Below are 134,330 nucleotides of genomic sequence, written 5' to 3'. Positions count from 1 at the left end.
AGAAGGACACTTAAGATACCAAAGGGCAAAAGGTACTTTATGTAAAGCGTAAAGTAACCCATTTAAAATAATTTCCTGCAAATAAAAACCACAATGAGACACCATGCCACACCAGTCACAATGGCTACTATGAAAAAGTCAGAAAATAACAGATGCTGGCGAGGTTACGGAGAAAAAGAAACACATACACTGTTGGTAGGAGTGTAAATTAGTTCAACCACTGGGGAAAGCAGCGTGGAGACTGCTCAAAGAGCTAAAAACAGAACTATCATTCAACCCAGCAATCTCATTACTGGGTATATACCCAAAGGACTATAAATCATTCTACATCTAAATCTAATATAAACCACGTGGATGTGTATTGCAGCACTATTCACAATAGCAAAAATATGGAATCAACCTAAATGTCCATCAATGATAGACTTTTAAAGAAAATACAGTACATATACACGATGGAATACTATGCAGCCATAAAAAATGAGATCATATCCTTTTCAGGAACATGGATGGAGCCAGAGGCCATTATCCTTAGCAAACTAATACAGGAACAGAAAATCAAATACTGCATATTCTCACTTATAAGTGGGAACTAAATGATGAGAACACATGGACACATAGAGGGGAACAACACACACTAGGGCCTATGAGAGGGTGAAGGGTGGGGAGGAGGGAGAGGATCAGGAAAAATAACTAACGGATACTAGGCTTAATGCCTGGGGTGATGAAATAATCTGGAAAACAAACCCCTATGTCATGGGTTTATCTACATAATAAACCTGCATATGTATACCTGAACTTAAAGTAAAAGTTTAAAATAATTTTTATAAGAAAAATGCCTTCAGGTAGAATTAGTTAAAAATTTTTATTATTTTTTTTTTTTTGAGATGGAGTTCCGCTCTTGTTGTCCAGGCTGGAGTGCAATGGTGTGATCTCAGCTCACCACAACCTCCACCTCCTGGGTTCAAGTGATTCTCCTGCCTCAGCCTCCTGAGTAACTGGGATTACAGGCATGCACCACCATGCCCAGCTAATTTTGTATTTTTAGTACAGACGGGGTTTCTCCATGTTGGCCAGGCTGGTCTTGAACTCTTAACCTCAGGTGATCCACCCGCCTTGGCCTCCCAAAGTGCTGGGATTACAGGCATGGGCCACCGTGCCCGGCCAGTTAAATTGTTTTAATAACGTCTTCCTCATTACTCCTGTGTTTTCTTCATGATCATCCTAGCTTCCTCTCCTTCACCAGTGACACTGCTTCACAGTCAGAGATTCAACCCTCTTCCAACATACTGCTTTCTGCTATTGATACTCAATGCTCAGGTTCAACTCTGCCCTGGTCTTCATTAACTGGGTGTAACACATGACACTCATGAGTGGACAGAAATGGATTCTATCCCTTGGGTCTGTGTCTCATCTTTAAAGCCAAGTTAGAAAATATGTACACCTACTGTGTACCCACAAATATTAACAATAAAATAAATAATAATAATAATAAAGCTAAGTTAGAGAAGCTGGGAGGCATGTTACCCTTCCAGGATCCCTGGTGCTGTTAGTGCTCAGATCTGTTTGTAGCCTATACAAGCTATGTGAAATTGAAGGATACTGGTTTCAGGTGAGAAATATGCAAAATGTCAGAATTGCATACTAGCAATTAGCACTACTAGCCTTTATTTCTAACAGAGAGAGCCGAGTTTCTCCCAGCTAGAGGTCTTAAAGTATAATGTAGGCTGGACGCAGTGGCTCACGCCTGTAATCCCAGCACATTGGGAGGCTGAGGCAGGTGGATCACGAGGTCAGGAGATCGAGACAATCCTGGCCAACATGGTGAAACCTCGTCTCTACTAAAAATGCAAAAATTAGCAAGGTGTGTTGGCGTGCGCCTGTAGTCCCAGCTACTCGGGAGGCTGCGGCAGGAGAATCACTTGAATCTGGGAGGCAGAGGTTGCAGTGAGCCGAGAATGCGCCACTGCACTCCAGCCTGGGCAACAGAGCTAGACTCTGTCTCAAAAAAAAAAAAAAAAAAGTATAATGTAGTAACATTGCTGTCTGATATAAATGCCTTTAATCTCAGAAGTAGACATGAAATAACACTCCTTAGGGTTCCACTAACATCGGCCCGTGAAACCCAGTTCTGAGGACAGGCACGGTGGTTCATGCCTGTAATCCCAGTACTTTGGGAGGCCAAGGCGGGCAGATCAACTGAGGTTAAGAGTTTGAGACCGGCCTGGCCAACATGGTGAAACCCCGTTGCTACTAAAAATACAAAAATTAGCCAGGTGTGGTGGCAGGCAATTGTAATCCCAGCTACTCAGGAGGCTGAGGCAGGAGAATCACTTGAACCCGGGAGGCGGAGGTTGCAGTGAGCTGAGATCACAGCACTGTACCCCAGCCTGGGCAACACAGCCAGACTCCATCTCAGAAAAACATAAAAATAAAAATAAAAATAAGAAACCTGATTGGCCACACTTGCCTTACAAGAAGCTCCTACAGCTTGAGACTATTACAGAACCTGAACTGAGTCTGAAGAGAAGAACTTCCTTTTGCTGCCACAGCAAAGAATAATCACCACAAATAAACCTTACTTATGTCCAGAGAGTCTAGGTGCTTTGATACCAAAATATTAGGCACAGGAGAAACAAGGAAATAAATGAACACATCATCCCAGTCAATAGTTAACCAAGGACTGTCAAAATATCCCTGTTAAGAAATGTACGGCCTGTGTGGTTCCTGTTCTGGGAATTATTTACTAACTGCAACAATTGTGTCATGATCAATCTTGCAGCAGTCCTGGTTGTAAATGGTAATTTATAACACAAGGAAGTGAGTGGTTAAAGAGCTGGCAGGCCAAGGGTGTGTGGATCATCTCAGGACGATCAGGAGCAGGCTCTGGAACCCAAAGTCAGCACCATACTGTACTCATAATCCTGTATTAGATTCTTATTGTTGCTGCAACAGATTACCACAAATTTTGTTATTTAAGACAAATTTATCATCTCACAGTTCTGGAGGTCAGAGTCTCACTGGGCTAAAATCAAGGTGTTGAAGGAGCTGTGTTCCTTCTAGAGGTGGCACCAGTAAACCAAGTTCTTTCCCTACTTTGTATGGGTCACAAGGAAGGAACATGCAATTGGACAAAAGCAATTGGGTTGTATTCACTGGCCAGGGAATGGAGAAAGGGAGCTTTTGCTCTAAAGACGCCTTCTCCTTAAGCAATGGGAAGCGGGGGAATTTTCAAGAGTTAGACATGGGGCGGGGAGGTATGTAAGCAGGCCGAGGGTGGAGTTCCAAACACGCAGGCGCAGTCCCCAGACATACTTCTTCATACCCCGCATGTACACAAAATGGCAGCAATTTTCTTTTAAGGGAGAGGAATCTAGTATTATAATGATATGTTAATGATCTAAAAGTAACTAGGGGTTGCCGGTTCTGGTTTGCACCAGTCTCATGCAGGTCTTATCTTCCTCTGGTATTTGGCAAGGGATCATGAAGCTCCTGCAGCATCCTGGGCAATCTGGAGCTCTTTAAGCAGTGGCACCTATAGATAAAAAGGCTAAGGGGAAGCAACGGTTTAAGAAAATAAGGAGCCTTCCCAGCTATTTCCGTAGGGCTGCCCTAGTAACAGAGCTTGTAAAGAAGAATCCATTTCCTTGCCTTTTCCAGCTTCTGGAGGCTGCCCACGTTGCATGGCTCATGGCCCCTATACACCTACAAAGCCAGCAATTGCATCATTCTGACTTCTGCCTCTAACATCACATTTGCTTTTCTGACTCTAACGCTCTTGCCTTCCTCTGCCACTAACAAGGACCTCTGTGATGATGTTGAGCCCACCCAGACGATCCAAGCTAACCTTCCTCTCTTAAAGTCAGCTCATTAGCCACCTTAATTCCATGTGCATCTTTAATTCTTCCTGGCCATATAACCCATGTAACATGTTCACAAGTTCCAGGGATTAGGGCATGGGCATTTGGCGGTGTGTAGGCAGTGCCATTATTCTGCCTCCTACTCCTTCACACAGCATACAAGGCTCTCCACCAAGTAGATGCCAACTGTCTTTCCAGCCTCATCTTCCACCATATGCCATGTATTGGATATATATTGCTGCATAACAAGTGACTCTAAAACTTAGGGGCCTAAGACAACATTTATTATCCCACAGTTTCTGTGGGTCAAGAATCCAGGGAGGATTTACATGGGTCCTCTGGCTTAGAAGGGTCTCTCCCAGGGCTGCAATCAAGATGTCAGCTGAGGCTGCCTTCATCTCAAAGCTCACTGGGGAAGGGTTCTTTCCTCCCTGGATATTGGCTGGAGGCTACTCTCAGGGGCCATATGTGGGCTTCTCCATAAGGCAGCTCACGCTTGGCAGCTGCCTTCAGGAGAGCAAGAAGGGCAAGAGAGAGAAGGCAAGCAAGAGGGAAATCGGTCTTTTGCAACCACGTCCCATCACCTTTGCTGCATTATGTTCATTATAATAGAATGTGGCCCCAGGCCAGCCCACACTCTAGGGAAGAGGACTACACAAGGCATGAATACTGGGAGGTGAAAACACAGGGCCATGTTAGAAGTTGTCCAGCACACCCCAATACATACCCTGTGCTCTCATCTCACAAAACTCACCCATGTTTCCCAAGGGGGAAAAATGCTTTATTACCCATGTCTTACATTTGCTCATTAATTCACTCATTCAAAAAGTATTTTATTTCTACTGTGAGCTAGGTAGTGTTGTAAGGGCTAAGGATAGAGCAGTGAGCCAAGGAGACAAAGCCCCTCCCTCGTGGAGCAGACATTCTAGTAGGGAGATAAACAAATGATAAACAACCACACACTTAGTGCGACAGAGGGCGATGAGTTATAGCAGGCGAGGGGCATGAGGGGTGTCAGTGGAGGTGAGGATATAGGATCTTATGTAGGGCGGCCTGGGAAGGCGTCTCTAAAAGCTTACCTCTGAGCAGAGACATGAAGGATGTGAGGAAGCCACCATGAGGCTATTTAAAAGAAGAGGGTCCTGGGCTCAGGGGACATCATGTGCAAAGGTAGCTGATATGTCCAAGGGGCACAAGAAGTTCTGTGTGATGGGAGCAGTGTGAGCAAAGGGGAAAACGCCTGGAGCTGAGGTCAGAAAGGAAACCAGGAGCCAGATCTTCTAAGGCCTTGTAGGTCATGAAAAGGGCTTTGACTTTTATGCTAAGATGGGCGCCACTGGAGAATTTCCCCTTCAAATGAGCTACTTTACAGGCAGGAAAAAAAAAAAAAAAGCTCCTTTCTTTATAATTTCAAGATACCATTTTCAGTTCTCCCTTAAAAAGAAGTATAATTTGCATTATAATATAGCTACACATCTGAAATACGTATACTTAATGGATCTCACATTTTCTAATTACTTACTTTAAAAGATAATATCTGAAAGCTTTGGGTGTTTAAGATGGCTTTTATCTCCAGATAAGGAAAGAGAAATCAAACGAAACCATTTCTGGGAAACCAAGGTCCATTTCTTGCCTAAAGTCAAACAACTTCAAAGAGTCTAGGCTAGAATCCAGGTCCAGGTAGACATCATTAATTTCATAAAGCCAGATGTCACCTGGCAGATCCCTGCCTGAGAGCCTAAAAGGGCATGCTGTAAAGCAGATGCCTAGGATCATAAAATGAGCTGATGCCTATGAATGGCCTAAATCCCAGTGAAGTAGTTACTAAAAAGCAGCCTGGTAACTGATTGGATACAGGAAGGGCTAGAAGAAGTCTTGTTGATACTAGCACATTATCCAAACTTCCTGATGTCTGACCCAGGCCTTTGGTAAAGGACATTTTCTCAACATTGCCTTCACTGCATACCCAGCCCCAGGTTTCTCATATGACTGTGTAACCTAGAAGTCACCTTCAGACACCTTGGAGGGTCTATAGTCGGCAAACTTAGATAAGCAAATGAAAATTTACTTACTTGTATCAGAAAAGGAGAGGTCAGCACAGGGGCAGTTAGGAGAGGCTGGGTTGGGGACAGATTATTCAACAAAGGGAAGCACATATAAGAGAAGGTAAAGAAATATTCCACTTGCAAATCGCGGTACCTGTGGATGAGAGACGTAGACAGGAGAGTGAAATGGCCTGGTTTGCTCTCTACCTCCTGAGCCTTCTCTGGGCTACGGCTGGGACTAGTACCCAGACCCGGAGTTCATGCTGTGAGTATGATGTTTTTCCAAGGAGGTCAGGGAAGCAGTTGCCCTGGGGAAGGGGCTGTGACCTCTGACACTGAGCTCTGCTGATGAGAAAGTGGTTGAAAATAGCAATCACTATAGGAATTCCAAAACGGGTAAGTCTGAGTGTGACTGTGTGCTGTTCATCTTTCCTGACTTAATAGCGTAAGTTCTTTGAGAGGCAAGTCTATACGTTTTTTATTAAGAGAGATGGGGCCAGGTGCAGTGGTTCACACCTGTAATCCCAACACTTTGGGAGACTGAGGCAGGAGGATTGCTTGAGCCCAAGAGTTCAAGACCAGCCTGGGCAACATGGTGAGACTCCATCTCTACAAAAAAAAAAAAAAAAAAATAGATAAAAATAAAAAATTAGCTGGGCGCAGTGGCATGCACCTGTGGTCCCAGCTACTCAGAAAGCTGAAGTAGGAGAATTGCTTGAGCCCAGGAGGTCGAGGCTGCAGTGAGCTATGATCACACCACTGCACTCCAGCCTAGATGACACAGCAGCACCCCGTCTCAAAAAATCAATAAATAAAAATAATAGAGATGAGAGTACTACTGCAGGAATAATGGTTGATGGTACAAAGACAGACACTTAGTGGCTATTGTGACCAGACACCACTACATAGTAGTGAGAGATTTTGGTACTCACTGAAGATAAATTATATCCCAAATCTTTAATATTCTTCATGAAAGAGTGAGAGAAAAAATGAATGCAAGGAAATCAGTGATTTCCAGGAAAGTGATAGAAACTACGAGAAATGTCATGAGCCATATTGCTTGAAGTTACTAAATTTAAAAATCATTTTCTTAAGGATATGGATTATTTGAGAAGATGTAGAAACTAATTATCCTCAAAAGTAAAATCTCAGCATTTTCTCCATTTCTCTTTAGTCATTTACGATACTAATGCTAACCAAGTGTTCTCCTAAAAGGCATCAAAGACGGCCAGGCGAGGTGGCTCACGCCTGTAATCCCAGCACTTTGGGAGGCCAAGAAGGGTGGATTACCTGAGGTCAGAAATTCGAGACTGCCCTGGCCAACATGGTGAAACCCCATCTCTACTAAAAATACAAAAATTAGCCAGGCGTGGTGGTGCGTGCTTGTAATCCCAGCTACTCAGGAAGCTGAGGCAGGAGAATCACTTGAACCTGGGAGGCGGAGGTTGCAGTGAGCCGAGATTGTGCCATTGCACTCTAGCCTGGGCAACAAGAGTGACACTATCTCAAAAACAAAACAAAACAAAAAACAAACAAACAAACAAAAAAATCAAAGACACAGGGATAATGTTTTTGAGAAGGAATGAGGGTCAGAAGGTAAGTAAATGGCTTTCCTCTTGTCAGCCGTTCCCTCAGCACAGGAGCCCTTGGTCAATGGAATACAAGTACTCATGGAGAACTCGGTGACTTCATCAGCCTACCCAAACCCCAGCATCCTGATTGCCATGAATCTGGCTGGAGCCTACAACTTGAAGGCCCAAAAGCTCCTGACTTACCAGCTCATGTCCAGCGACACCGACGGTGAGACATCTGAGCCGCTGGCACTCTCCCTGAATCTCACACATCTCACACCACCTCCAGATCCCAACTCAGTGTCCTTCCCACCCCAATGCTGCCTCTGACTGTAAATAAACTACCCAAACACCTTTCCCTACATACCTGGAAGGTACCTGGAAAGAAACACGTGTGAAGTCAGAGCATTCATGGAGGAGGTCAGTAAAGCAGGGAGAGCTCTGGACTAGACGTCGGAAGAGCAGCCTTCTGGTTCTGGCTCTGCCACGTCATAACTCTGGGATCTGAGACCAGTCACTGGATACTGCTCAGCCTCACCTTGCAGATGATTCTAATAACAATAACCCTACTACTACTAATAGCAATGATAATAATGATAAAATCTCTGTTCTGCCTATCTCCCAGGAGCTGCCTGCAGGCTCAAGTTAGATAAAGTTTAAATTATTTTGTAACTGTAAATTTCTGTATATAAATCTACGAGTATTTTGCTGCTTTTCTAATCATATACCAGGGATTCTCAAATATCAAATACTAGAGTCATCAAGTTACACAGAGGCCACTATATTAAATATTCCCTTACGTATTCTTCCACATTTTTTTCTTTGGAAAGACAGATCAAAGAACTGCTCATATTATTAAAAAGTCAAAATGCTCTAGATAAAAAGCAGAGAACTCATCACTGGCTCCTGGAGAGCTGTCCCCTGAGGATGTCTCTGTCTAACTGTTGTGTTCTCTTCTCTGCAGATCTAACCATTGGGCAGCTTGGCCTCGTCATCATGGCGCTCACCTCCTCCTGCCGAGACGCTGGGGATAAAGTATCCCGTCTACAAAGACAAATGGAGAACTGGGCACCTTCCAGTAAGACCTGACTGGAAGGGAGAAAAGAGTCAGGCACATGGTTTTTCCTAAGAATTTTAAACCCAGAAAGGAAAAGGGTGGGGGTGGAGAGAAAGGAAAGTTAGGGAAGAGACACAATGTATCCTTCACTCTGGTCCTTCTGGTAATCACACAACGGAAAGATTCATTTCCAATCCAAAATGAACTAGAAAAGGTCATGATCCCAAAGACACAAGCTTGTCCAGCCATCGCCTGTCTGAAGACACAGTCATCCCTTTTATTCTTTGCAGATGCCTGATGACATGCTTTTGAAAAACACTGAAATTGCTCTTTGCCTATGCTGTGTCTCTCTTTGGGGGCAGGTTTTCTAGCAATTTCCTTTTCAAAGGCTTGGCTTTTCCTTCTTTGCAAATGTCCTCATCGTGGTGAATGTGAGTCTGATGAAGGTTCTCTGTCCCCTTCCGAGGCCCCAACACTGAAGCATCAGCGTTCTATGGGCCCAGTCTAGCGATCTTGGCACTGTGCCAGAAGAACTCTGAGGCGACCTTGCCAATAGCCGTCCGCTTTGCCAAGACCCTGCTGGCCAACTCCTCTCCCTTCAATGTAGGTGAGTAGGTCACCACTACCCCGAGCTGGGAACATCAGAGGCATCATGCACTGAATGGTGGAGCTGGCAGGGAAGTGGGAAAGGAGAGCATTCCATGGAGGAGGAGCTAAGGACGTGAACGTGCCTGTGGATGGGAGATACTTATCAGATATTTGTTAGGCAGGTGAATTGAGGAGTACATGAAGGAAGGAAGGGGAGGGAGCATTATGTAGAAACGAAGACAATTGATAATATTTGGTATGTCTGGCAGCTACAGAATCTCCGCTGGGAACAATAGTCATGTCATTCAAGTCAGAAGTTCTTCCCAAATTAAATATTAATGTCTTGCTTCAGTTCTCCTCTGCATCCTCTCTTTAATCACTACTGATGCTCCCACACTCCATTCTTTTCGATGCTTCTCCTCATTACGTCCAAATATCCTCTCTCCATTAAACAGCTACTCTCGGAACCCTAACTCATGATGTTTCCCTTCATGGAAACTCAGGGACCACCTTGCGTCTTTGTTCTGCAAGCATATGGCTGCTTGTGAATGGAAGCTTTTCCCTCTCCAACATCATGTCCTCCTTCTGTCCCCTTCTATGGATAATGATCCTTCTCTGTGGGGGCCACTGTCACAGCCCGCATTCATGGTCACCTTTTCTCCTCTGCCAACTCTCTAAGCAATAGTATTATCTCAGGTTTTCACTCCCTTATGCATGCTCCGTCAGCAACCTCTCTTGTTTCAGTTTCTGTCAGACAAACAGGTGAACCACTGCTCTAGGATCCTCCCTGGCGGTTAAGAACAGACTGGTCCCCCTTTCACATCTGGGACCTCACACATTTCTGGGGCATCTCTGCCTCCAGAAATTTGGACTTATTTGCTTCTGGTTGTCAGTAACACTAGCACCCTTAATGAAGTTATGCAACTTTCAAATGGATATTTGGCCCTGCTGCTTACTCAATTTTTCTGAGCCTCCATTTTTTGTCTCTTAAATGGAGATGATTACAGGTACTATTTTATAGGTTGTTCTGAGGAGCAAATAAAATCATGGAGCCAGAATATAATAAGCACACAATAAATGTCAGCTGTTCATATTGCTGTGATGGTGACTATGGTGATCCTATCCCCTCTGTCATTCACAGACACAGGAGCAATGGCAACCTTGGCTCTGACCTGTATGTACAACAAGATCCCTGTAGGTTCAGAGGAAGGTTACAGATCCCTGTTTGGTCAGGTACTAAAGGATATTGTGGAGAAAATCAGCATGAAGATCAAAGATAATGGCATCATAGGAGACATCTACAGTACTGGCCTCGCCATGCAGGTAAACACATGCTGGATGCTCTTGGTTGGGTTCCTGCCAATAAGCCTGGATTGCAGAACCAAGAGGCCAGGCTTCTACCAACATCTCTGTGAAAGTCCAGCTAGTATGACCTGAGATATATTCTTTGTGGTGCCTGGGCCTCAGTTTCTCTACTGGTAAAATGCAGGTAAGTGTTAATTCCTCCCTACCTCCTACGTAAAGTGTGAAAACAAATCTATATGAACTCGTTTCTCTTCCTTGGGAAAAAAAATGAAACAAATAAATCAAGAAATATATTAATTCATTATTAATAATGATCAGTTAATTTGTAATAGTTACAGACTATTACAATTTTGATGTATAAATAATAAGAATATTAAAGCAGGCCCTGTAAAAATATACAATTTTCTGATGCAATCTTACCAGCCAAGTGTTCTTTTTCAGTGTTTTACCTTGATCTAAAAATAGCAAGTTTATACTCAAAATGATTAAGGAAAATAACCTAAAGTTGACCCAGCCTCACAAAAACCCATAGTAAATGGTAAAGCAGATCTATCTGTCAGCCAAGTCCATACTCAATTCTATGCTTTAATAGCATGCATTCTCAAGCCTGGATTCTGTAAGATGTGCTTGGTATTCATAGTTCCAAATCCAACAACCTACCCTACTCTAGTTGATTAGGGCAGCTGCCTCCATAGAAGACAGATGCACCAATGGTAGTGGACAGAAATAACCAACTAGAATCAAAAAATAGCAGCCATCTCTGGCTGAATCCTCTAATCCCAACTGAGAAGTTTGAGCTCCAATGTCTCAAAATGTCCTATGGGGATTAATAGGACCAGGGACTCTTCAACTCAGAAAACCCAGGAAGGGGAGAATCATGGAATGATGATGCCAGCCCTAAACCTAACATAGTTGCGAACTATTAGAAAGAAATTGTCTCCTGGGGAAAACAGTAGAGACTAGTATTGAGATTTCATACATTAAACATTAGAAAAGAATATAAACAGCCTAAGAATTAGTTCATGTTAAACATAAGAGCAAAAAAAATAATTTCCACTTCAATGGACCAAGTATAGAAGTGACTAATAAAAATAAAGTTCACTTCTATGTCACAGTCAGGGAGACTTTGTCATAGAACAAAACCCTGTTTTTTTCATGGCTGAATTTTAAAAGAGCATTCCCAGTGCTCTGGTCTAGAAGCTTTTTGGAAAGAAAAAGGCAATCTGGAAGAGATACAAAAGATGGCTTGGGGATTTTTTTTTTTATGTGTGACTCTCTAAAAATAACCTTGCTTCAATTTAGCACCGGACAGAAAAGTGTTTACTTTTGCTAACTTGGTTTGTGAATTCTGTTTGGATTTTATCACCTGCCAATTACACTCTGATAAGCTGTACCTGGGAATTAAAGCTTTTCCTATCAAAAGGCAGGACCCTGTCTAGATCCAAGTACCACAGGCCATGTGGATTTCTTGTCAGAATACATAATCTCTCCCTACCCTTTTTACTGCCTCTATCTGGAACTTACTTAGGCATCCTGAAATCTGGAATCAATAGGTGTCTAATATATAATATTTTCCTAATCTAAAATATTCTGATATAGAAAATCAAAGGGCTCTGGAACTATCACAGTTTAGGTTTGACTCCCAGACCTGCCACCATCTCAGACAAATATTGAATTTCCCCAAATTTTATTTTCCCCATAATAATAAGGTTGCAATTAGGTGAAATAAAGTGTGGTATGCAAAAAAATGCATGCATAATGTCATGCTTAACAATTGTTCAAGATCTGTCTCAGCAGAGCAGTGATGCTAGTAAACTTCCTTTTCAGTCTTTGTTCACCTTCTTCCAAGAAGTCAGTACACTTCCAGTGGCCCAGGCCACGCTCATCCCTACCCAAAGACGCTCATGAGGCATTTCCTCTGTTCCAGAACTTCTCATCTTTCTTCCATGAATATCCTATTACTTTCAAGCTTCCTCTGATAGGCGCTTATTTTGAAAATGGATCTGATAGGCCAGGCGTGATGGTTCACACCTGTAATCCCAGCACTTCGGGAGGCCGAGGCGGGCAGATCACTTGGGGTCAGGAGTTCAAGACCAGCCTGGCCAATATGGTGAAACCCCATCTCTACTAAAAATACAAAAATTAGCCAGATGTGGTGGCAGGCACCTATAATCCCAGCTGCTCAGGAGGCTGAGGCAGGAGAATCACTTGAACCCGGGAGACGGAGGTTGCAGTGAGCCGAGATTGCACCAGTGCATTCCAGCCTGGGCGTCACAGCAAGACTCCATCTCAAAAAAAAAAAAAAAAAAAAGAAAAGAAAAAGAAAGAAAAGAAAAGAGAACTGATAAACTTCTTGATGGACAGTTATTAATGACGTCTAACCACTTAATGTGTTATCCTCTCACATCATTGGTGATGTGTAATCCCAATGAATATATCTTGCTTAGTGAAATTTCGGAGGTGCATATGACAAGTGGACCAGATATTGTTGCTGAGGAGCACCCACCTGATGCCCTTAAACCAACTGCCTTGTAAAGTGGCCTCTGTCCAGGGCCATGCTTCATAGATGCTGAGGTTCAGTGATGGTCGTCTGTGTCACAACTGCCCAGTTGTGCATACTGACCCTAGCTGAGACAGCCACTTCTGACTCCTCTCTCTCTCTTCTCCCATTTCCTATTCCAATCTTCAGGTGAACCAGTCATTAACAATCTCAGCCTATTAACATGCTGTGGTGGCCATAATCAGCACTGTAAAGGAAGGGAGGTGATAATGACAGCTTCCACATCACACATCACATATCACGAAATGCTTTTATACATTAGCCCCTTGGAACCGCAAATGACTCCCCCAACAATAGCAGAAGTTATTATTTCTATTTTATTCATGCGAGAGATAATGCAGCAAAATAGGTGAATGGCTGAATGGCTTGGTGTATTACTCAAGACTCATTTTGCAAGTAGCAGAAACCCAAATCCTTTTAGCTCAAGAAAAAAAAAATGAGGATTTACTGTTCACATACACTGGGAAGTCTAGGGCTGAATTAGGTGGTTTCAGGAATAACCAGAATAAAGGGCTCAAATCATGATATCAGGAGCCATTCTTTTTTCATTGTCCAGCCCTGATTTTCCTCATTCTTTCCTGCTGCAGGGCTTCTTCAGAGTGGCTGAGCAAGATGGTCACTAGCAGCTTACTGTTTACTTGCGTGGTCCCAGTTGAATAACCTTAGCAGGGAAAAAAAAAATCTTTCGGTCTCCCAATGTCATTGTATGTTAGGGAATGACTCTGATTAGTACATGTGTCCACCAATGACTGTCATCAAGGGGATGGTGACCACCATCAGCCCAGCCCAGGTCATGAGTCCATCCTGGGCCAGGGTTATGGAGGCTCTGAGAGTCCTGACGCAAGCATAAAGTGAGGGAAAAGTCCACCAAAGGGGGCGCATGACAACATAAAACAAGGGGTCTACTCCGTTTATGTGGCTAGATTATCCTAGGCTAAAGCTCCCTCTGGAGCCCAGCTCTCACCCTCACTCTACATTCAAGAGCCGTTCTTAAATATGACTGCCTAATAGTGTTCCCTGGATCTGATCATTGCACAGTTCTGTGTCTACTGTCTGACAGACACTGTGCTAAGTGGTGGGGACATAGCATTGAAGACAAATGTGTTCCAAACCTTACATAGCATTGGCTTTGCATTCTGGGTGACTACGTGATCACAATGATTAGTGATCAAGTTTATCTCTTAAGACATGTAAGAGCCAACTCTCAGCTATGCCTAATTTCTCTTCCTCTCTCTCTTTCTGTCTTTGTGTCCCAGGCTCTCTCTGTAACACCTGAGCCACCTAAAAAGGAATGGAACTGCAAGACGACTATGGATATGATACTGGATGAGATTAAGCAGGGGAAATTCCACAACCCCATGTCCATTGCTCAAATCCTCCCTTCCCTGAAAGGCAAGACATACCTAGATGTGCCCCAGGTCACTTGTAGCCCTGGTAAGACATCCACCTCTCCTTATGTCATAAAGCAGCAACTTATGCCAGAAATGACATGTGGATCAATGTTAAGTGGTATATAGGCTTGTAATGTCCATTATTCCCATGTGGGCAGAGCACATCTGACTCCCAGTCCTTAAGAGTGTGTGCTAGCACACAGACATACCTTCCTGCACTCAGAACTCAGCCCCATATCTACTTCATTCAGCATATATTTATGCAGCTCCTACTATGTGCAAAGCATTTTGTGGGATACTAGAGGTAGGAGAAGCTCCACGGTCCCAACTATCAACTAACATATATAGCTTCATTTATTCATTTGACAAATGTACCATCAAACACTATGCATATCTTATCATATCTGCCTTTCGCAAAGTCAGAAGACAGATGTGTAAACAAAAACTACAATATTTGGGACAATCGAGTAAGTATTAAATAGAAGTTAAAGCCACACACAGTGCAAATGCAAAAAAGAAAAATAGTGACCAGTTGTTGATTTTGTTTGGGAGGCTTCGGAGAAGAACAGAATTCATATTTAAGTCGAGCTTTAAAGATCTAAATATGAAAGCTCAATGCATGCAACATAACAATCAGATGGAGTGGAAACCTAGCATATCACTTTTTAATTAAAAATATATTTTATCCAATTATGCTATAATTGAAAGACATTTAAAATTCAAACATTACAGAAATATGCGTTTAGAAAGTGGAAGTCTTGCATAAAAACTTATCACTCCAGAGATTACTAGTGTTTGGTATGGATTCCTCAAACTCTTTTTTTTTTTTTTAATAAAATGCTAACATAAAGCATCATTCCTCTTGCATTGCATGAACTTCCTAAGACAAGAAGCGATTAATAAGTTTCTTGTGTATCTCAATGCAGAATGTGGAGACCAAAATCAAGCAAACTGATCCCAGTCCTACCAAACACTACCACATTCACTCAACCCCTTAGGCTGCTTCCCAGTGATGTCCCAACCTTAACAAGGTGGCTATGGAGTTTTTGCTGGAATTCTATGCTAGTTGTCCAAGTACTTTGTTAAATGGTATGAAACTCACTACTTTCTTGAAATGTCTTCTGGGGTGAGTTGCCAATAACAGAGATTTTGCACCTATGATACAAACCCCACAATCTTTGACAAATGTGGCCTCTTTGCCCTTCACAGATCATGAGGTACAACCAACTCTACCCAGCAACCCTGGCCCTGGCCCCACCTCCGCATCTAACATCACTGTCATATACACCATAAATAACCAGCTGAGGGGGGTTGAGCTGCTCTTCAACGAGACCATCGATGTTAGTGTGAAAAATGGGTCAGTGTTACTTGTTGTCCTAGAAGAAGCACAGCGCAAAAATCCTATGTTCAAGTGAGTATTACAAATGTCATTCATCATTCTCTCCAGGCCTGATTTGAATTCCCATTTTTAATCCATCCTGTTTTCTTAATTTTTTTCCTTTTGATAACAGATTTTTATTTAATAGCCAATTGAGCAGCTTACAATCTAATAAATAGGTAAGGCTCTCAGGAAAACTTAAATTATACAAGTCAATGTATGATGAAGTTTTAAAAACAAAAATTCAGAGGAGATTCGAAAGTCCATCGCAGAGTAGAATAGGCAAAAGAGACTTTGTAGCTTTGAACCACAAAGAATAGGTACTATTTAGGAAGATGTGGGAAGAGGTAAGTCCAGAAAAAGAAATGGCCAGAACAGGCCGGGCATGGTGGCTCACGCCTGTAATCCCAGCACTTTGGGAGGCCAAGGCATGTGGATCACTTTAGGTCAGGAGTTCAAGACCAGCCTGACCAACATGGTGAAACCCCGTCTCTACTAAAAACACAAAATTAGCCGGGTGTGGTGGCACATGCCTGTAATCCCAGCTATTCAGGAGGCTGAGGCAGGAGAATCGCTTGAACCCGGGAGACGGAGGTTGAGGTGAGCCGAGATCATGCCATTGCACTCCAGCCTGGGCAACAAGAGTGAAACTCTGTCTCAAAAAAAAAGGAAAAGAAAAGAAAAGAAATGACCAGAACAAAGCATTTGCGATAAGACTGAGCAACGAATTTGGGGCCAATGAATAGGCCAGGTGGACACACCAGGTTGGCTGACAGTGTAAAAGTCTTGAAATACCAGGTTCAGGAGACTAGACTGCATTTTGCAATCTTTGAGTAAGAAAATCCACTTTGTAAAATGTTGCTTAGGTCATGAAAATAGGAGACAAGGCTAAAACGTAGGACATGACTCCAGTAATGGAGCTGTGAAGTGACGATGACTTCTTCTGGGATACACAGACCCACACCAAGGCTCTGTGAGTGATGGGACATAGAGGTCAAGAGAAAGAAGCTTCAAAACTATTGATTAAAGGGTCAAGAAGAATATCTTTCAAAGAAAGAGATTAAATTCCTTAGATATGTTTAATGGTGGGCATTTGAAATAGGAATCTTAGAAGGCTTTTGGAGGTATAGTCCAGGCACAGTGGCTCACACCTGTAATTACAGCACTTTGGGAGGCTGAGGCGGGTGGATCACTTGAGGTTAGGAGTTCGAGACCAGCCTGGCCAACATGGTGAAACCCCGTGCCTACTAAAAATACAAAAATTAGCCAGGCATGGTGGTGCATGCCTGTGGTCCCAGCTACCCGGGAGGCTGAGATGGGAAAATTGCTTGAGCCTGGGAGGTGGAGGTTGCAGTGAGCCGAGATCATGCCACTGCACCTCCAGCCTGGGAGACAGAGTGAGACTCTGTCTCAAAAAAAAAAAAAAAAAAAAAAAAAAGGAAGGAAGGAAGGAATTGAGAGAGAAAGAAGAAAAGAAAGAGAAAGAAAGAAAGAAAGAAAGAAAGAAAGAAGAAAGAAAGAAAGAAAGAAAGAAAGAAAGAAAGAAAGAAAGAAGGAAAGAAAGAAAAAAGAGAAAGAAAGAAAAAGAAAGGCAGGCTTTTGGAAGCATAGAGGAAGTACTAGGAAAAGAGGTCATGACAGGCAAAGAAAAAATTGGACAGTCATCTCTTAGAGGTGATGACCTAAGTCAAGAATCCATGCAGTAAGTAGCAGATACATGCACCCAATAAAACCATAAGACATATTTAGTTATTCTCATTTTACAGATAGGACCCTTAGGCCCCAAGAAGTTAATAATATTCCTAAGATCACATAACACGTAACTAATAGAGTTGAGAGCAGAACCCAGGTTGGACTGAATCTGATGCTCATGTTCTTTCCATGCCCCTCTCAGGGTAGGGGGAAATACAGGAATAAATCACAGAGGAGAAATTTAACTTTTAGGGAATGTTTATAGTTTGCAAAAAGAGGAAGCAGTAAAGAAACATGGAGAAGTCTAAGCTATAGGAGGAGAGGAGGAAAAATGCCAAGTCATGGAAAGGAAAAAAGCATTTTTCTTTTTCAAAGAAAAAATGATCCAAATTCTTCAGAAAGATATCAAGAGGGAATACTGACAAAGGCTAAGGAATTGACAACTGAGTGATGCCACGTGGGGGTCTATTCCACCCGGTTCTGTTGAGCACATTGTGTCTGCTGCTTACTGCACAACTCCATAACTTCCTTAACTTCCATAGACAGCTCAGGATAAAAATTGCACTTCAAAACTGTTTAATTTCTTTTTTTTTTTGAGACAGAGTTTTGCTCTTGTCACCCAGGCTGGAGTGCAATGGCGCGATCTCGGCTCACTGCAACCCCCACCTCCCGGGTTCAAGTGATTCTCCTGCCTCAGCCTCCTGAGTAGCTGGGATTATAGGCACCCGCCACCATGCCCTGCTAATTTTTGTATTTTCAGTAGAGATGGGGTTTCAGCATGTTGGCCAGGCTGGTCTCGAACTCCTGACCTCAGGTGATCCACCCACCTCAGCATCTCAAAGTGCTGGGATTACTGGCATGAGCCACTGCGTCTGGCCCAAAAATATTTAATTTTAAAACCCTCTGAATATACCGTACTTTGCTTCTCTGAAGTTAGCTTTAATTTTACCTAATTTTTCTTTTTCTGATTATAAACGTAATAAATACATATAGCAGAAATTTTGAAGGAAAAAGCATAAATAAGAAAAATCATCTACAGTCCACACACCATATCACAACTATTAATTTTTTTATAACTTTTGTAGGTTTTTTCTATGCATATTACAAATAGGTGTGATCAGTCATATATATGGGACAGACAGATATTTCATGTAAAATTTGTATCTCATATTTTCACTTAATATTATTGCATAAGTAGTTTCCTGTGTTACTGAAAATTACTGACAAATATTTTCACGGCTTCCAAATATTTAATCTTGGATATTCATTCCATCACTCATATAATTATTTACCCATTTGGGGGAATTTACATTTTTTTAATTTGATTATTAATAGGTGTTTTCAAAATCCATTCATTTTCATTTCATTTCATTCTAAGTGAAGTAATTTCATATTCATTAATCATTTGCACGTTTGCTTTTTAAAAAATTTATTTATTTATTTATTTTGAGATCAGGTTATGAGACTGGCTAATTTTTGTATTTTTGTTAGAGATGGGGTTTCACCATATTGCCAAGGCTGGTCTCGAACTCCTGGGCTCAAGCAATCTGCCCTCTTCAGCCTCCCAAAGTGCTGGGATTACAGGCATGAGCCACTGCACCTGGCCCATTTTCTCTTTTTTTTTTTTTTTTAACAACTTTTATTTTAAGTTTGGGGTACATTTGCAGGTTTGTTACATAGGTAAACTGTGTCATGGGGTTTGTTGTACAGATTATTTCATCACCCAGGTATTAATTCTACTACCCATTAGTTATTTCTCCTGATCCTGTCCCTCCTCCCAACCTGTACCCTCTGATAGGCCCCCGTGTGTGTTGTTCCCCTCTGTATATTCATGTGTTCTCATCATTTTGCTCCCACTTATAAGTAAGAACATGCAGTATTTGGTTTTCTGTTCCTGTGTTAGTTTGCTAAGGATAATGGCCTCCATCCATGTCCATTGCAGCACAATTCACAATAGCAAAGACATGGAATCAACCTAAATGCCCATCAATAGTAAACTGGTTAAAGCACTTTCTCATTTGATTTTATCTGATCATTTTATCAGATAAAATCATGCTCAAAAGAGAATATCATTTAAAATGTCTGAAGCATTTATCTGAAGCATTTAAAGTGTCTCTATCCTGGCGGGTGGATTGCTTGAGTCCAGGATTTCGAGGCTGCCATGAGCTAGGATCTCACCACTAGCCTGGGTAACAAAGTGACACTTTGTCTCTAAAAAATTAATTAACTAATTAATTAATTGACTGTCTCTATCCCTTCATCTTACCCCTTATTCCCTGACCTAAAGTGAGATGTTAATCATATATAAACTTTTTTTTTAGATTTGAAACCACAATGACATCTTGGGGCCTTCTCGTCTCTTCTATCAACAATATCGCTGAAAATGTTAATCACAAGACATACTGGCAGTTCCTTAGTGGCGTAACACCTTTGAATGAAGGTGAGGGAAGAAAAGGCATAGGCGTTATCTTCCATAGTCTGAAGGCTACATTCCTTAATTATTTTTTCATTTAATTTATTCATTCATTCACTTAATAATTATGAGATCATATGTGTATAAACAATAATTCTATAGACAGTGATTGCTTATATATGTATATACATATGTATTTTGTATATATATATATAACCATTACATAGAGAAAGATTAATTCTGTAGGCAGCGATAATACTTTTCACAGAGAAGGAAAGTAAGTCTTAGAGACATTAAAGGGTCGTGTACAAGGCATGCATCTAGAAGGTAAAAGTGGATAATCAAACCCAGGTTTCCAAACTCTAGGACAAATGTGCTTTGTACAAAAGTTTCACTCAAAATTCATGCTTCACCTTCATTTTTAAAAAAATCTCCAAAGAGAGGAATGCCTGCATATGGATGTTGGTGCATGTTTCCCCTGAAAAAGTTAGGAGAAAGTGGGAAGAATAAAACTCAGACTTCAGCAAAACCTTAACATTTGTTAAAGCTTTGGCACACATATTAAAATATTCCCCAATTTAAAGAGCATTGCTGTATGGTTTTAGTCTAAGCATGATGTTACCTAATTAACCTGATGTTAACTGTCACCATTCAGAGACATGTAAAGCCAAATAAAGTCACACTAGAGCCAAGGCCACTTGGCTTGGTAAAGATGCTTCATTATCCAATATTACAGTGGAGGAGATGTTTTTCTTAGAGTCTATCATGTATTTAGCAAAATCTTGCCAGTCAGAATTTGTGGATTTGTAGCAAAGCATATAATAAAGATCTTGGAGTCACAGAGGACTTGCTTAGAAGCTCTTTCTCTTATTTAATAGCTGCATTACATTAGTAGTAAATCTGTGAGCCAGTTTCCACAGCTTTAAAATGGAAATTGCATTAATCATTTATTGGGTTATTGTAAGGACTGGAAATAATATACTTAGAATGATTAATACAATGTTTTTTGCATGGCATGTATTCAAAAATACTAATCATCATTATTATTAGTTTTCCCATCGCCTTCATCCCAACAAACGTCTCTATTAAAATATCCTATATACCCCATAAATGTACACACCTACTATGTATCCAGAAAAATTAAAAATTTTTTAAATACCCAGAATTTTTTTTAAAAAAGAAAGTAATTCACTTTGGGAGGCCAAGGCAGGCAGATCAGGAGGTCAGAAGATCGAGACCATCCTGGCTAACATGGTGAAACCCCGTCTCTACTAAAAATACAAAAAAATTAGCCGGGCGTGGTGGTGGGTGCCTGTAGTCCCAGCTACTCGGGAGGCTGAGGCAGGAGAATAGCGTGAACCCAGAAGGTGGAGCTTGCAGTGAGCCAAGATTGCGCCACTGCACACTCCAGCCTGGGTGACAGAGCCAGACTCCATCTCAAAAAAAAAAAAAAAGAAAAAGAAAGTAATTGCCCCAGGAACTTAAATCAGGCATATTCTCATGTCTACCAATTACTTTTCTTCCCTGGGAGAAAGAATGGTAAAGGCCTTTGAGAAACAAAAATATTTGGGCCTGAAACTGTCATTCCTTCTGTTGCCCAGCTACCTGAAAGGTAACAGATATTGCCATCATCTATCTTTCCTGTTCTGAAAGACAAAAATTCTCCACCCACTGCTCTTTCTTAAGTCTTACAAAATCTTCAAAAAGGAACAGGAGGTTCTCCCTTCAATGCCCTAATTTTGGCCTAAATAAGCCATTTTAACAATAACCACCATTTATTGCACAATTATTCTGTGTCAGGTACTGTACTAGGTACCCAGCGGTCATTATTCCTAATTCTGAAAATAACTCTTCAGAGTAAATATTATTAACAAAATCTTGTATGTGAGGAAAAAGAGACTCGCACATCTTAAAGAGTGTACCCAAAGACTTACTCCATGAAGTGGTGACCAGAGACTGGAAACAAGAACTCCCTAAATCTCAGTTTCATGTTCTCTTCATCATCAAACTGTCTGTTTCTCTCTAGGATGATTTTACTCCTTTAAAAAATTTTAGTGGGTTCAGTGCATTTAGCTCACTGCATCCCTTGGGGAATAGAGGTGGTTACATGCACCACAGTCACCTCATGTTATTCTCTGCTTATTTCCAGGGGTTGCTGACTATATACCCTTCAACCACGAGCACATCACAGCCAATTTCACACAGTACTAAGGAAGAGGTGGGTTCAGCTTCTATCAAACATCTCCAAAGGATGGGTGAAATTTTTTCCACTTCATTTTAAATCTATGCAAAAAAGTGAATGCCTGTGATGCTACCATATTCCTGGTAATAACATGGAAAACCACTATGGAAAATAAAAATACAAAGTTCACTGGAGTCTCAACATCTATGACTCATGAAAATAAAATTTTCAGCTTCTCAACACAATGACTGCCAATCATCATTTAAACCTAAGGTGAAGGGAAAAGGGAGAGTAGCTGATATTTTTGGATATCATTCTGATTTCTTGATTAATTAAATAGAACACTCCCTATTTCTACAAATGATATATTTTTTAAATTTCATATTTTCTTATCATACCAAGTACTCCTTTTCAAATTGCCTAATGTAAATATGCCCACGTATATACATACATGTATACATGAAATGGCCAAACATTTCAACATATAAAACTCCCAGATGGTTCAAAACTTGGTAATTGATGTTATGTCTTAACTCTCTCCTTCCATTTCCATTTTTTTGTTAAATTCATATTTAAAATATATATTTAGATCATTTACATATGTAGTAAGTTAACTTATATTCAATATATTATACAGAATTTAATATATCATATATTTTACATGATTATATATAACTTAATATTTGTTATGTGATTATATATAATTCAACATATTATATATTTTATATGATAAATAGATATAGATCTTTGAAAAAAATTAAGCTTTCAAAGATAAACATAATTCTAATCTCTACTGGTAGGAGTGAACACTGGTACAAACTATCTAGAGAATAATACAAAAATTTGTATCAAAAGACCTAAAATGACCGGGTGTGGTGGCTCATGCCTGTAATCCCAGAAGTTTGGGAGGCCAAGGAAGGTGGATCACCTGAGGTCAGGAGTTCGAGACCACCTGACCAACATGGTGAAACCCTTCTCTACTAAAAATACAAATATTAGCCTGGTGTGGTGGCACGTGCCTATAATTCCAGTTACTTGGGAGGCTGAGGGAGGAGAACCACTTAAACCCAGGAGTCAGAGGTTACTATGAGCCGAGATCACACCATTGCACTCCAGCCTGGGCAACAAGAACAAAACTCCATCTCAAAAAAAAAAAAAAAAAAAAAGCAGGCCTAAAATATACACACCTTTGGCCAAAAAAAAATCCCAATTCTGAAATTTATATATATATATATATACATACATGAGGACACATAAATATACAAGAATCAAAAGGTCAGCTGTAACTACTATAGACAAGAGCTTAGGTGTACAGCCACAAAACACTTCCTAAAACTGAACCCCAGAATCAGATAGACTGAACTGCCCAGGCACAAGCCTCCCATCTGGGCATCTTAGAGCAAGTACCTGCTCTCTGGTAACAGTCTGGCTCCTAGGAGAAGGAGGTGTGGGCCACACAGGCCCAGGTCCTCATTTCAAACTTATCTAGTAGGTAACTCTCTCTATCCCAGAAAAAGGCCAAGACTGTCACTATAATAGAAGGAAATCTCAGGGGTGGTGAGTAAAGTGCTCTCACATAACAAAATGTTTACAATATGAGAAAAAATAGAACAATCTAGATGTCCAACAATAAGACAATGGACAAACTGGTGCATCCATATGATGGGATACTTAAAAGTTACTAAAAGTCATGTTGAAGATAAATTCTTACCGACATGAAAAGACGTTCATGATGAACATGAACGAAGTGAGTGAATGAAGTGAATGAAGGCAACTCCAAGTGAATGAAGGCAAGTACACGACGATATTATAATATTGTCATGCTGGAGTGTTTCAGTGGTGATCTCTGTGTGCAGAATTATTGGAGATTGGGTTTTTTTATTTGCGTCTCTGTTTTCTAAGTTTTAGCTATTCAACACATAATAATTGAGCAACTGGAAAATGGAAAAAACATTATTTTATACAAAGATTATTTTTGCTTGTTTAACAATAAATTGGGCAACCAAAGAGATTTCTGTGTGTTTGTGTGTGTGTGTGTGTGTGTGTGTGTGTGTGTGTGTGTATGGGAGAGTTCTGTCCCCAACCTTTGCTCTAATAATAGAAACTGAGGAAACAAGCCTAGGGAGGAAACAAAGAAAACAAAAAGAGGGAAATCACAGATTTGTTTCATATAATGAAAACCTTGTTTTAGCTACCTATCTAGGACTTAATTGTGTGTGTGTTCATCTATATTGGCAGAGCTAGAGACAAGGAAACAGCTTCAAAAGTTGTAATTCTGGCCGGGCGCGGTGGCTCACGCTTATAATCCCAGCACTTTGGGAGGCCGAGGCAGGCGGATCACGAGGTCAGGAGATCGAGACCACGGTGAAACCCCGTCTCTACTAAAAAAAATACAAAAAATTAGCCGGGCGTGGTGGCAGGCGCCTGTAGTCCCAGCTACTCGGAGAGGCTGAGGCAGGAGAATGGCGTGAACCCGGGAGGCGGAGCTTGCAGTGAGCCGAGATTGTGCCACTGCACTCCAGCCTGGGCGACAGAGCGAGACTCCGTCTCAGAAAAAAAAAAAAAAAAAAAAAAAAAAAAAGAAAGTTGTAATTCTGTTTTGAAGAAGTGCTTTATTTATTTATTTATTTATTTATTTATTTATTTTTGAGATAGAGTCTTGCTCTGTTGCCCAGGCTGGAGTACAATGGCACGATCTCGGCTCACTGCAACCTCTGCCTCCCGGGTTCAAGCAATTCTGCCTCAGCCTCCCAAGTAGATGGGATTACAGGTGCCAATCACCACACCAGGCTAATTTTTCTATTTTTAGTAGAGGTGGGGTTTCACCATGTCAGCCAGGCTGGTCTCGAACTCCTGACCTCAGGTGATGCACCTGCCCACCTCAACCTCCCAAAGTGCTAAGACATATATATCATACGTATGATATATAAGCATATATATCATATATATGAGTGCACATATATATAAATACCCATTTTCCAAGGCTTATTTCCATTTTTTAATATGCTTCGAATACATTTTCCAGTTCGTTTCCATTTGTCATTATCTCAGAGATTAAGGATTTCTGCTCTTGCCTTGTTCATTTGGGGACGACTACACAATTTAAGGATTTTTTTCCAGGCATTGCTTCTCTTGTTTCTCTTGCCCATAATTCCCATGGTATAGTCATTTAGCACCAGTAAATTATCTAAGAATAAACAGTTCAGTTTGGCGACTTATTAATATACAGTACCTGATTTCTTTTAAAAAGGTGGTAACAATGAAACAGAATACCCCTGAAACAAAGCCACAGCCTACAACCAACTGATCTTTGACAAAGTCAACAAAATAAACAATGGGGAAGGATATCCTACTCAATCAATATCGCTGCCATATGCAGAAGAATAAAATGGGATCCCTACCTCTCACCATATACAAAAATTAACTCAAAATGGATTAAAGACTTAAATGTAAGACTTCAAACTATAAGAATCCTAGAAGAAACCCTAGGAAATACCCTTCTAGACATTGGCCTAGGCAAAGAATTTATGACTAAGCCCTCAAAAGCAAATGCGACAAAAACAAAAATTGACAATTGAGACCTAATCAAACTAAAACTCTTCTGTTCAGCAAAATAAATTACCAGCTGGGAGCAGTGGCTCATGCCTGTAATCCCAGCACTTAGGGAGGGTGAGGTGGGCAGATCACTTGAGGTCAGGAGTTCAAGATCAGCCTGGCCAACATGGTGAAATGCCATACCTACTAAAAATACAAAAATTACCCAGGCATGGTGGTGGGCACCTATAATCCCAGCTACTTAGGAGGCTGAGGCAGGAGAATCACTTGAACCCGGGAGGCAGAGGTTGCAGTGAGTCGAGATCACGCCACTGCACTCCAGCCTGTGCAATAAAAGGAGACTCTGTCTCAAAAAAAAAAAATAATAACTAAAAATAAAAATAAAAACAACCAAGGAAAAAAAAAGAAGTTACCAACAGAGTAAACAGACAACCTACAGCATGGGAGAAAATATTTGCAAACTCTGAATCCAGCAAAGAACTAATATCCAGAATCTATAAGGATCTTAAACAAATAAACAAGAAAAAAAAATCCCATTAAAAAGTAGGCAAAGGACATGAACAGAGACTTCTCAAAAGAAAACACACAAGCAGCCAACGAACATATGAAAAAATGTTCTACATCATTAGTCATCAGAGAGATGCAAATCAAAATCACAATGAGAGGCCATATCACGCAAGTCAGAATGGATATTATTAAATGATCAATAAATAACAGATGTTGGCAAGATTGAGGAGAAAAGGAAACACTTATACACTCTTGGTGGAAATGCAAATTAGTTCAGCTCCTATGAAAAGCAGTTTGAGAATTTCTCAAAGAACTAAAAATAGAATTACCATTCAACCCAGAAATCTCATTACTGTATATATACCCAAAGGAAAACAAATGGTCTGCCAAAAAGACACCTGCACTTGTATGTTCATCACAACACTATTCACAATAGCAAAGACAGGGAATCAACCCAGGTGCCCATGATGGTGGATCGGATAAAGAAAATATGTTACATATAGGTCATGGAATACTACATAGCCATAAAAAAAAAATGAAATCATGTCCTTTGTAGCAGCATGGATGCAGCTGGAGGCTGCAATCCTAAATGAATTAACGCAGAAACAGAAAACCAAATACTGAATGTTCTCACTTATAAGTGGGAGCTAAGGCTGAGGGGAGTGGCTCACACCTGTAATCCCAGCACGCTGGGATGCCAAGGTGGGGGTACCGCTTGAGCCCAGGAGTTCATAGACCAGCTGGGGCAACATAATGAAATACTGTTTCTATGAGAAATTTAAACATTAGCCGAGCATAGTAGCACATGTCTATAATGACAGCTACTTGGGAGGGTAAGGTGGGGGGATCACTTGGGCCAGAGAGGTTGAGGCTGCAGTGAGCAATGATCACACCACTGCACTCCAGTCTGGGTGACAGAGCAAGACCCCATCTCAAAAAACAGAAAAAATAAAATAAGTGGAAGCCAAACATTGGGTACACATGGACACAGAGATGGAAACAATAAACACTGGAGATGAGACGGGAGACAAGGAGTGGGGCAAGCGTTGAAAAACTACTTATCAGGTACTATGTTCACTACTTGAGTGACAGACTCATTAGAAGCCCAAACCACAGCATCACACAATATACCTATATAACAAATCTGCACGTGTACCCCCTGAATCTAAAATTTTTTTTTTAAAAAAAAGGATGGATGCGGCTGGGTGCGGTGGCTCACGCCTGTAATCCCAGCCCTTTGGGAGGCCGAGGCGGGCGGATCACGAGGTCAGGAGATCCAGACCATCCTGGCTAACATGGTGAAACCCCGTCTCTACTAAAAATACAAAAAATTAGCCGGGCGTGGTGGCGGGCATTTGTAATCCCAGCTATTTGGGAGGCTGAGGCAGGAGAATGGTGTGAACCCAGGAGGCAGAGCTTGAAGTGAGCCGAGATCGCGCCACTGCACTCCAGCCTGGGCGACAGAGAGACTCTGTCTCAAAAAAAAAAAAAAAAAAAAAAGGATGGATGCTCATAGATTTGGAAGATGAAGCAAATACATTTATTAAACACTGTAGTATTTCCTTTCACTTGGAAATTTAATGTTTACTACAATTTTTATGAGGGGAGCTTTATGGAAAGATGCATTTCTTATTTATTATGCACTCAGTTTTATGTTGGGTAGTAGTAAACTCTCATAGGAATTAATGAGAAGAAATTTGTAATATAACTGTTTTTCTTCATATTATTTCATATGATTATAATTAAAGGGAGTTGTTACACTTTAATTCATTCTTCTCTATTACACTCAGTACATTAGGATAGAGAGCTTATTATAAGCAGTACACATAATACATATCTCAGAGAATACAATTTATATTTTGAAGTTAGAATGCAAATTCTAACTTCAAAAAATAAATTAAATTTTAAAAATAGAAAGACACAAAATTACTGAACATACCAAACAAAATCAGTACTGAATATGCATAGAAAAGTACCCACCAGGAAGAAACCTAACATTACCTCTGGGGTTCTTCTGGTCGTTATTTTACTGCCTCTACTCACATTTTTCTCATAGTCTCGCAAGCGAGGATCATTTTTGCTTAACAATATATCTTCACCACCTAGCACAGCACCTGGCATAAATATTTATATTGAATTAATTAATTATTTTAGTTCAGAAAAGATTAAGTTACTATTGGAAAACATAGTCTACAGATACAGTGTGAGAAGAAATCTGATCTCGGAATCAAAAGATTTTGAGTTGTCACTCCTGTATTTGCTTGTAAACAAGCTGAGTGACCCGGACAAGTCTCTAATTAACTCAAAGATCAGTTCCTTTATCTGTACAATCAGAGATTTGGCATAGAATCATCTCTAAAAATTCTCTTTATTTTTGGAAAAGTCTTAAGAATTGTATTCTCTGAGATATGTACACTGCTTATAATAAGCTCTCTATCCTAATGTATTGGGTGTAATAGAGAAGAATGAATTAAAGTGTAATAATTCCCTCTAATTATAATCATTTATGTGTGCTCATTATTGCATAACACAAATGCCCAAGCATGCATTTGGTTGAGGTTTCAGTGTCTATAATAAGCACTGTGTGACCTCTACTGGACATACACGGTAAAGTCTCGTATGAGCCCAGGAGTTCGTAGACCAGCTGGGGAGACATAACGAAACACCATCTCTATGAAAAATTTAAACATTAGCCGGGCCTAGTAGCACAGATCTACAGTGACAGCTACTTGGGAGGGTAAAGTGGGGAAGGGTCGATTGAGCATAACTATTTTGTGAAGATGCAGCAAAGAAAGAAGGGAAGATTGCTAGCAAATACTTCCCCTCCATTTAGGGATTGTATACAATTGCACTTGTCTTTAATTAGATGTGTAAATAACCTATAACAAGTATGTGGTTGAAGTACACTGTTGAGGAACTAGAACTAAATATCTGACACCTCCAGTCACCTCAAACTGAGATCCTACAATTCTTTGAAATAGCAAAAGCCTCAACTTGGTCAGAAGTGCAAATGGTTCTCAGATTAAAACGAAAAAAAAAAAAAAAAAAGAGAGGAATGAGAATTCTAGCCAAGGAAATGAAAATAGAGAGTGTGGAACTTAACAAGACAGTTCTAAATTTTATCTTGAAGAACAAACATGTTAAACATAGCCAGTATGCTTTTTTTGCAGAGTGCAAAAACAAAGAACTTGACTGAACAGATATAAAAATGTGTAATAAAGTGACAATGACTAAAACAAGGTATCACCAGTCTCAGAGCATGGGAATGGAAGAAAATGTCAAAAGGAACTCCCAAAAGCTGTGAGAATTTAGTACATTATAAAGTCACATATTAAGGCCAGGCCCGGTGGCTCACGCCTGTAATCCTAGCACTTTGGGAGGTTGAGGCAGGTGAACTATTTGAGGTCAGAAGTTCAAGACCAGCCTGGCCAATATGGTGAAACCCCGTCTCTACTAAAACTACAAAAATTAGTCAGGCATGGTGGCATGCGCCTATAATCCCAACCACTTTGGAGGCTGAGGCAGGAGAATTGCTTGAACCTAGGAGGCGGAGGCTGCATGCAGTGAGCAGAGATCACGCCACTGCACTCCAGCCTAGGCCAAAGAGCAAGATTCTGTCTCAAAAAAATAAAAAATAAAAATAAATAGGCCGGGCACGGTGGCTCACACCAGTAATCTCAGCACTTTGGTTGGCTGAGGCGGGCAGATCACGAGGTCAGCAGATTGAGACCATCCTGGCTAACACAGTGAAACCCCGTCTCTACTAAAAATACAAAAAATTAGCCGGGCGTGGTGGCGGGCACCTGTAGTCCCAGCTACTCAAGAGGCTGAGGCAGGAGAATGGCATGAACCCGGGAGGCAGAGCTTGCAGTGAGCCGAGATCGCGCCACTGCACTCCAGCCTGGGCGACAGAGTGAGACTCTGTCTCAAAACATAAATAAATAAATAAATAAATAAATAAATAAATAAATAAAGTCACATATTAAATGAGAATTTTCAACTTTGAGAAAGAATTATGTTATATCCCTATCTCTGGCCTTTATAAGCAGTATTAATATATTTTCAACTTTGAGAAAGAATTATGTTATATCCCTATCTCTGGCCTTTATAAGCAGTATTAATATATTTTGACTTATCAAAGTAAGTCAAATATTAATATTATTATTATTAATATATTTGACTTATTCTTTTTCTTTCTTTCTTTTTTTTTTTTCTGAGACAGGGTCTTACTATGTTGCCCAAGCTGGAGTGCAGTGGCACAATCACAGCTCACTGCAGCCTCAGCCTCCTGGGCTCAAGCAATCCTCTTGCCTCAGCCTCTCAAGCAACAGGGAGTACAGGCATGAGCCTCCAAGTCTGACCAATACTTTATTTTTGTAGAGATGGGCTCTTGCTGTTTTGCCCAAGCTAGTCTTGGACTCCTGGGCTCAGGCAACACTCTCATCTCAGCCTCCCAAAGTGTTGGGATTACAGGCATGAGACACTGCACCTGGCTGAAAGCCGAAATTCTTAAGATTATTACTGACAGATTTTTACTGCATAAAAATTATAAATGGTCCTACTTCAAAAACAATCAAGATATATTGAAAACTGAAAAAAATAAAAATACACAACCAGCCGGGCACAGTGGCTCATGCCTGTAATCCCAGCACTTTGGGAGGCCGAGGCCAGCAGATCACCTGAGGTCAGGGGTTCAAGACCAGCATGGCCTATATGGTGAAGACTGATCTCTACTAAAAATACAAAAATTGGCTGGGCCTGGTGGTGAGAACCTGTAATCCCAGCTACGCAGGACACTAAGACAGAAGAATCACCTGAACCTGGGAGACAGAGTTTGCAGTGAGCTGAGATCACCCCACTGCACTCCAGCCTGGATGACAAGAGTGAAACTCTATCTCAAAATAAATAAATAAAAATAAAACATATACAACCTAATAGGAGGCAATATACTTAATATATAAGCAATTTTGAATTGATAAGAAAAAAAGCAAAAGAATTAAAAAATGCACTAAGTATACAAGCAAATCACACATACAGAAAACAAATAGACAAAAATATGTGAAATCAAGGACATGAGAAAAAGTTTGACATCACCTATCATTAAGGAAATGCAAACTAACCTATAATCAGTATGTAGGTTATATTAAATAAAACTCAGAGAACGTCATCAGAAATCAACTTTAGTTTACTACTGGTTATCCACATCAACTCTGTGAGGCTGGGTTGGGTTTGATATTTTGTGTGTGTTTTTTGTTTGTTTGGTTTTTGTATTTTCTCATTACTCTCTTATTTAAAACATAAAAATTAAACAGTTGTGTTGTCACTTCTAATCACAGAAAACATTCTCACTTCAGGACCTAAAACGTCTAATTCTGTGTAACAGTCACAACTCTGAATTCCATTTAAAATTCCATTTAAAAGAAAAGTGACTCTCCGCCCCCAGCTCGGCCCTGCTTCAGACAGAGAGATAATAGTAAAAACACAATGGGGAGCGTGGGGTGAACCTGTTTCCTCATCTTGCACTTTTACTAATCAGGTAAGATCTTTCTTATCCCCCATCTCTCACTATTTACGATGCCTCTGGGATGGTGGCACCTGGTGTGAGCTGAGTAGGATCCCTCAAAAAATATATCATCTTAAAGACCTAACCCCTAGCACTTCAGAATGTAACCTTATTTGGAGACAGTATTTTTACAGAGGTAATCAAGTTAAAATGAGGTCATTAGGATGGGCTCTAATCCAATTCGCTGAAATTTGCATTCACACAGACAGACATATACAGAAGAAAGATGATGTGAAGAGATGTAGGAAGAAGACAGTCATCTCCACTCTAAAGAGAGGCCTGGAAAAGATCCTTCCTCACAGCCCTTAGAAGCAACAAGCAACCCTGCAGTCACCTTGATTTCAGACTTCCGGCCTCCAGAACAGTGAGGCAATAAGCTTCTGTTGTTTAAGCTGCCCCGTGTGTGGTACTTTGTTTTGTGTTTGTGTGTTTGTCTGTTTATTAGAGACAGGGTCTCACTGTGTTGCCCAGGCTGTTCTTAAAGTCCTGGACTAAAGCAGTTCTCCCAACTCAGCCTCCCAAAGTGCTGGCTTACAGGTGTGAGCCACTGCGTCCAGCCTGTGGTACTTTGTCATGGCAGCTCTAGGAAACTAATAACAGCACTCAGCAGTACTTTCCTTCTTAAAGAAGAATTCATAAAGCACTCACAAGAGAAAGAGGGTGCTTTAATAGTGATATCCTGTCTCTAAACAAACAAAGTACCACACACTGGTGGCTTAAACAACAGAATCTTATTGCCTCACTGTTCTGGAGGCTGGAAGTCTGAAATCAAGGTGTCTGCAGGGTTGCTTGTCACTTCTAAGGGCTGTGAGGAAGGATCTTTTCCAGGACTTCTCTTTGACATTCTGAAGTACAAGGGGTCAGGACTTCAAGATATCAAATGTTTCACATGCACAAACACACATGCACACACACACACACACACACACCTGCTGTGGATCTCTCATCTGCTGTTCCCTTGATGCAGGCAAATTCATCTCTGCTGAGTTGTTGGCTGGTTGCACACGATTCTTCCCTCCGGCCCAGGACATCCATCATCACACCTACTCCACCTTCTTTCTCTCTGTCTTTGATGCAGTTCTGTTAATGTAAGAAACCCTACCTTGGCACTCTACACTGGAGTCCACACCTAGTCATGGAGTCCACACCTAGTCAACAGGACATGCATGCCTTTGCCCCACCATCAATGGAAATGTGGCTACTTCACACCTGCAGCTCTCTACTTTTGATGCCACAGGCAGCTTCTACCAGCCTCCAAACATACCATTTTCTCAAGCCGGTGTCAAACTCCAACGCCCACTGTCCCTCAAACTGCAGAACAATTATATTAAACTCTCTGAATGATCTAGAAATGTCTTTCACTGGGCTTGACAGAGCATCCCCCCAACCCTTGCCATTGAAGAGAGGAAGGCATGAAACTCAAGGTATACCAACAACTCTGTTAATGAAATCTTTATTATAATCTCCAGTCTCCACTTCCTTTCTTGGCTTTTCTAGTGTTTTTTACAGGCTGGCAGAGAATGGGCAGCTAAAAATAGCAAAGCCAGTTCCTACCACCTGCTGCATAAACTCTGCCTGAAAGGCCCAGCACCTCACTTTGAAATGTGGAGATTTCCTTGTGGTCCCAAGCAAAACTGAGGCAGAAACAATCGCATTTTAACATCCTGTTATAAATGTAACACTGAGTGGTGTTTTTCACCTTTCATATTGGCAAAGCTGTAGAAAAATTATAATATCCTTCTTTAGCAAGGGTGTTGATCAAGAAAACACTCTGATAAGCTGTTCATGGAGGCCAATTTTGCACAACTGTATAAAGTCAAAAGACATAAAATAGCATTCCCTTTGATCAAAAAATTTCTCCTTTTGAAAGTGCCCAAAAGAAATACAAAATAACAAAAATGTACAAGGCTGCTTATTGCAGCATGGCCTATAATAACAGATTTGTAAATAATTTAACTGAGCAGCAATAATTATTCATTACGATGAACACATTCATAGAAATACTTTAATATAACCCGTGAATACTGAGACAGAAAACAATAAGATTAATTGGCACTGTTCTTTCTTCTTGGTCACACAATTAAAGAGTTGATGCATTTTTTGCACCTGTTGACTTAATCGATGAGAACAGCTGAAATAGCTTTCTTGTAAAACTTCCAGTAACTCTTCCAGTTGAGACTGAATTTAATTTACCTTGAAACCTCTGGAATAAGTGTAGACACATTAATTTTGTTCATGGCACTATGGTAAGTGCTCAAGAGATGTCTGTTGAATGAACAGACACTTGCATGGAAATCCCAGCTCTGTGCAATGATCTTAATAATCTTAATGATTTCTGTGTGTTATATCCACCATTATCATGTACATAATAGGATTCCAGTAAAATAATCTATGTGTATGTGAAAGTCCTTTGTAAAGAGTAAATCATGGTAATATGTTAATGGTTAATATTTTATCAGAGAATATTGTTTTTTGTTCTGGCAAAATCTATGGTATCATTGCCCTTTCAGAAATGCTCTAAACAATGTAGAAGCTAATTTTTTTTCTTTTCTTTTCTTTTTTTTTCTTTTGAGATAGAGTCTCACTCTGTCACCCAGGCTGGAGTGCAGTGGCACAATCTCGGCTCACTACAACCTCTGCCTCCTGGGTTCAAGTGATTCTCCTGCCTCAGCTTTCCGAGTAGCTGGGATTACAGGTACGCACCACCACACCCAGCTAATTTTTGTATTTTAGTAGAGATGGGGTTTTACCATGTTGGCCACACCAGTCCCGAACTCCTGAGCTCAAGTAATCTACCCACCTTGGCCTCCCAAAGTGCAGGGATTACAGGCGTAAGCCACCACACTCAGTCTGTAGAAGCTAAATTGATGAGGAAGCTAACATTAACAAGTCCCTTGAGGAGTTCTGCATGCTTGGAGTGAAGAAGTTTCGAGGTAATTTATTATGACATTATGGTTACATTTTGATCAGCAAAAAACCCAAGTGGTTTATTAAAACATAGTGTACATGCACATGCATGCATACACAAACACACACACACACAGAATTTTTGGGGGAACTTCCATCCCATTTTCCATAACAATAATGTACTAATTTTCATTCCCACTAACAATGTACAAGAGTTACATCATTTTCTCCACATACTTGCCAACGTATTATCTTTCATCTTTTTGATAATTGCCATTTTAACAGGTGTGAGGTGATCTCTCATTGTAGTTTTAATTTGCATTTCCCTAATGATTAGCGATGCTTAGCATTTTTGCATGTACCTGTTACTCTTTGTTGGTCTTCTTTTGAGAAATGTCTGTTTAGGTCCTTTGCTTATTTTTTAATTGGTTATTTGTTTCCTTGCTGTTGAGTTGAGTTCCTTATACATTTTTAATATTAACCCCTGCTGTTTAATTTGCAAACGTTTTCTCCCATTCTGTCTGTTGTCTCTTCATTTTGTCAATTATTTCCATTGCTGTGTAAAAGCTTTTTACTTTGATGTCATCCAATTTGTCTATTTTTGCTTTTGTTGTCTGTGCTTTTGAGGTCATTTCCAAAAATTCATTGCTCACGCCAATGTCGTGGAACTTTTCCTGTATGGCTTGGTGAAAGAAAAATATCTTGCGCCCCCAAAATCATTAATCTAAAGGGAAAAGTCAAGCTGGGAACTGCTTAGGGCCAACCTGCCTGTCATTCTAATCAAAGTCGCCCCTCTGCTCACTGAGATAAATGCATATCTGATTGCCTCATTTGGAGAGGCTAGTCAGAAACTCAAAAGAATGCAACCGTTTGTCTTTTATCTACCTGTGACCTGGAAGCCCCTTCCCCACTTCAAGTTGTATAGCCTTTCCAGACTGAACCAATGTTCATCTTACATATGTTGATTGATGTCTCATGTCTCCCTAAAATGTGTAAAGCCAAACTGTGCTGTGACCAACTTGGGCACTTGTCGTCAGGGCCTCCTGAGGCTGTGTCACAGGCATGCATCCTCAACCTTATTAAAATGAACTTTCTAAATTAACTGAGACCTGTCTCAGATTTTTCAGGGTTCACATTTTGGTAACCACAGGCGGATTCTGAGTGGAGGTGCCTCTAATCTTTGACAAATCTCCTATCGGTCCTTGGTACCAGCATGAGCTAACTTTATGGCTCAAACCAAAAGGACAATTTGCTGAGGTCTGGGAGCACCCCCTCCAGAGAATCCCTGATCTCCCAAAATTTGATCAAGATCTAAAGTTTATTTTGCTGTATAACTCCCTTTTTTTGTTTTTTTTGTTTTTTTTTTTTTTGGAGTTTTACTTGCTTCCAACACAAGGAAGGCAAGTTTTCCTGCTTCCATAACAATGCAAGGTAGGTAACTCCTTTATGGAGTTTGAGCTACTTCCAACAGGGAAGATGAAGGGGGTTTTTTGCTGCTTCTAGAATGGTAAAGCGCAGTCTTCAGCCTGAGAGCCATCCCTAGGTAAGTAACTGAATTGGGATTTGTCTTGGATAAAGTTAAAATTAACAACCAACTGGCCTTTTTTTTTTTTTTTGAGACGGAGTCTTGCTCTGTCGCCCAGGCTGGAGTGCAGTGGTGCAATCTCGGCTCACTGCAAGCTCCGCCTCCCAGGTTCACGCCATTCTCCTGCCTCAGGCTCCGAGTAGCTGGGACTACAGGCGCCCGCCACCACGCCCGACTAATTTTTTGTATTTTTTTTTTTTAGTAAAGACAGGGTTTCACCGTGGTCTCGATCTCCTGACCTCGTGATCCGCCCGCCTCGGCCTCCCAAAGTGCTGGGATTACAAGCGTGAGCCACCGCGCCCGGCCTCAACCAACCGGTCTTAATTTCTCCTTACCATTAGAGTGCTCAGTGATCATATAAGTTGTGCGATCACTTGTTTTGCTTAACTGGTTTTTCTTTGTTCTTGTTGTTGTTTGTTTCTGTTTTTGTTGTTGTTTTAGTCTTTTCCCACTGGGTTTGACCAATTCTATTCAACTTGATCAAATCCAAGGGAATGTTCCAAATTATGGGGAACGAGGCCTCTGAAGTGGCTAAATTCCCATTAAAAAAAAAAAGAAAAGATTTTTTATTTTGACTACTTAAGGAGCTTTATTTACATAACAAGGCCACCTTTTTGCTAGCCAAGCCAAACTGAAAGAACAATGGCTGTATTTCTGAAAAAACAGAAATACAGTAATAAGATTTAAAAACATTTATTTTAAAAGGAGCTCAATGGTTAAAGGTCACCCTAATTAAAAGCTAACATCCAAGATGTGTATATGTATGTGTGCATGTGAATGTGTCTGTATTTAAAAGACCCTCACATTTTTGTTTTGTTTTTTTCCTAGGACCCTGTCTTTTTTTGAGCAAAAGTTTTTTCCCACTTAGTTGACTGAATTCTGGTTTCTTCATTTACTTCTGTCTCTCCTTTATCTTGCCCCCTCTGCTGCATAGGGGACCTAAAATAGTTTAATAATAGCCTGGGGTTCCTTAAAGAAAACTGAGAAAGCGCCAGACTCCCTCTGGGGGAGAAAACTGTTTTTCCTTATGGAACCCCAAGAATGTAAACAGACAAGTTCATCTCAGCTCTTAAACTGTTTGCTTTTGTATTATGTTACCTGTTTTGTTTTGGTTTTTTTGACTAAAATAGTTAACTGCAACAGAGCTTACTCTGGTTTTTAAGGAAGAGCGTGGTTTAGACGCTAAGATATGTCTTCGTTAAAAAAAATTTTTTAAGTGCACTGTAAAAGCATCACATTGTCAAACCTCATAAAATGATTTCTCCAAAAGATTTTAATAAAAGGGGGAAAATGTGAAAGAAAAATAAATCTTGGAACCCCCAAATCACTAACCTAAAGGGAAAAGTCAAGCTGGGAACTGCTTAGGGCCAACCTGCCTCCCATTCTATTCAAAGTCACCTCTTTGCTCACTGGGATAAATGCATATCTGATTGTCTCCTTTGGAGAGGCCAGTCAGAAACTCAAAAGAATGCAACCATTTGTCTCTTATCTACCTATGACCTGGAAGTCCCCTCCCCATTTTGAGTCGTACAGCCTTTCCAGACCAAACGTTCATCTTACATATGTTGACTGATGTCTCATGTCCCACTAAAATGTATAAAATCAAACTGTGTTCTAACCACCTTGGGCACATGTCATCAGGACCTCCTGAGGCTGTGTCATGGGCACGCATCCTCAACCTTGTTAAAAAAAACTTTCTAAATTAACTGAGACCCGTCTTAGATTTTCAGGGTTCACAGTTTCTTCTAGTAGTTTTGTTACAAGAAAGTGTCTCAATCCAGATCTCAAGAGAGGGTTTTTGGATCTTGTGCAAGAACGAACTTAGGGGTGAGTCCATAGAGCAAAGTGAAAGTAAGTTTATTAAGAATGTAAATAAAAAAGAAAGAATAGCTACTTCATAGACAGAGCACTCCCAAAAGCAACAGGAGAAACATATCTGCCTTTGGTATAATGCTCGTTTATATGCAAGATAACAAAGCAAAAATATCAGGGGGAGATGTGTTCTACTACAAGTGCTTGTGACAAAGGATTGTTCTTCTTTGTGTAACTACTGTCTTTTGCAAGAATCTATATTATTAAATTGAAAGTGAAACTTATTCTTTTTTTTTTTCTGTGAGACGGAGTTTCGCTCTTGTCACCCACGCTGGAGTACAATGGCACGATCTTAGCTCACTGCAACATCCGCCTCCTAATTCAAGTGATTCTCCTGCCTCAGCCTCCTGAGTAGCTAGGATTACAGGTACCCACCATCACGCCCAGCTAATTTTTGTATTTTTTAATGGAGACACGGTTTCACCATGTTGGCCAGGCTGGTTTCGAACTCCTGACCTCAGGTGATCCACCGTCCTTGGCCTCCCAAAGTGCTGGGATTACAGGCGTGAGCCACCACATCCGTCTGTGAAACTTATCCTTACACTAAGAATGCTTTTGTTATTAAGATATTGGGACATCGAGACATTTCCTGGTACTAAGTCCTGAGCCTGTTCAGTAAACATAATTTTGTTTGTTTTTTTGGGGTGGGGTCTTGCTCTGTTGCCCAGGCTGTAGTGCAGTTGAGCTATCACAGCTCACTGCAACCTCTGCCTCCCTGGCTCAAACTATCTTCCCATCTCAGCCTCCCAAGTAGCTGGGACTATGGGCATGCACCACCAAGCCTGGCCCTGGTAAACATTATTAACTGTTCCCTTAACCATAAATATCCTGTGACTAGGAATGCCTAATCTCCTGGCAATGCAGCTTAGTAGACCTAGCCTCATTTTACCCACCCTTTATTCCAGATGGAATCACTCTGGTTCAAATGCCTCTGATAGTTTTACACTTTCAGGTCTCATATTTAAATCTTTAATCTATTTTAAGTTGAATGTGGTATGAGACAAGGGTCCAATTTCAATCTGCATGTGAATATCCGGTCTCCCAACATCATTTGTTGAAGAGACTATCATTCCCCCATTATGTGTTCTTGGCACCTTTGTCAAAAATCAATGGACTGGGCCAGGCGTGGTGGCTCATGCTTGTAGTCCCAGCACTGTGGGAGGCCAAGGTGGGTGGATCACCTGAGGAGTTTGAGACAAGCCTGGCCAACATGGCAAAACCCCTTCTCTACTAAAAATAGAGAAACTTAGCCAGGCGTGGTGGCACGCCCCTGTAGTCCCAGATACTAGAGAGCTGAGGCAGAAGAATGGCTTGAACCCAGCAGGCGGAAGTGGCAGTGAGCTGAGATCGCACCACTGTACTCCAGCCTGGGCGACAGAGTGAGACTATGTCTCAAGAAAAAAAAAAAAAATCAATGAAGTATAAATGTATGTGTTTATTTCTGGGCTTTCTATCCTATTCATTGGTCAATGTGTCTATTTCTCTGTCATACCGTGCTGTTTCGATTACAATCAATTTATGTTTTGAAGTCAGGGAGTGTGATGCCTCCAGCTTTGTTCTTTTTGTTCCAGATTGTTTGGGCTATTCAGGGTCTTTTGTGGTTCCAAATGAATTTAAGGGTTGTTTTTCCTATTTCTGTGAAAAATGACATTGGAATTTTGATAGGGATTGCACTGGATCTGTAGATTGCACTTTTTGGCTCTTTTGAAATAAACAATAAGGTAGAAGTTTTGGGGTACCAAAAGACTTAGAGACCAATCAAACCGTGATTTTATTGCCACTTGATTTTTCACTCAAAACAATATTGCACAATATTCAACTTGAGGACTAAGCTCTGATTTTTTATCTTGCCCAAATTCCTACCTAAGGGAATCATGCCCTACAAACCATAAATTCTCATCAGATAGGTTTTATTTGACCCTATATATTGTGACTTACTTTTCAATGTGGCTCTGGCATAACATTATGAGACAAAGAAAAAAATATTTAACCCCAAAATATATTTCTTTGCCATATCTTGAAATTGCCCTGCAAAGTCTCTTGTGGGAAAAATCCACGTTCTATAGGTATTCTCTTCCCCCTTTGTTTTCCTTCCTTCCTTCCCAGATCCAGGAGACAATCAACTAAGAGCCAGGCATATTTTTTTTTTCTCTGTCTTGCCCAGGCTGGAGTCTGGAGTGCAGTGGCATGATCTCAGCTCACTGCAACCTCCGCCTCCTAGGTTGAAGTGATTCTCCTGCCTCAGCTTCCCGAGTAGCTGGGATTACAGGCACCCGCCACCACGCCCAGTTAATTTTTTGTATTTTTAGTAGAGACGGGGGTTTCACCATGTTGGTCAGGCTGGTCTCGAACTCCTGACCTCAGGTAATCTGCCCGCTTCAGCCTCCCAAAGTGCTGGGATTACAGGCGTGAACCACCGCGCCCGGCCTCCAGGCACCCTTTTAACCAGATAAAAAAACAATTTACAACAGTCTTTCTTTAAAGTCTGCTATCTAAGAGCTTCCTCTGCATAATAAAACTTGGTCTCTACAATCATTTATGTTTAACCTGAACATTCCTTTCTATCCATCCCAGGTGTTTAGACAAACTCAACCAATTGTCAACCAGAAAATGTTTACATTTACCTATAGCCTAGAAGCCCACCTTGACTTGTCCCACCTTTCTGAACCAAACCAATGTATTTCTTAAATGCATTTGATTGATGTCTCATGCCCCCTCTAATATGTATAAAGCCAAGCTGCACTTCTACCACCTTGGGCACATGTTCTCAGGACCTCCTGAGGGCTGTGTCACAGGCCATCGTTGCTCATATTTGGATCAGAATAAATCTCTTCCAATATCTTACAGAATTTCACTCTTTTCATCAACAATATTGTTCATTCACTGAGATCTCTGGAATCACAGACGGTGCTCAAATTCTGATGGTACTGTTTTCCTGTTGTATGACCCAGAACAAGTTAAATTATTTCACCTTCAGATGGAATCTGCAAAATAAGTATAACGACTTATCTCATAGATTCGTTGGCAGGACTAACGAATGAGGTACTCAAGGACACATTGCAATTGCCCTATACATGTTAAACCATTGCCAAATCTGGTATTCTCCGAATGTCTTTGAGGGGTCCCCTAGCAAAAGATCTCAAAGGCTGTGAATCGTAAGGGATCACCTTGCTAAGCAACCGGCAGGCACTGACAGTTGTACTCCGCAGAAAAATAAATAAATAAAACAAAAGACTCCCCGCCCCGCCGCGCTCTTCTTCTGGGGAAAGACTGGGGATTGGAAGGAGAACCCTAGAAAGCCAACAGGGAACCTGCGCGTGGCTGGGCGGACGGCGCCTTTGACCGGAGGAACTCAACCTCCGCCGGAACTCAACCCCAGTCGCTCGAGTTTGTTTTGCTTCCGTCGGGACTCTGCGGAGTGGACCGGAGTGAACACAACTTCCGGCCCCACTGAGCGGTGTCCTGAGCCTATTCCTCCAGCTCGGTAGTAGAGGTCCGCTGCCTACCTTGGTGCAGGAGACAGCTGGAGTCGCTGGGGGAGCTCCGCGCCGCCGGACGCCTGTGACCATGTGGAGGCTGCTGGCTCGCGCTAGTGCGCCGCTCCTGCGGGTGCCCTTGTCAGGTCAGAAGTCCCTTTTGGTTCCTAAAGACTTTACCCCTCTTCCTGCCCCACCCTCCAGTGCTTTTTCTCCCTAACCCAAAAGGCGGCTCTGCATATGCTTGGTGAAGCACTGGTTAGGGACTACGCTATCCCACCGCCTACCTCCGCCGTAGGGGTTCGTGCAAGAGAGTCACAGCTGCGTCGGAGTCGGCGCCCAGAGACGCCGGCTAGCCTTTTGCGGAGCCTGAGCCTTTGAGTCCATTTAGTGGAATCCGCATCCCACACAAGACTCCTCCGGCGGAAGTACTTTTGGGCGGGCGCGGTGGCTCATGCCTTTAATACCAGCACTTTGGGAGGCCGAGGCGGGCGAATCACTTGAGGTCAGGAGTTAGAAACCAGCCCGGCCAACATGGTGAAACCCCATCTCTACTAAAAATACAAAAAAATTAGCTGGGCGTGGTCGTGGGCGCCTGTAATCCCAGCTACTCGGGAAGCTGAGGCAGGAGAATCTCTTGAACCCGGGAGGCGGAGGTTGCAGTGAGCCGAGATCGCGCCACTGCACTGGAGCCTGGGCGACAGAGCAAGACTCCGTCTCAAAAAAATAAATAAAAATAAGTAGTACCTTTGTCCCAGGTTATATCGGGGTCCCGGCCTTGTTACCTTCGTCATTTAACTTGATTTGTCTTTGTAGATTCTTGGGCACCCCTCCCCGCCAGTGCTGGCCTAAAGACACTGCTCCCAGTACCAAGTTTTGAAGGTGAGAGCTTGTCTTTCTCCTGTTTGTAAATCTTTTCTCTGATAGAAACCAGGAGCGGGTGGGAGATGACATAGGAGTGTTCTCGTGTTTCCCATCCCCGTTCACTCTTTCAATAAATATGTTTTTAGAGCTTACAGTTTTGCTAACCAATATTCTGAGCACTAGAAATAAATCAAAGAACAAAGGAAACCAAAAAAGTTCCCTGCTCTTACGGAGCAGCGTCTAATGAGATAGCTCCCCTAACGCCTCCCACTGGTGTGTGTCCCATGGTCCACTCAGCCAGTAGTCATTGGCCTGAAATCTGGATTTTTGGCCGGGTATGGTGGCTAACGCCTGTAATCACAGCACTTTAGGAGGCGGAGGCGGGTGGATCACTTGAGGCCAGGAGTTGGAGACCAGCCTGCCAACCAGGTGAAACCCCGTCTCTACTAAAAATACAAAAAATTAGCTGGGCGTGGTAGTTTACACCTGTAATCCCAGCTACTCAGCAGGCCACTGCACTCCAGCCTGGGCAACAGAGTGAGACTCTGTCTCAAAAGAAAAAAAAAAAATCTGGACTTTTGATGTTCTTTCCAAATAAGTTTACATATATGCAGTCATCTAACGATATATGAAAAAGCTTTAATTTGTTAAATTTAAGCCACAATATCGTAAAACTAGTTTACTTTTTAAAAAAGAAATATACTGGAACCCTCAAAAAAATGAATAGGGTCTGTACATCTGAGGGTCTTCTGTGCAGAATTGTTAAACCACCATATGTTTTAAAAGTACATTTTGACTTGTAGGTGAAAGAAAGCATTACTAAGTTTCTCTGTAGCTACATATAGAAGCTGAGGGGCAGCTTCTGAAACTCTGATAGTAATAATTTGATATTTCCTCAAACTATTCTATTTTGTGTTTGTCTCCATTATAAAGCCATACTTGGTTCACTTTAGAAATTTAAAAAAATGATTTGTATGTTAACTTTTTTCCCCAAATTGTCAAGTAAGGATGATAAAGAAGATGTCACATGTCTGGCCTGAAGTTTTGCCCACGCACCCAAACCTGGCACACTGACCTGTGCAGGTCTAAGCATAAAAAGTCCCTGCATATATGAGAGAAAGAGCATTGATCAAAGGATTCCTAGGTTGTAAGTTTCTCAACAAGAATGTGGCAGAGCTGGAGAACTTAGATATTTTTATGTACAATATAGTATTCTTCCACTACCCCCATTAACATCCAGAGAGGCAGGGAAATATATGTATATATTTTTGTGACATGGTATGTAGCTTTGCTGTTGAACTGGATGGCATAGACCAGATTATAAAATGTTTTTAGCCCTCGGGTTCCTCTTCTATAAAATGGAGATTAAAAATACTACCTGCCTAATATCCTGTTTGTTGATCTGGGTAATAGTGATGTGTGTTCATGTGTTCACTTTCTGGTAATTCACTGAGCTGAATTACCAAATTATCAAATTTGGCCCTTTGATATAGCTGTGTTAACTTTGACAAGTTTAAAATTTTTAAAAAGGGAGCCCTGAAAGAATACCAAGGCTATAAAGTTATTTTAAAGATTAAGCAAACTAGTGATTTCCAAACAATCCCTGTTACAGTGTTAAGCACAGAGTTGGTGATTAATAAGTGCATTTGGATTCAGAGGATAAAACTTTGCTGTCTTTAAAGTTTTAGAGGCCGGGTGCGGTGGCTCACGCCTGTAATCCCAGCACTTTGGGAGGCCGAGGTGGGCGGATCACGAGGTCAGGAGATCAAGACCATCCTGGCTAACACAGTGAAACCCCGTCTCTACTAAAAAAATACAAAAAATTAGCCGGGCGAAGTGGTGGGTGCCTGTAGTCCCAGCTACTCGGGAGGCTGAGGCAGGAGAATGGCGTGAACCCCGGGGGGCGGAGCCTGCACTGAGCCGAGATCGTGCCACTGCACTCCAGCCTGGGCGACAGCAAGACTCTGTCTCAAAAAAAATAAAATAAAATAAAGTTTTAGAAACATTTGCATTAGCCACTGTCACAGCCAGAAGAGTCCAGTGTCACTAAAAGCATCTGCAAAAATGTAATATACCTTTACAGTTACTGTTCAGTGGTAACTTTAAGACTTTCAGGCTGGATATGGTGGCTCACACTTGTAATCCCAACACTTTGGGAGGTAAAGGCAGGAAAATCACTTGAGGCCAGGAGTTTGAAACCAACCTGGGCAACATAGTGAGACCCTGTCTCTACCAAAAAATGAAGAAGAAAGAAATTAAGACTTTCACCTGTTATAAATCCTTCTAGGAAAATAGATCTTTTGAGATGTGTAGTTTTACTTTATCCTGGTTGTTTGTGCTTCTTTTAGATGTTTCCATTCCTGAAAAACCCAAGCTTAGATTTATTGAAAGGGTACCACTTGTGCCAAAAGTAAGAAGAGAACCTAAAAATTTAAGTGACATACGGGGACCTTCCACTGAAGCTACGGAGTTTACAGAAGGCAATTTTGCAATCTTGGTGAGTGAATTCAGCATCAAGCAGCAATGGGATGGAAGCTAGGGAATAACAAAATCTCATACTCCTTGAGATAATTTAGTCTCTTCCTCCACAGTTTTTATTAGAACTGCCACCAGTTGCTCTTTAAACTGATATGTACAGAGGCTACTGGGTACCCAGTAAACATTTGGGTTATACATCTTTTTTTTTTTTTAATGTAGAGTGAAAATAACGTAAAAGCAGGAGAAGGAAGGGGCTAGGTAATTTGCCCCATAATCAGATCATGAGATCTTTTCAAGCCCTGGTAAAAATAAAACCATCCACAATATAGGATGTGGAAGACAGCTGTTTCCTTACTTGTTGAGTAGCTTCCATGAAGACTTGATGTCAGCAGCCACACAAATGGGTGTGCATTAGGATTTATTTTCCACCAGGCAGCCAGAGTGATATTCTAAAGTCCTCTTCCTGCAGCCTACATAATCACCCCCACTGACCTCTCAGAACCTGCTGCCCACTCTCCCCATTCCTCACCCTACTCCAGCCACATTGGCTTCTGTTCAACTTGCCAAGCCCTCTGCTGTGCCAGGGCCTCCACATAAGCCTTTCTTATGCCTGGCACACTCCTCTCTTTTCCCTTGGCTAGTTCTTTTTATTCTGGTCTTAGCTTTAGATGTCACTTCTTCAAAGAAGCCTTCCTGGCTCTCCACTGAAATGGGTCCCCCTTCACCCTATTACTGTGTACCCTAGGCTTTATCTCCATGGGACTTATTAGAACTTAGATTTTTATTTTCAATCGTATCATTGAAGCCACACTTACTAGAAGAGAAAAAATAATAGAGCCCATAGAAGATATTGAAGTCCGCATGTGTTTCTAATTCTCCCATTCACTTTTAGGCATTGGGTGGTGGCTACCTGCATTGGGGCCACTTTGAAATGATGCGCCTGACAATCAACCGCTCTATGGACCCCAAGAACATGTTTGCCAAATGGCGAGTACCAGCCCCTTTCAAGCCCATCACTCGCAAAAGTGTTGGGCAACGCATGGGGGGAGGCAAAGGTGCCATTGACCACTACGTGACACCTGTGAAGGCTGGCCGCCTTGTTGTAGAGATGGGTGGGCGTTGTGAATTCGAAGAAGTGCAAGGTTTCCTTGACCAGGTTGCCCACAAGTTGCCCTTCGCAGCAAAGGCTGTGAGCCGTGAGACTCTAGAGAAGATGCGAAAAGATCAAGAGGAAAGAGAACGTAACAACCAAAACCCCTGGACATTTGAGCGAATAGCCACTGCCAACATGCTGGGCATACGGAAAGTACTGAGCCCATATGACTTGACCCACAAGGGGAAATACTGGGGCAAGTTCTACATGCCCAAACGTGTGTAGTGAGTGTAGGAGATAACTGTATATAGGCTATTGAAAGGAGGATTCTGCATTTCTATTCCCCTCAGCCTACCCACTAAAGTCTTTGGGTAGCTCTTAAGCCATAACTAAGGAGCAGCATATGAGAAGATGATTTCTGAAAAACAATGTTATTTGTTGATTTAAAAAGAAAACTGTATTTTTATTAAATAAAATTTAAACATCACTTCAGGATATAACTTCTCATTGGTCATTCTTAATCCCTTAAAAGATTAAGAAATAGGCCTGAATGACTGTAAAGAGTTCTTGGTCCTCCTGGGGTGTAAGAATGAACATGAAGGCTGAAACAAATGTTTGTATTCCCCCATCTATGATGCGAGTCTCACTTAAATGTTTATACTGCCTTTTATATGTACACACTTCAGGAGCCAGTTTCTGTGATATTTTACTAGGTTAAAAACACATTTTTAGAGTAAGAAAAAAACAACAGTACATAGGTCAATTCATTCAACATTTATTGATGCCCAGCTACCCATCTTCTCACAATCTTGGAAGGGGGATGTTGGACAATAGGCAAGGAACATACCCGTTGCCTTTTAGCAAAAGGAACCGATGACAAAAGTTAGAACTGCATCGCCTTTTTTGGGTCTGAAATTCTCCAAAGAGGGAGGGTGTTTGGCTCTATGTTTGTGCCCCTGCAGAATCTAGTACAGTGCTATGTGCCATGCACCACTTAAATTCTTACTGCTAGTGAAAGAGGGCCCTCTGGGACTCAGATCCTCACAGCTCCAGCTCTGTTTGCCCAGATTAATGTTCTCCAGACCTAACCAGCTGCAGTCTTCTATCCCCTATTAAAACTAAAGGAAGCACAAATTAATAGAAGTATCAAAGCATTGGCTTTTGAAGGTGGGTAGAAAACTGCACTGACCAAAATATTTTTTAATCCCACTTTCTTAAAAAATAAGGTATCAAACAAAGAATAATTTAATTTCAAAAGTACAAACTTAGCAGTTGTGTGCTCCTCACAGTTGTATACTGTGATTTTTTCATGAATTTTAGTTACATAATCACTAAATAAAGTTATCTGCACTAGAACTCACATTCACATAGCTGGCTTTAAAGCTGAACACAACTGAAACTTGAATGGAATTGGGGACAGTATTAAATATTAAGAACACTTTCTTTCTTTTTCTTTTTTTTTCTTTTGAGACGGAATTTCGCTCTTGTTGCCCTGGCTGGGAGTGCAGTGGCGCGATCTCGACTCACTGCAACCTCCGCCTCTTGCATTCAAGCAATTCTGCCTCAGCCTCCCAAGTAGCTGGGATTACAGGTGCAAGCCACCATGCCTGGCTAATTTTTGCATTTTTTTTTTGTAGAGAGGGGGTTTCACTACGTTGGTCAGGCTGGTCTTGAACTCCTGACCTCAGGTGATCCACCTGCCTCGGCCTCCCAAAGTGCTGGGATTACAGGCATGAGCCACCGTGCCTGGCCTATAACAGTTTCTTACACATACATTACTGGCCAGCAGTTTCAGCTAGCAACACAAATCAGGTGAGAGGTGAAGTGAGTGATAACCTCATTCACCTTTCTCACCTGACACCTTTATCTGTTCTTTGTTATGGTTCATAGAGTGTTCTACTGATGTGTGAGTTCAGTCATACTATAAACCTGTTTCTTTTATTTTGTGGGCCTGTATTTCGTTATTGAACCACAGTCCTGGGGCCAGCCATCTTCTCCACAGATTAAGAGGCTGTTGCTAGAACTCCACCATCACCACCCATAGAAAAAGCACTTTAAAGTTTCATGTTGTGGTAATGGGGAGAAAGGTTGGTAGCATTTTTGCATAAGTAGATCAGCCCATTCCCAAGCGGCTTTACACAGCCTCTGATAGTAACAAACCACGTTCTCATCGGTACCTTAAAGAGTTTAGGAGTCAAACCCAAGGATTTGTCCATGACTGAAATAAGAGCTTAATTATAAGTAATTAAGTCAGCAGATATTTGAGTACCTGTAAGCAGCAGGCGCTGTGCTAAAAAGTGGGGACACAGCAGTGAGCAAGATAGGCATGTGCTTATCCTTAGATAAACTTCACTTTGAAGACTACTACTGAAGCCTGAAAGAGGAAACATATGTAGGGTGGTCAAAGGTGAGACCTAGAGGAGCCTGAAGAGCAGAAGTGCCCTGACTTGACCAACTCACAGCAGTTCAAGTAAGATCCTGTTGAGTTAGGTGTGCTACAATATCTGCCCATCACAGCCATACTGCACGCGCAGGCTGTAAGTTTCACTTCCTAAAGAGGCACCCACTCTGCTTGCTTCTCTACCCTGCAGTCCTCCTAATCAGTCCTCTGCCTAATCAGCTGTGTATCTGTACTCCCTGTCCCTGTCCTCCACCCAATTCTGTATACGTTTGTTCTTTGCATAATTCTTAATAAGTAGTTGATTGCTGCCCTGTTTAAGAAGTTTCATAATGGAAAGAGGAGAAGCTGATGAGGAGTCTGCGTGGAGAAGTGATGGTACCACAGAAGTGGAAGGAGGATTAGAAATGCCAGTCGATCAATCTGTGAGGGCTGTGGGAAATAATAGAAAAATGGAGGAAAAAAATCATAGATTATATAGCATGGTGTTCGTGGTTGGGATCACCAAATCCCTCTCTTACCCAGGGTAAGGGACTATACACAAGTCTGTGTTAACTTTTATTAATCGTGAAAGGGAAGAAATTTAATTTGAATTTACTGTGTGGCTGGCCCTCTTCCAAAAAGTTCAAGATGCACCTAATGCAAGAACTAATTCTTGTTCCTTTTGTCACTTCCACATACCAAGGCTCAAACTGTTTAGCAGGAATCAATATCCTTCACCTGTACAAAGCATTCTGCCACACCAGGTTATAGGACAGATTGCCACCTTCTGTCTCCCCCTCTCCTCCCACAGACTACCTGCTAACAGTTCATTCTTCACTCATTTTTCTGTCTCTGAAACATCCCTTTCTTTAGTTTTCTGTAACCTTTATTAGCACCTAATCCCACCCAGATTAAGGCACCTAGAGTGCCCCCAAGATGCAAAGGTTTCAAGTCAGTGAAAGAAGGCCTGACCCTCCCCATAGATGGCTCACCTTTTTCAGGCAAATATGCTCCCAATGGTGGAAGCTAAGATGATCGCAAGGATAATACAGCAGATCATGATCATGATCTTCTTCTGCTCATCCAGACAAGGAAAGAAAGAATACATGAGAAACATCATCGCAAAAAGTATTCTGCAGGGAGACAAGTGCATGTGGACATGGAAGAGGGTGTGAAGGAAGAGAGCAACAAAAGGAAAAAGGAGATGGATCTGGCTTCTAGGACCCAGAATGCCAACAGAAATGTTACTTTTGGTGAGACATTCAAAAGTTAGATCAAAAGGATTCCCAGAGGATGTTTGGTATGGTCATTCCGCCTTCTGGATAACATCGTGACAGATCTCCCCCACTTCCTCCTAAAGCCAGATACTCCCAAGGACTGAACCAAATTCTTTTCAGGGGAACACCTCAAATCTGAAACACAAACATAGTTACACTGCATTCTGTGGGAGTTAAACCATGTTCAAAAATTGCACTTTTGAACCATCTGATCCAGCACATGGCTTAAAAAGATGTGAACTACATTCTACAACCTGAATAAAAATCACCACATGGTGGCACCAGACCACTGTGTTTCTGCATGGAGACAGAGCCAGAACCATTTCACAATCAATACAAAGTCATTTTTATTTTTAAATTAGCAATAAAATAATCAAGTTTACATTTAAAAAATACAAACAACAAAAACCTTCACATGTTGTATTCCAAACTGTAAGCCCCAGGCCTCAATGTCAGAGGAGAGCAAAGGCCTTTAGTGATTTTGTCTCTTGTTGCTGGAGCCCATCCACTGTCTGACATCATAGCCATGGGCAAGAGCATATCGCCTTGGCTCTGTCTGAGTGCTGGATTGTGACCAGCCGTAAGTAGCCTTTGCAAAGGAAGCTAATGGACAGTGCCTGGATTAAGGGTGCTCACCCTATCCTAGAAAGTGTTAAAGTCAAAGCTGAAAATATACGTGGTACCCAAAATTAAGGAGACTGCCAGAGACCAGCAGGGGATCTAAGGGATTTACCACTGGGTTAGCACAGACACTACACTTGAAGATTTCCTGGCAGCTGCTGCTGCTGCTTCCATGGTAAGAATTGAGTGAGACAAAGAATCTGCCAAGCTCATTAACCCAGTAGCAGGAAGAGCTACTGTGTAGCCTCTGGTGTTCCCCAACTGACTCAGCCCTGCAGATGGGACATCCTGTAGGCCATGTGAATATCAAGTTACTGAGGGATGTTCTCAGGACAAGCCTAGCATAGGCAGCAGGTGGGGAAGGGTGTCAAAAAATTATACTTTCTGTCTGCTAAGCAGAAAAACTTAATTGGGATCAATTTAGCTCACTCCAGAGTTCTCATTTTATTCTCCCAGTATTCATCCAGAAAACAAGTTTCTTGATGATATGGGAAGATCACATTTCCACAGTGATTCATTTGCAGGTAAGCAAATGTCCTTTACCCAATTTTTATCCTAGCTCAAAGTTGGCTTTTTTTTTTTTTTTTGAGGTCATAATAGCTTCCATTTTTATTTCCTACTTCCTGAGACACACACTTATATGTACATACATCTCATACACAATTAGAATATATCTGGAACACATGAGTGAATACACCAGTGTCATGAAATATTTCCAGAGTTTAGGATTCTAGCACCTTGTCCCTTGTCCAATTTAAAATCCCTGATTATTTTTGGCCCCAAGGCAATAGTCTCACAAAGCATCACTTTCTAACAATGAACAGCCAGTTTCTAAGACTCAGACATGGAAACATATTCCATACCCTCAGCCTTTTGCAAAGCATAACCTCAGATGACTGTATCATCCTGGTCCCTCCTTGAGTAAATACGAGAGACTACAACACAGAGAAAAATCAAAGTTGCCCCCCAAGCTGAACAACTAAGAGCTTAATTTAAGGCTGAATTTCAAACAAGTCAGCTCTTCAGACCAAAATGACATCTGCCAGTCCCTCATGTTTTCAGGACATACGGACAACAAACAGGATTGGCATCCTGCCAGGTAGAAGACTCAGATCCAAGCCTTCTTGTTGCCAAACTTAGAAGAATCCTTCTGCTTTGTTAAAGATACTCCCCTAAAAAAATACATGGCAGTTTCTGGGAGAATACTCCATGAGGTAGAAAAATACAGCACCTTGGGAGGGTCTCACAAGAGCTTTCCCAGGTGCAAGGCATAATCTGACACACAACAGGGAGGAAGAAAGCTGGGTGGGTTCACACAGTCCAGGAGAAAAGGTACTTGAGAGCTGCTGGGGCAGGAGGAGGCTCTGAGGAGAACTCAGGGTCGCATCAGGTAGATCACATTCCCCCAGGGCCAGATTGTTAGCTGAGTCAGGTCCAAGGGTGGTCGCAAGGAAACAAAGGAACGGGTCGCACTCGCTCTCAGGAAGGCCATTCAGACTCCATTCTCATCTGAAGACAAGGGTGGCTACACCAGTCTGGAGTGAAATCAGTTTCTAGGAGGCAGGGAAAGGAGGAGCTGATCAGTACACAGGAAGAAGGCAAAGGGCAACAGAAGGAGCCAGCCACAAACCTGGAAGGTGGGGAGGAAACACCAGAAATCACTATGAAATAGACAAACCCAGGACGGAACCTGGAGTTAAATATCCCACTGTACAAAGAACAAAAAGCCCTACTGTGAGAGGGGAAAAAAAACAGAAAAGCCTCTAGGCCTTTTATAAGCCTTCTCACAGGCTGTCCACACCCATGGAAGGATGTGATGGGAAGGGACAGTCCCTAGTGAAAACACCTGCTCTGCAGGTCCCACAGCAGCGCCGCTCCTGAAGACAGGCTGCAGGAGCTGCTTTCTGGTTCTCGATCTTCATGAACTCCCTGCTGCCTTTCTTTTAGAAAACAGAAGGACACAATGAAAAGCATATGGAAAAAGTTCAGGGGTCATATTATGGCTGCTCCACCTTATGAGCTATGTAGTCTTGGGCAAGTTCCTTGACTTCATTGCTCTTTCCCCGTCTGTAAAATGAGGACACTATGATCTTAGAGCAAGCAGCTGGCACATTACTAGGAAATATAAACACACTATCTACCCTCCTGTTCAGAGACCTCTCTCCCTTGGGTGACATGGAGGAAGAGGGGAGTCCAGACCTAGGCAACAATCAGTCTTGACTTTGCTAGGGAACATGCAATACCCTACAAAAAAAGCAGCTTAACAACTGCTCAGCAATTTAGCAGGTTAAAGATAGGGTTAGTCAAGCAAAAACAACATATTAATTAGTCTGCTCCTCTTAATGATTCATATACCTTCTGAAGTCCTGGAATTAGGAATAGAAAGGGGCAACACGAATTTGCACATCATGTTTCATCCAAGGATATGGAAAAATAACAACTCTTATATCTTTTTAAAATTTCAACATCTATTTCAATCAGATTGTTCAGAGCCAAACCAAAATTTAAATTTAAAGTTCACATACAAAAAAGTCAAGGGCTAGACTCCAAGTGACAGAAAAAAGAGGGGAAAAAAAAATCAACCAACCACCTGTCTATGAGAGGCTGTTCATCTCACTGTTGCTTATCTTTCAGATGAAGTTGAATGCTCAATGCTATAATAAGCTGACTTTTAGATCCTGTGGTCACATGGAAGGAGGAGGAATAAGAAGGGACACATCGAAACAAATACAAAAGGAAGGCACAGCTCTGGGTACTGCCATGGTATTATATGCCAAGTCTTAAAAATGTTTATACCCGTTATTTCAGTAATCCAACTTATATGAGTTGGTAATAAAGAGAAAATTTAAATGAGAAAAATATTAAATAAGGTTAGTCACACTGTTAGCTATAGAAAAATAACATAAACCTCCAACATTGTGAAAATGTTAAATATTTGAGAGTATGGCCACAATCTCACATTGAAAATTAGATTTACAAAGAGATTTTAATGCTGTGGAATAATGCTAACTAGGTACAAAACTATGGATAATATAGTCTGAACTATGTAAAACTATGTCTGAGTATGTGAACATGCCACAAGGTTATCAGCAATAATATTAAAAGTTCATTAGTTTTATGTTTTCTGTATTTTATAGTTTTTTTTAACAATGCATGCTATATTTTATTCAGAAAAATATTTTAAAAGTCACTGGCTGAGCGCAGTGGCTCATGCCTGTAATCCTAGCACTTTGGGAGGCCAAGGCAGGTGGATCGCTTGAGTCCACGAGTTCAAGACCAGCCTGGGTGACATGGCAAAACCCCGTCTCTACAAAAAATATAAAAGTTATCCTGGCATGTTGGTGTACACCTATAGTCCCAGCTACTCAGAAGGCTGAGGCAGAAGGTTGCAGTGAGCTAAGATTGCGCCACTGTGCTCCAGCCTGAGCGACAGAGCAACACACCATCTCAACAACAACAAAAATTTTGTTTTAAAGTCACAAAAGTCTTAATAGTCCCAATAACCAGATTGATATGCTCACTACTATTAAATGTGATTCAGGCCAGGTGCGGTGGCTCACGCCTGTAATCCCAGCACTTTGGGAGGCCGAGGCGGGTGGATCACCTGAGGTCAGGAGTTTGAGACCAGCATGGCCAACATGGTGAAACCTCGTCTCTACTAAAAATACAAAAATTAGCTGGGCGTGGTGGCAGGTGCCTGTAATCCCAGCTACTCGGGAGGCTGAGGCAGGAGAATCGCTTGAACCCAGGAGGCGGAGGGTGCAGTGAGCTGAGATCACGCCACTGCACTCCAGCCTGGGGGACAAGAACCAGACTTCGTCTCAAAAAACAAACAAAAAACAACAACAACCAAAATGTGATTCAGGCCGGGCGCAGTGGCTCACGCCTGTAATCCCAGCTTTGGCGGGCAAATCACCTGAGGTCAGGAGTTCTGAGGCCATTCTGGCCAACATGGCAAAACCCCATCACTACTAATAATACAAAAATTAGCAGGGCACCGTGGCATGTGCCTGTAATCCCAGCTACTCAGGAGCCTGAGGCAGGAGAATTGCTTGAATCCAGGAGGCAGAGGTTGCAGTGAGCCGAGATCATGCCACTGCACTCCAGCCTGGGAGATAGAGCAAGACTCCGTCTCAAAAACAAAAAAACAAAAAAACAAACAAAAACAAACAATGATTCAGTGGTAAGTCTATCATTTTTAACAAATTTTCAAGAAAATTAATAGTCTAAATTTTAGCATCACTATCCTCTAAGGTTCTCCAGGCTTTATAGTTAATGGTAAGTGGCTACCTTCTTTTACAAAGAGAAGCTAGGTCCACTGTTAGCTGGGTGAACTTGGCCCTGTTATTCAACATTCTCTTTGACTGAGTTTCTTTGTCTGTAAAATGTGCATAATATTGTATCTCAAAGGACATTGTAAGGATTCAATGATATGTGTATAAGGTGTTTAGTACATTGTCTGGTACAACACAACAATCAAAAGTGTGTTAACTATCATCATTTAAGACCCAACCAGTCAGCAACAAACTCTGCAAATCCAAATCCCAATTCAGAGTTTCATTTACATTGAAAAGGATAGAGAAAGTAAAGCCCAACATCCATGAAAATCAGTAAGAATTCAGAAGACAGACTCCAGATCCAAGACAGAGGTGTACCAAACTTAGGAGCATGCCTCCTAAGGGGAGTCACCTGGGGTGCTCAGGTATGCTGGGAGAAGTGGTAAGAAATACGACAAGACAGAGATTGGGGACAGAATCTACAAGATAAGAGCAAATGGAGAGCTCATCCACGTACTGCAGCCAGAAACCAATAGAACTGTAAGGAGATAATCCACAGGCTACTGAAAGTTTTAGAAAGCTCAGTGTGTCCAAGGACAATCATAGGGGGAAAGAAGAGGAATATGAAATCTCAAGCTAATTTCCTCTTGAGGGGCCAAATCCAGAGTCCCCAAGAACCACTCGTTTACTTACATTTCAGTGCAGCAGCCTCTTAGGCCACTCTTATTTCAGCCCAACGGAAAGTCCAATAATCAATGCTAAAATGCCCAGCAACACAACTACTAGCACAATGATAATTATCAATTTCTGGAGAGAGGAATAAGACAAAAACAAATCATTATTACAAACAACCAAAAAAATAACAACTCATCCAAAACCCAACCCCTGTCACCTCCACATAGAAAATATCTTACCAGTCTGAATAAGAGGCCTACATCTCTACACACAGACATCCTTCTAGGATACTTTATTTATTTTTAAGACAGGGTTTTTCTCTATCACTCAGGCTAGAGTGCAGTGGCATGATCATGGCTCACTGTAGCCTCGACCTCCTGGGCTCAAGTGATCCTCCTGCCTCAACCTCCTGAGTACCTAGGACTATAGGCATGCACCACCATGCTCAGCTCATTTTTTTTATTTTTGTAGAGACAGGGTCTTCCCATGTTCCCCAGTCTGGTCTCAAATTCCTGGGCTCAAGCAATCCTCTCACCTCAGCCTCCCAAAGTTCTGGGATTATAGGCATGAACCACCACACCCAGCCTAGGACACTTTAAATTTCTTAAATTACTTCTAGGCTAGGAATGCCAGCAGAGGGAAATATGGGGCCTCTCTCAGCTCTCACTGCAGTTCTGTATATGTGGACAGATAGAATCAGAGCCACTATCATGGGGTCTCTAAGGAGCAGTTGGCCAAGATAAAAAGTCACTGACAGATTTTTTCCGTTTTAAGAGGGAATGTAAAGGCATTTTTGATAGAGTTCTAATTTCCTACTTTTGCCCATACTCCTACGTGTCAGACACAGTACACTGCCTGGATATCAGAAAATGCCACCCAGCCTGGATTCACCATGTAAAATAACTTCTCAGTCCCCTAAATCCCTGCATAAGCAATAGGTAAAGTTGGATGAAAAACAAAGAAGTAAAGAACAATATCAAAGCCCAAGAGAATCAGTCAAAGGAGAAAAGTCTAAAAAGCAGAAGCCACCAGAGCTGGATACCCACAATCATGAGCACAGAAGCCTAGAAGCCCTTAAGCAGCAGGGGCACCAGAGGGTGGGCAAATACAGTGGTGTGGTAGAAAGAGAATGATTGGGATCTGAACTTGAATCTCAGTGCCTCTACTTACTAGGTGGCCTGAAGCCAGTTACTGAGCCCGACCCTCAACTGTCTCATTTATAAAGCAGAAATAACAGGTGCTCCATCAGATACGACATAATGTATAGATAGCATTAGCATGAGCTAGGTACAAGGTAGAGAAAAAGAGAAGGGAGGCGGGGCTTGGGCGCCTGGAGTGGAAGACAATGAAGAGAAGATTTCTGAACAGAGGAGTCAAGTTTAACATCTGAAAGGCCCATGAGCTAAGTCCAGGAGAAGATTAACAGCACCACCTGGGCCGTGCATCCATCCTACAGAACTGCCTTTCAAGTGTGGGTTCTTGGGGAGATAGCTTGTGAGCCAGATCCATGCAAGGCATACCTGGGAAGGAAGGGCAGGCAGCTGGTCTCTAGGAAAGGCTGAGGGAGGGGTTGATGAGGCCACGACAGGCAGGGAGGCGTGGGCTCAAGGACACGGGTGGGGGTGGCCGGGAGAGGAGATACTAGTAAGACAGCTGAGACGAAGGACAGCTGAGACGAAGGTGCTCACCCTCCGGGCTTCACTCTGATACTTGACAGCCTTTTTGGTATCTGCCACGGCCCGTTCCACAAAGCCCACTGACTGGTCCATGTTGTTCTCGATACGGTCAATCATGGATCCCTTTCCCCAGATGCAAGAGGTGGTGGCAGCAGAAACAGAGACAGGGAGAGGGAAGAGAAAGAGCGAGACACAGCAAACAAAATGGACTCTCTTCTCTGAAGGCCACATGAGAGTCTCACCTTCCGGGCCTGACTCTGGTATTTCACAGCTTTTTTCGTTTCATCTCGTGCCTTCTCCACATGGTCCACTGTGTGCATGACATTCAACTCTATGTTATCTAACATCTCACCCTGCAAAGAACAGACTCTGGTTACACCCAGTAACCATCCCAGGATAGTCCTAGCCAATGTGGGGAAGGGATTATCTTTCTTACAATCTTCAGTGGCAAGAGGAGCATCCAGAAACCTTGATGCATGGCCTTCCATAGGACACCCACTCACAGTCCTTGGTGGTGGGGTGGCGGTCACTTGTTCAAGAAACATTCACTGAATTTTACTAATTCTCTGTGACCAGCACGCCACTGGGCATCCAGAACATACTGTCTAGATGCCTGGTAACTACCTATAAATATACTCTGAGATATCCCCGGACAACCTTTGTTATTTTTTTTACACTTAAGCACATGGAGAGGAACCGAAATAAGGATATCTCATTGTTATTAGGACATCACTAGGATGCTGGCCTCTTCCTGGTCATTCAGACCTGAATCAACACCATTCAGCCTGAATTGAGTACATTCACTACTGCAGAAGAGTGCCTGGCACACAGTACGTGCTCAATAACTATCTGAGGTGGGGAACATTTGCTTTCTCTAAGTTATTTCCAGGCCCTTTAACTGACAGACATTGGGTTTACCCAAGCTATTTGGTTATATTTTCCCTTCCAGACAGTGGTCTCTTGATAAGCTCCCCAACCATTTCCTAGCAATCACTTCCTGACAGGGAAGTTTGATCACTCCAATTAATCTTAGGCATCTTAGGAATTCTCCTCAACTACCCAACCCAACTCTATCACTTTATGGCAGTCTGTAAACAGAACAAGGCACTTACCACCACTTGAATCTCAAGCCAGTTCCTCGGCAAGGCAGTGTAGGGGAAAAGAAGAGGTGGCATGGAGGGACTTAAGAAATGGTCTCAGAGGCCAGCCAGGAATGGGGGGAAGGACCCAGGCCCTCAGCAGGGAACCAACGTCAAAAACTAGTCAAGCTGTGCTCGAGCTTCAACTAGGTTGTGTAGTCTGCCTACTACGGAAGCCATTTTCTCTCCTATCCAAGTGTCAGAGCAGCTGGAAGTTCACGGCAACAGTGCACAGCACCATGACCCTGTGGCACACTTAACTGTCCCATAAGAACTAGGAACCGTCTAACTATGTGAAACTAGCACCCTATGCAGGCAATCCAGAATTCTATCCCGAGCAAGCATACCTGGGACAAAGTAAGCTGTCAAACTAGCACCACGAGTGTTTCGAGTCTTTCTGTCAATGCTATTTTGCTACTCCTTCATTCATGTTGTTGTCTGCTCTGTGCCTTAACAAAAGGTGCCAAAATTGAAAAAAAATACAAACAGAAAAAAAAATGGAAAAAAAATAAAAATTTATGTTAAACCTGAGTCTTCCCTGTGAACTAGAGAAAAGATCACATTTTCAATGTCATCAGTGAACTAGTCCACATCAGCAGGCTGTTTTAAAATGTCACCATTAGGAGCCCCAATCTCTGATTTTTAAGAAAGAAAAAAGACAAATCCTGGGAGGACTGCTTGAGCCTGGGAGGTCAAGCTGCAGTGAGCTGTGATCACACCACTGCACTCCAGCCTGTGCAACAGAGCAATACTCCATCTTAAAAAAAAAAAAAATCAAAAATCCAGGGCAACTGGGTACTTGACAGAACACATCAAACCCTGTATCAACTAGCAACGACTGCAAGGCCATAGGGACGGGCAAGAGTGACAAGGCTAAGATCACCCAAAGTGCCAACATTCAATTCGAATGCACACTTTCCCATGGGATTCTGTTTCTCCTTTATGCAAATTCCCAATGGTTCTCCCACCCTAGCTCACTGGCTTCCAGTATTCCCTTCCTCCCTGTTCTCAGGAGACCCTGAGCTTTCCTCTCCTCCCTCCCCACGCTGGGACTCACTGCCACTTACCTGATTCTCCACCAGCATGGCGATGTCCATAAACATGTCGTGAAGCTCCTTGATGCTGCTCTCCAGCCTCACAATGTCCTTGTGCCGTCCCTCAATCTCACTGAGGGCTTGCTTGGAAATCTGTGAGTCAATGATCTACAACAGGCCACACACAGACTGTTAGCTACCCCTGCAAGAAAGGCTTCTCCTACCACAGCCCTCATGCACACTCCTGGGGAGCTCCTTGACTCCCTGAACTCCCTGCACCTGCAGCTCCCCCTCCACCTGCTGGATTGCATGAGCTCCGCAGTGGCCTCCCTGCTCATGAGAGGGATGTGCTATCCAAGCACACAGGGCTCTCACCCCAGAAGTGAAGATGGCTGGGTTGCCACTCTCCAACATCTCCTCCAGCTCCTCATCGGTTGTCTTTTTGCCGGCTTTGTAACAAAAGAAGTAGAGTGTCAAATATAAGATCACAGTGGAACACCATCTGAGAAGGTCCCCGAAAATTAGGAACGTGACTTCCCTATAAAGACCATGGCCTTTACAACACTCCCCCAATTGCCTCCTGACTCATCTTATTTCTCCCTTAATCCAAGCCATCCTTAACATTATCAGCACTTACCTTCCTAAAGCACATATCTCATTACATTGCTTCCCAGCTCAGAACATTTCCCTGCCCCATTCACTACACTATGGCGTCCAAGGCCCTCATAACATGCTAGTTCATGGGCAAGCCCTCCCTCAATCCAACCTAACCTTACGCTACTCCAGACACACCCTTTTTCCAGACCCTAGACAACCTGCCACTCCTAAACACACTTGCTCTTTCTTGATTATGTTCATACCATTCCTCTCATCCAAAGCACCTTCCACTCCACAGGCCCTGCCTTCCACATTATTACATTCCTAAAGGGTACGGCTTTATTTATTTCTCTAATCCTCCCAGCAACTTACACCACACTTTTTATTTCATAAATGTGCTTTGCTGTCAAACAGACAGCAAAATGATACAATGAGTCCACAGGAGAGCAACTGTTTGGCAAGCATTTCCCCTCTATATAGGAGACAATGCTGGACCCCATACAATAAAATTACTTGGGCCTGATAAACACGGTGTCCCCTTTCAGCCTACAGCACAGCATTCAGGATGTGCCAGTGCTGTAGGAGCTGCCCTAGACTTAGGCACAAAATGTGCTTCCTGCTTGCTCTACCAGGGCCTCAAAACTTGGGATGGACAACCCGGTGGCAGGAAAGGTGGAGGGCACACGCTAAACCTCAAGTACATACTAATTTCGAGCTGCCGCTGGATTCGCCCTTTGCTGCGTTCTCGGAAGTCCACCTGAGCTTCATTGTATTTGGTCATCACCTCCACAAACTTCCGAGAAAGAACAGAGTGCTGTGGGATGATATAACATGCAGTCAGGCCCCAGTGGTTCTGTAACTGTTATAGAACCCCTCCGCACCCCTACACAGCCATCTACAGTAGCACTGGACTTGGAATCAAAAAACCAGGGGTCAACCCAAGTTTTTTGTTTCCTAGCTTTGCACCACTGGGAGAGTCCACTGCCCTTTCCAAAGCATGGTTTCAGCACCAGTTTACTGAAACCGGTTTACTGCTGACCTCACGTGGTAATAGTGAGGCCAGAGGTCATCTCTAAATCTCTGAGCCCTGCATTCACATGGACTAGTAGCATTTTTCTGGCACAACACTTGGCTTGCATTCTAAAACTGTCAGATTCCCTTCCCACATGTTATACTTACCAAAGATCCTTGAGTTCTTACCCTAAACTCATCTCCCCAACTTTTCTTGCTTATAAGTAGATGCATTATCTCAACAGCCCTGGATGCCTAAGCTAAAACCTTCCTAATAATTTTTATTCCTTGCTCACTTCTCAGCATCAAGCCCTACTTACTGGTTTCTCCTTTGGAAAATCGCCAATATGTATACTTTTTCCAAACCCACTACCACCACGCAAATTTAGACCAAAACCCTTGCAAAAACCTAACTAGGGACCTCCAGTCTCCTGCTTCTTTCCCACTTGTAAACAGCTTTCAAATGGCTACCATAATAATCCTCCTAATATACTGCTGCCTGAAGCAAATGCCTGTAAGTTATAACATCAGATCCAAATTCCCTAGAATGGTCCTGAAAGACCGCTAGAATGTGACACTACGTTATCTACTAAAAATTATGTGTCCACTATCCCACAGCAAACTTTTTTCTTCAGAAAGCCTATTGTCTTCATGTCTGCCCCTTACGTCCACCCCCCACCACTACCAACCACTGCTGCCAACACACACACATGCATGCCTCACTCCTGCCGCTGTGCCTCTGAGAGAGGGGAAACTACTTCCTAAGCCTGCTCATGTTGGCACTCTGGCCCAGCCTCCTCTGGCTACCCTCAATTCTTCCTGAGATCTTTTGATGCTCAGAGCACCACGCATGTGTCTTCTTATCCCGTCCTCCTGCTGGGTCTTAGGTAATAGCTTTCCATGCCACTTCAATGGCATGCCAGTTCTTTAAGGACAAGGATCATATCTTTGATGACCCCTAAAGTGCCTAGCTCCAAACTGGACAACCAATGACTAACAATTGTTAGAAGACACTAATTTCCTCTCCTATAAAACAAGGAGGCATACTAAATCCTAAGCTGTGCTCTAGGAAGCCTGAAGAAGCTCTTCAGGGGCCTCCTTAGAGAAGGAGAGTACAAGAGAGGGGCCAAAAGGGCTGGACTCTGGCCCGGACCCCTATTTCAACCTGGAGAGTTCTCCTTTACCAGGTCTTCAAATTGAGTTTCAAATAAGGATTATATTTAAAAAAAAATCCCTTCACAGTTAAGGGAAAATAATAAGAGATTGGACTAGATAATCGTGAGACCAGGAAAAGTCTTACCTGGGATTTCCGAATCCGAAGGTCTGCTGATGACCTGACCTCATCTTCTTCAATATGCTTCTCCATGCCTAAAGATGAGAGGAAGGTTATACTTGCAACCTATCTGCGCCTCCAAGAAGCATGCTATTCAGAGAAACTTCCTCACTCATTCCCACACATCCAGCCCATGGAGATGTAACAGGTAGGTGTCACCTCAAAAGGTCAGCTCCCAGGTGAGCCACAGGACATGCATTCCGCAGCCTTTACGATGACCAGGTTTTGGCATAACAGTTAACAGCATAGGTTCTGGTCACCCTGAGACTTAGGCTTGAATCCTTGCCCTGGCACTTACTGGGGGTGACTTTGAAAAAGCCACTTAACCTCTCTTAATGTACCTGTTCTCTTGTCTGTAAAACAGAATAACTAACAGTCCCTCCCTCACAATACTAATGTGAAGATTAAATGAGAAGACACATAAAGTGCCTAGCACAATGGCAGGTGCACTGTCACTGTTATTACTGGAATCTGCTACTAATGACTCCTCCAGTTAAAATAGTTATTGCAATATACTTGGGGGGAAGAAATGGTAAATTGAGCTGAGCAATAATGCTTTCTCTTCTGATCAATAGCATGCATGCACCAAATACACTGGGCAAGAATGCAGGCTCTAGCAACAGAACTAAGTAAACCTTCTAGGCTCTGGAAGAACTCAATCTATGACAGTAGCTTCATTGAACTATACTCTCCCAAATGGGGGGAGTGAGGGTATGGGAAGGTGGTATGCCTAGCCCACCAAGAAATATCTGTAGACTGAATGATATCTCTTGCATTTATATATCTCTAAAATGACTATTCAAATGTATGTAGGTGGCCGGGCATTGTGGCTCAAACTTGCAATCCCAGCGATTTGGGAGGCCCAGGCAGGTGGATCACTTGAGGCCAGAAGTTCGAGACCAGCCTGGCCAACATGGCGAAACCTCGTCTCTACTGAAAATACAAAAATTAGCCGAGCATGGTGGTGCATGCCTGTAATCCCAACCACTTGGGAGGCTGAGGGATGAGAATCACTTGAACCCAAGAAGCAGAGATTGCAGTGAGCCGAAATTGAGCCACTGCCTTCTGGCCTGGGCAACAGAGCAAGACTCTGTCTTAAAAAAAAAAAAAAAAGTATGTAGTTGCCAGGGAAATAAGACCAATAAGGGAAAAGTTGATGGGCCAGGTGCGTCCCAGTTACTTAGGAGGCTGAGGCAGGAGAATCACTTGAACCCAGGAGGTAGAGGTTGCAATAAGCCGAGATCGTGCCACTGCACTCCATCCTGGGGGACAGAGTGAGACTCTTGTCTCAAAAAAAAAAAAAAAAAAGGCCAGGCGCGGTGGCTCACGCTTGTAATCCCAGCACTTTGGGAGGCCGAGGCGGGCGGATCACGAGGTCAGGAGATCGAGACCACGGTGAAACCCCGTCTCTACTAAAAATACAAAAAATTAGCCGGGCGTGGTGGTGGGCGCCTGTAGTCCCAGCTACTCGGAGAGGCTGAGGCAGGAGAATGGCGTGAACCCGGGAGGCGGAGCTTGCAGTGAGCCGAGATTGCGCCACTGCACTCCAGCCTGGGCGACAGAGCGAGACTCCGTCTCAAAAAAAAAAAAAAAAAAGAAAAGTTGAAAGACTAAGTTAAAGGACCAAGTCACACAACTACTCAGCAGCTGAAAGCACATTTTAATTCTCATCTCCTAGCTTCAATTCTGGACTCTTTCCAGTACAGTCAGGATTTAAGAAAAGGTAAATTTCTTGGGCTGCAATGGATCGTTGTGGGGACAGAGCCCAAACCACAAGCAAAGATGGACCAAGTGGTGTCACTTCCATCAAGAGGAGTTTCAGTTCGGAAAGCTGAACCCTAGGGGAGCTGAGATAGATGGTGGTGGGGACTGGCTTGTTTTCTTTGTTCCCTTCTTACTCTTCAGTTTGTTCCGGACGTTGTTGGCCCTTTTCTTAATCTCAGTCGTGAGCTGCTCTAGGTCATCCTTGGTTTCTGGGTAAACAAAGGCAGGCAGAATCCGTTAGAAAGGAGAGGACTGATTCCTTTGTGAGCTACAGCAATCATCATTGGAGGAGGGGAGCTTTCTCAGGCATCCACTGCCAGAATGGTATTTATCCCAACGCACTCCCCAGAATCTGTCATTAGAATCACAGAGTGCTTATTTTTTTAAAGGCATTTTCCAGGCACCCCATCTCAGTCTACAGAATAAAAACACCCAGGGTTGGAACCGCAAAATCAGCCCTTTCAACCCTCCTAAGTAATCCTGCGGCACATAAAACTGTGAGAACTCTGCTTTTAGAGGAAAGAGCCTACCATGGGGGCTTCGGTTGAGAAGGTTCTAGGGAGCTTATGGGGAAAAGAGATTTCAACCAAGGCTAATCAACTTAAAATGAGGCAAATATTTATGATATACCTACTACACACATCCTAGGTTGTATGGAGCAAACTAAGTATTGGCTATAACCATTCATTCAAAAGCCATCCTTCAGGCCCTACTACAACTTTGGAACAGAGCTAGAAACTATGGAATCAGAAAGAAGATCTAGATTTTTCCTGCAAGGTGTTTACAGTCTAGTGGGAGACAAGGGAGAAATAAATCAGCAGCTCCAATATGCAGCATGGAGTAAGGTATGAGTTCTGGTCAAGGTGTGCACAGCCTGGAGGGATCTGGAAAAGCTTCTAAAGACGGAGATGAGCAGGATTGAGTCTCAAAGCCTGCGAGTTGGCCAGGTGGAGAAAGAGACTACGAGCAGGAATCTCACGAGAAGAAACAGTAAGTAAAGGGTATGAGTGAACAGGAAATGTCTGGGGAACCAGACAGAGTTGCTCTGGCTGAAGCATGGGAAGCAGGAGGAGGATGGCAGGAGACGGGCTGGCTGGGAAGACAGGAATGTGATCAAGACAATGCCCATATGCTCTGCTAAAGTGTTCCCACTTCAGTCTTTAAGTAATAGGGCCCATGGGAAAAATGAAAGAGTGGAATGACAGGGTCAGGCTTGTTCCCTGTTCTTAAGGAACTGAAAATATAGCCCTAAACCACCCATGTCCAAACCGTGGAACGCACGGATTTTTTTGCTTATCTGTGGTGGCTGATAACAGGAAAATTATGTGCAAACCTTTCTTTTAGCTCATCAGCTATCATTAGTATTAGTGTATTTTATGTATGGCCCAAGACAATTCTTCTTCCATTGTGGCCCAGGGAAGCCAAAAGGTTGGACACTCTTGCAAACAATTAGGGGAGAAAAAGCGTTTGCCTAGGTGGTGGTAACAAACAGGAGTTTAGGGATAGAAGGAATTTCTATGAACTTGAACCATTTTGGAACACCTCATGGAAAGAAAAAATGGACTTGATCTGGTAGGATTCAGAAAGAGGGCTAGGAAAAGCATTTCTGGCTGGGGAAATAGTATACGCAGAGGCTCAGAGGAGGGACAGGGCACAGGGTATGTAAGCAGCAGTGGGAATCGTCGCTAGTCAGGAAGAGGGACTAGCTGGGAAACAGGGAAAGTCTCGCTAAATGGTTGGAGTGGGACTATGAAGAGAAAACCTTGACTGTGGCCAGGCAGTAGGAGCTCAGGTAAGGTAAAGGGGAGGGAAATGAGATAATATGTACACTAGTGCCCTGTAACTTGTACACTTCCCTACTGCTCACGAAGGGCAAGGAAACAAGGCTGGCTCAGCCCCAAGGAAAGGGGGATTGTTGGGTGACTCAGTTCTAAGTAAACACTCACTTGGCTCTGGAATCGGTGCAGAGAGAATGATACTGTAGAGTTTCTTAGCCTCCTCTACATGTTCTGAGATCTTGTCAATGTTAAGCCGAGTTTCCTCAATCTATAATCAGAAAGACAATAACCTTCATCATCAAAGAGGAAGTACAGGTCCATGGCTGAGATAAACGCTTGGCAGAGCTGCTGGTGAAAGCTGCCCATCTTCTGGGTTTGTGGAAGAAGATAATGACTTAAAGTCCTCAGCTGCCCAGTGAGTACCCTTTCCATGGTCAGACAAAGTCATCTCAACAGAACAGTTGTTAAAAATCCGTACTTGTTGCTCCCTGAGAGTAATACATTCACCCACTTTGGATGGACGGATTCAGGCCAAAGTCAAGAAGAGCTAAGAAAAACCATGAAGAATGATCAGAGGGGGAGAATCAGCAGAACTTAGCAGGCAGAGCCTTAAAGCCCAAAAAGTGAGAACAGAAAAGAGTGAGAATGAAGGAGAGGGGAAAAAGGAAGGAAGGAAAAGAAAGAAGTGAAAGGAAAAGAACAAACCTAGAGAGTGAAAAACACAGAATGAGAGGAAGAAAAAGACAGAAACAGATAGGCTGGGCGCGGTGGCTCACACCTGTAATCCCAGCACTTTGGGAGGCCGAGGCGGATGGATCATGAGGTCAGGAGATCAAGCCAATCATGGCTAACACGGTGAAACCCCGTCTCTACTAAAAAATACAAAAAAAAAAAAATTAGCCAGGCATGATGGCAGGCCCCTGTAGCCCCAGCTACTCGGGAGGCTGAGGCAGGAGAATGGCATGAACCCGGGAGGTGGAGCTTGCAGTGAGCCGAGTTCGTGCCACTGCACTCCAGCCTGGGCGACAGAGCGAAACTCTGTCTCAAAAAAAAAAAAAAGGCCGGGTGCGGTGGCTCACGCTTGTAATCCCAGCACTTTGGGAGGCCGAGGCGGGCGGATCACGAGGTTAGGAGATCGAGACCATGGTGAAACCCCGTCTCTACTAAAAATACAAAAAAAAAAAAATTAGCCGGGCATGGTGGCGGGCGCCTGTAGTCCCAGCTACTCAGAGAGGCTGAGGCAGGAGAATGGCGTGAACCCAGGAGGCGGAGCTTGTAGTGAGCCAAGATCGCACCACTGCACTCCAGCCTGGGCGACAGAGCGAGACTCCGTCTCAAAAAAAAAAAAAAAAAAAAAAAACAGAAACAGATAAAGAAGACAAGGAGAGAAAAAAAGAGATACTAGGCAATGAAGGTCTCAGGAGACAGCCCAAGCTTCTCTAGGACATATGTTCTTGTACTAACTGATTTCCGCAGACAATCAGGACCCAGTAGCTCGAGCCACAGCCCATTTCTGCATATTTCTAAGGTTCCTGATTGTACAAGGCTGTGGGTATCATAAAATATTTCCAGCAGCACTTCATTCCCAGGTAGAACGCCACTGCCAGACATTCCTGCATGAGCTTTGACTGCAGCCTCAGCTCCCCCTTCATAGGTGCCTGTGCCACTGGTACCACAGCCCTGCTGCAGTGGAAGCCTATGTACAGGGAGCAGGGCAGGAAGGAGAGACCTCAACACCTGCAGGGTCTATCCGCTTCACTCTCAAAGTGAAGGGCACATCAACATTGCAACAATTAACAAACAGAAATCTTGTAAAATGTCATACAGTAGGATCCTAACATCTGAGATGCAACAAAAATAAAACTCAATGCATATGCAGCTTCCAGTAACCCTCTTTTCCCATGGATACTTCACCTTTTTCAAAACCTGATTATAGCTCTTCATATTCAACAGAAAATAGGAAAGGCCAGGCACAACGGCTCACGCCTGTAATCCCAGCACTTTGAAAGGCCGAGGCAGGCAGATTACTTGAGCCCAGGAGTTCAAGATCAGCCTGGGTAACATGGCAAAACTCCATCGCTACAAAAAATACAAAAAGCAGCCAGGCATTGTGGCATGCCCCTACAGTCCCAGCTACTCAGGGGGCTAAAACGGAGGATCCCTTGAGCCTGGGAGGTTGAGGCCACAGTGAGCCATTATCGTGCCACTGCATTTCCTGCCTGAGCAACAGAGTGAGACTCTTGTCTCAAAAAAAAAAAAAGAGAAAAGAAAAAAGAAAGAAAATAGGAGAAATAATACTTGAGCTCTCTAGTCCTCAAATCAGTACTTTTGCCACTGGAGCACAGGATTTTCCCCTCTATAAATATATTGGCTTAGATGTGCCAGAGTTTGAGAGTAGAGTTGCTTGCTGAAAGATGTAGAATAAAATTACAATGTAATAATATCATGGGAATATACATGTAAATATACATACAGGTAACTACTCAAATATTTGTGAAGCATTTTAAGAGTTTGCAAAACAACCTATAAGATTGGACCAGTACCATTATTCAAATGAGGAAACAAGTTTAAAGAAATTATAGGTCACATAGCTGGTGGTAGAGACAGCATGCAAACAGTGCCCTCCACACTCCAAGTGGGATGCTTTTTTCCATTAGATTGAAGAGTTAACTTTTTAAATTATCTGTACTGTTTAGCAGCACTCCAGCCCTACCCAGCTATAAAAAGGGCCTCTTACAACCTATGAATACTCACTGATACAGTTTGGCTCTGTGTCCCCACCCAAATCTCATCTTGTAGCTCCCATAATCCCCATGTGTTGTGGGAGGGACCCAGTGGGAGACAATTGAATCATGGGAGTGGGTCTTTCCTGTGCTGTTCTCGTGATAGTAAGTCTCACAAGATCTGATGGTTTTAAAAACAGGAGTTTCCCTGCACAAGCTCTCTTTTTGCCTGCTGCCATCCATGTAAGATGTGACTTGTTCCTCCTTGACCTCTGCTGTGACTGTGAGGCTTTCCCAGACACATGGAACTGAAAGTCCATTAAGCCTCTTTCTTTTGTAAATTGCCCAGTCTCAGGTATGTGTTTATCAGCACCATGAAAACAAACTAATACACTCACAGACTCTAGGGGTGTGACCACTTCAGAATCTACTGGCCCCTCTTAGAACTCATGTCATTGCATCACACCATGTTTCCAGTTCCACCACATGACTGTCTTGCCAAAGCAATTACACTGTTTTACAGGATTGAGGGGGGAAGAAAGGCTTTCTAGAAGAAAACACAATAAACATTTTTAAATGAGTTTATCAAATTTTAACAAGCCATGAAGGACTTAGATTTTGCATGTTCAACAGATTGGTTGTCACAGAAATTCTCTCATCTGGAAAATTATTTTATAAACTGAAGAGTATCCTGACCCAAAGTTTAGTCAATGGTAGAAACACAGAAGAGATAGAAGTTCCTAGGATGAGAATGGCAGACCTCAGGCTCAGTGTCACTACAGGCATTTGGAGACTGGATGGCTGATGCTCACCCTGCCCTATGCACAGGAGAACTGGTCCTGGGTGCTCTGTCCGCAACCTGCCTATGGGACTTCCCAGGCCCAGGGAGCACTCCATTCCACCCCACCCATCCTCCACCCACTGTAGCTGGTCTCTTTCCTCCGACTGCATCAACCTCTCTATTTGGAGGCATTTCAGGGAATCTGATTTCACAGCAATTTAAGTCAGTTCACCAAATAATCACAGGACCTTTTTGGGACCTCAGGATGGCAACTGGCCAACCATAGAGCTTTCTTTTTTTGAACTTCGTAGCTTTGCTTTTTCTTAGAAGTACTGGTTTTCCTCAAAGGTGACTTTCTGAGTATTTAATGGTGTGAAATGGCAGCTATATGTGGTTTCCTTTTGTGCATTTGCCACACAATCAAAAAATCATGAGGCAATTGCAGGGAAGGGGTATAGGAAACTGACAAGTGCCCAATCTAAACGTTTAAGGGCTATTGCATGTGTTTGTCTGGGGTTAAGTATACTGACATCTAAAATTACTCTGCATAGTCATATATTTAAGAACTAAAATTGACTAAACATATTCTTGTATCAGAAATGATGCTATGCACTTCACAATACTTCTATGAGGCTATCATCATCTCCTTTTTATACATATAAGAATATCGAGTCTCAAAGAAGTAGAGAAATTTACTCCAGGTTATACTGCAGAAAGAGACAAAACCGAGGTTTGAACTCAGGAATACTAAATCCTGTCTCCTGAACCAGGTAAACGCCTAAGGAAGGCTCCTATACCTTCTCTCCCAAGTTCATGCATATTCAGCCCACATCAGGTTAATGCGCATGTTCAATCCACTGTTTTGGGAGAATGGATCAGTTGCCTTTCACAGAGATCATGATCCTTATTTCTCTGTCTTCTCACCACTGCTCCCTATAGAAAGCTTTTTACAAAATGAGCCCTCAAGAAGTACTGTTGACCAAGGAAACCAATCTAAAAGTGTTTTTTTTTAAATCACCACATAAAATTTACAGCTAATATATTCCCAGTGCCTTCTCATTGCACATTGTTTATTAAATTTTTTTTTTTTTTTTGAGACAAAGCCTTGCTCTGTTGCCCAGGCTGGAGTGCAGTGGCATGATCTTGGCTCACTGCAACCTCCACCTTCCGGGTTCAAGCAATTCTCCTGCCTCAGCCTCCCAAGTAGCTGGAATTACAGGCACCCGACACCACACCAACCTTCTTTTTTTTTTTTTTTTTTTTTTTTTGTATTTTTAGTAGAGACAAGGTTTCACCATGTTGGCCAGGCTGGTCTCGAACTCCTGAGCTCAAGTGATCCGCCCACCTCAGCCTCCCAAAGTGCTAGGATTACAGGTATGAGCCACCAGGCCCAGCCTAAAATGTACTTTTCAATGCTTTGTTAGTAATATGGGAATCCAGATAATATAGGATTTAAGGAATTAAGATCAAACAGACCAGGTTCCAGTTTCTGCTGTATCTCTCTTAGCAGGTTTATGACCTTGAACGCACCCCGTAAGTGTCCCTAAGCACCAGTTCTCTCATCTGTGAAATGAGAATTATCACAATTCCCACTTTAGAGTTTTTGTGAATATTAAATTAGACAATGCATGCCAAATGTTTAACAAAAAATACATGTTCAATAAATGTTAGGTGATGACAATGATAAACACAAAAATGCCAGCAATTACTGCACATTTATCATATGCCAGGTACTATGCAGTGCATTGACAGGCATATCTCATTTAATCCTCATGGCAATCCTGTAAAAAAGTCTTAATAAAACAGTCTGACCTCATCAGTAGCCACCCAAGGAAATCTAAAGTCAACACCCAAGTCAATCACTCTGCATGTTGGGCGTGGCCAAATATAATTACTATATTATACTAATAACTATAATCTAACTAAAAGGAAGGAGTTATTTTCGAGATATGGATGGCCTCTTCCTTCTGGACCTAATTAGCCAGTGGAATCTAATTAAACAAGGAAAAGCAGAGAAAGTACTAGTTTGTGGAACTGGCAGGTTGCATGGGGTAAGATGGAAGGCAAAGCAAAAAAGCTCTGTTTATTCTCCCTAAGAATTAGTCTCTGCCTCTCCTAAACTCCCAGGTACCTTGTACCTCTAGTTGAGCATTAATTGCTGCATATTTACGTATTGAAAACTTATTCCGAGGTGACAAGAGTAATGTGATTTTAACTGTCAAATGATCCCTCCTTTTCACAATTTATACACCTTTACTTCCCCCAAAAATGACAGAATCCCAGTCTTCATATTAGAGCTGCTCAGTCAAGTCCTCTTTAATTTGTTTGCTTCTTTGCTTTAGAAAACAAATGTTGATGAAAAGCAAGGGAAAAGGCCACCTCAGTCAACCAAGCAATGGAAGTCAAGTCCCAAAAGCATTTTATCAAGACCAGGACTAGTGTTTTAATTCTCCTTTTATGAATGAAAATAAAAGAATGAACTCAGAATTATACTGACCAATGAAAACAAGTATTCTGAGACAATAATCTCAAGTAAATTAAGTGTGTTGGGGCTTTGCATCACTCAAACTTTAGTCAGGAAAGTGAAAACCTATCTAGTTATTTTAATCAAAGTAATATAATAAAGGGATTGTTTATGCAGGGATGGAAGCATCAAGAAGCCAAACAGAAGTTTGCTGGGGCACTCTGAAAATTAGCAACAGCAGGTCAGAGGGAAAGAGAAGGAAGACAAGGTTGCCAGAGCCTAAAGCCAGAGCTGTCTGATGGGGGCCAGAGCATGGTGGAGGCGACCAGCAAAACTGGGACCATGGAGGCAGAGTCTATGGAGAAAGAGCTGAGGCCGTGAAGAAGGCATGTCTGAGGTGGAGAGAGAAGGGAGGAAAACCATGGCCTCTTCCCTCCTCCTTGAGTCTTCTGCTAGTACCTCACTGTCTTAATCTGTTCAGGTTCCTGTAAGAAAAATACCATAGCCTCGGTGGCTCACGCTTGTAATCCCAGCACTTTGGGAGGCCGAGGCGGGCGGATCACGAGGTCAGGAGATCGAGACCACGGTGAAACCCCGTCTCTACCAAAAATACAAAAAAATTAGCCGGGCGTGGTGGCGGGCGCCTGTAGTCCCAGCTACTCGGAGAGGCTGAGGCAGGAGAATGGCGTGAACCCGGGAGGCGGAGCTTGCAGTGAGCCGAGATCGCGCCACTGCACTCCAGCCTGGGCGACAGAAAGAGACTCCGTCTCAAAAAAAAAAAAAAGAAAAAAAAAAGAAAAATACCATAGCCTAGGTGGCTTAAACACAGGATATATGTCTCACAGTACTGGCAGCTAGGAAGTCCACTGGCAGATCTGATGTCTGAGGAGGACCCTCTTCCTGGCTTGTAGACAGCTGCCTTCTTCCTGTATCTTCACATGGCTGAGAGAGAGATCATCTTTCTCCCGTCTCTTTTTATAAGGGTACTAATTCGCCCTCGTGACCTAATTACCTCCCAAAAGCCCTACCTCCAAATACCATCACATTGGAGATTAGACTCCAGCATATGAATTTTGAGGGGACACAAACATTCAGTCCATAACACTCTCCTTAGTCAAATATACCAAAAACAATTGACAGGTGAACCTGGGAAATGTAGTTCCCTGTGATACAGAGAAGAGCAGAGGAAGGACAGTAGGGAATGGGCCTCAATGCAAATAGGCAAATGACTGGCAAGACTTCCTGCCTGCCCCATTGGAAGAGCCCAGAAATGCAGAATCTACCAGTTTGCTTGGTAGGTCATTGTCATCCAATATTCTACTTAAAGAATTAAAAAGTATTTAACCTGCTAGATTTAATGTGTGGATTTCCAAGTTGGATTCACTTTGAGGTTCTTAGTTCTAACAAAAATCAAGCCTACCTAGCAAATCCGTATGCTTCAAGACTGGTCACCTCATGTTCCTCCAGCCAGGTATTGTTCCACCCACCCCTCACCCCAGCCAGGCTCTGCTGCACTATGCCCACAATTTATCCACCCTAACTTCTCCCAGAACTGATTCAGACCCCCTCAAGCACTAGGACCACGTGTTGCTCAACTTAGACTACTTGATATTCATCACTGTCAAGCATGTGGGTCACTCAGTAGACATTTGTTGAAGAAATAAATGAATATAAGTAACTGCAGGAGATAAGTATGCTTCTTATATCACTACAAATGGTCTGTTATACTACTACAAATGCATACTTGTTATGGACTGAATGTGCTCTCCCAAAATTAATATGTTGATGCCTAATCCCCAATGTGATGGTACTTGGAGGGAGATGGGACCTTTGGAAGGCATTTAGGTTGTAAGGGTGGAGCCCTCATGACTGTGTCTTGTACACTTATAAGCAGAGGCCAAAGAGCTAGCCTGCTCTTTCCACCATGTAAGGATACAGATACAGGAAGGTGGCAGTCCACAACCCAGAAAAGAGTCCTCACCAGAACCCAATCATGCTGGAATCCTGGTCTCAGACTTTCAGCCTCCAGAACTGTAGGAAACACATTCTTATTGTTTATAAGCCATTCAGTCTATGGTACTTTCTCATAGCAGCCCAAACTAAGAGAGCATTCAAAAAAGTAAACTTTTGGCCAGCGCAGTGGCTCACACCTATAATCCCAACACTTTGGGAGGCCAAGGCGGGTGGATCACCTGAGATCAGGAGTTCAAGACCAGCCTGACCAACGTGGTGAAACCCTGTCTCTACTAAAAATACAAAAATTAGCTGGACATTGTTGTGGATGCCTGTAATCCCAGCTACTTGGGAGGCTGAGGCAGGAAAATCACTTGAACCCAGGAGGCGGAGGTTGCAGTGAGCCGAGATCACACCGTTGCATTCCAGCCTGGGTGACAAGAGCGAAACTCCATCTCAAAAAAAAAAAAAAAAAAAAAAGGAAGGCCGGGCGCGGTGGCTCACGCTTGTAATCCCAGCACTTTGGGAGGCCGAGGCGGGCGGATCACGAGGTCAGGAGATCGAGACCACGGTGAAACCCCGTCTCTACTAAAAATACAAAAAAATTAGCCGGGCGTGGTGGCGGGCGCCTGTAGTCCCAGCTACTCGGAGAGGCTGAGGCAGGAGAATGGCGTGAACCCGGGAGGCGGAGCTTGCAGTGAGCCGAGATTGCGCCACTGCACTCCAGCCTGGGCGACAGAGCAAGACTCCGTCTCAAAAAAAAAAAAAAAAAAAAAAAAAAAAAAAAAAGGAAAAGAAAAGAAAGAAAACTTTCATCCTTATTAATAGAAGTTCCATGTTAGAAAGTGTTGCTGTGAAAAATTAAATGCTAGGATAGCCAAGTTAAGCTGGTTTATTACAAGACTTCTTAGAGCTTTCAATAAGTTAATGTGCATTTTAAGTTTCCAAGAGACGAAAGGAGTAGGAAGCATTTCTCAAACATATTTGATCACAGAAGGCTTTTTGCATCTCACACTGCCATCCGTGACAACGCATTTTGACTGACCCAACAAACAGCCATTCCCTGGCCCCTTCCCTTTCTTTCTTTTTAACAGAAGTCTGACTTTGTTTGGGTAGTGGCGTTGCCAGCCCCAGAGGATGAATCATGATGTGTTTGATGGCAATCCTGGCAATCCTGTCCCTTTGCTGAGTACTCACTTTCCTGGTGTCCCTTCCAGCTAAGGAGGCCCACACCATGTGACCCAGTGCTATCCAGGAGGCCACAGGGGAAGTCAGATGGGAGGATCTGGGCAGTTTTCCTCCCTGATGAAAGGATCTTTGGACTTTTCTAGCTGCACCCTTTCTTAATGCTTGTAATGCTGTCACAGGGTGATGCCAAATAGAGCTCTGACACTGGTGGTTTCAAAACACAGGCAGGTGGGACCTATGTACCACTCTCTTAATCTGGCAGGCTTGTGACTGCTTCAGTAATAGAGCCAAGCAGAAGTGATGTGCTATGTAACTTCTGTAGCTGGAACACTTGCCTTGCATCCCTGAGCTTCTAAGTAACAAGTTCAATAGCCCTACGTGGGCCAGCTATGAGAAGTCCAAGCCACAGAAAGAAGCCAAGTGTAGGTGCTCTGATTGACAGTCTCTGCTGAGCTTTTCCCTTGAGCCACCCCAGTAAAGGCACCAGACAGTAAAATTTAAAAAGCCTCTACAAGATTCTAGCCTGCAGTTGTTCAAGTCTTCCCAATAAAAGCCCCAGAAATTGTAGAGCAGAGATAATCCAGACCCATTTTGCCCTGTTTGAATTCCTAATCCACAGAATCTGTCAGCAAAACAAAACAGTTGTTTTATACCACTAAATATTGGGGCTATACTGTGATATAACAATAGATAATCAGAACAGACTCTCTCTCTCACAATCCTAAGAGAAAAGCCAAGAGGATCACAGCGATGCTGACCTAGAACCCCAAGCTGACCTTTAAACGGCACCGTCACTAACCCCAAACTTCTTCATATGCAAAATAATTACATATCTTTGTTGCTTAAGCCACAGTTAATCAAAAGCATCCCTAAATGATAGGCTACACTGCTGCTCAGGATCACAGATTCAGGTCAAGGCTCCATCACCAGCTTGCTGATCTTTCCATTTCAGGTCTTTCGCACCCTCCACAAACTGCCATCAGAGTGAATTTTCTAAAACACACTCTGAGCCCATCACTTCCTTGTTTAAATCTTCAAAGGTTCCCCATCACTTTGCAGTGGTGCACAGCTGCAGTAGGCAACAGAATTATCTGTAAGAACTTCCTAAAAATCCAAAAGTCTGAGCCATTCCAGTCCCTAAGAATCAGGTATGTGTATGTGCAAAAAAAACTCCCCAGGTGATTCTGATGACGAGTCTAGTTAAGAATCAGGGAAATCTTCCTTCACCTTCCTCACTCCAGGCAGAATTTAACGCCTCCTCTTCTGTGCTCCCATGGTACGTTACTGACACTTTTCTTATCATATAACAACGTTTTAAAAACTTCTATCACCCTTACAGATAAGGAGACAACAGGGGGTGAGAATCCTGTCACACAGAACACTGGATCCCCAGCACCTAACATGCTATCTTGAAGACAGTAAGCACTCAAATACCTTGATGAATAGATAAACGAATACAGAACAATAAACCCCTAATGTTTCTGCCTCCAAAGGCAGGTCTGTTTCCTCTGAACATTACTTTCTGCCAACTGAGCAAACAGACCAAGAAAAATATAGACAACTGCAAATTAGACAAAAATGTGGCGTTTATCATTTACCAGGCTCTGGCTTGATCAGCCAAAGTGGCCTGAAAACCCAAGGGCCAATCTTTTTCTCCAACGATCAAGAAGCTAGAGAAGATACAATGGAATCTGACAGTGCAAATCACATTCTAAAAACACCCTGGTCCTGTGACTTCATGTGCACCTTGCAAATGCCTCTATGACTAAGCTGTGATTCATGCTCTCAGCAAATAACCAAGGGTGACCTGCTGGAACCAGTCCAAACAGTAAGTTTTATCAAGAGTGCTTTCCCAACAAAGTGACTTAGCTATATAACCTGCAGGGTGTAGTGGGCATGCTCACCAGTCACATAGAGGGGGACAATCTCTCATTTCCCCAAATCTCTATTCTCTGAAACATAATTTATCCCAATTTCAAGAGTATGTCTATACCACATTCTATAAAATAAACTTTGTGGTCTACTTAATCACAAGTACATTGGGGGACAGAAGGGTGATGAGAACATATCTACTAGATGTCAGGCACTGTGCTAGGTGCACCCATACCCTTTCTCATCTTATATCCATAAAAACCAACAGGTAATATTCTCCTTTCAGAGAAAATTGTGATTTAGAGTAGTTAACTTTTCCAAAATTGTACCACTGGTAATGGGCAGCGCTGAGATTCAGACCATGTTAGGTGGGGCCAGAGCCTACTTGATCCACTCCCTCTTACTTCTCCCCACTCCCCCAAGGCCTTATCCTCTCTGTGCTCTATCAGATCCAAGAAAAGAGGAAAGTAACGCTGCTGAACCCCATGCTAAGTACTTTCTGAGCAAAAGCTCCTTTAATCTCCACCAAATCTATGACATGAATATTTTTCTCCCCGTTTTACAGATAAAGCCACTGATACTTGGAACAGTTAAGGAATGTGACCAAGATCACAAAGTTAGCGGCAGATATGGAATTTAATTCAAAGATCATGTTCTTTCCACCCCCACATGCTGTCCCTCTTCTCCACTCTAAGTTTCATGGGGTTTTTCCCTAAATGACAGACACACATATAACAAAGAGAAAGAAATAAGCAATGCAGCAGCCCTGAAGGTCTTGTTAAATCTTCAAAGGGCTCTTCAGAAGTAGCCATCACCCATCCAGTGCTTTTCTGCCTGACGATCCTTCCCAGATGTGTGATCTCATACGATCCTCATGGCATCCTTGAAAGGTAAGTACCAACACTCCCAATTTCCAGAGCAGGACGTTAAAGCTCAGAGAGGTTAAGCAACCTGACCAAGGTTACATTGCTACGAAACGCTTGAAAAGTGGACTCAAACCATGTTTTAGAGGCCAAAGCCCACCATCTTCCCACCTAACAAAGAGGGTCCTCTCGGGGACCCTCTGCCTGGCTCAGAAGAAAAAGGAGAACACAGGCATTGGAAAAGATTCCTTATCTTAGGGAAGAAGTTCTTTAATGTATCTGGTTCTCCAAGGCAGACTGAGACAAGCTAGAAAGACTTCAAACATCTCCTTAAGTCCAACCCCATCACAGAGTGAAAGGATATTGTCCTTCCACGATCCACAATTGGAGTGACACTGGACTCACAAAGCCTAAGTGTTGTTTGATCTCACTATGACTCTGATGGACCCACCTGTGAGGAGGGTGGGGATCTGTGGAGAGTTTACAGCCAACTTCCCAATCAGGCCAGCATACACTCAAGTTTATTCTTAATTCCTGTTTATTACTCTAACAGATAAATGGGCACGAACTGTCAAGCCCCACTCCATTCCTTTCAGAAAAAAAAAATGGAGGGTTACTTTTCCACATCCACAGTCTAGAGGATGGGAAGCATCACATGCTCTCTGCAAAAAGAGCATGATACTTCTTGTTTTCTTTCCAGGGGAAATTAAAAACCTAAGAAACCATAGTATGGTGGCAGAAACTTCAACAATAGTGAGCTTTTTGTTTTTGTTTTTTTGAAGTATCATCAATTAAGCACATATGCCAGATGCTACGCTGTGTTACAAACATTATTCCTCCTGGTTTTTTTGTTGTTGTTTGTTTTTGAGATGGAGTCTAGCTCTGTCACCCAGGCTGGAGTGCAGTGGCGCAATCTCGGCTCACTGCAACCTCCGCTTCCTGGGTTCAAGCGATTCTCCTGCCTCAGCCTCTCGAGTAGCTGGGATTCCAGGTGCCCGCCACCACACCCAGCTAATATTTGTATTTTTAGTAGAGATAGGGTTCCATTGTGTTGGCCAGGCTGGTCTCGAACTCTTGACCTTGTGATCCGCCCGCCTCGGCCTCCCAAAGTGCTGGGATTACAAGCATGAGCCACCGCGCCTGGCCTGTCCCTCTTAATCCTTATGCAACTCAATGGGGATTTTTGTTGTTTATTGTTTTTTTCTTTTCTTACCTAAACACTGGATAACCAGTGAATTTTTTTTTTTTTTTTTTTTTTTAGGGGACAAGGTCTCACTCTGTTGCCCAGGCTAGAATGCAGTGGCATGATCACAGCTCACTGCAGCCTCAAACTCCTAGGCTCAGGTGATCCTACCTATGGGAAATTGCATTATCAATCCTAATTTACAGGTAAGGAAGCCTAGACACAGATTGTTAAGGAATGTTCATGAAATCAACAGCTTCTCAGAAGCAGGGTTGAGATTTGGGCCCAAGTGTACCCAGCTCCAAAGCCAGTGTTTTCATCCACGATATACTACTGCCTCTACAAGCTTTCCTCCACCACCTACCTATCATAGCACCATCCCATCAAGGACCTTTAAGATCAGAGTACATGGATCTGTAGACATGAACCCATTTTTGCCCCTGTTGAACTTTTACAAAACTAAACTGGCAGCTTGGTTTCTCAGTTACCACTAGAATTCAGTCAGAGGGACTATAAATTTTTTTTTTTTTATGAGACGAAGTCTCACTCTGTCACCCAGGCTGGAGTGCAGTGGTGCGATCTCGGCTCACTGCAATCTCCACCTCCCGGGTTCAAGTGATTCTTTTGCCTCAGCCTCCCAAGTAGCTGCAATTACAGGTGCACCTGGCTAATTTTTGTATTTTTAGTAGAGGCAGGGTTTTGCCATGTTGGCCAGGTTGGTCTCGAACTCCTGACCTCAAGTGATCCACCTGCCTCGACCTCCCAAAGTGCTGGGCTTACAGGCGTGAGGCACCATGTCTGGCCCCAAAATTTTCAAAACTACACATTTGATGTATCTGAATCACAAGCCTAAAGATGCAATGTTTTATACTCATGGTTGTGATCCTATGGTTGATTCTGTATTTGTTATGTACTTTAAGCAAGAAAGGATATCATTAAAATGTTGTCATACAGTGTAAGACTTTAAAAGCATCCTTCAATTACACATAATTGACCCTCTGCTGACTTTCTTAAGATTTTTAAAAATCCAGATTCAAGTAAATATTGAAAATAATGTTATTTTAATTTCTTTGGCCATCCCACCCTAGTTACCCCATCCTCTGCTACCCTGAAAAATCTAAGGTTTTTTATTCTTACTAAGGAAACAGTGTTTCCTTATGTACACTTAGAAAAAAATACAGGAAGGTTGCCTACCTCAGAAAAGAACTCATCCATAAAAGCCGTGTTGTCGATAGCAATCTCAACCTCATCAGTATCATCATCCTGTGTCAGCTGCTTCTGCAAAAGGCAAAAAAGAGCAGAGTGAGACTAAAAGCACAATAAATGGCTAACATTATTGAATGCTCATGAAGTACTAGGAACTATATTCAGCATTTTACACAAAATTTCCTTTAAAACTCATAACAGCTCTCTGATATATCAAACTCTGGTGTCTCAACATCTGAAATTAAATCCTAGCTCTACCAATTGCTGGGTTTTGTGTGTATGTGTTTTCTTTCAAGGGGTGAGGGGGTGAGGAAGGGAGGAACTGGCAAGTTACCTATCTTGCTGTGCCTAGGTTTCCTTATCTGTTAAATGCTGATAACAACACTACCTGCTTCATAGGATTGTGTAAGGTATAAAAGAGATAATGAATATAGGACGCTTTTGCATGGTGCCTGGTACACTGTAAGTTCAACACATGCTAGGTTTTGTTGCTGTTGGTGGTGGTGGTAGTTACTGTAACTCACTACAGTTGAGGAACCTAAAACTTAGGGAGGTTAGGTAACTTGGCAAAAACCACACAGCTAAAACATGGCAACAGGTAAAATCGAACTTATCTTTTGGATCTGAACCCCAGGGTTGCTAAACCCTTCTCCACGCTGTTCAAACAGGTTCCAGACACAATTCCTACAAAGCATAAGCTTTCAATTTTCACATTAGGAGTAAAGATTTTCCTGTTTTCAGAAACCACCTATCACAAAGGAAACAATGCTATGTCACTCCCTGTCAGAAGCTCCTGTTTATAAGAAAGAGGAAGCTCTCCCCTGGCCCCTAGCCAACTCTGGGGACCCAAGCTTTCTCAATCTCATTCAACTTCCTCTGTAAAAATTCACAAAATGGCCATCTAAAGGAAGTGATTCCATTCCCACCCAGCATAAGGGCCTGAGCTGTTTCTACATTCCTCTTCAATGTTCTTCCCAGACAGCTGCTGCACAGCACATTGCTGATTTCTAAGCACAGAGAACTGACTGTTGTGAAAGGTGGAGGTGAGGCAGGGGATAAACCCCCCATGCCTGCTTCTTCACAAGCTTCAGCAGCCTCTGACCCTCTAAGTCCAAGATACAGCACTCTCGAACACTCAGAACTCCATGGGCAATGAATGTCACCAGAAGCCTCTTTCCTTCACCCACTAGCATCCCCCTGAATCCACAGCAGAAGTTGTTACTCGGAAATCCTATGGCTATTTGGGATTCTCCAGCCATGTGGAGAGTCTCTTGATTGGCTCCCCCAGCATCTCATTCTCTGGCTAGTCTGCAACAATCAGCATCCCCAGCTTAATAGCCACATGCAAGGGAGTTGAATTTGAGGGCACTGCTACCACCTCCCCGATCATCTTCCCCAAACTCAGAACTGACCATGTCCCTCTGCCACATAACATCATCCAATGATAGCTCAGCTCCTAGAATTTAAGGGCCCAGTGCCTAACAGAGCACGTGGGGCCCTTTAAGATCCAGCTCCACCCATACTTCTTCTATGATGCACACTCTAGACCAAGTAAGCACTTGGACACACCATTTCCTGGGCACACCATTCTTTTAGATCACTCTATCACACAGGGTGTCCTCCTGAAAGGCATCGGTCCAACTGACAAAAATTTCCTTAGCTCTTAAAACTCAGCTCGGACAACCTCTGTCTGTATGCCTGACCTGGGTATGGCTCCCGCATGCAAAAGTTAAAATCTCCCTAAGCTCCCACTGCACTTTGCACAAACTTTCGACACCAACCATCACAGCCCTTTACTTACCCCTTTACTCACCTGTCTTTCCCCACCGACTACAAACTCCTGGAGATTCTGTGGGCTGGGGGGTGGGGGGGGGCAGGGGGGGCAAGTTTATTCAGGAGGACTCACTCTGTTGCCCAGGCTGGAATGCAATGGCGCAATTACAGCTCACCCCACCTTCAACCTCCTAGGCCCAGGTGATCCTCCTACCTCAGCCTCCCAAATAGCTAGGACTGCAGGCATGCACCACCAGGCCCAGATAAATTTTTTATTGTTTTGTAGGGACGGGGGTCTCACTAAGTTCCCCAAGCTGATCTCAAAATCCTGGCCTCAAGTAATCCACCTGCCTCAGCTTCCCAACGTGCTGGGATTACAGCTGTGAGCCACTGCACCCAGCTGCAGTGGATACTTGTATGTGTGTCTGTGTCTGCTCGAAACACCTTCCTCTGTGGAGCAACCCCTCACGCCCCCCACATGATTTGGGGGAGTCGATCAACAGTGACCCAAGCTCCCTGAGGAATCTGAATTGTGAAAGGAGTCTGAAGTGAATGGGCCCAAGTTGTCAATGGCTGCCCCCAGAGATGTCCATGAAATTCCCAGAGCTGCCCTCGTTCCCATGCTTCCCACCACACCTCTTGGCTTTGGGGAGGTTCTATAGATCTTCCCTAGTCTTCTTTCAGTGAGTTGAACAGTATCCTCCTAATAGGTCTTTTTTAAGTTCATTTAGCCAGACTTGGGTTTTGTCACTTGCAATTAAAACTGAGCACTGTACTTGTCATTAATTTACTCCACATTTCCTGAGTGCTCATCCTGTACCAGGCATATAATAGAAATTTAACCAATTTTAGCTGAATAAATAACTAGCTTCCACAGAGACTAGCAGCCAGGATTCACCATCAGTTTCTAAAGTTTGAGACAAAATGTTCTCTTCATCAAGTATCATCAACTCTCTGGCCCCTCAGCAACCTCTAGAGAGTTGCAGCTCCCAAGAAGTTCGATGTAACCCGGTCTTCCTCTAGGAGAGTGAATCAATAAGCTTTTTGGGGAGTATCCTTTCTTCAGAGTCATCTAGAGAATGACTGAGGGGACAGACCTCGAGTATATCTGTATACATACATATACCCACACACACACACTCCCCACATACACACGCACCCTATATATACACACACTCAACACATACACCCGCCCACCCACACCCCACATACACACACCCTACACATAAATACACACCCTACACACATACACTCCACATACACCCTACACACGTACATTCCACACATACACCCCTAGCCCTTCATATACCTTTCATACACATACAGCACACACACATACACCCCTTACACACATACCCTATACACACATGCTACACACGTACACACACTCCACACATACACCCACACCCACTCACAACCCTCCCACACACATCTACAAGCTCCCACACACCGACACCCATAACCCACACCCCACTACACACATACACCCACACTCCAACACACCCCCTCCAAACATACACCCACACACACACCCACACACCCTCCCCCCACACACACAAACACATACATATATACACACACACACACGTATACACTACAAGACATCAATTCAGCCTTCAAACACATGTGTTAAGGAAATGGGAAGAGGCTACCATCATGGGATGGATTAAAGGAAGTTTCCAGAAGCTGAGAACAACTGTGACCTGGAGCACGGGAGGCAGACACCTATTACTGCATCATGACGTAAGTTCTCGAGACCCCTAGTATCCATACAGGGATTCCCCACATCCACAATGGCTACTTCTTGACTTTGAGCAGATCTAGCCAGGCAGCCTGGTCGCCTTCAGTGAGAATCTGTGAAATGGGCAAACGGAAACCTAGGTCCAAAACCTGCTGTTACCAATTACTGGCTGGGATGCCTCAGTCAAGTCCCGAACCTCTCTGAGTTTCTAACCTGTAAGTAGTAATACCCCCACAGACCTTATGACCTTTATGAGGACTGAAAGCGATCAGATAGGGAAAGCACAATATAAGGCATACATTAGCACCTAACCCCACTGCCCCGCTGAAAAGATGTGGGTCTGCGTGAGCAGAATCCCCTTTGGGTCATCACTGTCCCTCCTCTCCTTCTCCTCCTCCTCCTCCTCCTCCTCCTCCTCCACCACCACCACCACCACCACCACCACCACAGGAAGTTCTCAAACTAAAGGCTAAGTCAGTAAGATCGGCTCCATGGCAACAGAATGGCCAGGGCTCTATACCACGGTCCATCACATGCTACTCACTGAACATTAAACAGACGGTTTAACCCCTCTGAGCCTCAAAAATATGGAATCAACCTAAGTATCCATCAATGGATGATTGGATAAAGAAATGTGTGGCCGGGCGCAGTGGCTCACGCCAGTAATCCCAGCACTTTGGGAGGCCGAGGCGGGCGGATCACGAGGTCAGGAGATCGAGACCATCCTGGCAAACACGGTGAACCCCCGTCTCTACTAAAAATACAAAAAATTAGCCGGGTGTGGTGATGGGCGCCTGTAGTCCCAGCTACTTGGGAGGCTGAGGCAGGAGAATGGCGTGAACCTGGGAGGCAGAGCTTGCAGTGAGCCAAGATCGCGCCACTGCACTCCAGCCTGGGCGACAGCGAGACTCCCTCTTAAAAAAAAAAAAAAAAAAAAAAAAAGAAATGTGTGTGTCCCTGTTTCCCAACGCATGTGTGCAGGGGAGTAGATGACAAGAAATTACTTAATGGATACAATGTATACTATTTGGATGATGGATACACTAAAAGCCCAGACCTCACTACTATGTAATAGAGCCATGTAACAAAACCACACTGCTACCTCCCTGTAAAGTTACACACGTGTAACACATCTCTGAGCCTCAATTTCGTCATCTATAAAATAGGAATAATAGAGTATTTTTGGACTTTGCTTGAGTAGCAGACCCTGTACCATTACAACAGCCTCCTGCCCATACCCGCCTCCATTATCTCTCTGGTCCAATCCCATTATGTCCCTGTTTCCCAATACATGATGGTTCCCTATTACTTACTGTGTAAAAGTCCTCAGCCTGTCTGTCATAACTCTTTGGAAGCTGACCGTATTTATGCGTTTAGCTATATTCCCACTATTCTCCCCCAGGCACCTTCTGCTCATCAACTTGATCTCCTTATGTCTTCTGCACACATCCCATTGCTTCCTGCTCCTGGGCTTTCTTAATACCATGCCCCCTTATTCCCAACCACAACCAATATTCATATACTCCTCTGCTATCCAAATACAACTCTTAAGGCCCAGCTCAGGGCGCATTTCTCCCACAAAACTTGCCCCACTTCATGTTTATCAAATAGTTTAATGAGCTGCAATCTCAACTTCAAGCTCAATTTTAACCAACTTGAAGTCAGGGATACTATCTCATAAGTGTTACTAGTATCTCCTGGGCACCTGACACAAGGCTGGGCACATAGAAAGCTGAAGTTGATACCAACTGACTGAATCTGCCTGTCACATGCAATGTGACTGCGTGCCTACCAGCACTGCCAAAATGTACTCTTTGGTTTTACTGCAACAGAGAGAATCCCTGCAAAATCCACCCCTTTTCCTTGCCTCCTTCTATAAAAAAATATATGCTATCTGCCAGAGATGCTGTGAGAATTCAATATGATAATATTTTAAAATTCCCTATGCAATGTAGAGCACACAGTAAGAACTCAGTAAAGCAATCATATATAAGATCTGGCCAAGTCAACTTCTCTATAGCTTTGACCTGGATATGAGTATCTTCAGATACAGGACTTTCAGAGCTGAATGCAATGTTAAAGATTTTACCATCAAATCCCCTCACTTAGAAAAGGGGAAACGTTGAGGTTGCATTCTGGGCCCCTGAACTCTTTTTACTTTCTGTCCAGAGAGGAGGTCTGGACAGAAACCAGGGGGAAACCAAGGCTCAAGATGAAATAATGAGTTACTGACACAGAAAGGAGTAGAACCCAGGTTTCTGAATTTCCATTTTCCCATGCAGAGTTTTTCCCACTGTAGCATGCCACTTCCAAAAATACAAAACAACAACAAAGTTTGGTCCAGATCAGAAAACTCAAGGAAGAGGCCATCATCGCATGTTATCTGGAGTCACATGAAACTGGAGCTACCAGCAGGCTTCCCTACAGAGCAAGCTCAACCAATCCCAGGGCAAGGGCTCCTGCCCTTCTGACACACATGTGCTCTCTTGCAGATCTAGAGGCATCAGAACCCAAGGGCAAGGAAAACATACAATGCCCTTATCTTCAGCCCACATGACTGAGCTTAGCCAAGAAAAGAACTTCAGCATCTTTATCAAAGAATCAACATATGTGGTAATAGGAACATTACAGTAGCGGCAATATCAGCCACAATAAAAAACATACAAGTGAACCACAAGCCCAGCCATCAACTTCCTCCCCTCCCCAACCTCTAGATGCCTCTCGCCCCAGGAGATGAGAGATATCACCAATGACTTAGGCAACAATGAACTCCAACCTGGGATCTATCTCCCCCGACCCTACCCCTCAAGTGTGCGCCCAAATCCAGAAACGTCAGCCAGGGCTATGACCTCCTCTCTGGACAGAAAGTAGAAAGAGTTCAGGGGCCCAGAATGCAACCTCAAGCAATTGAACTGCAATTCCTCTCTCTCAAGGCTCAGTGTCTTTGTCTCAACTGCCTTCTCTATCATTGTTAGTCTATCTGACCACAGCTTCCTCTCTTCATTAGCTCATATAATTTATAAAAATATATGCAACCTATAGAGCCCCTAGTAGGTGCTAGGTGGCCACAAGACACTAGCTGCTTTGTGTACACCACGTCAACGAATCCCATCTGCAGCATGTAGTTGAGAACATGCAGGTCAGAGAAGGTGTAAGTTATTCAAGGTCTCCCAGCTACTGATTTGCTGAAACACGGCTCAAGCTTAAGTCATCTGTCCTAAGCCCTTCTTATCGCACTGCATGCTGCTCAGGGCAGCTTCTCACTGAGAGCAGCTGGGGCCCAGAAGCTAAGCAGCCCAACCCTGCAGAAAGCATCCTGGGCTGAGAGAGTGGAGCTGTGGCCCTTTGGGGACAACATTTGTTTCTATTAAGCCTTTCTCATCAATTAAGGAGGGGCTTGGCTTTCCAGTGCAGACCTGTGGAAACCCGGGAAACTTCACATGTGCCTCAGAAACCCCACTCAGAGTACTCAGGGAGGAGGAAGCCAATGGGGGGATGTAGCCGTCCTGAGCCTCACTCCCTCTTCAATCTGCAGAGCTTTACTTTTATCTGCTTTATACACTGGGATTCAATATAAGATTTCATTTTAAGAAAGAGTCCTACTGTTACAAAAGAAAGAAAAAAAGTTGGAAAATCACAGAAATAGATGAACAAGTGCTTTCTAAAAAGAAAGAGTTTGTCCCTCCTTTCCAAGTTAAAACACATCTGCAACGTAAGTTTAAATCATCAGTATCTCCTTAAGAATTTTTACAAATCAGAGCAGCAAGGCAGAATGAGGCAAAGAAAAAGGAAGTCATCCCAGAGGAAGAGCACACTGTTCACCAGCTCTGAATCTCTTCCTGCCACAGGTGCCAGACCCCAGGCAGACAAAAGGGTCCCAGGACAAGGCAGAAAGCCCAGGAGCCCCCAGGAAAGTTTCTGGGTCAAAGAAATAATGGAGGGGAAAGGGTATATCTGGTCCTTAACTTCCCACAGTGGGACATTAAAGATTTGTGGGCCGGTGGGACAGCACCCCTCGTGGCACAACCAAGTGAGTACAAATTCTTGCAACTTCTCTTCTCCAAATTTAAACAATTATTTCTCTGGAGACACAGATGCTTCTTTATAAATCCAGATTATCTCCCAATAAATTTAACTCAAAGAGACAATGACATACCTGGGTTTTTTTTGTTTGTTTGTTTGTTTTGAGACAGAGTCTTGCTCTATCTCCCAGGCTGGAGTACAGTGGTGCAATCTCGGCTCACTGCAGCCTCTGCCTCCTGTGTTCAAGTGATTCTCCTGCCTCAGCCTTCCAAACAGCTGGGATTACAGGCACACACCACCACACCCAGCTAATTTTTCTATTTTTAGTAGAGACGAGGTTTCACCATGTAGCTCAGGCTGGTCTTGGACTCCTGACCTCGGGTGATCCCGGCCTTGGTCTCCCAACGTGCTGGGATTACAGGCATGAGCCACCACACCCAGCCTGACACCTGTTTTTTCTTGTCCTTGCTACCCACTTCTCCCAACTGCCTCCCTCCAAATGAGGGTCTGGGGATTCCTAAAGACAAACACCACCACTTACAAAGGTTACACAGACACACACACACACACCCATGCACACACTGCCCAACATCTGGTTTCTCCAGTCCCTCTTCTTTAAAGAGCCAGAAATTCTGAGTGTAGGTTCTCAACCAGCACTCCATGCTCTCTGTTTCCTATGTGAAGAGTCAAATGACTCTTCTCCAGTGCCCAGTTCTCTCACTAAGCTGTGCTTTCTCTTCCAGTGAAACCCTCCCAGAGGGCACACTTCCCTTTTTCACTTAATTCCATCTTCCCCAACACACTCATCAGATGAAATCAAGAGGAAATCGACAGATAATGATATCCTAAGTGAGCCTCATGCTTTTACTTCGAAGAAAGCCCTAGCTGAACAACTTGAGGAAAGAATTAGCCCTATTTGAAAGACGAAGACACTGCAGAATAAATCCTATCAGTGAGCCCAAGGCCAGTGAGCCAGTGGACAACTGGACAAGAGCCAAGGTCCCTGAGGACCCCACTCCACTCAGTGTGCCCTAACAATAATAATAATAATAATAGATAATGTGTGGGTGTGTTGTTGCAGGCACTTTTGTGGTTTCAAATGTATTAATTCTCCCATCAACCTTCTGAGGGACACATATTACTTTCCCCATTTCCAGGTAAGACAACTGCTTAATTAAATAATTCATCCAAAATGATTCAACTAATAAATGACCTCATTAGGACTCACAGGCAAGTCTGTGGGAGCTCAGGGCTCCCGCTGTTCCCCACTACACGCACGTGAAGGCGCCCTCCCCACTCAGGCTCAGTGAACACACTCTCGCTTATTTCAGGGGATACCGCAACATCCATAAAACTAAGTTGGATTAACCTATATGCATGAGTGAAAAAGATACCAGTTATATAATCCAACTCAGGCAGTCAGATGCATCTCTGTACCTCTACAGAGATACAGAGTTGAAAACCTGGCTCTACCATTTAATAGCTATATGGTCTTAAACAGATTACTTAACCTCTGTGCCTCAGTTTCTTCATTTGTGACATGACAAGAATAATCTGCTCATAGAATTGTTGCAAGGATTAAATCAGTACTACAGGTGACATGTTTAGAGCAATGCTAGGCACATATTAAATGCCCAAGATCGTGCTATCTAAAGCAGAAAATTGGGCCTTGTTTTTGCTAAGAGTTTCTGTCAAAGATGCAATTCTAATGCCAATTCTTAGACGGTAACACTAGATGTCTCAGGAGGAGAGAATTTCATGTATTCATTGGCATTTACCTCATGTGCTTTAAATCTGTCATTTTTCTACTATATGCTTTTAAAGAAACAGAGCTCCCTCTCAATTCTTCTTCCACTACTTCTCCCAAATTTTGATATTTACCACTCTTGTGATCATTCCTTTTTTTTTTTTTTTTTTTTTTTTTTTCAGACGGAGTTTCACTCTTGTTGCCCAGGCTGGAGTGCAATGGCTCAATCTCGGCTCACTGCAACCTCCACCTCCCGGGTTCAAGTGATTCTCCTGCCTCAGCCTCCTGAGTAGCTGGGATTACAGGCATGCACCACCATGCCCGGCTGATTTTGTATTTTTAGTAGAGACAGGGTTTCTGCCATGTTGGCCAGGATGGTCTCAAACTCCCAACCTCACGTGATCCACCTGGCTCGGCCTCCCAAAGTGCTGGGATTACAGGCGTGAGCCACCGCACCCCGCCAATCATTTATTTCTAAATAGTTTGTCATTTCTACTTTGATTTATCTTTAGCCCGAGAGTTATTTAGAAAGGCGTTCTTACATTTCCAATATGGATTAGCCTGGGGAGGACAATTATTGTATTCATTTCTAATTATATCACTGTTAGGAAACGGCCTATATGACTTTTATTCTGTGAGATTTGGCATTTTCTTTGTGTCTTAATACATGGTATTTCTTAATCTTCTATGTGTGTTTCAAAAGAACTTGCATTCTGCTTATCGGATACAAAAATCATTGAAGTCCAATCCTCACATGCCATCCTACTTGCTTTTGCTTCTCCAGACCTGAGGTGGGTCTAGAGAAGAAGGATAAAAAGTCCCAAGAAAGGAAGAAGAGGGGGAAAAGGCCCTCTAGGTAGATGTTATGTACACTAACAAGGAATCTGTGGCTAGGAAGGTTAATTCATCCAGAATCACACAGTTAATAAGGAACACAGCCAAGATTAGAAACCTGGGTGGTCTAATCCAATGTTCACTCCTTCATTAACTCAGAGAGGCATCTCAAGGTCTCATTACCCATCAGCACAGCCACAATGTTCCATGCAAAGTAACAGATTCATTTGTTCATTCATTCATCCGGCAGTATTTATTGCACATCTAACGTCTGCCAAGCAACAGTCCATGTGACACAACACCACATGACAGGTGAGGACAGTGCTTAGCCCAAGGAATTATACACCCAAGAGAAGACGCAGTGCCCAACCTTGCCGGAATTCAAGGTTGAGCCTGGGGAAGATGGAAGCTTATTAGAGAATGTTGGCAGAAGTGACTCCTTGGAGAAATTCTGAGGAATGAGTGGATTTACCCAAATGAAACCTACAAGAAGGCCACTCAGGGTGAGAAGATCAGACCTTCCTCCTGCTTTCTCTCTCATCCCAGGAGCCATTCCAGGAGATTCAAAGAAGCCCTTCTTCTTCCTCCTGGAGATCTCAGGTGTCCTTTAGATCCTTCCTCCTCCACCCCACACTTCTTCCCTCTCTGACTTCCACTCCCTTCCCCTGTCTCCTGTCCTGGCCTCTGGACACCACCACAGCATTCAGTTCTCAAGGACACAGAGAGGAGGAAGAAAGGAACTAATACTGTCTTACCCCATCCTCAGCCTTCTCCCCAACCCCTCCTTTCAGCCTCTGTCTCACAAGCTTCCTCTCCCTCATGGTCATTCTAGAATACTTAAATAACAGTGACAACGCGCAACCTTCATTAAACACTCAACATGCACTAAGTGAGGATCCTTCTAAGATGTGTGCTTTCTATGGACCATGACAGTTAATCCCTAGGCCAGTCTTCTGGGGATATTCCCCATCTTACAGCTGAGAAAACTAATGCATAAAGACACCAAGTGACCTGCCCAAGATCCTGTGGACAGTGGGCACCTGAGCTAGGAGGGGTGCCTGGGCAGCTGGCTGCCAGGTCTTTGTCCTCAGCCATCTGGAGTATTGCCTCTTAACGGCTGCTCCACCACCACCCTAGCTGTAGCATGTAGCACCAGCCACAGGAAATGTGCTTCCAGGGCACTAGAAAACAGATGCTGGAGCCCTGCCGACAAGGTCACAAAAAAACAAAAGACTAAGCAATTGTCAGACAGGCCAGAGGAAGCTAAGGAGACGTGACAACCGAATGCAACGTGGTGTCCTGGATCGCATCCCAGAAGAGAAAGAGGACATAAGTGGAACAACAAGTGAAATCCAAATAAAGTCTGGAGTTGGGTGAATAGTAATGTACCAATATAAGTCTCGTAGTTTTGCTAAGTGTACACTGTAATATAAAATGTGACCAAGTGAGGGAACCAGGAGAGGACTAGACAAGAACTCTCTGTACTATCTTTGCAACTTTTCCATAAATCTAAAAGTAGGCTAAAACTTAAAAATTTATTTAAAAAAAAAATCCTGATGCCATACTGAGCTGTCCTAACCCAGACAGCTGAACATACCCAGACAGTATTTGCTCCACTAATCTCTTTAGGTAGGGGTTGAACTTCACTCAGTTTCCAGATGGAGACTGGGGAAAGTTGTCATGGAATTGGTCCAATGCCAAAAACCAGGCTACCCTGAGAGAGGAGATGGGGTGGGGGCAGTTGCCGAGGGGCCTAACATAAAGGTGGCTGGAGATAAGGCCCCTCAGGGACTACAGAATCTGCAGGCAAATACATTTACAGAATATCCCCATTCATCGACGGGACGGTTTGGTTTACAGCTTTACAGGCTTTGGGCTGGGAAGGTACAAGAGAGAATCAGACACACGTGGTCTGTGCTCTTCCAAAGCACAAGAACTAACAGAGCCAGTGGCATCTGAAATTGCAATACCATGTGGCTATTTGTGTATACCACCAAAAATAAAGTTTGTGGGGTCTGAGGAAAGGCATGGTCAGTGCTGTCAGCCTGGGAAGCTGGATGACACTGGAACTGAGACTTTGGAGATACGTAGGATTTTGCCAGGAGAAAAACGGAGTAGCTAAGTTTTCACCATGGTAGCCACATCTTCGCCTTCATCGTCTTTCTAAATAGGGGCAACCTTCCATGTCATCTTGGGCTAGGTGTTTAGGTGTAGTTAGAAGCCTTGGAACTCCGTCCTTGGGGATGGACCTGTAAGGTCTGGCTTCATTAGCAAACATATGGGTTCCCTCAGTAAATGTTCCACTTCAGGTAGGTAAAGGTTCACCAGCCCACAGGGAATGGAGCAAGACAAATAAGTCGTAATAATGAGTAAAGGATGTGTAAGGGTCAAGCTGTTATTAATCAACTAAGAGACAAATGTTTAATACAGGCCTACCATGCAGAGTGCTAGGCACTGGGGCTCCAGAGGACTATTAAAACTGCTGTTGCATCAGGGGCATATAGTGCAGTTAGGGACACAATCGAATACAGTGTAAGGTGATACGAAGAAGCAAGACACACATGCTCAACTCTTGAGCCCACCACGTCCCAGATGGGGATCTCAGTCAAACCTGAGTCTCAATTCCTTCACTTGTAAAATGAGAATAATATCTCAATTCCCTTGTTTGTAAATGAGAATAATAGAGACAAGGTATGTAAGGTACGTAGCACAAGTCTGTCCAATAGTAGCTGCTCAATAAATGATCATTGTTATTGTAATTGATATGGTAACAAGAAGTACTAGAAACATTGACCTTAAAGACAAAAGGACCTAGAAGATAAAGGGTCCAACTTATAAAAAGCAATGGACAGTGGTTTCAAACCCACTCCATGGTAACAAACAAACAAACAAAAATACAACCCACTGCAAAGCAACATGCACCCCGTGAGAGCTGCAAGAATGGAGGAGAGTATTCTAGGTTGCAGTTACAGACCACTACTACCTATAAAAAATGAGTTTGGGAAGATGGATAGAAATTTTGACAAAAGGCAGGGAGGAAGCTTTGGAAGAGAGAGAGGACAACATGAACAAATGTCCCTCCCTTAGCTCCTGCCAATTCCCCCAACTTCCCCCACACTCACAGGAATAAAAATAAAATTAATCCCCTTCTCTCATCCAAGCATCTTCTGGCCTCCGGCTGATGGGGCTGTAATCCCTACTCAATCCCCATCACTCTCAGCTCTGCTTCCTGTCTGCTCACAGAAAAACAGCTCTCCCAGAGAGTGAATCCTCCCAGGTACAGAGAAGCAGGGAGGCAGGAATCCTGACTTGTATGAAATTTTATGACTAGAGAAGGACAGAATCTCAGTGAAGTGCAGATTGGTATGTTAAGGTTCAGTTATGATCCAAAGCACCTGGCACATAAAAACGGCTCAATAAATATTTATTAACAAATTAAGCTTTAAAGGGGAAGTACACAGCTCCATGTTGCTGATGGGGTTATAACGTTATCCTAAGGAACTATGATTCCACAAAGATCCTGGAGCTTCCAGTGGGGAAGGAGGCCAACAACAGCCATTTAGGAAGCAGCAAGACACAGAGAGAGTAAAAAGTCAGTCTGGCCTTTAGAGCCCCAGGTGGTCGATTTCATTAGTGTGTCCCTATTAGTGCTGGTCTTTGAAGGGTCATTACATCCACGTCATTTCTAGTCCTCTATAGGTCAGTCTCCAAGGGAGCCCAAAGCCTTCAACCTCTATTCCATACATCACTGGCTTCTCCATCCATCATCTCCCTTTGATTGTTGGTCCTCTTGTCATGTACTACATGTCTTTGTCTTCCCCTGCGTAATCATTTACCCTTTGATACTAGGACTTTGTCAATCCTGCCTAAACTTGATGCCCAGCAGGATGCTAGGCACACAGAGGTCACAAAGCTCTGATCATGGTGGTCAGCAGGTACCATGCACATGCGACTCTGCTGATGCTCCCTTGAGTTGTTTATGTGCTTGATGGTTTATACACTAATGGGAGAGTGATTAAGACAATCTAGGATCCTTGCCTTTCTTGTTAAGCCTCAATTCACTCACTTGTAGAATGAGAATAATAGAAAAACCCACTCTGCTTTGCAGGGTTGAGAGGATTAGATACAAGGTATCTTTACGTATCTTTACGTAAGATACCTTATGTATCTCCAACCATCTTTATATATCTGAAAAGGTCAGATTGGGCTGGAAGAAGCAGCTGAGCTTAAGCATTACTTCTTCTTGGGAACCCATCCAAAGCCTCATGCCCATCTCCCATCTTCCAAAGACTGGCCAACAGGGTCTTCCTGTGGTTGCTTCTATCACAAGGATGATATCCTCATGTCTATTTCTTCTGTTTCTTCCTACCTGACCATGAACTTTCTAAGGGCCAGGAACATGCGTTTATCACCACCACACTCCAGCATCTAGTACAAGGACTGGCACACAGTAGGTACTCAGTACTCAGCAAATGTTTGCTGAATGAAAACAGGGCCATGCAAAAGATCACTAGAGCAGGAACTGTCTGGACTCAGCAGATTTAAAGTTCAGCTGCTGAGAAGTCAGAGAAAACCATGTCCTGGGATAGGCAGGGTAGAGGCACTGCACATTCTTGGCAAGCCTGTCCTCTGTCACTGAAGAAGCAGGCTGTCGAGGGAGCCCACCAAGAAGAGCAGTGCAAGAGATGAGATGAGATGAGATGAGATGAGACCAGGTGAGTCAGGTCTTGTGACCATGGCCTCAGGAAGGGATGCCCTTCTGTGTGGACGCTGCTACCAGCAGGCCAAGACAGAGGAACTCACAATAACAGTGGTGGGTGATTGTCACAGATTATCTCATTTTACCCTCACAATGATCCTATGGGAAAAGGGTGATGAGCCACTTTACAGGGGCAACTCTTGAGGCCTCAGTCCCTGTAGACTTCAAACCCTCAGGACAGGCTCACAGACAACTAAGCATTTTATAAAACCACACATTCTTAAGGTTGGTGAAGGCCTTATATCCCCAAGTTCACCTCCCCTCCAAGAGATGCTCAAATTCCTACAACATTCAACATTCCAACAAGCTTCTTGCCTCCTTCCCATGCTGGAGGGTACACCATCTACTCCATCCTTGGGCAGCTCTGTCTACTAAAAATGCTTTCTTACAGATTCTTCATTTCTACCCATCAACCCCACATGTTCTCCTTGTATCTACCCAGAGCAAAGCCAATCTCAGGCACTGAAAGCCCTCCAGCTATCGGGAGGCAGTTACCACCTCCCTTCCCCAGGATTTAGAAAGAACACCACAGAAAGAGATTGCATAGGCTGCTCAATGTGCAATTTGTTTCATGCAGGTTAACAAATGCTTCTAATTGATAATGGAAATCAGAGGGAGAAGACACATATCTTGTTTCAGTGAGGGTGATCCCTGGGAGTCTGGCTGGGGAAAGGGGATAAGAGGAGGTGAACTGACACCAAAATCCACGTAACCTTAACAGTCTTCACAGAAAAACCTATAATAACGCCAGAAGGGACTTCTGAGATCAACTCAATTCCTTGTTGTACAAAGGAGGAATTGAGAAGCAGAGAAGTTAAGTGATGCAAAGAAGCACAGTGATCAGAGTCTTGGAACCTGCCACCTGTGTCCCTTTGTCCCGCGCTGCCATGCATCTGCTCCAAGACGCTACAGAAGCCACCCTGTGATTTCAGAACAATCCTCCCATAATAACACCACCATCTCCAGTCTCACTTTCACCACATCCCCAAGAGGGAAGGGGAGGAAACCTATCATTAATTCCATTGTACAGAGGGTAACCATGAGGCACCGAGGAGAGGCAAAGAGACTTGCTCAGGGTTCTCAGGCAAATTAAATTTCTTCTTGGAACTCAAAGCTCAGTTAAGACTCTTTGCTCATTGTTGACAATGAGATACTGAAAGGGGCCATGGAGTATCTTCCTCTGGAAATGGATTTCCTAATAAATGGAAGAGTCTGCTGCTCAGTTTTGTACTTTTTTATGGTTGCTGGGTGTGCTGACACAGAGAGATCTTCAAAATCGTGCACTTCTTTTCCTTCTGCCTCCCCAACCAGCGTGCTTCAAGGGAAGGAGCACTGTGGAGAGTGTCAAGAGCCTGGGTTCCTCTCCTGGTGGTGCCCTGGCCGGCTCTGTGTCCTGGAGCATCCCTCCTACCCCGTGAGCAGCAGTTTCCCCATCTATAAAAGCAGGGGCAATAAATTCTGCCCCATCAGTAACCTGGACGCTGTGAGGCTAAGATGACTAAGCACAAGCCTGAGGCAGGGAGGCCACTCCCACAATAGGCAACTGTCCCTTTGCTTCTCTCACTTCCCCAGCTACCTGCCTCCTCCGCAGCCCTGCTACACAGGACAGGTGAAACAGGCATGAAGGTCTCATCCAAGCAAGGGAGGAAAATGATAAACTCTTGTAACATCATCCCAACAGTCCCTGACATCTGCATTTTCCAAAGAGCACTCACAGTTATTAGCATAATATTTCACCATTTAATAAGTCCCCCGTGCCATGCACCCTAAAAGTGTTCTTACGCATGTTCTGTTGCATTTCGACCTTAAAAGTACCCATTTTACAAATGACAAAACTTAGGCTGGGAGTTTAAGGGATCACCAGTAAGCAGTGGAGCCAGGAGGCAACCTCAGTTCTAATCCAGTCCAGTGCTTCCCAAACTGTAATGTGCCCGTGAATCACCTGGGGAAATTGATGAATAATTAGATTCTGATTCTGCGGCTGCTACACTTGTGACAAGCTCCAAAGTAGATGGACTGAACTCTTGAGTGTCAAGGGCTAGATTTTAATTCTATTAAGGTAGAACCTGTGCTAGTGAATCTCCAAGGCTTAGCACTGGACCCCCCCATAGAATACACTCAATAATTATGTACTGCATGAGTCAATGAATATCTGGCTTAAAATCCCATGCGTTAACCCTTTTCTGTGTCAAGTTCCATTGTATCATCTGATTCTCCCAACAAATTCCTAGGGTATGATCATTCCCATTTGATAGATAAGGAAACAGAGACTTAGAGTAAGTAGCCTAAGGCTTTACAGCTTTTGCGCAGCCAAGGCTGGAGGCAGTCTACTTTCAGATCCTTTGACCTAACCACAGCTGTTCCAAAAGATACGGCGGGGGAGGGGGGACAATGACACCCGTGGATAACAATTACAGACCACCGGTTGGAGAGGAGCTGACCCATCCCAGCATGTGACCGGCTCACAGCTCCAGAGGTCACCAGGGAGCTCTGAGCTGCTCCCTGGGGGAAGGGGCAGCCAGGCCTATAGCCCCTCAGGAGAGAAACAGGAAAGGGAGAAGGAGGCTGGTCCTGGGCATAGTGCCAGGCAGCAGTGGGCAGGTGGTGAAGGGACCCCTGACCTCCCCGGCCCAAGCACCCACTTCGGGAACCAGCTCTGGACAGACACTATCCAGCTTGCAGGGTGGGAGGGTTAGAGGCGTTCAGGAAAATCATTGCCTAGCGATGAATCACCGGGCACATGACCCCGCGGGGGAGGGGAGGGGAGGGGAGGGTGCGGAACCGGCGCGGGAAGCGGTGGGGGCTTGGGGAGGGCAAGCCTCCGGCTCGGGCCCCCTCCAGCCTCGACTCGGGGAGCAAAGGGAAGCCCCTCTCCCATGCAGCACCCCTCTTGGCAGCACCCCGCCTGCGGCGAAACTCACGGCCTTCAGCTGCTCTAGCCGGTCCTTCATCCTGAAGCCCAGGCGCCCGGAGGCAGGCAGCGCGTCCCAGGTGAGCTGCCGGAAGCGGCGGCCGGGCCCGCCGGGGCGAAGAAGCTGGAGGCGCAGGCGGCGGCGGGTGGCGGCCGCTAGCTAGCAGGAGCGTCCGAGGCCACGGGAGCCTCCGCCGCGCCGCCCCCTCCGCCCCCACCGGCGCCGCGGCGCTCCAAATCCGGCTCCCGGGCCGGCGCCGGCGCACCGCTGATCCGCCCGGGACCCGCCCCTACCTGGCCGCGCCCCGCGCTCCTTCTTAAAGGGCCCGCGTCCCGCCACCGCCCAGCCGCCCGGGGCGTCTCCAAAACCCCCTTCCCTAACCCGAGGGCACTCCAGATACGCGTGGAGTCCGGGGAGAGGCCCCTGCACCGGCGGATCCTGCCGCAAGGCCGAGGAAGAGCAAGAGCGACTGTCTGGCTGCGGTCATTCGCTGTCTGTGCCGTGCTCCTCGCTAGGATCCAGTTCTTAGCCGACTCGTTGCTAGGCGGGGACAAGCTCCTGAAAACAAATAAGACAATGTGATGTGGGCTACATTGGATGGCAGTCCAGTGTTCTAAAAATATCCCGCCAGGGGGAAGGCCTTCCGAGTAGCGGGATCCCGCGCAGCCTCCGGGATGCTGGCAGTGAAAGTGGGGGGGATGGGGGAGGTGTCCAGAGGAAAGACCTGGAGATCTGGAGATACAGGACGGTCAGGGTGGTCAGAGAATTTGGATCTTTTGCTTGTTGGAAATCGTGACCGCTCCAAGAAACGTAAGCAGCTCGACGTTGTTAGTGCCAGTGGAGACACTTGGCACTCACAATTTGCATACGTTTGGGAAAGCATCGTTTCTCAAGAGGACCCCGTCCCCGTGTCTGTAAATCAGAGATGATACCCACTTCGTAGTTTGCTGTGAAGCCTGTGAGCGAGGAGGGGCTTTAAAATACAGAGCTTTGCACTGGAGCGCTCCCCCTCCTCGCAGCCTGCGCTGTGTGCAGGTGGTTCCCAGGCAGCTTCTGCTTCCGGAAAAGCAGATCGTCCCGTTATCTCGTCTTCTCCCCGCCTCTCCCTCTTCTCCCTACCCAATTTGTCTTCTTGGGAACAAATGACACATTCATCAGAGTGGAGCTCCACAAACGGGACTGGTGAGCCAAAGATTTAATTCTGAAGAATAGGATCTGCTCTGTGCTTTCAGGTTAAAAGGCTGTAAATATCTTTGTAATACTAGCAGTACTTTGCCCTCTTCTGCCATCTGAATGCGTGCTCCCTGCTGACCTCATCGGCTCCCATAAAGATACGGTGCGTATGGCAGAGGTCGGGCTTTGAGCCGGCACCGCAGGTCTCGGCCCCAGTTCTCTCTCGCGTGCGGCACACTTCCCTCTGCCGGCTGTGCTCGCTGAGCACGGCGTCCCCGCCTTAGTACCAGGAAGGCTTCCGCGCCCCCTGGTGGTCATACTAGGAAAGGCGAGTAGATCAGAAATACACGCTGTCCCACCTCCTTCCCCTAACACATTTTTGGGGAGTTTGGGCGGGTTTGTTTGTTTGTTTGTTTGTTTTTTAGACAGAGTCTCACTCTGTTGCCCAGGTTGAGTGCAGTGGCGCGATCACCGCTGTCTGCAGCCTCGATCCCCTGGGCCCAACCCATCCTCCCATCTCAGCCTCCCAAGTAGCTGGGATTACAGGCGTGCGCCACTATGCTCGGCTAATTTTGTGTTTTTGTTTTTTTTTTTTTGTAGAGATGGGGTTTTGCCATGTTGCCCAGGCTGGTCTAGAACTCCTGTACTCAAGCGATCCGCCCGTCTCGGCCTCTCGAAGGGCTGGGATTACAGGCGTGCGCCACTGTGCCCTGCCCCTTAACACATTTTTGTTAGTGGGGATAGGTAAGTCCCCGCACTTCAGGAAAATAGAGCCTTCTGAGAGAGGCCGAGATATGAATAACCCTTCACGGTAGGAATCTGAAAAGGACTATTGGGGTCTGGAGTAAGAAATTCTGTTTCTACAGCAGGAATCAAGGTGGCCTGTCAGCCTCTGCTCAGAAGGTTCCTGTTACAGGATAATTGTTTTGAAAAGAGTAAAATCTTGACTTCTCTACAAATATAAAATGCACACACATCAAAGACTTTAATTCATTAATGAATGAGGAGACCAGTAAAGGGCTAGAGCCCTGTCCAGAGGAAAACACAAAGTGTACACACATATATAGGCAATCAGGAATGCTGAAATGAACATGTTAATAAATGCACAACTGGCCGGGTGCAGTGGCTCACGCCTGTAATCCCAGCACTGTGGGAGGCTGAGGCAGGCAGATCACTTGAAGTTAGGAGTTCGAGACCAGCCTGGCCAACATCTTGAAACCTCATCTCTACTAAAAATACAAAAAATTAGCGTGATAGTGCACGCCTATAAATCCCAGCTACTTGAGAGGCTGAGGCAGAAGAATCTCTGGAACCTGGGAAGCAGAGGTTGCAGTGAACTGAGATCATACCACTGCACTCCAGCCTGGACCACAGAGCAAAACTCTGTCTTAAAAATTATATTTTTAATAAAAATAAATAAATAATAAATGCAGAACTGGCCTCGGGGTGCTGGGAGAGCAATTGCACTTCTACCAGGCAAAATTCATTTGCATCTCTATGGACAAGAATCATTGGCATTCCTATGAATTTTCTACAACTTACCAAGTTGGAAAATAGCTGTAAGATTTTATAAGGCACAAATCACTAAAAAATCAGGTAATCCAGAAAGGGGATTTAAATAAGGCCTAGCATGCCATAAGACACCCAATAATTTTTGGAGTTTTTGCCATTTTAACTTTTTTAGTTTTTCCAGACATTCCCAAGGTGGCACCTTCCATAGTTGTACAGTGTCAACTGTGTTAAAAGTTCTTTGTCGGGGACTGTTGTGGGGTGGGGGGAGGGGGAGGGACAGCATTAGGAGATATACCTAATGCTAAATGACGAGTTAATGGGTGCAGCACACCAACATGGCACATGGATACATATGTAACAAACCTGCACTTTGTGCACATGTACCCTAAAACTTAAAGTATAATAATAAAAAAAAAAAATTCTTCGTCAGCTTGGGCAACAGAGTGACACCCCATTTCTACAAAGCTTACATAAATTGAGCCGGGTGCAGTGACTCACGCCTGTAGTCGTAGCACTTTGGGAGGCTGAGGCAGGTGGATCATGAGGTCAGGAGATCGAGACCATCTTGGCCAACATGGTGAAATCCCGTCTCTACTAAAAATACAAAACTTAGCTGGGCATGGTGGTGTGTGCTTGTAATCCCAGCTACTTGGGAGGCTGAGGCAGGAGAATTGCTTGAACCCGGGGGACAGAGGCTGCAGTGAGAATTGCTTGAACCTGGGAGGCAGAGGTTGCAATGAGGCGAGATCGCGCCACTGCACTCCAGCCTGGTGACAGAGCAAGGCTCTGTCTCAAAAAAAAAAAAAAATTAGCCAGGTATAGTGGTGCGCACATGTAGTCCCCAGCTACTCAGTAGGCTGAGGTGCAGGATTGCTTGAGCCCAGAATTTTGAGGCTGCAGTGAGCTATGATCACGCCACTGCACTCCAGGCTGGGTGACAGAGGGAGACATGTCTCAAAAAAAAAAAAAAAATTAAAAGTATATATATTCCTTTAAAAAGAGTAACAGGATATTCATAATGAAGCACAGGTAAAGGGCAATTGGATAATTGTGGCTTTAAACTCCTTGTAATTAAAGAAATAAGCCATCTAATGTATTTCCTCATTTGCATGTTTGAATAGCCATACTGAATTTTACTGCACTTTTATAACTTTGTTTTGTTCTGATATCTCACACAATCACTCAGGGAGGGAGTTAGGGTAGATATTATTATCCCCATTTTATTATAAATTAAATTAAGTACAGAGAAATAAGATGATTTTCCCAAGCTCACATAGCATGCTGATAGGCATGCTGCAAAAGGCAGTGGTTGCCTGCCCCGGCTGTGGAGCCAAACTACCCAGTTCAAATCTCAGTTCTACCTCTAATGGTTGTGTGACCTTCAACAATTGATTTAATGCCCCTGTGCCTCAATGTCCTTATCCGTAAGCAAAGATAATAATAATACCCATCTCTGCCGGGCGCGGTGGCTCACACCTGTAATCCCAGCACTTTGGGAGGCCGAGGTGGGGGGATCACCTGAGGTCAGGAGTTCGAGACCAGCCTGGCCAACATGGTGAAACCCTGTCTCTACTAAAAATACAAAAATCAGCCAAGCGTGGTGGCTCATGCCTGTAATGCCAGCAACTCAGGCGGCTGAGGCATGAGAATTGCTTGAATCTGGAAGGAGGAGGTTGCAGTGAGCCAAGATTGCACCACTGCACTATAGCCTGGGTGACAGAACAATACTCTGTCTCAAAAAACTAATAATAATAAATAATAATAATAGTACCCATTGCATGGGTTTTTGTGAAGATAAGTGAGTTAATATATATGAGAATTGTTAATTCCGTAATTTAATAACTTGAAAAAAGTCTGCTAACCCTTTATAACTGCACTGCTTTCTCAGAGAGCATGGGAAACTGAGAAATGCCTGGAATATTTCATTTACAGATAAAATAATAACCATCTTGATATTCAGAGTCAGCATTTTCCAACATAAGTTCAGCATTCTCCAACATAATGCTGCATTTATAAACATAAGTTCAACAACACAACCCATTTCAAGACATCCTCCAAAGAAAAAAGAGTTTGGAAAACATGGCAAAATACATCCCTCAGCTTAGGGAATCATGACCGCACATTTGCGGGAGAAAGGGGAGGGGAATGAATAGTCGTGGGGAGAACATTTCAGACGCAGACTGATACAGAGCCAGTGATTCATATGGAGACCAATAAGCTCTGGTATAAAGGTAAGAAAAGAGATCGGGTGTGATGGCTCACACCTGTAATCCCAGCACTTTGGGAGGTCAAGGTGGGCAGATCAACTGAGGTCAGGAGTTCGAGACCAGCCTGGCCAACATGGTGAAACCCCGTCTTTACTAAAAATACAAAAATTAGCCAGGTGTGGTGGTATGGCACCTGTAGTCCCAGCTACTTGGGAGGCTGAGGTGGGAGAATGCTTGAACCCCGGGGGGTGGAGGCTGCAATGAGCCAAGATTGCACCACTGCACTCTCCAGCCTGGGCAACACAGCAAGACTCTTATCTAAAAAAAAAAAAAAGAAAGAAAAGAGAAGCTACCAAAACCCCAAGACTCCGATATTTTCCCCATCACCTTTCCCTGGAATAGAAATTAGGATGAAAGATTATTAATTCAAAAAAAAGCACAAACTCACTGGTCCCAGTTTCATTTGAATCCTATTCCTGGCTTAGCCCCACATGTGCACTGTTTAGGACTGCTGAGAACCTAAGAACAACATCTGGAGATAAATCCAAGGTAGGGCAGATTTTACATGATGGTGAAGATGGCAATAACCACATTTACTGCCATATCTCCCTTTTTTTTTTTTTTTTTAGGTGGAGTCTCACTCTTGTTGTCCAGGCTGGAGTGCAGTGGTGTCATCTTGGCTCACTGCAACCTCTGCCTCCTGGGTCCAAGTGATTCTCCTGCCTCATCCTCCCAAGTAGCTGGGATTACAGGCGCCCGCCACCACGCCAGGCTAATTTTTGTATTTTTAGTAGAGACAGCGTTTCACCAGTTTGGCCAGGCTGGTTTTGAACTCCTGACCTTAGGTGATCCACCCACCTCAGCCTCCTAAAGTGCTGGGATTACAGGCGTGAGCCACCGTGCCCTGCCCATATCTCGCTTTAAAAGTCACAAAGTATTTTCACTTAATATATCTATTGATCCTCAGAAGTACCCCCAGAATTTAGATCCTGCAGGTATTTTAATCTCTATTTTGGAGGTGAAGAGCCTGAGGCTGGGAAATGGAAAATGACTTTTCAAAAATAACTAAGAAGTAACAGTATAAAACACAATCAACTGTTGTCCCCCTTCTCCTTATCTTTCTGGCAGTATGCCATGTGTCTCTGCCCAGCAGTATCGAAGAGTGGCATGTGTTCAGAGCAGCAGAACGCTCATCATTGCACTCTTCAAAGCATCCTTAAGTTCTGTGTTCCTCATGCTGTAGATCAAAGGGTTCAGCACAGGGGCAATGAAGGTGTAAAGCAGAGACACTGCCTGGCCCCTCTCAGGACAGTAGCTAGAGCTGGGATGCAAGAAGACGAGGCGTGTACATCAGTCCTGGAAGAGAACCACAGTGAGGTGGGAGGAAAGGTGGAGACGGCCTTGTGCCTCCCCTCTGCAGAGCAGATCTTCAGGATGGCGGCCATGATGAAGACATAGGAGAGAGTGATGAGCAGGAAGGGGACGGTGAGAACGGTGATGCTGACCCAGACATAGTGGCCTCATGGACCCAGGTATCTGCACAGGCCAGTCTCATGACAGGGAGGACATCACAGTAGAACGTGCTGCTTTCTTTGCTGCTGCATAAAGGAAGTTGGAAGATAAGCATGGTCAGCTGCATGGCTAAGAAGAACCCCAGCAGCAGAGACCCCAGGGTCAGCTGGACACACAACCTCCAGCTCATGATGAGGCTGTAACAGAGAGGATGACAGATGGCCACAAACCAGTCAAAGGCCACGACGGCCAGCAGGATGCAGTCAGCCCTTCCCAGGAAGATGGAGAAGAACATCTGGGCTCCACAGCCAGGCAGGGAAATGAGGTTTCTCCCCATGGACAGGACATTGGCCAGAGTCAGAGGGGCAATGGTGAAAAAGTAGAAGATCTCCAGAGCTGCAAAGTTTGTCAGAAAGAAGTACATGGAGGCTGGGCATGGTAGCTCATACCTGTAATCCCAGCATTTTGGAAGGCAGAGGCGGGTGGATCACCTGAGGTCAGGAGTTCAAGACCAGCCTGGTCAACATGGTGAAACCCCATCTCTACTAAAAATACAAAAATTAGCTGGGTGTGGTGGTATGCCCCTGTAATCCCAGCTTCTAGGGAGGCTGAGGCAGGAGAATTGCTTGAACCCAGGAGGTGGAGTTGCAGTGAGCCGAGATCGAGCCATTGCACTCCAGCCTGGGTGCCAAAGTGAGACCCTGCCTTTAAAAAACAAACACAAACAAACAAACAAAAAACACTGCCTTCTTTTAAAGGCTGAATAATATTCCATTGTATGTATATGCTACCTTTTGTTTACCCATTCTTCTGCTCATGGACACTGAACTATTTCCACTTTTTGGCTATTTTGAATAATGCTGCTAGGAACATTGGTGCACAAATACATCTTTGAGTCAGCACTGAAATTTAAAACACGCTATACCATTCCCAGACCACAAAGCCCTCTACTTCGATCTCTTGCCTGGTTGTCAAGAGTACAGCCTCTAGTCTAGGTTCTAATTCCTGATCTGATTGACCAAGGGTATGACCTCGGATAACTTGTTGAAGCTTTCTGCTGCAACTTCTTTATCTATAAATATAAAGGTAAGACGCAGGTCAAAAAAATTGTTGTGAGAATAAGTGTATCTGGCTCCCAGTCAGCTCTTCATAAATGTTAGCAATAATCATTAATACTATGAAGTGAGCTTCCTGAGAAATGTCTTAGGATGTGCTAGGGAGGCTGAATGTTGCCTCCCTAGTTCCCTTTTCCCACCTCATGGGAAACGGGATGTAGGGAGAAACTTCACAGCTAAACCACTTGGGTCCCATATTTTGCGGTTTTTACCAAAGTGTTTTTGTCTGTGGGTAGTTGCTAGTTGACCTTTCTGTGGGGAGAGTGAGGCCTGGGACCCCCTAGTTCACCATTTATTGATGCCACTCATAATGTCTGTTTTGAAGACTTACTTGTTGTTAGTATCATTAGCATATAATGTCACTTCATTAGCTCCAGGCGGTTAAACTACTGTGAATGTTTCAATTCATTTGTAACTCCACACCGGGAAGTCCCTCACAGGGTTAGGAAATCCCAAAGCCCATAGGGTTCACTGGTCCATTCCCCAGGGTTTAGACCACATAACAGCCCAATCAGCCCAGTCTTCCCTTTACCCTTCCTTGTCTTCTGCCCAGAGAGGCTGATGATCACATCCTTACCTGAAGCTGAGTAGAGCCCGAGGTAGAATCTTCTTCCTACTATCTTGGGAACCACGGAGTCAAATCTCGGATAAACCACCTTTCACCGAGGGAAGCACACATTAGATTCTGTTAGTCCTTTCTTGCTGCTGCTTCAAAAGAGAAGGCGGTGGGGCTTTCATTGTAGGTTCTTTCTCAACTCTCTCTCCTTCTCATATCATTTCTGGAGAATTCCCTGCCTACTTTGGTTCAGTAAAGCCCCAAGAGGATAACTTACCTTTCAACTTGACCATCCCCAGTAGGGTTAATGTTTGAACACAAACAGGAATTGCTTAAAGACAAGATTGTCTAAACTGGTTTAATTGCTACTAGACATATATATATATATTTGAGACAGAGTCTCGCTCTGTTGCCCAGGCTGGAGTGCAGTGGTGCGATCTCAGCTCACTGCAACCTCCACCTCCCGGGTTCAAGCAATTCTCCTGTCTCAGCCTCCCAAGTAGCTGGGACTACAGGCGCACACCACCACGCCCAGCTAACTTTTGTATTTTTAATAGATACAGGGTTTCACCATATTGGTCAGGCTGGTCTTGAACTCCTGACCTCAGGTGATCCACCCACCTCGGCCTCCCAAAGTGCTGGGATTAAAGGCATGAGCCACCGCGCCCAGGCTACACTTAGCTAGCTGTATTTTAATCATTGCTTAAGTTTTTATTCTCCACATTTAAGATAAGTTTGGCAAAATAGCCAGCTTTAATTCATCAAAGCAGAGGCTAATTTTGTGCACCTAGACAAATTCTCAGAATCTTCAAATTTCAGCCAAGTGCCTCCTGTTAAATGAAGATTAATTCTGATATATACACTTTCGTCCACCCTTCTCCAAGAAGGAAAAATTATTCCACGTTTCATGCTCTGTACTGGCTTTGTGCCCACCCAATTATAGCAGTTATCACTCTATGATATTATAGGACTTATTCCACCTCTACCAGGATAGGTCCTCAAAGAGAATAACTAATTCAGCTAGATATTGCATTGCATTTTCTCGTGTGGTGCTAAGCATATAGCACATGTTTAGCATTCATTGATTGCAGAATATTATATCAATGGACATTCCTTCATTCATTCCTCTAATGCTGTTCAAGACCATACATACTTTTTATAAATGAAGCATTTTATGCAAACTGCTGATATTGATACATGGTCAAGATTGTATAAAATATAGAAAATAGATCAGGAGTGGTGGCTCATACATGCAATGTCAGCAATCTGGGAAGCTGTGACAGAAAGGTCACTTGAGCCCAGGAGTTTGAGACCAGCCTGGGCAACGTAGCAAGACCTTATCTCTACCAAAAAAAAAAAAAAGAAAAGAAAAATTTCTTTTTAATTAGCCTGATGTGGTGGTGCACACCTGTAGTCCCAGCTACATGGAAGACTGAGACAAGAGGATCCTCTGAGTCCAGGAGTTTGAGGCTGCAGTGAGCTATGATGACACCACTGCACTCCAGTATGGGTGACAGAGTGAGACCCTATCTCTTAAAAAAAACAAAAAAGGAAAAAATAAAATTTCCAAACTTGCATTATTCATGAACAACCTTCATGACTTATATTTTATCTTAGTTATAGATATTATTTACTTAACATTTTTCTTAAATTCAACTCACTCACTTTTTGTTACATAACAATGTGTATTGTACTATTTATATATACTTATCCCTCACTTATAAATAAATACAAAAGATGTTTAAATCCTTATTCATGTAGAACCTAAAACTTTCACTTCCAATACGAATAGCTCTGAAACTCTGGAACCATTATTGAAAAGAAGGACTTACAGGGTGTGTGTGTGTGTGTGTGTGTGTGTGTGTGTGTGAAAATTTGGCAGGAGTTTTTCAAAGCAGTCTTGAAAAAAAATACAAAACCTTTCCTTAAGAGACAGTCACCACCCATTTAAGGGTGTATGTGAATCCTGGGCTGGGATATATTTTAAGGACATACAAGTGGTCAAGTGTCCACTCAAACAAAACCATTTAATTGCACTAGAGCAGTAATTGCGAGCTGCTGGCCTACAGGCTACAGACCATGAATAAGCTTTCAGATGGGTTGTGTTTCAAGGTTTTGTTCTACTGCCCAGTGCTTCAGGATGCACGTGGTGGAACAGCTGCCATGTTTGAGTTGCAATTCAATTTATTTGTTTATTTTTATTTATTTTTTATTTTTATTTTGTTTTATTTTATTTGAGACGGAGTCTCACTCTGTCACCCAGGCTGGAGCGCAGTTGCGCAATCTCAGCTCACCGCAACCTCTGCCTCCTGGGTTCACGGGATTCTCCTGCCTCAGCCTTCCAAGTAGCTGGGATTACAGGCACCTGCCACATCACCTGGCTAATTTTTGTATTTTTAGTAGACATGGAGTTTCACTGGGTTGGCAGGCTGGTCTCGAACTCCTGACGTCAGGTGATCTGCCTGCCTCGGCCTCCCAAAGTGCTGGGATTACAGGCCTGAGCCACCGCACCCAGCCTATTTGCTGAATTTAGTGTGCCTTTAACGGTTCTCTACTTGCCGAATTTAATGTACAAATGAAAACTCATATTTTAAAAAAGCTTCAGCGAGAAAAATCTATTGACTCCTTTGCAAATGGCACCAGCCCTTAGCCATTTTCTGGCCCATCTTCTAGAATCAGACTCCAGGGAGTTTGGAAGAGAAAGTGATGGGATCCTAGGCAACTATGAGGCTGTTACTATGATCAGTGAATTATTTTCTCCCACATTCCCCATTGATTTACTGAGAGCCTCTAGCTGACCCCATCATTTCAACCTGAGTCTCCCAAATGCAACCACTAACCCCAGTGGACACAGTTGGCAAGTATGGGCTGTGTCTCTATGGCTTGAAGGGGGGCCCAGCCAAGCTTGCTATTGATAAATGAGGCCTCAACAAACACCTACATCTCCCCTCTCTAAGAATAGTAAGCATTTACACTCCAGTAAGTGTTCTATTTCTATTTATTTATCTATTTATCTACTTATTTTAGAGATGAGGTCTCACTATATTGCCCAGGCTGATCTCAAACTCCTGGGCTCAAGCAATCTTCCTGCCTCAGACTCCTGGATTGCTTCAAATTACAGGTATGAGCCACTGCTAAAAGCTAAGAGTGAGGAGTGAATTTCACTTCAAAAAATTATTAAATCATTGTATTTTTAGTGTTTTTTTCTTGAAATTTTTTGGTTTCTAGGTCAAACTTACCTGGGTAACAATCAAACCTTAAAATATATCTAAAGGAATTGTGTTCAGTAATTCAAAGATGGACATGAGCCTAACAATTTGCGTTTTCAGGCCAGGCGCAGTGGCTCACGCCTGTAATCCCAGCACTTTGGGAGGCCGAGGCGGGCGGATCACGAGGTCAGGAGATCGAGACCATCCTGGCTATCACAGTGAAACCCCGTCTCTACTAAAAATACAAAAAATTAGCCAGGTGAGGTGGCGAACGCCTGTAGTCCCAGCTACTTGGGAGGCTGAGGCAGGAGAATGGCGTGAACCCCCGTGGGGTGGAGCCTGCAGTGAGCCAAGATCGCGCCACTGCACTCCAGCCTGGGGGACAGCGAGACTCTGTCTCAAAAAAAACAATTTGCATTTTCAGTTTGCTCATAGGCCAGGTGCCCAACACTTTGGGAGGAGAGGTAGGAGGATTGTTTGCATCCAGGAGTTAGAGACCAGCCTGGGTCACATAGTGAGACCCCATCTCTACAAAAAAAAAATAAAAATTAGTCAAGTCTGGTGACATGCACCTGTAGTCCCAGCTACTCAGGGGGCTGAAATGGAAGGATCACTTGAGCCCAGGAGTTAAAGACTGCAGTAAGCCGTGATCATGCCACTGCACTCCAGCCTGAGTGACAGGGCAAGATCCTGTCTCAAAAAAAAAAAAAAAAAGAAAGAAAGAAAAAAAAAACAATTTGCTTATGAGTTGACGTCTACAGCCTGGATTCTGTTACAGTAGACTTACTTCATTCAGAGCTAAAGGACCATTCCACCTAGTACCATTTCCTTAAGTCTTTGCTGTTGGTTATTTACATAACCATTTCTCTAAAAGTATTCCCAGAAGATTGTCTTCATTCGGCTAAATTCATAGGTGGTTAAAGAAAGAGTTCTCATGATCAAATGTTTTGGGAAACTCCAACCCTACAAAGATTGTTTCATTCTAGGACGCCCCAGATGAAGTGCATGTGAGTCCTCAAGAGGAAAGCAGTGTTAATATGCACTTTTCTTCCTCTTAGCCATGGAATTTTTTTTTTACCAGTCATTTGAGGAAAGTAGGCACCTGAAAGTAAGCCAGCATTTTAAGAAATGCTGATTTATTCTGTTCTAGAAGAGAAGATGATACAACATCTTACGGTAACTCCTTTTCAGCAGCATTTGAGAATTCTGATATCTTGTGGCTACTGGAACTTAACACACTTGCCTTCTTAGCTAATAGTCACCTAAATAATGTAAATGCATTTCAGAAAGAAAAGAGAAATGGATTTTGTTTCTAGGAAGCAACAGAATCAAGACCCCAAGTCATCTGAGATCAGGCTTAGCAATTTATATAGGACTATTAAGTCCACAGTCTCACTTGATGGTACTTTCAACAGGCCTCACAAGCAGACTGATTTTAGAGATGAAAAAAGACATCGTGTCTTCACAGCCAGAAAAGGGATACACAGCAACAAAAGGAGAGTCAATAGAATTTACAACAATTCCTGACACTTAGGTGTCTTTTTTCCCTTAACTTCTGTATGGTTCATTCAATTTTCTTTTCCAAGTAGAAATAGCTTCTTGATCAACAATATCCAGAAAGAGTCAATGTGTTCTGAGCAGCAAGAACCTTGCAATTTCTTCTTTTTTTTAAAGAGCATGCTTGAGTTCCTTCTTCCTCATGTTGCAGATCAAGGGCTTTGGCACAGTAGTGATGCATGTGTAAACGGTAGACACTACCTTGCCCCTCTCATAAGAGAAGATGGAGCTGGGGCACAAATAGGTGAGACTTGTTCATTGTGCTGGAGGAGAATTAAACCAGGTGGAAGGAGCAGGTGGGAAAAGCCTTGTGCCTCCCCTCTGCAGAGCGGATATCAGGATGGCAGCCACAATGAAGAAGTAGGAGAGTGTGATGAGGAGTTAGGAACAATTAGGACATCGACAGTAACCATATGATTTGTGTTATAATTTAACATTTACAAAGTTTCATTTATATTTCATTTCAATCCTATAATACTTAATATCTTGGGCAATGGTTAACATGCAGCTCTGCAGATGGCAAAACAACAATTCACAGAGGTGAAATGATTTTTCCAAGTTTGCACAGTTCATCAGTGGCTGATGTGGGATTTTAACCTAGACTTTTGACTTTATATGTAATCTTCCTCCACTATTATGGGTAATCAGCAAAAAGAGACCGTGAGTGTCAGAGGGGGGGCCACCTGAAGCTGAGCTATGGCCTGCCTGACATCTTTAGTTTAAAAAAAGAAAGTTGGCTGGGCATGGTGGCTCATGCCTGTAGTCCCAGCACTTTGGGAGGCCAAAGTGGGAGGACTGCCATACCCGACTAATTTTTGTATTTTTAGTAGAGACAGAGTTTCACCATGTTGGCCAGGATGGTCTCAAACACCTGACCTCAGGTGATCTGCCCACCTCGGCCTCCCTAAGTTCTGGGATTACAGATGTGAGCCACTGCAGCTGGCCAGGAATAGCTATTCTTATATCAGACTAAACAAACTTTAAAGCAACAGCAGTTAAAAGAGACAAAGAGGGACATTATATAATGACAAAAGGACTAGTCCAACAGGAAAATACACAATTCTAAATATATATGCACCTAACACATTGGAGCTCCCAAATTTATAAAACAGTTACTACTGGACCTAAGAAATGAGATAGACATCAACACAATAATAGTGGGAGACATTAATACTCCACTGACAGTACTAGCCAGGTCAACAAGACAGAAAGTCAACAGAGAAACAAGGAACCTAAACTATACAGCAAATAAATGTAACAGATATTTATAGAACATTCTACCCAACAACTGCAAAATATACATTCTATTCATCAGCGCATGGAACATTCTCCAGGATAGGCCATATGATAGGCCACAAAACAATTCTCAGTAAATTGAAATTATATCAAGTACTCTCTCAGTGGAATAAAATTGGAAATCAACTCCAAAAAGAATCCTTAAACATGCAAATACACGGAAATTAAATAACCTGCTCCTGAATGATCGCTGGGGCAACAATGAAATCAAGATGGGAATTTAAAAATTATTTGAACAGAATGATAATAGTGACACAACCTATCAAAACCTCTGGGATACAGCAAAAGTGGTGTTAAGAGGAAAGTTCATAGCATTAAATGCCTACATCAAAAAGTCTGAAGAAGCACAAATAGACAATCTAAGATCACACCTTACAGAACTGGAGAAACAAGAACAATCCAAACCCAAACCCAGCAGAAGAAAAGAAATAACGAAGATCAGAACAGAACTAAATGAAATTGAAACAAACAAGAAATACAAAAGATAAATGAAACAAAAAGCTGGTTCTTTGAAAAAAATAAGTAAAATTGATAGGCTAGGGGTGGTGACTCATGCCTGTAATCCCAGCATTTTGGGAGGCTGAAGTGGGTGGATCATCTGAGGTCAAGAAATCGAGATCAGCTTGGCCAACATGGCAAAACCTCATCTCTACTAAAACAACAAAAAATTAGGCAGGCGTGGTGGCATGGGCCTGCAGTTTTAGCCACTTGGGAGGCTGAGGTAGGAGAATCACTTGAACCCAGGAAGCAGAGGTTGCAGTGAGCCAAGATTGTGCCACTGCACTGCAGCCTGAATGACAGAGCAAGACTCTGTCTCAACAAATTAAAATAAAATTGATAGACCATTAGCGAGATTAACAAAGAAAAGAAGAGAGAAGATCCAAATAAGCCCAGTTAGGAACAAAACAGGAGATAGTACAACTGATACCACAGAAATACAAAAGATTATTCAAGGCTTCTATGAATACCTTGAAATGTATAAACTAGAAAACCTAGAGGAAATGAATAAACTCCTGGAAATATACAACCCTCCCAGATTAAACCAGGAAGATATAGAATCTCTGAACAGACTAATAACAAGCAGTGAGATTGAAATGGTAACCAAAAAATTGCTGACAAAAAAAAGTCTAGGACCGGACAGATTCACAGCTGAATTCTATCAGACATTCAAAGAAGAATTGATACCAATCCTATTGACACTATTCCAAAAGATACAGAAAGAGGGAATCCTCCCTAAATCATTCTATGAATCCAGTGTCACCCTAATACCAAAACCAGGAAAGGACATAGCAAAAAAAGAAAACTACAGGCCAATATCTCTGATGAACATAGGTCTCATGAACATATCCTCAACAAAATACTAGTAAACCGAATCCAACAGTGTATCAAAAAGATAATTCACCATGATCAAGTGGGTTTCATACCAGGGAGGCAGGGATGGGTTAACATACGTAAATCAATAAATGTGATACACCACACAAGCAGAATTAAAATAAAAAATCACAGGATCATCTCAATAGATGCAGAAAAAGCATTTGACAAAATCCGGCATCCCTTTATGATTAAAAGAAATTGGCATAGAAGGGACATACCTTAAAGTAATAAAAGCCATCTAAGACAAACCCACAGCTAACATTATACTGAACGGGGAAAAGGTGAAAGCATTCTCCCTGAGAACTGGAAAAAGACAAGGATGCCCACTCTCACCACTTCTCTTCAACATAGTACTGGAAGTCCTAGCCAGAGCAATCAGACAAGAGAATAAAATAAAGGGCATCCAAATTGGTAAAGAGGAAGTCAAACTGTTGCTGTTTGCTGATGATATGATTGTATACCTAGACAACCCTAAAGACTCATCCAAAAAGCTCCTAGAACTGGTAAATGAATTCAGTAAAGTTTCAGGATACAAAATTAACATACACAAGTCAGTAGCTCTGCTATATACCAACAGTGATGTAGCTGAGAATCAAATCAAGAACTCAACCACTTTCACAATAGCTGCAAAAATACTACTTAGTAATATACCTGACCAAGGACATGAAAGACCTCTACAAGGAAAACTACAAAACACTGCTGAAAGAAATCATAGATGACACAAACAAATGGAAACACATCCCATGCTCATGGATGGTTAGAATCAATATTGGGGAAGTGATCATACTACCAAAAGCAATCTATAAATTAATTGCAATTCCCATCAAAATACCACCATCATTCTTCACAGAACTGAAAAAACAATCCTAAAATTCATACAGAACCAAAAAAGAGCCCACATAGCCAAAGCAAGACTAAGCAAAAAGAACAAATCTGGAGGCGTCACATTACCCAACTTCAAACTATACTATAAGACCATAGCCAGCAAAACAGCATGGTACTGGTATAAAAATAGGCACATAGACCAATGGAATAGAATAGAGAACACAGAAATAAACCCAAATACTTATAGCCAACTGCTGTTTGACAAAGCAGACAAAAACACAAAGTGGGGAAAGGACACCCTATTCAACAGATAGTTCTGGGATAATTGGCAAGCCACATGTAGAAGAATGAAACTGGATCCTCCTCTGTCACCTTATACAAAAATCAACTCAAGATGGTTTAAGGACTTTAAGACCTGAAACCATAAAGCTTCTGGAAGGTAACATGAGAAAAACACACTTCTAGACATTGGCTTGGGCCAAGGCTTTATGACCGAGAACCCAAAAGCAAATGCAACAAAAACAAAGATAAAGAGATGGGGCTTAATTAAAATAAAAAGCTTCTGAGCACAAAAGAAATAATCAGCAGAGGCTGGGCACAGTGTCTCACGCCTGTAATCCTAGCACTTTGGGAAGCCAAAGTGGGCAAATCACTTGAGGTCAGGAGTTCAAGACCAGCCTGGCCAACATGGCCAAGATTGACCCACTGCACTCCAGCCTTGGTGACAGAGCGAGATTTCATCGGGAAAAAAAAAAAAAAGATAAAATCAGCAGAGTTAACAGACAACCCACAGAGTGGGAGAAAATCTTCATAATCCATATATTCAACAAAGGACTAATATCAAGAATCTACAAAGAACTCAAACAAATCAGTGAGAAAAAAACAAACAATCCCATCAAAAAGTGGGCTAAGGACTGAATAAACAATTCTCAAAGAAGATATACAAATGGCCAGCAAGCATACGGAAAAATGCTCAACATCACTAATGATCAGGGAAATGCAAATCAAAACCACAATGCGATACCACCTCACTCCTGCAAGAATGGCCATAATCAAAAAATAAAAAAAAATAGATGTTGGCGTGGATGCAGTAAAAAGGGAACACTTTTACACTGTTGGTGGGAATGTAAACTAGTAAAACCCCTATGGTAAACAGTGTGGAGATCCTTAAAGGACTAGAAGTAGAACTACTGTTTCATCCAGCAATCCCACTACTAGGTATCTGGTAGATACCTAGAGGAAAATAAGTTATTATATGAAAAGACACTTGCACATGCACGTTTATAGCAGCACAGTTTGCAATTGCAAAAATATGGAACCAGCCCAAATGCCCGTCAATGAACGAGTGGATAAAGGTTATATATATATACACCATGGAATACTACTCAGCCATAAAAAGGAATGAAATAATGGCATTCGCAGCAACATGGATGGAATTGGAGACTATTATTCTAAATGAAGTACCTCAGGAATGGAAAACCAAACATCACATGTTCTCACTCATATATGAGAGTTAAGCGATGAGGGCGCAAAGGCATGAGAATGATGCACTGGACTTTTGGGACTCAGGGGAAAGGGTGCGGGGTGGTGAGGGATAAAAGACTACACATTGGGTACAGTGTACACTGGTTAGGTGATGGGTGCACCAAAATCTCAGAAATCACCATAACAAACCTATTCACATAACCAAACATCACCTGTTCCCCAAAAACTTATTGAAATAAAAACATTTTTTAAAGAAATGAAAACCAATCATGTCCAAATCTTGTACACTAAATGTAAAACTTCTTACTCATTATTACTGCAGAATATAGGTGTTCCAGCTCTTGGGTAGAAACTATAATCAGAAATTTTCTCGTTTCCAATTCCTATCAAGATCCTGGTTGAGTAAAACGGTGTTCGTGGGGCATTTCTTGAAACACTTGCTGGCTAATCAGTCTCTAATAGTTTAGGTTTATTCCCTAAAATCAAGTTAGACAATCAAATAGCTGTATCCTTTTACTGGTTGTGATGGCCCGTTCCAGAACTGCTTGAAGTGCCTTGTATGTCGATGACACACCATTAGCCTACATTGAGAATTAGTGGTTAAGGTCACAGGCTCTGGAGTGAGGCTGAGCCAGCACTTAGTACCTGTGTAATCTTGGGAAATGTGCTTACTCTCTCTGAGCCTCAGTTCTTTATGTGTAAAATGGGAATGATAATTGTACTTACCCCATAAGATTTTGTGGACTCAAATGAGTTAACATGTACTAAGCACCTAAAACAATGTCTGATACATAACTTAAATGCCCAATAAAAGACAGCTAGTGTTATTATCATTGCTGATGTGTTTTAATATATGGTATATTCTCCTTTGAAAACTGTAGGAAAAGACCCTTTTACATCTAAGGTTTTATGCCAAAAAGTTAGATTTCTTCATATATTTGTATGTTATTATATGAACTTTAAAATTCTCAAATTTAATTGTGTTTCATTCTTTCTCTTGGCTACTAGGAAGCTCAGATGCCTATAGCTGGCCACGCTCTAAACCGCAGAGGAGCACATGCTTTGCCTTTCTGCATAGCAATCTTACTACTGTATTTTTTACAATCCTGACGGATTTTTTTCTTTACCCCAATCTTCTTGACCATGTGTTTTTAACTTTTGGATTAGATGTATCTTTAAGCTGCTTCAAATCTTTTGTGGAAGGATATTGGGAATAAAATAGATTAAAAATAGAGAAGTAATTTATTAGGTTCAATAAATGCCATTGTTATAAATAAAATATTTATCAAATCTTCTCCACATTAGCACTATTAAAAATACCTGTGCTCAGCACTGTGGTTGATCCTTGTAATCCCCAAAATTCAGGAAGCTGAGGTGGGAGAATCACTTGAGGCCAGGAGCTCAAGGCTGCAGTGAGCCATGATTATGCCACTGCCCTCCAGCCTGGATGAGAGATTGAGACCCCGACTCTAAAAAAATAAAATAAAATAAATAAAATGCATATATGACCCTGCACTTCTTAATGTTGTTGCCCAGCCAAGGACCCCAAGAATTCTTGCCACTGGGTTTCCATATTGGTTTTCCCTTTTTTCCATTTTTCCCTTTTTTGTATATTGCACTATTAGATATGGGATAGAGTGGCTTCTATCCTCTATTGCATTGCATTTGCAACATCAAGAAGAGAATGAGGGGCCAGGTATGGTGGCTCACACCTGTAATCCCAGCACTTTGGGATGCCGTGGTGGGAAGATCATTCGAGGTCAGGAGTTTGAGACCAGCCTGACCAACATGGTGAAACTCTGTCTCTACTAAAAATACAAAAAAAAATTAGCCAGGTATGGTGGCACATGCCTGTAGTCCCAGCTACCTGGGAGGCTGAGGCAGGAGAATCACTTGAACTTAGGAGGCGGAGGTTGCAGTGAGTCATGATTGCACCACTGCACTCCAGCCTGGGAGACAGAGGGAGACTCCGTATCAAAAGAAAAAAAGAAAAAGCAGAAGAAGAGAATGAGATTTTTTTTTATCTTACTAAGGAAGGTATCTTGAAAATATCTTTCCCTACTCCTAATCTTCCATTTGAGCCTGTCCACCAATCTCCATAACAACCCTGCTCATTGCGCATTGTGGTTTTGGCATTCCCCTGGAAGGATTGCAGGACCCATATACTGCCATAAGAAGCAGCTGACTCTACTACTTATTTTGTGAAGGGCTGATATGACCTTCAGGAAGGTGGGACTTAAACAACTTAGCGAGAGCTATTCAGTTGCAAGTGACTAAAGACCTTAAAGATACACACACACACACACACACACACATATATATACACATACATGGCTTATTGTGTACTTTCTTATTATATTTTTACATACCCATTATCTCATTTGACTATCATTCCAATCCTTTGAGGTAGGAAAGCTGTCATTATTATTATCCATTTTTTACATAAAGGAAAGATTACAGCTCAAGTTTGTACCCTGGACCCTAAGGCTAAGCACTTACCATGTGCCCAGCACTGTGCCAGAAAATACAGAGAAAAAGTAAGCCATTTCTTCTGACCCAAGGGGCCTTACAGGCATATTATAGAGGCAATACCAAAACATGAAACTCAGTTTATAGAAAGAAGTATGATTTAATGAAAAGAGAAAGATCACCACCAGAGTTGCCAGACAGATTTTCTTGAGGCAGTGGAACTTGGGCAGGCCTTAAAAGACAAAGGGTCAGAAAGACATATGGATCTGTAAATCCACTGGATCTGCATGCCTTCAGGGATGTAGGCCCTCAAAACAGGAGACGGGATGGCATCCACTCTACCACCTGTTCCCACCAACCCATCCATCCATTCATTCATTCTTTTATTCACTGACCTTCCTGTGCCAGTCCTTATTTCTAAGCCTTATGGTGGAAGAGGAGTTTGGTGGAGGTGGTAGTATCAGAGGCGTTTGAATCAGAGCAACTCCATCTTGAATAGGGGCTGGGTAAAATAAGGCTGAGACCTACTGGGCTGCATTCCTAGGAGGTTAAGCATTATAAGGCACAGGGTGTGATAGGAGGTCAGCACAAGTTACAGGTCACAAAGACTTTGCTGATAAAACAGCATATGGTAAAGAAGCCAGACAAATCCCACCAAAACTAAAATGGCAATGCAATGAAAGTGACCTGTGGTCATTCTCACTGCTCATTATACACTACTTATAATGCATTAGCATGCTAGAGGACACTCCTACTGTTCCTGGTCCAAACTGAGGGTCGAGCTGCTATTTCTTGTGGCCCAATAATGAGATGCAGATGAACGGGGCAGGAAGAGAGTTTTCATTTCTGTAACCGGAGAAGGGAGAAGGCCCAGAAATGATCACCAGACCAACTCAAAATTACAGTTTTCCAGAATTTATATACCTTCTAAGCTGTATGTCTACATGTAAGTGTGCATTCATCGCATTCATCTAAAGACACAAGTGATTAACTTTTTTTTTTTTTTTTTTTTGAGATGGAGTTTCACTCTTGTTGCCCAGGCTGGAGTGCAATGGCACAATCTTGGCTCACCGCAACCTCTGCCTCCTGGGTTCAAGCAATTCTCCTGCCTCAGCCTCCCAAGTAGCTAGGATTACAGGCACCCACCACCATGCCCAGCTAATTTTGTACTTTTAATAGAGACAGGGTTTCTCCATGTTGGTCAGGCTGGTCTTAAACTCCTGACCTCAGGTGACCTGCCCACCTCGGCCTCCCAAAGTGCTGGGATTACAGGCATGAGCCACCACACCCAGCCAAATTCTTTTAATCTATAACTAAGGTCTGAGTCCTGAAGACCTTTTTCTGGAGCCTCAGTAAGTTTACTTAATCTAAATGGGTCTAGGTGCTGGGGTGATTACCCTTATCATGTCTCCTGCTAGATCATTAAGGTTTGGGGAAGTTCCTTTAGACCCCAGTAAACTTGTTTGTGGAGGCCTGGGGAGTTTCTTCAGACCCCCAATAAAACTTGGTTAATCCTAAAAGGGTCCTGTTAAGAATTCCTTCATTATCCTGTCATGCTTGAAGGCCCAGGAAAAGCCTAAGTCAAACTCTTGGTGGGCTGTTTGTTACATTCCAACCTTTGTATAAGGGCACTGGCTCAATCAGCTTTTAATGTTTAACCTAGCTATTCAGTCAGTCCTGGGACAGTTGTAATGGAGGCCTGCATTAGTGAGACCTGGCCTGCCATAATACCAGCGCCATGACAGTTTACAAATGCCATGGCAATGTCAGGAAGTTACCCTATATGGTCTAAAAAGGGGAGGAATCCTCAGTTCTGGGAATTGCCCAACCCTTTCCCAGAAAACTTATGAATAACTCACTCCTTGTTTAGCATATAATCAAGAAATAACCATAAAAATAGCCAATGAGCAGCCCATTTTGCTGCTCTGCCTATGGAGTTGCCATTCTTTTATTCCTTTACTTTCTTAACAAACTTGCTTTCAGTTTACTCTATGGACTTGCCCTGAATTCTCTCTTGCACAAGATCCAAGAACCCTCTCTTGGGTTCTGGGTCGGGACCCCTTTCCGGTAACAGTAGGAGCCAATCCAGGGATTCATCACTGGAATCTAATAAAAAGTGGAGAAATTAGTGCTGATCAGCATTTCATAGGCCAAGACATTAAGGGGTTTGGATCACAATCCCAAACACCATACACAGTCCCAAAAGTTGAAATCCTGAAAGATCAAAATTTCTAAACTAAAAATCCCTTATATTTAAATTCCCCAAAATCACAATCATGTGACAGTTGCATCACATTAGGCAGAACTATTACCTTATTATTGTCCCTATCTGGAAATTAACTATGGTTTAAAGAGATGAATATTGGTGCCAAATTGACAAGGGTGGACTTGTGGACTCAATTTTAGGTGTCAACTTGTCTGGATTAAGGGATACCTAGAAACCTGTTAAAGCATTATTTTAGGTGTGTCTGTGAGGATGTTGCCAGAGGAGATTAGTGTGTGAGTCTGAGTGGATTAGGTGGGGGAGATCTGCCCTCAGTGTCAGCTGGTACCATCCAATGAGCTGGGGACCTAGAAAGCCCACAAATACAGAAGGCAGGCTGGGTTTGGTGGCTCGTGCCTGTAATCCTAGCACTTTGGGAGGCTGAAGTGGGCAAATTGCTTGAGCCCAGAAGTTCGAGACCAGCCTGGGCAACATGGCAAAAAATCCTATCTCTACCAAAAAAAAAAAAGAAAAAATTAGTCAGGCCTGGTGGTGCATGCCTGTAGTCCCAGCTGTGCAGGAGGCTGAGATGGGAGGATTGCTTGAGTCCAGGAGGTGGAGGTTGCAGTGAGCCAAGATCACACCACTGCACTCCAGCCTGGGTGACAGAGCAAGACCCTTTCTCAAAACACACACACACACACACACACACACACACACACACACACAAAACAGAAGCAAACTGGCCTCTCTCTGAGATCTGGGACACACTTTTCTTCAGATGCCTTAGACATCAGAACTCCAGGCCAGTGGCCTTCGGACTCCGGGACTCACTAGCAGCTCCCAGGTTCCTGTCAGCCTCGGACTCCGAGTTACACCATCAGTCTCCCTAGTTATGACAGATTTAGAATTAGGTGCAATCAAGACTCCTAAAAATGAATTTCAAGGTATTACCAATAAAAAGCTTTTTAAAAAAATTCATCCCAATGCATATGGTGAAAAACAGAAGAGTGAATTGGCCACATGATACGACAATGACAACAACTTCAGTGTGAGAATGGATAATTTGCCTGCATTGGCATTCCTTTCAGCTGATGACATTCCAGAAACTTTTAACAAATTAAAGTTGCATTTGCCTGAAGAAGCCAGTGAAGTTACTGATTGGTTCGAAAATAATTACGTGCAAGGTAAGATAAGAAGGCACACAATGGTGTTGCTGTTTGATCACCAGTATTGTTTCTGCCAAATTTATGGTCTGCATATAAGTGTATGGATTTCCACATGCCCAAAACAATGTAGATGGATGGCACAGAAGATGAAAAAATTTAATAGGGAATGCTCATGTCCATGTATATAGAATCACAGAAGAATTTCCGAAACAGCAGCACCACAGAGAAAATGAATACGAGCATATTCTCCAAGAAGAGCCACGTCCTAAAAGAAAGAAAGCTCTTATGGACTTCCTTTGTGTAATTGCCCAGAATCTACCCCTGAAATATGCATTTTCATATGCCAAACTTTTGCTTTGTTTTTGTTTTTGTTTTGTTTTATTTTGTTTCTTTTGAGACGGAGTCTCGCCCTGTCACCCCAGCTGGAGTGCAAAGGTGTGATCTCGGTTTACTGCAACCTGTGCGTCCCGGGTTCAAATGATTCTCCTGCCTCAGCTTCCCAAGTAGCTGGGATTACGGGTGCCCAACACCACGCCCAGCTAATTTTTGGATTTTTAGTAGAGACGTGGATTCACTATGTTGGCCAGGCTGGTCTCGAACTCCTGACCTCATGACCTGCCTGCCTCGGCCTCCCAAAGTGCTGGGATTACAGGTAGTTTTGTATTTTGTTTTTAGTATTTTTAGTTTTTTCTCACAATTTTACATTGCCAGCATTATTTTTTACAATTCACTATGCTACGTAGTTTATATTTGCATCATTTCCAATACTGGAGGTATAAATTTTGTGAAGGCATTTAGAGAGTTCTAATTCATTGTATGCATTTTTTGCAAATTTGACCCCACAAAAGTGCATTATTGCAAGATCAACTTTGTGTGCAAGCATTGTGCGTAACATGGGAGTGTTAAAACTTCCTCAATAAATGAAGAAATGTCCTTTTTGTGCATCTACTTTTGTGAAAGATAACATTTCTCAAGATACTAGCTCTTTGAGTGATTGCATGAGCAGTGGTGACTCACTGCAGTTTTTCATCAATCTCTTCAAAAGACTTAGGCTGTCCCTACAGTATTTCAGATGACTGCAGTTATATGAGCTATTTCTTTGTAAATACGGTTCAGCATCTGCTCATAACTGTCATACTCATGTGACTGTCATTAGTGTACCTGAGTGCTTATGCTTGCAAAAATATGTATCTTATTATTGCCTATTTTATTGTGTAAAGTGCCCTGTAACATACTCTGTAGTGCTTTTATGTTTCTCAAATAAATCCCCTTTTACAAATGTAAATAAAAATCTTTTAAATAATTTTTAAATTCTTTTTTCAGAACTATATTTTTGGGATTTTGATCTTTCAAGATTTTAACACTTGGATTGTGTCTTTTGGGATTATGACTGGCTCCCCATGCTCCACTTCTTCCTTTTTGTCTTTGAGCTTCCTGTCCCTTAGATCATGTCCTCCTAGTTAGGGAAATATTTTTTAAGAAGGAATATTTCTGTCTGTTAGAACAAGGACATTCTTGCCACAAGTCTCTCTACTGCATCAGTTACGTCTTGGTTCCATATGCTATAGATCAAGGGATTCCACACCGGCAGAAAAATGTGTGAACAAGAGATACCCCCAGCCCTCCTCTGGGGAATAACTAGAGCTGGGGCAAAGGCAGATGAGGATGCAACACCAATACTGCAGGAGAACCACAATGAGGTGGGAGGAACTGGTGGAGAAGGCCTGGTGCTTTCTCTTAGCTGAATGCATCCTCAAGATGGTGGCTGCAAGGCAGCCATAGGGCAGACAGACAAGGAGGAAGGAAGGGGATGGTGACGGTGGCCACACTGAAGGCAGAGAGCTGCCTCATGCATGTGGTATCTGCACAGACCAGGCACTTGCTGTGGGCATGTCACAGAAGAAGTGGTAGGTTTCATTAGGCCACAGAATGGAAGGTGTCAGATCAACATAGTCAAAAACAGTGACAACAGCAATCCCAGCCTCAAAGAACCCAAAGTCATCTGCCCACAGAGCTACCCACTCATGATGAGATTGTAATCGAATGGATGACAGATGGTTATATACCTGTCATAAGCCATGACAGCAAGCAAGACACACTCAGATCCTCTCAAAAGGATGACAAAGAGCATCTGAGTTCCATAGCCAGGGAGGGAGATAAGCATCTTCCCCATGGAAAGGACAGTAGCCAGTGTTGGAGGAAAAATGTTGGTGGAGTAGCCAATTTCCAACATAGTCAATGCCAAAAAAAAAAAAAAATACATTGGAATACGGAGGAAGGGATCTCGCCAGACTGTGGGACCAAAGGTGAAGTGTCCAACAAGGCTTCCTAGGTGCAACATCAAGGCCGCAATGTCTTCCTGGAGGAAGACACCTCCAGGTCTGTTGAAAAGGAGTAGAAGTGGAAGTGTACCACTCCCCTCTGGTTTTCCTCTTCCATTAGACCTGGTACAAGGAAAGAAATCATAGGCAGTTACTTTTCTGTGTCATTGAGCCTGAGGAGGTTCAGCTATGTTAAAAACACAGTATGCAATCACTGCGTATGTATCCTCATTGCTTCCTTTGGAGTTTAGTCAATGTTAGCTGCCACTCCTACTGCTTAATCTACTGGCGGTGTGACTTTGGAGAAGTTATGAATGTCAGCATTCTCTGTGTAAACATGGGAAGAGTGTAACACCCATCTCAGTGTCCTGGGGAAAATTAAATGAGATCTCATGTATCAAAGTGCTAAGCCCAATGCCAGACGTGCAATAGGTTCTCAGTAAGTGTCTTCTTCCTGTTTTTACTCTTTCCTTGGTCTTCATTCCTTTTTTTTTCATAATAAACCCTCCTGATCATTCTCATGCCTCTTCATTACTATGATTATTCCACCACCCAGCTTAAAATATATAGAGGTTAAAAGTATAGATTTCTGACCGGGAGTGGTGGCTCATGCCTGTAATCCCAGCACTTTGGGAGGCCAAGGCAGGCGAATCACCTGAGGTCAGGAGTTCAAGATCAGCCTGGCCAAAATAGTGAAACCCTAAAATACAAAAACACAAAAATTACTACTAAATCTACTAAAAATACAAAAATTATCTGGGTGTGGTGGCGCATGCCTGTAATCCCAGCTACTCTGGAAGCTGAGACAAGAAAATCTCTTGAACCCAAGAGGCAGAGGTTGCAGTGAGCCAAGACGGCACCACTGCACTCCAGCCTCAGAGACAGAGCGAGACTCTGTCTCAAAAAAAAAAAAAAAATTATAGATTTCTACAAACAGCAGATGATTCTCATATCAAGCCCAGAGGACAGAAGGCACAGATGTTCCCTTTATCCATTTTACAAATGTGGGAACCGGAAGCCCAGTGAAATTAGATAGCCCATGCTGTTATCCTTCCTATTCTTCAAACCCAGAATTTTGGTACCATATTTTTTTCTTGAAACTTCAACAATCCTGTTTTGTTTTGCGCTGTGTACCAGATATTAACCCTACTCTTATTTCACTTTATATGTTCACCTTCATTTCTAAGATGGTGTCTGGCCTAGATAGGCTTTTCATCCCCTCATGTGCAGCTCACCCTCTCAACAACCCAACTTATCATACTCTTTTTTTTTTTTTTTTTTTGTAGACGGAGTCTCTCTCTGTCGCCCAGGCTGGAGTGCAGTGGTGCGATCTCAGCTCACTGCAAGCTCTGCCTCCCGAGTTCGCACCATTCTCCTGCCTCAGCCTCCCAAGTAGCTGGGACTACAGGCACCCGCCACCACACCTGGCTAATTTTTTTTTGTATTTTTAGTAGAGACGGGATTTCACCGTGTTAGCCAGGATGGTCTTGATCTCCTGACCTCGTGATCTACCTGCCTCAGCCTCCCAAAGTGCTGGGATTACAGGCGTGAGCCACCGCGCCCGGCCCATACTCTTAGATTAATCTCTCTTAGACACTTTTTAATTTGTATTACTCCACTCTAACCATAAGTTTAAAAACTAAAGGAACCTCTTGTTCTTACGGTATCACATTCGAATATTACAGGCTGATTCACAAAACATTTTTATAAATGAAAGTAGCACAACTTCCTGGGAGTATAGCTTGAGGAAATAGCTCAGTAAACATGCTTCACTGCCCCATCTCACCCACCACACATTTGTTGATTTTTTTTTTTTTTTTTTTGAGACAAGGGTCTCACTCTGTCACTGCAACCTCCGCCTCCCAGGTTCAAGTGATTATTGTCCCACCTCAGCCTCCCGAGTAGCTGGGACTACAGGCACGTGCCACCATGCCCGGCTAATTGTATTTTTTGGTGGAGATGGGGTTTTGCCATGTTGGCCAGGCTGATCTCAAACTCCTGACCTCAAGTGATATGCCTGCCTCGGCCTCCTAAATTGCTGGGATTACAGGCATGAGCCACTGTCAATTTTTTTAAATGTTATTGAGTTTTAATTTGCTGCAAGGTAGACCTTTCATGTGCATACAAGCATTTCTCTGTGTTATGGCTGACCTTTCCAAGTTGGTTCAAATGGCCAAAGGTAGCAGCCTATAGGGTGATGTTTGCATTGATATTTTCAGGGGACAGTCAGAGAGGCCACGCCATGCCAAAAAACACTATTCTGCTAAAATTGAAGGATGGGGTCAAAAAAATGCAAATTAAAACACTCAATCAGCATTTTGTTTGTTTGTTTAAGTGAGCCAAGTTTTAATACTGTGTTTTGCTTTGGTTTGTTTTTTAATAATGATCCTCAGTGCTGGTGAAGTAGTGGGGAAAGGAGTAGTTGCAAGGTCCCTGGTGAGGAGATGAAAGGTTGATTTTCTTCAAAAGTTGTCTAACAAAAATTTTCTGAAGTTTTTTTGTTTGTTTTTCTTTTTTTTTGGAGATGGAGTTTCACTATTGTTGTTCAGGCTGGAATGCAATGGCACGATCTTGGCTCACTGCAACCTCCACCTCCCGAGTTCAAGCGATTCTCTTGCCTCAGCCTCTTGAGTAGCTGGGATTACAGGCGCCCACTACCATGCCTGGCTAATTTTTTTGTGTGTGTGTATTTTTAGTAGAGATGGGGTTTTACCATGTTGGCCAGGCTGTGGCCAGGCTGGTTGCGAACTCCTGACCTCGAGTGATCCACCCACCTCAGCCTCCCAAAGTGCTGGGATTACAGGCATGAGCCACAGTGCCAGCCAAAGTTTTTGATATGGGGCACATAATCATATTTACAACTACCACTTAGAATCTTTCCTTTCCCCCTATTTAATTCCTCATGTAAATGATCCAATGTAGTTTATATCTATCTGTCAAAAAATACGGGGCATGGATAGGTATGTTGAAAGTGAGGTTGAATTGCATCAGTAGCTCTCGACATCCTCTGCAACATGGGACTTGTGCAGTGTTTTTCCTATGATCCTCACTGCAGTAGTGATAGAACTAATAAAGGGTTAGCTAATATGACACACACTGCACATTCATATTTCATTCAATGCCCACAACTACTCTGTGTGGGAAGAACAGTACTATTACCCCCATTTTACAAGTCAGGAAACCGAGGCATTAAAGGGTTTATTATCTTACTCGAACACACACATCCCGTGAGTGGCTAAGCCAAGGTTGGAATCCATGTCTGTCTGAATTCAGACCTGCTCTTTTAAAAAAAAAAAAGCTATTTTCTTTTTACTTTTTTAAAAATTTCAAATACTTTTGGAGTACAGGTGGTTTTTGGTTACATGGATATGTTCTTAAGCAGTGAATTCTGAGATTTTAGTGAACCCACATCACTCAAGCAGTGTGCACTGTGCGAAATATGTAGTCTTTTATCCTTCAATTCCCCTCCCAACCTCCATCCCACCCCAGGTCTCCAAAGTCCATTATTCCACTCTGCGTGTCTTTGAGTCCTCATAGCTCAGCTCCCACTTACAAGTGAAAACATATGGTATTTGGTTTTCCATTCCTGAGTTACTTCGCTGATGATAACGGCCTCTAGTTCCATCCGAGTTGCTGCAAAAGACATTATTTCATTCCTTTTTATGGCTGAGTAGTATTCCATGGTGCATATGTGCCATATTTTATTTATCCACTGGCTGGTCGATTGGCACTTTGCTTGGTTACATATCTTTGCAATTGCAAATTGGGCTGCTAAAAACATGCGTGTGCATGTGCCTTTTTCATATAATTACTTCTTTTCCTTTGGGTAGATACCCAGTAGTGAGATTGCATGGATCAATGATAGATCCACTTTTAGTTTTATAAGGAATCGCCATACTGTTTCCCACAGTGGTTGTACTAATTTACATTCCCACCAGCAGTGTAAAAGTGTTCCTTTTTCACCACATCCATGCCAACATCTATTGGGTTTTTGCTTTTTGGTTTTGGGTTTTTTGTTTGTTTGTTTTTGAGACAGTCTCCCTCTGTGGCACAATCTTGGCTCACTGACACCTCTGACTCTCGGGCTCAAACAATTCTCCCACCTCACCCTCCCAAGTAGCTGGGACCACAGCTGCATGCCACCACACCTAGCTAATTTTTTATATTTTTGGTAGAGACAGAGACAGTTTTACCATGTTGCCCATGCTGGTCTCAAACTCCTGGGCTCAACTGATTTGCCTGCCTTGGCCTCCCAAAGTCCTGGGATTACAAATGTGAGCCACTGCACCCCGCCTACAACTATCGCTTTTTGACTTTTACTTATGGCCATTCTTGCAGGAGTAAGGTGGTGTCTCATCATGGTTTTAATTTGCATTTTCCTGATGACTCGTGATGTTGAGCATTTTTTCATATGTTTTTTGGCTGATCGTATATCTTCTTTTGAGAAATGTCTATTCATGTCCTTTGTCCACTTTTTGATGGGCTTGTTTTTTTCTTGCTGATTTGTTTGAGTTCCTTATAGATTCTGGGTACTAGTCCTTTGTCAGATGCATAGTTTGCAAATATTTTTACCCACTCTGTGGGTTGTCTGTTTACTCTGCTGATTATTTCTTTTGCTGTGAAGAAGCTTTTTAGTTTAATTATAGACCTGCTCTTTTAATTATGTTTCTCTATTGCCTCAAACTCCGTGTCTTGAAAATTAGCCTGCCTAATCATTTATGTTAAACAAACAAAATAAGCAAGTAATAATAATAAATAATGCATGTGTAGTATACCCTTATCTCAGGAAAATGTATGACTAATGTTAGGGCTTTTGAAATATTGAAATTACCTTGAAAAACCCTTAATAATCTTGAGGGCCCTTTGAGATTTGAGATTCCAAAGTGGCAACCACTAAATGACCTCTAAAATTCCTCCTAATTCTATGATTTCATGCGCGACTTTGAAGAAGAAGAAGATGAAGAAGCAGCTCTAGATGATCTCTCATTTCTCCAAGGAATTTTGGAAGAAAAACCATCTCCCCAGATCTTTTTTTTTTTTTCTCTTGAGACAGTCTCACTCTGTCACCCAGTCTGGAGTGCAATGGTGCGATCTCGGCTCACTACAACCTCCCCCTGCTAGGTTCAAGCTATTCTTGTGTCTGAGCCTCCCAAGTAGTTGGGATTACAGGCATGTACCACCACGCCCAGCTAATTTTTTTGTATTTTTTAGTAGAGATGGGGTTTTGCTGTTGGCCAGGCTGGTCTCAAACTCCTGTCCTCAAGTGATCTGCCCATGTCAGCCTCCCAAAGTGCTGGGATTACAGGTGTGAGCCACCATGCCCAGCCCTCCCCAGATGTTTTACATGAAGCATTGGTATTCATTAATTTTTAATAAATATTTATTGAGAGACTACTGTTAGGATCTGAATGACTCAATACGTAATACCCAAGTGGATAATGGATTAAAAGTCCTATTTTAAATGTGTTAAATGTGAGATACTTATTCGTGACCCAATAGAGATATCAGGTAGATAAGTGCCTGGATAAGTTTGGAGTTCAGGGGCAAGGTTACCCTGGCTTGAGATACACCATTTGAGAGTTATCAGCATACTCAAAGCCAAACAACTAAATACTGACACTACAAAAATATATCAATAGAAAACAGGACCTAGGACCAAAACTCAGCTTGTGCGGAAGTTAGGGAAATAGAAGTTGGCAAAGCAAATTAAGGACTATCAGACAGGATTAAAATTAGGAGGACAATATGCTAATAATCCTGATCTGATCCCTATATATTATATGTATTGAAGCATCACTATGTACCTTATGAATGGATACAATTATTATTTGTCAATTAAAAAAGAAAATAAAAATTTGAGGGAAATTGTTTCCCAGAAACAAAGACAGTAGAAAATATTGTGGAATAGGGCAAAAAAGAATAATGTGCATGTGGAAAATTTTTTAATGACTTTTAGATAAGTAAAGTGAAAACAATAATTTTCCTTTCCCCCAACTTACCTCATCATTGAACTCATGAAGAAGTTATTAAAAGACCATCCCTAGGGAAGATGTACCCATAGAATAATCCTGATGCATTGTTAACTCTTACATTTAATCGTGTTGATTTTTGCTTTCCAAGTGACCTCAGTCATCTCAGGGGACCAGCAATGACTTGTTAGGCAGGTTAGTTATGAATGTCATTATTTGATGATAATTTCAAGTCTGAATACCAGTACAACTTTAAAGGTAAGTTCCAGGCTACAGACGTGTGATAAGTAAAGGCCAGATGTTATCTTGTACAAAGAGGAAAGAAGTAAGATGGAGTATAACCCAAGGGTTAATCTGAAAGGATTCCGGTCTGGTTTAAGAGGCATCTTAACATAGTGCCCTGAATCAGTGAGATATGTGATCTAGCAGTGGTCAGCATGCCAGCCCAGGGATCCTCTGAGGACAGGTAAGACCTTGAGGCAGGCCCTTGGTACCCTCAGTGTTTAGCAAAGGATCCCAGTAAATCTGCAATGGGTTGTAGTCCACTTGAGCTCAGCAAATGCTCAGAATCTCCTCCCAGACTCCAGACTTTAGAATGTTAGAAAAATGGCTTGTCGGCCAGGCATGGTGGCTCATGCCTGTAATCCCAGCACTTTGGAAGGCCAAGGCGGGTGGATCATGAGGTCAGGAGTTCAAGACTAGCCTGACCAACATGGTGAGACCCCATCTCTACTAAAAATACAAAAATTATCCGGGTGTGGTGATGCGCATCTGTAGTCCCAGGTGCAGGAGAATCACTTGAACCTGGGAGGCGGAGGTTGCAGTGAGCCAAGATCGTGCCATTGCACTCCAGCCCCGGTGACAGAGCGAGACTCCATCTCAAAAAAAAAAAAGAAAAAAAAAGAAAAATCACTTGTCAATTACTAAACTAGGAACAGAAGCTAAGTGTGGAGCTTTACACAGAAAGAGTCAAAGTCCAGTTCCTACTCAGAACCGGTATTTTATACAGACGACTTGTGGGAAATTCAAGAATACATACTGTGAAATCTATGCTCCTCAAACTGATGAAAGGCAAAGAGAAAGGTCTGTTTACAATAATCAAGGGATCATACTCTAGACCAGATTAAATGAGCTCAACACTAACCAGTCCTGAAATGCAGAGATGTGTGTACGGTCAAGGAGTTTTCCACTTTTTAAAAAATATCCATCATTTCAATTTCAAATTTAAAGATATTGAAAATGTAGAAAATACTTCTGTTATAAAAGGAATTACTAGAACTTTCCTTCACATAGGAGTCCCCTTATGCATTAAAAAGTAATTGTAATTACATGCCATTCTTCAAATGGCATTATTGCAAAAAGAGAGATGTCTGCGTTCCCTTAGCATGTTGTCATTTTATGACAGCAGTTCCCTGAATTTGACTTGTATTATATGTGTGTGTGTATATATATATACACATATATACACACACACACACGCACACTCACACGTACACACATGTACACGTATATCTTTCCTTTTTTTTTGAGAAGGAGTCTCACTGTCACTCAGGCTGAAGTGCAGTGGCACAGTCTCAGCTCATTGCAACCTCCAACTCCTAGGCTCAAGAATTCTGCCTCAGCCTCCCACGTAGCTAGGATTACAGGTGTGCACCACCATTCCCAGCTAATTTTTTTGTATTTTTAGTAGAGACGGGGTTTTACCATGTTGGCCAGACTGGTCTCCAACTTCTGACCTCAGGTGATCTGCCTGCCTCAGACTCCCAAAGTGCTGGGATTACAGGCATGAGTGACTGTGCCCAGCCGTATATTTTGTTTTTTGGAGACAAGGTCTTGCTCTGTTGTCCAGGCTGCAGTTCAGTGACACAAACACGGCTCACTGCAGCCTTGACCTCCTGGGTTCAAGAGATCCTCCTGCCTCAACCTCCAGAGTAGTTGGGACCACAGGCACGTGCCATCACACCCGGCTGATTTTTTTAATTTCATGTAGCGATGAGGTCTCACTATGTTGCCAAGGCAGGTCTCAAACTCCTGGCTTCAAGCAATGCTCCAGCCTCAGCCTCCCAAAGTGCTGGGATTACAGGTATGAGCCATCATACCTGGCCTGACTTGCATTATTTTTATTACTATCTCTTTCATTCAATTTTGAGCATTAACATCTTCACTCATTTTATACACGTCTTTCTCTTTTCCCAGAAACCAGAGCTATGCCTTATATAGAGCAGGGCCTTAATAATGTTTGTAAAAGGGATTTCTTTAAAACAATATTGTTGATTAAATGAGTAGGTAGTGAGAGAGGAAGAAAATCGGGAGCAAAAAGGAAAGAAAGAGACTATGAATTAAAGTGCTGAGCACCGCCTCTGCAATGATCTGAGGAATGCCTGTGGTACATCACTTTACAGCAATAGAGTTTGTTGAAAATGGACAATTAGAATTAAATAATTTTGTCCCTCTAAGGCACCTATCATTCAGCCTTGCACATACTGCATTGCTCAGTGATGTACAGTTTGTTTTAATGATAGAAACAGATCTGCTTTCAGATCGACCTAGGAATTAAGTCCTACTCTGCCATTTACTAGCTGGGCAAGTTAATTAAACCCTTAAGCCTCAATTTCTGCATCTGAAAAAAAATGTAAACAATAAAGATACCTATTGCACAGGAATAGGTATCTTTTTCTGAGAACTTGTCTCAAAAAAAAAGAGTGTCTTCTAAGGACAAAATATGTCTTTTGTTTGAGTACATCTGATGTTGGAACATTTTATTTGAATAGGTACCAATATATCTGAAGGTCCACTTTAAATGAACTGATGCCTGTAAAATAATTAGCACAGTGCACAGATCCTGGAGTACTGAGCCTGCTTTTGCAGTGCACAGCGCCCAATAAATGTTAGTCATTATTATTGCAGTAGGAGTACAATAGCCTTTGTTGAATGTCTGGATGTTTCATATAATATACTCCCAGTTCACTTACAAAAGTATCACATTGGACCATGTAAAATTGCCTATATGCTGCCATTGGTGTTTTCTGTCTTTATTTTCCCCCAAATCATATGCTACCATTGTTGACCTTCAAAAACAAATTTCATATGATCCAACATATTAAACTATTTTGGCTCTCTTTCTTTTGAGATGCTGCTGCTAAAAAAATACTCATATGAATTTCTTCCAGAAAGTACTCATGAGAATATCATCAGACATATAGAAAATGTTATTCAGGGATGTCTTCTGGCTGGGCACAGTGGCTCACGCCTGTAATCCCAGCACTTTGGGAGGCCAAGACAGGAGGATTGCCTGAGTCCAGGAGTTTGAGACCAGCCTGGACCACATGGCAAGGCCCCTATCTCTAGAAAAATTTTAAAAATTAGCCAAGCATGAGGCCGGGCGCCGTGGCTCACGCCTGTAATCCCAGCACTTTGGGAGGCCGAGGCGGGTGGATCACGAGGTCAGGAGATCGAGACCACGGTGAAACCCCGTCTCTACTAAAAATACAAAAAAAATTAGCTGGGCGCGGTGGCGGGCGCCTGTAGTCCCAGCTACTCAGGAGGCTGAGGCAGGAGAATGGCGTGAACCCGGGAGGCGGAGCTTGCAGTGAGCCGAGATCGCGCCACTGCACTCCAGCCTGGGTGACAGAGCGAGACTCCGTCTCAAAAAAATAAAAAAAATAAAAAAAATAAAATTAGCCAAGCATGGTGGCACGCACCTGCTTGCTCCCATCTACTCGGGAGGCTGAGGCAGAATTGCTTAAGCCCAGGAGGTAGAGGCTGCAGTGAGCCATATTTGCACCACTGCATTCCAGCTTGAGTGAGAGAGAGAACTTGTCTCAAAAAAAAAAAAGAGTGTCTTCTAAGGACAAAATATGTCTTTTGTTTGAGTACATCTGATGTTGGAACATTTTATTTGAATAGGTACCAATATATCTTCCCTGACTTTGCTACAGCCATGTAAGTATCTTTAGAAGCCACAAATACCTACATTCTGAGCTGGGCTTTTGTCCTGTGAATTATGGTTATAACTTTGTTCTTCCTTCTCTGCTCATCCCACAATCAAAATCTCCAAGTTAAGATTTTATTTTCCTCTCAGGTGAGTCCAAATTTGTGCTAATGGCTATATCATGTAGGTCAATTCAGCCATAAAGATATACCTAAATTCAATACATTTTTATAAACTATCTTTTCTTTCTCTTTTTCTTTTTCTTTCTTCCTTCCTTCCTTCCTTTCTTTCTTTCTTTCTTTCTTTTGTGTTTCCTTATTTATACAAAGTACCTTTTAACAATAACTAGTTTATAAGTAGATTAAAGAGTTGTCATTCTTCACCCTACTAAAAGAGAGATTCTGAAGAATAAGGTAACATAGGAGACTAGGAGTTGAGCCAGATGTAATATGAAATCTCTTCCAGAAAATATTAGATAGACCTGCAAGGTATTCTACCCACTCAACATTTTTTTTCAATCTTAGGATAGATAATGAATAAAGGAATCAAACAATCTGTATACTTTATTGAGCAGGTAATACGTACAGGCATTCTACTAGGTTCTTTCACGGACATCGTTTCACGGACATGCACCTCACAACACTGTAAAGTAGTGAGGTGCTATTCTGAGCAAATGGGATCTTAGAGAGAGCAAGTGACCTAGCAAGATCACAAAACTAATAAGTGACAAAGCTGAAATTTGAATACACATCATTTAATTTCAACATAGCCTACTTTCACGGAGACATCATTTCCCCCAAATTATATGCTTTTTAAAATATATTCATTCCTCTAAAATTTGGTTGTATGACCAAAGAGGCAATTATATAGACTTAGTTAAACAGCCACTCCAACTGAAGTTCCTAGCAACCTACCTTTTCTCGC

The 134,330-nt window shown here is 43.0% G+C and overlaps 3 protein-coding genes across 20 annotated transcripts; 2 read left to right on the top strand and 1 right to left on the bottom strand.

The window, feature by feature from the left end:
• The first annotated feature begins 6,042 nt into the window (after positions 1 to 6,042).
• Positions 6,043 to 22,279, top strand: CBLIF (cobalamin binding intrinsic factor). The gene is made up of 9 exons (XM_055294002.1): positions 6,043 to 6,167; positions 7,526 to 7,702; positions 8,438 to 8,551; positions 8,997 to 9,137; positions 10,260 to 10,441; positions 14,240 to 14,417; positions 15,584 to 15,785; positions 19,766 to 19,884; positions 22,007 to 22,279. Exons 1-9 carry the CDS (start codon positions 6,089 to 6,091, stop codon positions 22,066 to 22,068), a joined length of 1,254 nt encoding a protein of 417 aa, XP_055149977.1. The 5' UTR covers positions 6,043 to 6,088; the 3' UTR covers positions 22,069 to 22,279.
• Positions 22,280 to 41,431: 19,152 nt separating this feature from the next.
• MRPL16 (mitochondrial ribosomal protein L16) lies at positions 41,432 to 46,434 on the top strand. The gene is made up of 4 exons (XM_055273055.2): positions 41,432 to 41,650; positions 42,321 to 42,386; positions 44,717 to 44,865; positions 45,739 to 46,434. The coding sequence occupies exons 1-4, from the start codon at positions 41,596 to 41,598 to the stop codon at positions 46,222 to 46,224; spliced, it is 756 nt and encodes a 251-aa protein (XP_055129030.1). The 5' UTR covers positions 41,432 to 41,595; the 3' UTR covers positions 46,225 to 46,434.
• Positions 46,435 to 46,702: 268 nt separating this feature from the next.
• Positions 46,703 to 105,704, bottom strand: STX3 (syntaxin 3). Of its 18 annotated transcripts, none has more exons than XM_055271979.2 (12): positions 98,460 to 98,938; positions 97,533 to 98,081; positions 79,723 to 79,806; positions 65,670 to 65,769; positions 63,858 to 63,932; positions 61,927 to 61,994; positions 60,321 to 60,429; positions 59,394 to 59,467; positions 59,052 to 59,186; positions 57,088 to 57,198; positions 55,188 to 55,301; positions 51,704 to 51,847 (listed from the first exon to the last, which is right to left on the bottom strand). In XM_055271979.2, the coding sequence occupies exons 2-11, from the start codon at positions 97,560 to 97,562 to the stop codon at positions 55,218 to 55,220; spliced, it is 870 nt and encodes a 289-aa protein (XP_055127954.1). In that variant the 5' UTR covers positions 97,563 to 98,081; positions 98,460 to 98,938; the 3' UTR covers positions 51,704 to 51,847; positions 55,188 to 55,217. The 18 variants fall into 18 exon arrangements, with proteins under 18 accessions (XP_055128114.1, XP_055128029.1, XP_055128359.1 ...); XM_063629963.1 differs by having other exon boundaries at positions 51,752 to 51,770; XM_055272139.2 differs by lacking the exons at positions 51,704 to 51,847; positions 55,188 to 55,301; positions 57,088 to 57,198 and adding exons at positions 46,703 to 49,394; positions 56,858 to 56,968 and having other exon boundaries at positions 98,460 to 98,941.
• Positions 105,705 to 134,330: the final 28,626 nt, after the last annotated feature.

Source organism: Symphalangus syndactylus, chromosome 1 (assembly GCF_028878055.3).
Source record: "Symphalangus syndactylus isolate Jambi chromosome 1, NHGRI_mSymSyn1-v2.1_pri, whole genome shotgun sequence".
Taxonomy (NCBI): Eukaryota; Metazoa; Chordata; class Mammalia; order Primates; family Hylobatidae; genus Symphalangus; species Symphalangus syndactylus.
This window is presented reverse-complemented; position numbering and strand designations above follow the sequence as displayed.

Bases quoted from the DNA above. Each gene is read 5' to 3' on its own strand.
- CBLIF (XM_055294002.1), top strand. From the start codon at position 6,089: ATGGCCTGGTTTGCTCTCTACCTCCTGAGCCTTCTCTGGGCTACGGCT. The intron at 10,442-14,239 runs GTAAACACATGC...TTTGTGTCCCAG, and splicing joins GTACTGGCCTCGCCATGCAG to GCTCTCTCTGTAACACCTGA. The intron at 14,418-15,583 runs GTAAGACATCCA...TGCCCTTCACAG, and splicing joins CCAGGTCACTTGTAGCCCTG to ATCATGAGGTACAACCAACT.
- MRPL16 (XM_055273055.2), top strand. From the start codon at position 41,596: ATGTGGAGGCTGCTGGCTCGCGCTAGTGCGCCGCTCCTGCGGGTGCCC. The intron at 42,387-44,716 runs GTGAGAGCTTGT...TGCTTCTTTTAG, and splicing joins CCCAGTACCAAGTTTTGAAG to ATGTTTCCATTCCTGAAAAA. The intron at 44,866-45,738 runs GTGAGTGAATTC...ATTCACTTTTAG, and splicing joins AAGGCAATTTTGCAATCTTG to GCATTGGGTGGTGGCTACCT.
- STX3 (XM_063629872.1), bottom strand. From the start codon at position 97,562: ATGAAGGACCGGCTAGAGCAGCTGAAGGCC. The intron at 65,770-79,722 runs GTAGGCAACCTT...TTCTGATTATAG, and splicing joins TGGATGAGTTCTTTTCTGAG to ATTGAGGAAACTCGGCTTAA. The intron at 61,995-63,857 runs GTAAGAAGGGAA...TCTCATCTTTAG, and splicing joins CGTCCGGAACAAACTGAAGA to GCATGGAGAAGCATATTGAA.